This window comes from Chiloscyllium plagiosum, unplaced genomic scaffold (genome assembly GCF_037043375.1).
Source record: "Chiloscyllium plagiosum isolate Xiang-an unplaced genomic scaffold, Cpla_swu_hap1 HiC_scaffold_12, whole genome shotgun sequence".
Lineage (NCBI taxonomy): Eukaryota > Metazoa > Chordata > Chondrichthyes > Orectolobiformes > Hemiscylliidae > Chiloscyllium > Chiloscyllium plagiosum.
Genome location: NW_028270150.1, coordinates 54,427,280 through 54,570,833, shown reverse-complemented (window position 1 = coordinate 54,570,833; position 143,554 = coordinate 54,427,280). Strand labels below are relative to the sequence as shown.

The window sequence follows — 143,554 nt, the reverse complement described above, 5'->3', positions numbered from 1 at the left end:
CAGGATATCGTCTGACTTCTCTGCAGTATCCTTCATTACATTTGATTTTAGGTACTCGCGGCATTTCTAAAAAAGCCAGGAAAATGAAATACGAACTAAGTATTAAGAAAAAGAGTGCAGAGTAGCAATCCGTGATTGTAGACTGCAAAGATTTCAAAGTCAGTGAGACATACAATAATGGCCTAACTCTGTACCTTATGATTTCCTTGCCCATCTTCTTTATATAAAAAACGCCGAATTCCAACTTATTATCTCAGCTTTCCCACTGGGGACAACATAACCTTAAATCCGTGCTAGCACAAAACAAAAACCCAATCAGGAGGGCAGGAGAAGATTAAAACCTTATCCGCTGTTATTCATCCACAATTGCAGCGTCTTCATACCCGGGGGCTCCATGTTACAGGGAACAGGGCCCTCCATCGAAAATGCGTTTTAAACTGCCCACATATCCGGAAATGTGATAAAATACATTCTCAGCAGAAACACCGACATGATGCTGATTAACTCTAATGAACAAAATTAGCCGGATGGCCGTTTAAACAGGAGATTACAGACGGATTGTCACCATTCAACAGTCACCACCAGCTCCTTACCTTGAGCACTGTCCGCTCGAAAGGAAGTCACCCTCCACCGCGCGACTACTTCTTCCGGACCCGAGGACACCCACCCTTCAGTAACATTACATTTCTCCACAAATAATGCACCAAAAGTAAAACGCGATTCTTGTGAAGGCAAACCTATAACGATATTTGTCAAAATTAAAACTTTTAAAAATTAAACGGTCAATTGAGTGCGCGGCCCGATGTTGCATGATGGGTATTGTAGTTTATTTCCTCCAGTTCCCGGTGGCCCTGTGGCCTTCGGGCTGTCATTTAGCTTTTTGGTTTCCGAGAGTTCCCAGTTTATAGGTGGCCTACATTTACTGGTAAACAACCGCACCATCCAAAAAGAATCAACAGTTTCTTCCCAGAATCAAGGACAAGCACAATGAATATTTTATATTCAAAATTTGAAATTAAAGATTTTATTTTATATGAGTGCAGTTTGGATGTGTCAGCTTCATTTTGTAAAAGATATGTTTTATTCATAAATAATCTAAAAGTACATTACAAAGATTTTAAAGTAGACATTACGTGAAATGCAACCTTTCTTCATTGAATATGCTGCACCCTTGTTTGCCTCAATTCAATTACATTACCTGCGATATTTAATGCCTTATGTAACAAATCTAAATTAAAACGTTAAAAGTCACACAACACCGGGTTGTAGTCCAACAGGTTTAATTGAAGGCACTAGCTTTTGGAGCGCTGCTCCTTCATCAGGTGGTTGACACAACCTGTTGGACTATAACCTGATGTTGTGTGATTTTTAACTTTGTACACCCCAGTCCAAGAGTTGAAAAATGTGGTGCTGGTAAAACACAGCAGGCCAGGCAGCATCTGAGGAGCAGGAGAATCGACGTTTCGGGCGTAAGCCCTTCTTCAGGAAGAAGGGCTTACGAATGCTGCCTGGCCTGCTGTGTTTTTCCAGCACCACATTTTTCAACTGGTCTCCAGCATTTGCAGTCCTCATTTTCTCCACACCCCAGTCCAACACTGGCATCTCCAAATCATAAATTAAACCAGGACTCTAATCACTTTGTCATTAACACTGCCTTGAATTTACCCATTTAAGCTGTTGCAATTTTTGAGAAGTGTTTATTACATCAGCCCTTAAACATTTAATTCCATAGATAGAAATATTATAAAATTAAATTAATTTTCCTTCTTAAATGAATTTTTGCCTTCACAATACCCTTGATATAACTATGACGTTAGCAAAGTGTCTAGCCCTCAACTTTGGAGGACCTTTTCCATGTTTCCAAGGGATTCTACAGCCCCTTGGTACACCATAGGGGTTTTCCCCACTATGCCTTTGCGGTGGCTGCCTCAAGCTTTAGTGCATTCCTCAGTATATAGGCCTCCTGAACACTAGAATGTGCCAGTCCACAAAACTCAGTTGGGAACAATTCTTTGAACTAGATCACCAGCAAATTTTTGGGCAAACCAAAGCGCATCTTTTCTGAGCTGATGGTCCTCCAGGCATTGTTGATGTTTGTCTCAAAGTGCGTCACTAGGAACAGCCGATATAGTGCAGAGTGCTGTATCATGGAGCTGCTGGACTGAACCTTGACAAAAGTCACTGCATCTCTCTCCAGACCTTCTCTACAGAGGCATATTCCAAAAGGAGATGCACAGCAATCTCTTCACAAATGCACATTTCAAGGGCAGTCTGCAAAGACACAGAGAATCCAAATGTCCATCAGTGATCTGACAGGATGTACCCTGTTCATCATCAACAGCCAAGCTATGTGCTGGTAATTATTTGAAAGTTCTTGTGGTAATGCATTCTGCCAAATTATTTTGACAGTCTGCTCAGGGAACCATCTGATGGGATCAACTATCTCTTTTTCTTGCAAGAGCTCGAGGATGTTAGGTGCTGATCACTGCCTGATGAACTAGTCATCAAACATTCTGTCAAACATTTCCATGAGGGTCAGGAGATACAGTATGGTCCAACTATTTGGGTAGTGATCCTATGGAAGGATAGTGAATCTGTGTAATTCTCTGCCATATAAGACTGTGAAAGCCAAAGCACTGAATGTATTCAAGAAAGAGATAGATATATTCTTAGATTTTAAAGATATTGAGCGTATGGGGGAAAAGCAGAAATATGGCATTGAAATAGAACGTCAGTCCTGATAACCTTGAATGACAGAGTAGGCTTAAAGAACCGAATGCTCAATTCCTGCTCCTATCTTCTATATTTCAATGACTTGGAGTGGCTAAATTCATTTCTCTGCAACGTTAGAATCTTAACACATTATGACACATGGTATTTGGTTCAATGCACAGCTTAATGTTCCCACAAACAAAGGTAGCCATCAGAATGAGGGTAATTATAGAATCCTTACTGTGTGGAAAGAGATCATTTGACCCATCGAGTCCACACCGACTCTCCTAAGAGCATCATATTCAGCCCCAGCCCCACTCCCTATCCTTGTAACCTTCCATATTACCATGGCTAATCCAGGCCCTGGACATTATAGATAATTTAGCATAGCCAATCCATGTAATCTTCACACCTTTGCACTGTGGGAAGAAACCGGAGCACCTAGAGGAAACCCATGCAGACACAGGGAGAATGTGCAAACTCCACGCAGACCATCGCCTGACAGTGGAATCAAACCCAAGTCTCTGATGCAGTGAGGCAGCAGCACTTACAACTGAGGCAGCAGGCTGCCCAGTTGGATAATGTGGATATGTTTTCCCCCTTTTTTAAAGCTTTGAACAAGGTGATCCTGCGGACAGGTTTAGCTCAGCAGTATCTTCAAGAAAGATGTGATTCGTTCAAATCTCTCTGCAGAGGTTTCAGTCTGTGTATTAGCCAATGTCGGAAACATCACTAGGATTGGACAAAACGGGACAATAGCCATAGGTGCTTGAGAAGAATCGGAAGCCAGAATGGAGGTGACATTTAAATAGGTGAGAGTGGCACCATGTGACTTTTATAGTTTCTGGGAATGAAGGCTCTCACTCAGTGTGATTTGCCTGAGATCCCATACCCACTTAAGGGTGACTCTAGAGCACAGTTGACCACGGTACTAAGGGTGTGCCATTGTGTGAGGTGCTGTGTTTCAAATGCAAAATTAAGCCCAGGTTCCTGCCCTCTAGTGGCTGTAAAAGATTTGTCTGTCCTGTGCAAGTGTTTTCCAATTTGAAATCAGCTAGTATTGATTTTCTCTTTCTCTCTCTTCCTCTTTATCCTTGAGATGTTCTCTATATAACACATCTTACTCGATGGTTTCCTGTTAGGATATGTCCTGTCAAGTCTCTACTTTTCCTAGTTACAATCAGCAAATTTCTTTGTTCACTGGTCCTTTCTATTCTCCGTTAAACCACATTCCAAAGCTATTTAGCAAGTTAGACTCCACTTGTCTTAAGTTCAAAGTCTTGTGTCCATACAAAGCAACATGCCAAATCAAGTTCCTTGCAAGATATTTCCCAGTCGAAAAGTGTGGCACTGGAAAAGCACAGCAGGTCAGGTAGCATCCAAGGAACAGGAGAATCAATGTTTCAGACATAAGCCCTTCATCGGGAATGTTTCCTGATGTTTCCCAAGTTATTTATTCAGCCTATCAATTAGAAATTGTCTCTTCTGACAACCATTCCCATTGCTATGCTTGTTCTTGTTTCTTTGTTGCATTTTAGAACTGCAGATATTATGGCATATTATTTACTTGACAATTTATATCTGTTGTAACAAAGGCGCTTCATGGAGGACTTTTGTCGAAATTTTGGAAGTTTTGTGTGAATACCTAGATGCCTTCTTTACAATAGGTTGCTGAAAGGTCACTGTGGACATTGGAGAACTTTTTTTAACAATGATTTGGAGGTGCCTGTGGACAGGGGTGGACAAAGTTAAAAATCACAGAACACCAGGTTATAGTGCAACAGGTTTATTTGGCAGCACTAACTTTCAAGGTGCTGGGTCTTTTAGTCCTGTTCCACAATCACCTGATGAAGAGGCAGTGCCTCGAAAGCTAATGCTTCCAAATAATTCTGTTGGACTATAACCTGGTGTTGTGTGATTTTTGACTTTTTTTTAAACAAGGCTTTCTAGAAACCACATGACTGGTGATAACTGGTTGCTTTGCTGTAGACACCCACTAGAAGAGTTTGAACAGTGACTGAATAGAGAGTGCTTTGCAAAGACAAACTGCCCAGCTCATCTTTCCCATTTCTCCACACATCAGGCTTTGTTATCGCATAGTCTGCTAATATATACCACCTATTGTTAGCCACTAATACTCCCCATCGGCATCTATTCATTCTCCTAGGCTGACTATTATCCACTCCTTTGTCTGTCCAACTGTTCTCTCTCTCTCTCTTTGGGCTTTATCTCCAGCTATCGTTTACTGCTTACCCCTTTCCCTCACCCTACCTTCTGCATAAAAAAGCAACTTTTTCCTAGCTACCATCAGTTCTGAGGAATGGTCACTGGACCCAAACGGTTAAGCCTGATTTCTCTGCACAGATGCTGCCAGACATGTTGAGATTTTCCAACAATTTCTGATTTCGAGCATCCGTGGTTCTTTTTTTTATTCAGGGTAAAACCTCTTAATTCTTCTGAAAGAGTGATTGGGGGAACATGTCAAAAAGGGAAAAAGCCACAGATTTGAAATATTCTACACTTTGAACAATGGGTTATTCTTGAGGACAAAGGGATAAAGTTATTTTTCAGAGACTTAATTTCTGCAGAGAAATCTGTTTTTCCACAGTTTTTGTTTTTCTGAAGAGTATAAGCATGTTTTGGGATAATTTATAGTTTTATATTCCTAAATACACATTTTCATTCAATGAATTTTGTTTTGATAATAATCCAACACTTAGTGAGAAAATTGGTTGATTCTTTTTATTTAAAATCTGATGCATAGATAAGGTATTTAGTTGGCCATCTTGGTACCATGAAACACTAATTTTTAAAATTACGTTGTAACAGTTGTGTACTCCTCCAACCTTGGTCTTGTGAGGGTGTTGTCTGGATATTTAACTGGAAGTGATGTAATAATAATCGAAATAGGATGAAAACAATGTTAATAAGTTTCTTGAATAGTATTATATCAAAATGTCTTTGGCAGGTGCTGAGACTTTATTGAAATGGAAAATCTATTCCTAAATGATTCATAAAGAATAACCAAAATTAGGCTAACTAGATTGGAAGAAAATGAGGACTGCAGATGCTGGAGACTCAGAGTCAAAACGTGTGGTGCCAGAAAAGCACAGCAGGTCAGGCAGCAGTCAAGGAGCAGGACAGCTGATGTTTCGGGCAAAAGCCCTTCATCATATTCCTTATTCCCAAAACATCTACTCTCCTGCTGCTTGGTGCTGCCTGACCTGCTGTGTTTTTCCAGCACCACACTTTTCGACTCTAACTGAATTGGAAGCAGAGTTAAGAAGGCAGACATAATTCAAGTAATAGCACCAAGATTTGAAATTGGAAGAATGAAACTTAAAATAGATTGTGAGTTAACTGAATTAGCTAAAATTCAAGTGCAGATGAAAAGCTTGAAATTGAAAAGGAAATAGAAATTTAAAAAGATCTTGAACTCCAGAGAGCAGAGAAAGAAACATTACACAGAAAGGAAAATGAAAGAGAGAAAACATGTCAGAGAAGAGTAAAAGGGAAGAAAATGAAAGTCATCTTAAAAAGCTGAAACTGACAAAAAAGGTTTTTGGCTCCAGGAAACATTACAACAAAGAAGGATCTAAATCTAATGCAGGATCCAATTAAGACTTGTTGAAATTTGTACAAGCTCTCCCAAAAATTGATGAAAGTGACAATGAGGTATTTTCAGTTTCTTTGAAAAGATAGCTAGGCAGATGAGATGGCCAAAAGATACGAATATTCCAACGCAAAACACATTGGCAGAAGTGCTCATGAGGTTTATGCCTTGCTTTCTACGTCTGTGGTCGTAAAAAAGGCTATTTTTGGCATATGTGTGTTGTTCCCAGTCTTATAGGCAGAAATTTAGGAATATCTAGAAGCATCCTGAACAGACTTATACACTCAGTCCTTTTTATCTGTGATGGACAGGGGCACAAACTTCTGAGGCTTAACAAAAAACAGTTACCACTCCTATGTACCTCTTCTATATACTATAAAAGACTGTGATCGATCTACTGAGGCAATAAAAAATGGAACTTTGTGAATACACAGATCCATGGGTAGCTAATCAGTCGGTCATGAGGACTGAGTGAAGGGTTGAGGCAATATAGAGAAATTAGTCCTCACTGAAAATATATCAGACTGGAACTGTGATTCCAGTATAAACACTGCTGAGAGTGCAGGGAAAACTTGAAAGAAAAGAATTCTAAAGAACTCTGATCAAAGGAACATATCTCATTATTCCTCAAATGAAGCAAGTATAATCATAGTCTATAGTCACACATAGAGTTACAGGAGCCACTCAAATTCTTCTGGTGGGGAAAGGCATGACTTTTCTGCCACAGTGACATGAATGCTAAAACTTTAGTAAACAGCATTAATGAAGAATATATATACCTGAATGTTTGTATTGGGTGCATCTCAATTGTGACCTGCAAGGTACCTATTTATCCATAAGACCATAAGACATAGAAGTGGAAGCAAGGGCATTTGGTCCATTGAGTCCACTCCACCATTTAATCATGGCTGATGGTGTTTCAATTCCACTTACTCTCACTCTCCCCGTAACCCTTAATTCCTTGCGAGATTAAGAATTTATCAATCTCTGCCTTGAAGACACCCAATGTTCTGGCCTCCAATGTGTTCTGTGGCAATGAATTCCACAGGCGCACCACTCTCTGGCTGAAGAAATGTCTCCTCATTTCCGTTCTAAATTGATCCCCCACCCTCTAATTTTATGGCTTTGCCCACGTATCCTATTCTCCCCATGAATGGAAACAACTTCCCAGCGTCCACCCTTTCTAAGCCATGCACTATCTCCCCTCAACCTTCTAAACTCTAATGAATACAATCCCAAGATCCTCAGCCAATCATCATGTTAGTTTTCAATACATAAGATACAAATGAGAGGCAAAAGTAGAAATTGGGCCACTCCAAACTGATGCAGGAAGACTAATGCTGGGAGATAAGGAAATAGCTGAAAAACTTAATAAGTACTTTGTGTCAGTCTTCACAGTGGAAGACATTCCAGGGATCATCCGTGTGAATCTCTGCTGGACATGCTCCAGTGCCAGTGTGTCCTTCCTGAGGTGTGGGGCCCAAAACTGGACACAGTATTCTAAATGGGGCCTAACTAGAGCTTTATAAAGTCTCAGAAGCACATCGCTGCTTTTATATTCCAACCCTCTTGACATAAATGACAACATTACATTTGCTTTCTTAATCATGGACTCAACCTGCAAATCAACCTTTAGAGAATCCTGGATTAGCAATCCCAGATGCCTTTGTACTTTGGTTTTATGAATTTTCTCACCGTTTAGAAAATAGTTCATGCCTGTATTCTTTTCTCCAAAGTGCAGGACCTCGCACTTGCTCATGTTGAATTTCATCAGCCGTTTCCTGGACCACTCTCCTAAACTGTCTAAATCTTTCTGCAGCCTCCTCACCTCCTCAGTACTACCTGCATGTCTGCCTAACTTCATAGCATCGGCGAACCTTTCCAGAATGTCCCTGTCCCTTCATCCAGATCATTAATAATATAAAGTGAACAGCTATGGCCCCAACACTGAACCCTGCAGGACCCCACTTGTCACCAGCTGCCATTCCGAAAAAGAACATTTAATCCCAACTCTCTGCCTTCTGTCAGACAGCCAATCCCCAATCCATGCCAGTAGCTCACTTCGAATGCTATAGGCCCTTACCTTACTCAGCAGCCTCCCGTGAGGCACCTTATCAAAGGCCTTATGGAAGTCTAGATAGATGACATGCATTGAGTTTCCCTGGTCTAACCTACTTGTTACCTCTTCAAAGATTCTAATAGGTTTGTCAGGCATGACCTCCCCCAACTTAATCCATGTTGACTTGTTCTAATCTGACTCTGCACTTCTAAGAATTTAGAAACTTCATCCTTAACGATGGATTCTAGAATTTTACCTACAACCGAGGATAGGCTAATTGGCCTATAATTTTCCATCTTTTGTCTTGATCCTTTCTTGAAGAAGGGGGTTACAACAGCGATTTTCCAATCATCTGGGACTTTCCCTGACTCCAGTAATTTTTGCAAGATCACAATCAGCGCCTCTGCTATTTCCTCAGCTACCTCTCTCAGAACTCTAGGATGTAACCCATCGGGGCCAGGAGATTTATCAATTTTTAGACCTTTTTGCTTTTCTAGCACTTTCTCTTTTGTAATGGCTACCATATTCAATTCTGCCCCCTACTCTCCTTAATTGTTGGGATATTACTCATGTCTTCCACTGTGATGACTGACACAAAGTACTTATTAAGTTTTTCAGCTATGGCCTTCCTGCATCAATTTGGAGTGGCCCAATCTCTACTTTTGCCTCTCATTTGTATCTTATGTATTGAAAGAAACTTTTACTATCATTTCTAATATTACTGGCTATCCTACCTTCATATTTGATCCTCTCCTTCCTTATTTTTTTCTTTGTTATCTTCTGTTTGTTTTTGTAGTCTTCCCAATCTTCTGATTTCCCAGTGCTCTTGGCCACTTCATAGGCTCTCTCTTTTTCTTTGATACATTTCCTGGCTTTCTTTGGCTGTCTAACCCCTCCCCGGATAATCTTTCTTTTCTTTGGGATGAACCTCTGTACTGTGTCCTCAATTACACCCATAGTTTACTCATAGATGGAGTTGACTTACTCCTCGGCAACAAATTGGCAGCAGCAAAGGTTACAGCTTCTTCAGTAGTTGCAGACAAGCCTGAGTGAAGGCAAAGAAACAGAGCAGTTACAGGAAAAGTTCCAGGAAATTTTCCTTCAAGGGTGGTACCCTATGCAGTAGCTAAACTAAGTTGTTGGAGATAGAATTGGCACCAAAGTCAGACACTTATTCATCTGAAACTTTCTTTAGGATTTGAATAACCCAAATGAAGTGTTCAATCAATTTCACTGTTTTAGACTCCAAAACCAAACCAGAGTATAACAAGAGAGTCATAGAGTCATACAGCATGGAAACGGACCCTTCAGTATAACTAGTCCACACCAACTATGTTTCCAAACCAAACTAGTCCCAGCTGCCAAAAATAGAAATTGCTTGAAAAGCTCAGTAGGCTTGGCAGCATCTGTGGAGAGGAATCAGAATTAACATTTTGGGTCAAGTGACATTTCTGAATCATTAACTCTGATTTCTCTCCACAGATGGTGACACACCTGCTGAGCTTTTCCATCAATTTCTATTTTTATCTCTGATATACAGCATCCACAGTTCTTTTGGTTTTCATTTTTTCCCACCTGCCTGCGCTTGGTCCATAACCCTCCAGACCTTTCCTATTCATGATGGCATAGATTTAAGGTAACTGGCAAAAGAAACAAGGAAGACATGGGGATTTCTTTTCATACAGCATGTAGTTGAATCTGGAGTGCACTACTTGCAAATGTCGTGGAGATATGTTCAATTAAGACATTTGAGGGAATTAGATTATTATCTGAAAAAGAAAAATATGAAAGGATAATGGAAAAAGGCTGATGTGTGGCTCTAGGTAACTTGCTCTTTCAGGCAGGTAAAAACAATGACTGCAGATGCTGGAAACCAGAGTCTAGATTAGAGTGGTGCTGGAAAAGCACAGCAGCATCCGAGGAGCAGTAAAATTGACGTTTCGGGCAAAAACCCTTCATCAGGAATTGCTGGCATGACAAGACAAATAGCTGTTTGAATACTGTGAGTCTCTGAAATTTCTCCAATATCTTTTCTCTAAGATATTAATCACTTTTAAGTTCTTCATCCTTTTTGCCCCTTGATCACTTCTATTTCTGTTATATAAATTGTTGCTTCTGTTACAAAGCTGACACAAAATACTTGTTCAACATTTCTATCATTTTCTAATTCCCCAAAATAATTTCTCCCATCAGTACTTCTAAGGAAGCATAGCTTACTTTATCTACTCTCCTTTTTCTAAATGATAAATGCTAACACTCTCTGTTTAAATGTTTCTCATTGTTAGATGTTGGGATTTTGTCATCCAATATGGCCCAGTGGTTAGCACAGGTTCAATCCCAGCCGTGGGTGACTGTCTGTGTGGAGTTTGCACATTCTCCCCATGTCTGCAAGGATTTCCTCTGGGAGCTCCAGTTTCCTCCCACAACCCAAAGATGTATAGGCTAGCTGAATTAGCCATGCTAAATTACCCACAGTGTTAGGTGCATTAGTCAGAGGGAAATGGGTCCAGGTGGGTTACTCTTCGGAGGGTCGGTGTGAACTTGTTGGGCCGAAGGGCCTTTTTCCACACTGTAGGGAATCTAATTTAATCTAAAATAGCAGTACTGGACATCTCTGCACAAGTTCTTTAGGCTAGTGTCCAAGGCCCAAGCGTCTCCAGCTGCTTCTTCAAGTGGGGATATTGGAATAAAGAACAAAGAAAATTACAGCACAGAATCAGGCCCTTTGGCCCTTCAAACCTGCACACATCCAGATCCTCTATCCCTGCTCATTCATGTATCTGTCTAGGTACATTTCAAATGATGCTATCATGCCAGCCCCTATCACTTCTGCTGGCAACATGTTCCAAGCACCCATTACCCTCTGCATAAAGAATTTTACAAGCATATCTCCCTTAAACGTTTCCCTGCTCACTTTGAACTTGTAATTGAGTTCCCCACTCTGGGAAAAAGCTTCTTGCTATCCACCCTGTCTATACTATATCTCTCATGATTTTGTAGACCTCAATCAGGTTCCCCCCACACCCCCACCAAACTCCATCTTTCTAATAATCCTAATCTAGTCAAGCTCTCTTCATAGCCAGTGCCCTCCATACCAGGCAAAAGCATGGTGAACCTCCTCTGTACCCTCTCCAAAGTGTCCACATCCTTCTGATAATGCGGCGACCAGAACTGTATGCAGTATTCCAAAGGTAGCCAACTAAAGCCATGTACAACTGTAACATAACCTACCAACTCTTGAACTCAATACCCCGTCTGATAAAGGAAAGTATCCCATATGTCTTCTTGACCATTCTATCGATATGCGTGTTACCTTCAGGTACAATGGACCTAAACACCCAGATCCCTCTGTACATCAATTTTCCCCAGGGCTTTTCCATTTACCGTATAGTTCATTCTAGAATTGGATCTTCCAAAATGTATCATCTCGGAGAGATAGCAGATGGATTGAACTCCACCTGCTATCTCTCCGCCCAACTCTCCAATCTATCTATATTCTGTTGCATTTTCTGACAGTCCTCTTCACTACCTGCTACTTCACCATTTTAGTGTTATCTACAAACTTGTTAATCAGACCACCTGTACCTTCCTCCAGAGCATTTATGTATATCACAAACAACAGTAGTCCAGCAAGGATCCCTATGGAACACCCACTGGTCACAGTTCTCCATTTCGAGAAACTCCCTTCCACTACTACTCTCTGTTTCCTGTTGCCCAGCCAGTTTTCTATCCATCTGGACGCCATGCGACTTCACTTTCTCCATCAGCCTACCATGGGGAGCCTTAGCAAATGCCTTGCTGAAATTCATGTACATGACATCTACAGCCCTTCCCACAATCAACTTTGTCACTTCTTCAAAGAATTCTACTAAGTTGGTAAGACATGACCTTCCCTGTACAAAACGATGCTGCCTATCACTGATAAGCCCATTTTCTTCCAAATGTAAATAGATCCTATTCCTCAGTATCTTCTCCAGCTGCTTCTCTACCACTAACATCAGGCTCATTGATCTATAATTACCTGGATTATCCTTGCTACCCTTCTTAAACAAGTGAATATATTAGCAATTCTCCAGACCTCCAAGATCTCACCCGTGTTCAAGGATACTGCAAAGACACCTGTTAAGGTTCCAGCTATTTCCTCTCTAGCTTCCCTCAGTAACCTGCAATAGATCCCATCTGGACCTGGGGACTTTTCCACCTTAATGCCTTTTAATATACCCAAAACTTCCTCCCTCCTTATGCCAACTGACCTAGAGTAATCAATATCTATCCCTAACCTCAACATCCATCATGTCCCTCTCCTCAGTGAATACCAACGCAAAGTACTCATTAAGAATCTCACCCATTTTCTCTGACTCCAAGCATAAGTTTCCTCCTTTGTTCTTGAGTGGGCCAACTCTTTCTCTCGTTACCCTTTTGCTCCTTATGCATGAATAAAAGGTTTTGGGATTTCCATACCCCTGTTTACTAAAGATATTCATGACCCCTTTTAAGCCCTCTTAATTCCTCATTTCAGATTGGTCCTATTTCCTGACATTCTTTCAAAGCTTCATCTGTTTTCAGTTGCCGAGACCTCATGTATACTTTCTTCTTCCTCTTAGCTAGTCTCATAATTTCACCTGTCATCCATGGTTTCCTAATCTTGCCATTTCTATCCCTCATTTTCACAGGGACATGTCTGTCCTGCATTCTAATCAACCTCTCTTTAAAAGCCTCCCACATATCAAATGTGGATTTACCCTCAAACAGCTGCTCCCAATCCACATGCCCCAGCTCCTGCCAAATTTTGCTACAGTTGGCCTTCACCCAATTTAGCACTCTTCCTTTAGAACTTGCTGATGATTGCATAACATTCAGTCCATTCATGACTATTCAGATAAAAAGAAATAGTCCATGTCCGAATGCAACAGGATGTGGACAATATCTAGGTTTAGGCTGACAGGTGGTAAGTAACATTTGTGCAAGACAATGACCATATCCAGCAAGAGAATCTAAACATTACCTGTTGATATTCACAGGCATTACTAGCACTGAATCCCCACCAGCAACATCCTGAATTGTTACCATTGACCAAAAATTGAACTAGACTAGCCAAATAAATAGTGGCTACAAGAGCAAGTCAGAGATTAGGAATCTTGAATAACTCACCTCCTGACAAGACATGGATCAGGAGTGTGATGCAATATTTTTTATCGGTCTGGATGAATGCAGTTGCATGAATATTCAAGAAACTTGACACCATCCAGGGAAAAGCAGACCACTTGATTGATAGCACATCCATAAACATTCACGCCATCTTATGCCAACGCTAAGTAGCAGCAATGTTTACCATCTACAAGATGCACAACAGAAATTCACCAAGGCTCCCATACAGCATCTTCCAAGCCAATCACCACGACCATCTAGAAGGGCAAGGGCAGCAGATACATGGGAACACCACCTATTGCAAGTTCCTCTCCATGCCATTCACCATTCCAATTTTGGAAATATAATACAGTTCCTTCAATGTCCTTCAGAGTACCAAAATATTGGTATTCCCTCCATAACAGTGTTATGGGTCTACTTCAACCAAGTGTAATGCATTGTTCAAGAAGGCAGCTTATCATCATCTTCTCAAGGGCAACAACGGGTTGGGCAATAAATCCCAGCCAGTGACGCCCATACCTCATCTACAAATTTACAAAAAAGTGGACAATTTGTAAGGGATTCTCAGGTAGTTTAGATATGATATATTACTTAACAGACAAAGAGAAGTATACAACCATGATAATTCAGGATGGGTTGTTGATACCAGAAGACAAACAAGCAATTGGCACTGAGTATGTCAATCGCTACATAGCTGTAAAGGCAGCATTCTGCTCTCTAGTTAATAATACAGAACTCTACACTGAATGTTCTGCCTCCTCTCTGGTCCATATGGTGCCTGAGAAGACAGCTGACTGACAATATCTGCCACCTACAAGGCCCCACCTTATGAGGACTGCCCTAATGATCTCAACCGGATGAGGACTTCCCTCTGACCTTGAACATTTGTGAAGTAGGGTTGATTTCCAGCACATTCATCCTGTCAGAATTGTAATATTATGAATTTAAATTGAGATATAAGCATTGTACTAGAATGCTTACATCTGACACACTGAGCAGATTACCTAACCCACACAAAGGCCAAGATACTCCTCTTGATTGATACATCTATGTTATAGACTTTGAAGTTGAAGGCATTCTCCAGATTGATTTCTTACAATTTGGCAAGACCCAGTGTGAACAACTGCAATCAACAACTACCGAAGATGAGTAAGTAAAAGAGTTTCAAAGGATTATTACCCTCGGATGGTCTGACAGTATCAAGTAAGTATCTTAGCAGATTTGTTTATTTTGGCCATACAGAGAAGAATACAACAAGACCTAATATCTAAAGCATTACAAAATGTCTCTGTTACACTGGAGATACATGGGTACAGAACGTACAGATGGCCAGTATGTGAATCTGTGTACCAGGGATTAATCAGGATCTTCAATGACTCATGGGTCTATGTGAGTCAGGCCAAACATACCAACCCTAACAGCAGAGGGAGCCTCTACATGCAAACACTTTTCCATTCACTCGTTGCATGATGTAACAACTGACTTATCCACAGTGCATATTGAAGATTACATCCTTGTTACAGGTATTTCTCTAAATTTTCCAAGGTTCGATGACTTAACAACACAACAAGCATGACCACTGCTGACACTATGAGCACAATTTTCAGTATATTTAGTATTCTGAATCCAAAGGTGTCCGATAATGAGCCACAGAACACAGGCAAACTGTTTCAGGATGTGTACTCAGTGTGGAGCCTGAAGAAGGGCTCATGCCTGAAACGTCGATTCTCCTGCTCCTTGGATGCTGCCTGACCTGCTGCGCTTTTCCAGCAACACATTTTCAGCTCAGTGTGGAATAGCCCATATGATATTGTCGCTGCACTATCTATGCTCAAATGATCAGAATGAATGCTATATTATATCGAATCAATAATCAATAATGTCAAGTGACAGCAGGATTTTCAGATTGCATTGTTAATGTGCATTTTCATGCAACAGCATTGGAGAAGGGGTTACTATCTGCAGCATAACCTGTGCTTGGAATGCAAGTACAAACAACCTTGCCCAGCAACCAATTATTTCACCATTCTGAGGCATAGGATAACCAGAGAAGAATGAAAGAGATACGCACTGAGACAGTAGGTAGAGAACTACCAAAACTGTAGATTGGGCAGAGAGTGTGAGTTAGGAATCCATATACAAACAGCAAAGGTTTATAAATATGCAAACAATCCAGGTCATGCAAAGTAATTACTGAGGAAAATGCTACATTGTGAAGGAACAGAAGGCAGCTTTGACTAATGTGCAATCATGCACAAGAGATTGAGAAAGATCACACAATTGTGTAGTGTCATTGAGGGACAGCAACCAACAGTAAGACATCCATCAAACAAGCGCAATAAAGAACAACGCTTAACTCTTTACAAACATGTATGTAAAATTTGCTCACATTTGGTTTCCAAGTATACGATTACAGGCACCAGTTTAGAACAAGTTAGCAGTTCTCCAAAGTGTTACATTGAAATTTGAAGTATTAGTATTGTAAACTCTGTTTTACCAATTTTTGTAATTATTGAATCAACAATACAATGTACACTATGTACAACCATGTATATAGTTTGACATAATTTTTTATCGTTGGAAAAAGGGAAAGATTTTGTGTTTTGTTTCATGGGCAGTATGTCAGTAGAAATTGTGGTATTGAAGAATCCAACAGACATTTATTACATCTAGCTTTTATACATAAACATCCCATTTCTCAGACATTGAAGTGTCTTTGCAACACGAAACATCATTAAGTAATATGCTTCCAGTAGTGTGTCATGCTTGCGCGCAATTTTGGTCTCCTTCCTATTGAAAGGGTTCAGAAAAGATTTACAAGGATGTTGCTAGGGTTGGAGGATTTGAGCTACAGGGAGAGGCTGAATAGGCTGGGGCTGTTTTCCCTGGAGCACCAGAGGCTGAGGAGTTACCTTCCAGAGACTTATAAAATCATGAGGGGCATGGATAGGATAAATAGACAAGGTCTTTTCCCTTGGGTGGGGAGTCCAGAACTAGAGAGCATAGGTTTAGGGTGAGAGGGGAAAGATATAAAAGGCACCTAAGGGGCAACCTTTTCACACGGAGGGTGGTGCATATATGGAATGAGCTGCCAGAGGAAGTGGTGGAGGCATTTACAGCATTTAAAAGGCATCTGGATGGGTATGTGAATAGGACGAGTTTAGAGGGATATGAGCAAGTGTTGGCAATTGGGATATCTGGTCGGCATAGACAAGTTGGACTGAAAGGTCTGTTTCCATGCTGTACATCTCTATGACTCTATGATCTCAGGGTAAAATGGAATATGTGAACTTTATACACAAAGGACACCTTATGATTTGGTATTGATATCATTGCTATGTCTCTTAAATGTAGACTGCTATACTGATTGTGGAACATAACACAGCAGAAGAATTAATCAATAATCTCAATAATTACCACCCTTCCATTAAACTTAAAGCTATGATATACAAAGAAAGCATTAATTTCCTAGATTTCAGAGTATGCAATTTTAGGCATAAGTCAAAAACTTATTTTTCCTTTAATTCATTCTCGGGATGAGGGTATCACTGGCTAGGTCAGCATTTATTGCTGATTCCGAATTGCCCAGAGTTAAGAGTCACATTCCTATGACTCTGGAGTCACATGGAGGCCAGACCAAGTAAAAATGGCAGATTTCCTCCCTAAAGGACATTAGTGAACCAGATAGGTTTTTCACCAATCAATCACAGTCATCATTAGACATAATTCCAGATTTTTATTGAATTCAAATTCTACCATCTAGCCTGGCAGGATTCAAACCCAGGTCCCCAGAACATTACTTTTGGTCTCTGGACTAAAAGTCCAGCGATAATACCACTAGGCCATCACTCCACATAAATTTCTCTAGGTAACTGACACACACTTCAACACACAAGTCATCAACCTAAACACACTCTTTGTAGACTTGTGATGTTGCAGCTAATTAGTACATTTCTAACGCATAAGCACAGAACTGGAAGATTTTAACTATGAGATTTATACCCTTTTACGATATCTCAATGTCAGATTTAAACTTAATAATTAACACAGTTCATTATAATAGCTTCCATACATTTTCCCTATATAGTAGCGACTGAATATATGTAGTTAACCTCGATGTTCCATTATCTTATTGATTTCAAGTTTTCTAGCTCCTAGTTAGCTGAATGTTTATTTGACAGGTTTAAATCTGTCTGTCTCCTTTGCAGACTCCCTCATTCTTCTTTGCAGCATATCTTTCCCACCTCTCTTACAGCTGACTTTCCCCTACCACTTCATCCTGCAGCTGCCTTCTCCTGAATCCTTCCTTGGAACACCCTGCTTTCTCCACCTTCCCCTCTTATAGCTTCTTTCTCCCACTACAGCCATTTTACAATCTCATTCTCCCTTCCACCTCTCCTGTAGCTTCCTTCTATTCCCAATCCCAATGGAACCACTTGCTGCCTCCCCCATTTCAACTCGCCATCTCCCACTACATCTCTCCTTTACCCTTTTCTCCCACTCCTCTTGCAACTTCCGCCATCCCCCAATGCTTCTTGCAGCCTCCATCTACACCACACCCCCTTCCAGTAACCTCCTTCCCTCATACACTTGTGGCCTCTTATCCCTACAGTCCATTGCAACTTTCTTCTTCAAATCTCCAATCCCTTTCAGTATCCCTCTCTATTCACCCACTTATAGCTACATCTCCCCTATCCTATTACGGTCTTCTTCCCACTCACTCCACCCCATTTACAGCCTCCTTCTTCTCCCCTGTCCTCTTGCACCCTCATTTTCCATTCCCTTTGCAATCTCCTCCTCCCCAGCAACATACCTTGCACCATCCTCTGCCACATTCCTCCTCAAAATCTATCTCCAAGTCTCTTGTGCCTAAATTCTTTGCAACCTTTTCTGGCCTTCCACCTCCTTTGCAGTCTTCTTCTCCCAGCCAACCCCCCTTGCAGCCTCTTGTCCCCCAACCTCTGTTGCAGCTTCCTTCTCCACCCCTCCTGACTGGTGTCTTGTAGTTTGTGAGCAAATTTTGGGATTCAGCAGGTTCATCTCTTGTCAGAAAACATCTACTCTGCAACCAGCTCTTGCCACTGTATTTATATGGCTGGTCCAGTTAGCTTTTTGGTCAATCTTGATCTTCAGCATATTGATTCTGTGGTTCAGCAATGGTAGTACTATGGAGTGTCAAGAGAAGTTGGTTAGAGTCTCTCATGTTGGATTTGTGCATTGTCTGGTACTAGTATGTTGCAAATGTTACTTCCCACTCATCAGCCCAACTGAATGTTCTTCAGGCCTTGGTGCATGCAGGCACAGTCTACTTCAGTAACTGAGGAATTAAGAATTAAATTGAACACTGACATCATCAGCCAACAACCTCGCTCTGACCTTAGAATGGAGGGAATATCATTAATGAAGCAGCTGAGGATGTTTGAACCTCATGCTACCCTGAGTAAGTCCAGCAGCTATGTCATTGAGCTGAGATGATTGCCTTCCAACAAATAAAATCATCTTGCTCAGTATGACTTCAATCAATGGAAAATTCCCGCCATCACTGATTCCCATTGACTTCAGTTTAGATAGGACTCTTTAATTCCACATTCAATCAAATGCTGCCTTGATGTCAAGGGCAGTGAACTTCAACACAGCTCTAAAATTCAGCTTTTAGTTCCATTTGCATCAATACTGCATTCAGATCGGGAGCCTTGTGGCCATCACAGAACCAAGACTGAGCAGTGCTGAGTAATTATTGCTTGATAATACCGTCAATCATTTTAAAATTATTCTTTCATGGGATGTTAGTGAAACTGATTGAGCTTTACTATCCATTTCTAATTTTACTGGAACTGAGTGGCTTGCTGGGTCATTTCAGAGTGCAGTTACATTGCCTTGGGCCTGGAGTCACATGTTGGCCAGACCAGGTAAGGATGGCATACTTACTTCCCTAAAAGGCAGTAATGAACCAGATGGAGCTTTATGACAATTGACAATGGTTGCATAGTCATCATTAGACTAGCTTTTAATTCCAGATTTTATTAAATTCAAATTTCACCATCTGTCATGGTGGGATTCAAATCCATGTCCCCAGCACATTTGCCTGGGGTTCTGGTTACTAGTCCAATGTCATTACCAACACACCACCGCCAATGTACCATGCACAACGGTCAGAAGTCACTACTGTCCCCAGACCTCACAGTCCTGCACAACCAGAATGAAAATTAGAGTAATGCTGGCCACTATCTCTTATGGTCTCTTCAAATACAGTGCTTATGGTTGAGATTAAATTCATGAGGCAGTCAGGTTCGGTCTATCATGTTCTCAGGGAAAGAGTGTCATAGACTCCTGACACTCTCAGAGAAAAAAATTAAACTAACCTCTCTTTTAAATGGATGTCCTGACTTTTAAGCAGTGACCCCTCATTCTAGACTCCCCACAGGAGGAAACATCCTCTCAGCATCTATTCTGCCAAGACCCATCTGGATTTTCTCTGTTTAAATCAAGTCATCTCTGACTCTTTTAAACTCTAGTAAACAAAAATCTTGCCTGTCCAACTCTTTGTCACAAGAAGAACCATCCATTCCAGTTATTCGTTCATTATACCTTCCCTGGACTGCCTCCAATGCACTCACATTGGACACACAGAGGGATACACTGATTCCTCTGCATCTTAGGCCTCTGTAATCTCTCACCATTTAGATAATATGCTTTTTAAAATTCTTTCTGCAAAAATTTAACGTTTTCCCACTTTATACTCCATTTGCCACATTGATGCTCACTTACTTAACCTCCCATTATCTTTTTGGAACAGCCTAGTGTCCTCTTCGAAACTTCCTTTTATATTTATCTTTGTATCGTCATCAAATACCTTTCATCCATTCAAGTGTCATTTATATAAATTACAAACATTTGAGGCCCCAACAGTGATCCCTGTGGCAAACCACTCATTACATCTTGCCAACCTGAAAGGACTACATCTACTCTCTGCTTTCTCTTAGCCAAATAATCATCTAACCATACCAATATGTTACACCTACACCATGAGCTTTTATATTTTGCATTCCTTTGATGTGGAGCCTTATCAAGTACTTTCTGAAACTTGCAGTAAATTCACCAGTTCCCCCTTCTTCACAACATGTTACAATGAACAAAACAGCACAGGCCCACCAAGTCTGTGCCAACACATTATGCCTTTATAAACTAAAAACCTGTTGCTTCTACGTGGTCTCTATTCCTCTTTTTCCTGCCTATTCATGTACCTGTCATTTTTCCTCTTAAGCTGCGCTATGGGCAGCATGGTGGCTCAGTGGTTAGCACTGCTGCCTCACAGCACCTAGCACCTGGGTTTGATTCCACCCTTTAGTGACTGTGTAGGTTTCCTCCCACAGTCCAAAGATATGCAGGTTAGATGGATTGGCCATGCTAAATTGCCTATAGTGTCCAGGGATGTGCAAGCTAGGTGGATTAGCCATGGGAAATGCAGAGTTACAGGGAGAAGTATGGGGTTGGGTCTGGGTGGGGCTGATCTCCGGAGAGGGTAATGTGGACTCAATGGGTTGAAGGGCTTACTTCCACATTGTAGGGATTTTATGACATGCACTGAAGCTCCATCACTTGCTGCTTATGCTGCTTGGCATACCAGTAACCTTGCTTTGGGGTTTCACCAGTTTGCCACCTCATTTTTAGATATGGCTGTTGCTGCCCCTGGCATGCCCTCCTGCACACTTCATTAAACCAGGTTAATCATCATGCTTGCATAATTGCAGTGTGGGGGAATATGCCAGACCTTGAGGTTGCTGGTTGTGAAGTACAATTCTGCTGCTGCTGATGGCCCACAGGAGGACATGGACACAAAGTCTTGAGTTGTTAGAACTGTTCAAAGTCTGTCCCATTTAGCACAGAGATAGTGCCACACACGTGATCTAAGGTATGATAAATCTGAAGGCAGGATATCATCTCCGCAAGCACTATGCAGTGGTTACGCTTACTGATACTGTAACAGGTAGATGCATCTGCAGTTGGTACATTGTTGAAGATGAAGTGAAGTATGTTTTTCCCTCTTGTTGGTTTTCTCACCATCTGCTATAGAACCAGTCAAGCAGCAATGTATTTTAGGTCCCAACCAGCCTGATCAGTAGTGCTGTTGTTGAGCCACTCTTGATGGAGGACATTGAAATCCCCCACTCAGATTACATTCTTGCCACCCTCAATGATTTCTCTTCGTGTTGTTCAACATGGAGAGACACAGGTCATCATCAGTCGAGGGACGAGATACTTAATAGACCTTAACTGGAATATTGGAACATTATAGAAAAGACGTGAATTCGTTAAAGGCAGTGCAGAAGTGATTTAAAAGAATGATTCCAGGAATGAAAAGCTTCAATTATAAGAATAGTTTGGAGAAGTTGGGACTGTTCTCCTTGGAGCGATGTTGCCTAAGAGGAAATTTGATTTGATAGAGGTTTTCAAAATTGTGAGTGGGCTGAATAGAATGGATATGGAAAGGCTGTTTCCAGTCATAAAATAAAACAGACGAGAGGGCATAGATCTAAAATTGTGTATATGAAGCAAGGATGATTCACAGGGCAAGCAGTTAGGGTTTAGAATGCTGTGCCTGAAATGTGGTGGAGAAAGGTACAATTAAGGCATTCAAGAGGGCATTGGATAATCATTTGGATAGAAATGGTGTGCAAGGATATGGGGGAAATGATAGGAGATTGGAACTAGGTAATAAAATTATATAGACAGGATAGACAAAATGGTCTCTTGTGTTGTAACAATTGTGCCTCTGTAATTGTAGGCCAAGAAAATTTGCAGAGTTTAAGAAAATAGCAAAGGACGAGGAAACAAATAATCGTAAGAAGCTGGAGTTTGAAAGAAAGCAATCAAGAAATATAAAATCAGATTGTAGAAGCGTCTCCAGATATATGAAAAGGAATTACTAGCTAAAATGAGCATTTATAACCTTTGATGAAACTAGGAAACTAATAGAAAGCAGGAAACAAAAGAGGCTTTAAACAAGTAATTCAATCCATCTTCATAGGAGACACAAAGAGCGTCAATGGTTACAGGAAAGTGAAGTTAAGACATCAATCAGACTGCGACCTTATTGAAAGGTAGATCAAGCTCAGTGGGCTGATTGAACTATTTGTTGTGTTCCTGCCACAAGGCTTCACATCTTGTATTTGGTAAGGTTGTGTTTGGCAGCAAAGCATGTGATCCATCCAGTTATGGCTTATCACTATAGTGGCACATTATTGAGTTAGTCTCATTGTAATCCCAGTCTCGCTAATTATGTAAATTATAAATACCTTTATGATGAAATATGAACATTTTCAACCATTGATGATTTTGATTGAAGAAACAATGTAATACATTGTTTAAACAATCAAATTAGGGAAAGATTATTTAGCATCCAAAAGTAGTCAGACAATTCACTCGCTTCAACACTTCACACGATGGCGACACAGAAGCGAAATGCTGCTGACATCTTAAAGTAAGGAATTTTGATTTTCTCTCCTGAGATGTATCTGGATCTCAGTATTGGCAGCATTCTGGTGTTTATGTAACACACATTTTTCGGAAGAAGGGAGGAGTAAACAAAATACTATTTCTACTGAGGAGTATGGGGCCTTCGAAAGCTCAGGAATGAGCGATTGAAAAGTTCGCTACCGGACACAAGTGGTCGCAAGGCCGAGGGAACGCGGTGCAAACCTCGCGATATTGGGAAGGGAAAGTTTATGGGGTGCGGGGGCAGGGAGAGAGCTGGCTCTCGCGATACTGGCAGCGTCCTTTAACCAGGTCTCGAGCGCGCTGGTGGGGCCGGTTCTGCTGGTTGGTTGGGAGCTGTGTCACGTGGCCGGTCTGGGTTCCCGGCGGCCTCAGCGCGAATTGATGATAACGAGAGACGAAGGAGAGAGTGCGACAGCGAACGGAGGATCGGCAAGAAGCGGCACCGGTACCGAGTGCTCGGTTGGCTGGTTTTACGTACCTGGGTCTCCTACAGTTTGCTTCTCTCATAAGTGGCTAAACAAATCGGAAGACGATAAGAAAGATTTCCCACCGGGGATAGTTCCCAGTCCTCCTTTTATTCCCCCCCCTTTCAAGAGAGAGAACTTTTTCTTTTCGTTTTTTTTCCCTCAGTCGGAAATTTTGTACTCATTTTTTAGTTATGAGTCATGTGGCCATCGGAAATGTACTGGATCTAGATCAGCAGGTGAGTGGATCTCCACTCCACTGACTTGTTTAATTGTGATTTTTCTCTCTCTCTCATCGTAATGGATGTGTGTGTTGGGGAGGGGGTGGGGGGGGAGATGTCGCTGCGCTTTCTTTAACCCCCTCCTTCCTTCTCTTTACACCCCCCCCCCCCCTCCGGGGGAACTCGTCCACAATGGCGGCTTTTGTCTCCCTCTTAAGTCGCCGGGTATGCAGCTGGTGGGGAGGAGTCTGGGGTTTTTTTTAAAGTTTTTTTTTGTCTGAGTTTTTTTTGTAGTGGGGGAAAGGTGGAGGGTGATCCTGACTATAGGATCCCTTTCCTTTCTCTCTTCCCCCCCACTCCATTTCGATGTCTCTGGTTCCTGTGGACGGTGGTGGTCCCAATGTGGCTGAAAATAACTGGCTCCACGTTCTTTGTCTACCTTCACCGCGGCGGGAACACAGGGGAGGGGGTTATTTCTTCCTGCGCTTTTTTTGTTTCGATGAACGTTTTTTTCTTGGCTTTATCCCGGTGGAGAGTTTGTGGTTGGGGGTGTTTTTTTTGTTTTAAATGTGCGCAGGGAAATCTAGCGAAATGTGTAATGGCGGCCTTAGTAGTAAAGTGATTAAAAATCTCCTGCCTGCTCTCTTAACAACGGCGTTTACCCCTCTTCAAGTCCCATCGGTTGTCATTTAAAGCCTCTATCATGGCGTGATTTGCTCTCAACTTCGTCTCTACTTTTAACAAGCTCGAGTGTTGGTATTTTGAGCATGGAGTGGGGGCGGGGGAGGTGAAGCGTTGGCCTATTTGTATCATATATTCACTTCGACTTTAATCGATTCAGAAAGTGTCTTTGATGTTTCGGCATTAGGCATCGAGAATTTCAAATTGACGCCGTCATCGTTTTAATGGCACGTCGTTTGCATCTACAAATGTAGATGGTTGTATCCTCCTTTTTTGAGATAGTGATTAAACTTCTGATCCGAACCGTAGTCCCGGTGTTGGCTTTCAATGCCTGACTACTTGGTCCAGCTCCTGTCCCGTCTCGACAAGTTTTCAAATCCGAAAATTTGGGCTTCCCTAACTCCTGAACTAGTTCATGTACACACTTTGGGGAATTTTTTTTGTTGTTGAATACGACCGGAAGAGACTCGTACAGCCGTATGAAATGTTTTACTTGCTTGGAGGACAGGTTACAGATGGAGAGTAGGCTGCTGGCCTCCCTTGTTTACTCGGCTTCTGTGCGCTAGGAAACTGCGCCATCATTGTGACTGGCGCAGCAGCTTTTAAGCTGAAGGAGGCTTCAGATTATGAACCGTTTCGGAACGGTCTTTCACCTTTTGTTTTGAAGGTAACGGTGCTCAGTCCAGGCCATTGCAGAAGTCTTGAGTCCCGGGCGGACATCAAGGGGGGTGTTAAATATTAAAATCCCGGTGATTAATTTCTCTGACGAAGACGGGCGTGTTGAAGTCTGACGGGGGTGACTGGAAAGGGTGGAGAAGGCTCGTCACAAAGGTTTTAAGTTTCCTGTAAGCGTAACGAACGTGCGGTGCCATTTTCTACTGCCGTGTTGTGCGGTAATTTTTCTTCCCCAAAAAATAAAATTGGCACCAAGCTGTGAAAAGTGCTTGCTCAGCAACGTGCGACCGCTTTACTAAACGAGATCGCTTCCCATCGAGGAATTTGGTGCAATCGTACGCTAGTGTCACGATTTAAAAGAAAATGGACGATCTTATACCGAACAGCTTCGGCACTTCGCAGTCATCATTATTATTTACGGCCTTGGGCATGGCATTAGAAAAGGGAGGTCCGGGTGGGTGCAGCGCTGCGCGATTGCAAAATAACGAGTGTCTCTAGATTAAACCTTCCGTTTCGCAGTTAAATCAATGACAAATACTTTGGGGGCGGAGATATTCAACGTAAAATTGTGCAATGAGTACTTGATGCTCGAGTATAAGGGGGGCCCATGTTCCATGCACTTGAATGTTAAGGTAGCTGTCGGTCATTAGATTATTTTAATGGGTAATGTTTATTTGCCAAACACCTTTTTTGTCATGGACTTTTGCATTGCAAGTTCCCTTCGCCAAAACATCAAACGAGCACTGCCCTCTACAGGGCATCTGGGTTTATGGACAAGCCGGACAACTGCCTAATACAGGTACAGGGTACTGTTAATGAGCAAGTCTGAATCAGGAGATCGGTTTCGAAAACTCCTTGTGGGTTTCATGTTCATTTAGGCAATAATTGAATTATTGAAGAATTGGATTGGTGTTTTAAGTCTTCAATAAATGAATGCATGAGGGCCTCTGCATTTGACCGTTGCTAGTTACAGTAACACCATGAAATAATACCAAATGGACATTCCAGCTTTTCCTAAAGAACTTAGTGTATATATTGGTAAACCAAGATGGTCTTGTTGAATAGGTCCTATAGGGACAGGATATCCTGATCACCTTTTATGATCTTAATGTAATTGCTATTCATGTAGCAATTCATCATTGACTTGATCTGAGGCAACTCAATGTACTTGATTTTCTTTTTTTAAAAAAAAGACTGCAGGAAAACTGAAAGCAACATTCCTCCTCGAAGGAAATTATTCCTCTGAATTTGTGTAATGGCTTTTTCTTGGCACTGAATTTTTTTTAAAAAGTACACTTTCCTTCTATGTAAAATTGCCTTGTAGGCAATGTAATGGCAAATTGCTTAAGGGTGGTCTGAGCAGATGATGCCTCAGAGCTGAAAATGTGTTGCTGGAAAAGCGCAGCAGGTCAGGCAGCATTCAGGGAACAGGAGAATCGATGTTTCGGGCATAAGCCCTTCTTCAGGACTCATCAGAGGACTCGTGCAGTGAGGCAATATTAAAAATAATTCAGCAACAGGAATGGTGAAATTGAGGGTATACTACAGGCCTCCCAACAGCCAGCAGGGGATGGAGAATATGTAAACCGATTTTAGCAAGATGTAAAAACAGAAGGGTTGTTTTGCAGAGTGATTTTAACTTCCCCCTATGTTGACTGGGCCTCACTTCATGCTAGTGGCTTGGATGGGGCAAAATGTGTAAGGACCATTTCAGGAGGGTTTGTTTACACAGTACAAAAGCAATCCAACCAGGAATTGGGTTACACTGGACCTGGTTGTGGGAAATGAGCCCAGCCAGATGAGTGAAGTTTCAATGGGGAATTTCGGGAGTAGTGGCCATAATACTGGGAGTTTTAAGATACTCGTGGGTAGAGTTAACAGGTGAACTACAAGAATATTGGGCAGGAACTGGAGAATATTGATTAGAGGCAGTTGTTTGAGGCAGAAATCCTTATCAGACATGTGGTAATATTTCAAGTGGCAGTTAAGAGTTCAATGAATGGCATGTTCCAGTGAGAATGAAGGATAGGTGTGGCAAGTTAGGTGATCAGAGATGGTATGACCTTCGTCAAAAAAAGGAAGCAGACATAAGATCTAGGAGGATGGGAGCTGAGGAACCCCTTTAAGTATATAAGGAGAGAACATAAACAAGAATTAGGCACATGAAAAGTCATTGGCAAACATAATTAAGAATCCCAAGGCTTTTGATACATAAGGAAAAGGTTGGCCTACTCTAGGACAAAGGAGGGAATTTGTAGAGCCAGAAGAGGTAAGTGAAGTCCTAAACAGACACCTTCTCAGTATTTACAAAAGAGAAGGAATTGGTGGAGGATGCCCTAAGGGAAGGGAGTGTTGTATTTCCAAGCCAAGTTGCTATTATAAATGAAGAGGTGCTGAGTGCCTTAAAGTATTAAGGTAGATAAGTCCTCAGGTCCTGATGGGGTCTATCCCAGAATACTGAAGGAGCCAAAGAGCAAATGTCTGGAGTGTTGACAGACGTCTTTGTATCTCTTTAGCTACATATGAGGTCCCAGAGTACTGGAGAACAGCCAATGTAGTACCATTGTTTAAGAAGGGTAGTGGGGTAATCTAGAAATGCCAGGCCAGTGTCAGTGCTGGAATAGCACAGCAGGTCAGGTGGCATCTGAGGAGCAGGAGAATCTGTATTTTGGGTATATGTCCTGATGCCTGAAATGTAGATTCTCCTGCTCCTCTGATGCTGCTTGACGTGTTTTTCTAGTGCCAGCATCTGCAGTCCTCTCTTTCTACTAGCCTTATGTCAGTGTAAGGGAAATTATTGGAAAGAGTCTCCAAGATCTATATGAAGTTTTAGAAGCAAATGGACTAATTAGTAGGAGACAACATGGTTTTGTGCAGGGGTAGTTGTCTCACTAACTTGATCCTTTTTTTAGGTGACTTCTAAGCTCTGCAGTCCTGCTACACCATTGTAAATGATACTGGAATGTTGGGTAGCTCATTGGAGGAGTGTCGTGAAAATATCCTCCTCCTCCTTGAAAAGCCTAGCATGTAGTCAGATGTCTTCCACTGTTTCGTCACTTGATGCTCCTTTGATACTGAACGTGTCTGTTGTCCTGCCCTTCTGCTTGGACTGATGTAACTCTGATTTATCTCCAAAAGAATGCGATGTTCTATGACATTTATCATTGAATCCCCCACTACCGATCTCCAAGGTTTCACCACTTACAATTGAATTGGACCAGCCATATAAATACAGTAGTTACAAGAACAGGTTGACTCCTCAAAGCCTGTCTACCACCTATGGCACAGGTCAGGTGTGATGTAAACCCTTGGCTTCTACAACCTACATAGACACAGTAGAAACATTGGAGCACTGTCACATGCATGTTTCTGTACAGGACACATGCTGTTCTGACTTGCAACTGTTATTGCAGGATCCAAATCCTGGGAATCCCTCCCTTACCATACTAAATGTAACGACAGTATATGTACTGTAGTGTTTTAAGGCTAGTCTATGCCCACATGATTGGAAAACAAATCAGCTAATTTTGCAGATTGAATGATGTGGCTGGCTCTGAATCTTGCAGTGCATTCTTGGCTGAAATCATTTACTGAAAATCTGACTGTACAGTTAATCCTTTCAACTTGTTTATTTTGAATTTTTCAGCTTGCTGGCCTAGACTTGACATCGTCAGCAGGTGATGCTCAGAGTGCTGGTGGGGCAGGCAGTAAGTACCATTTTTTGCACATTTGTATTGAATACAGTTATTTGTTACTAAACATTAATCTGGCAGAATGATGTATCCATCATGCGAACAGGCTCAAACCTAGGGCATTGTGTCTGCCTTTTGTACTGAATTAGACTATTATGTTTTCAATTTCATGAATTACTCAAACGTTGAACCTGACTGAAGCTCATCAGTTGAGGCGTTTGCTACAAAGCAAAACTATTTTGTTCCCTTAACTTTTACCTTACTAGTTGTAGACCAAAGGACAAAAAGGAATATGAAATAAACGAAAGAAATTTGGATATTGATTTCGCATGCTTTAAATTGAAAATGTAAATAAGCTGATGAGATTAAATGTTTCTATTTTTAGACTGTGGTACAAGGCAACCTAAAACAAAGTGAAAGAAAATTCTCGGAGTTGTAGATCTTTTAAAACCAAGAATGTGGGACCTGAAGCAGCTGCATCTGTGTTTAGACACTTGCAACCAATATCTGAACTTAAGAAATGGCATTTTTGAATTAGAAAAGTTATGTTGACCCCTTAAAACTGTGGGGGAGAAAACAAGCCTGTAGGCCTGTCAGTTTGTGATGTGGGAAGTTTGAGTCTAATTGTGGTGAATGTCTCTGACTGCTGTTTGTTTCAGACCCTAAAGTGATAGAATGGTAAGTTAGGATATGTGCAGATAAAATAAACATTGATTTTAGCTCGCTGAGGCGAGTGATCCTTGAATTTGTTCTTCCTGCAAGCAGAATAGAATTGCATAAAGCTTGCATCTTTATAGATGTTGGAATATGCCTCAGTGTTTGTCTTTCAATTTGCCTGATGTGGGGAAGTCTTGTACATTCTGAAATCTGATTCATTTTGGATCATAGGACCACTGGAGCTGTGAAGGAGCTTGTTACCCTAATGCTAATTTTTTCCACCTATGGCATCATCTATACCAATTTTTGAACGAATGTATAACAACAAAAACATGAAAGGAATATCCGTTTCTAGGAAATTGGGAATGGCGAAAGCTGTTTTCAGCTTCAGAACCCTGTTTGAACCCCATCTTGAGTCTATAGGAATGTAAAACTTGGGAGCATAAGTTTTCCAGTTGGCCCTTCTAGATTGTTTAATATCGAATAAAATCATGGCTGATCTGATTGCAGTATTTATGTCAGTTTCCCATCTAACCCCAGACTGCATTCAGTTTAGATTCTCTTGCGAAGAGATCTCTGCCATCAGACATTAAATATTAGCAGCAAGGAAACGAGCCTTTTGAGTAAATGTGTATAAATTGAAGTCTGTCTTTCTTAAACACTATACCCTGTTAATTTGTACCTGTTACATGCCATTTCACCCAGTTTGAATGAGATCCACAATTGTAATATGGGCAAATGCATTGTTCTGCAACAAGCCTCCTTCCATGTTTATAAAATTGAGGGCTGTTGTCATAACAGTATACTGGTATCAGAGTCTGTCAAGTTAAAAATATCATGTCGCAACACAAAATTATAGTTCAACAGGTTTATTTTGGGGACACTAGTTTTTGAAGTGCTGCTGCTTCATGAAGTGGTTGTGACTTTTTTTTTAAACTGTCCACTCCAATCCTTTTTTAAATTAGTTAAGTTAGTTATGAATCGCCTTCAGTGAAATATCTTACACTTTCTTCAAACCTTGAATGTCCACCTAATTTCACTTGTATTGTTTGAGTGACAATTATTCAAACGATCAAATATGATACTTCTAGCTTTCTCTTTTTGGATGACATACTGATGTGGAAGGTGTGCGCATGCTATGCAAATTTGACTTTAGCTAATGTTTTTTTTAAAAATTGATATTGTTTACTCCCATTGCTGTTGCTAACTTGGGATATATTTAATTACATTAATAATTTTAAAAATCCAGGTTTCCCCATCTTTTAATGTCCACTGGAATTTTTATCCTCGCCAGCTGATGGAATAGGAAAAATTGGCTAGAAAGTAAGCCTTTAGGTGTGATGCTTATGATTTCTAGAGGGCCAACTGCTTTTAAATGGGTGTGTGACATTAAAATTTAAGATTTGTTAAATGGTTTAAATTTGTAAGTGGCCATTTTTTTTAACTTGGAGAAGTAGACTTAACAGTTCTACTTTCTTTGTAGAAGGACGTTATATTCCTCCTCACCTAAGAAATAAAGAGGCATCCAAGAATGGTAAGTCAATATAACAAGTACCTCCTTTTTAAATGTGATGGTTGAATTGTATTGAGTTTGCATTCTATGTCCTAATGGAAATTTGATTCCAGTAAGTGGGAAGGCTGCAATTGGAAATTGTATGCATGTGTTTGGGAGTATGGATTACAAAATCTGTATCCTTGGTCTAAATGCTCAATTTTGCCTTTGACTGCATGGTACTTCCTATATTACTAATGCTTTTCTTTGATTCCCTCACTCTTTTTCACTGCTGTAAGAAAAGTTAATAAAGTGAAGTTGCCAGTTTTTTTTTTACATAATCTGAGCTAATCTAACATTTTTTAGAATGAACATTTGTGTACTCATCTGCATGCTATGTCAGTACTAAAATTAACTTTTTTCAACTGTGGTGGTTGTTTTCTATCATGGCATCTTTTCAAAGCTTGTCTCAGATTCTAGCTGATAGATGAAATTGACCAGAAATAGGGCTGATTGTGGATTAGGTCTGGAGGATTCCTTCCCTAAATGAGAATTAATAATCTGGTATGATCATGACCTTTTCAGGTTAAACTGTACTGAATCTTCTACAAATTGGAATAGAATTGGGGCGACTCAGTGGTTAGCACTGCCGCCTCAACGCCAGGGTCCCAGGTTTTATTCCAGCCTCATGTGACTGTGTGGAGCTTGCACATACTCCCTGTGCCTGCGTGGGATTCCTCTGGGTGCTCCGATTTCCTTCCACAGATGTGCAGGTCAGGTGAATTGGCCATGCTAAATTGGCCATAGTATTGGGTACATCATTCAGAGGGAAATGGGTCTGGGCGAGAGGCTCTTTGGAAGGTCTGTGTGGGCTTGTTGGGCTGAAGGGCCTGTTTCCACTCTGTAGGGAATCTAATCTAATCAGAATTTTGAACTGACAAATAAGCACATCCATGCTTGACTGCAGGATCTTGTGATTATTACTAGGTGTCAACAATCTCCTCTATCATCGATACAATCGTCTTAAGTTTGCTTCTACTGTTTAGGCTCCAGAAAAGACATTGTAGTATGTCAACTTAAGTTCTTTCATCAGCTGAGAAGCTTCATTTAAAATGAAACCTATCAATGCAGTTGAGAGCATTGTTTTATTGCTGTTTGTCCAATGATTTGGCAGAAGAGCATGTTTTGTGAATGTTAAGTTGCTGCAGGTGTCTCATTTCAGCTAGTTGCTTTCAACAGGCCTTGGTTACTGTTGGCTGCTTTTGCCATGTTGCACAAGGGTATACATTGTAATTTGTTTATGCAAAGTTCAGATGGAGTGTTCTCAGCTGTTTAGCTGCTGCAAGCCAAAAAGGAGAGACTACAAGTCTTGAGGTTGATCGCCATTGCTTTATTAATGTGCATAGTAAAAATGTCTTGAAACTATTTTCTCCTCTGTCTGAAGTCTGCAAGTAAAGCAATTTTAGAACTTGTTATTACAATCTCACCTCGGCGTGGAATTTCCTGCAAATGTCTAGCAGCTCTCCATAATCTTCAAAGTGTCAAAGTTCATTGCTGCTTAAGTTTAAGAACTGCTCCATCACAGAATTAAAACTTGTATCAGGTGTTCTTATTGTCATTGTTAAACTGGCTGAGGTAATTACAAGTTAACATTTGCAGCAATGTTAAAAACCTGCTGTGCTTTGGAATATGAATGTCCAAGGCTGAGTGTTAGACTTTTGTAGTTTTTTTCTCTCTGTTTCCCTTTGGGAAACATTGTTTGAATTCCATTTTTAATCTGTAAGGTGGGGGTGGGTGAAGTTTGAATCAGCAGCTGAAGTACATTTGCACAGAAATGGTGTTGAATAGTATCTTTTTTTTGTCAAATTACTTGCTCCTACCAAATTGTACAAGGCAAATGTATTTACTTTTCAGTAGGAATATCATGGAACTATGTTCATACTGCACTAAAATATACTGGAGCTATATACAGCACTATACTGTTAATTGCAGTTTGAAGTTCTTTGTCTGCACAAGGTGGCACTGGTGCCACATGTAAATGGTACTGATTTTCAGTTCAGTATTTGGGTAAGTATCAAGAAGTGATTTATTTCAAATACTATAATCACATGTTAACTGTAGTTGGCTTCTCTTTTAAAGAAAAGACAGCAACTTGCAAAGAAAACCTAATGAAGTAAATCACATTTAAATGCTGTAGATCTTGTAAAGTTGGTCTTGGGTATATCCAAGAGTCTTAATCAATATACTGTTCAAGTCTGAACTTGAATGAGTCAATGTGAGTGTAATGGATATCGTAAACTGTAATCCATGGACTTTAAGCAATATTGTTACACTGGTGTTTTAGAGCTGAAGGGATAACTAATTATTGATTCTCCACCCCAAGCTCTGAACAAAGTTAGCAGCTAAAGATGGGAAAATGTGACCTTTTAAAGGGCAGAAAATTTGTTTAATATGTACTAGTTCTTTAATGGCAAGTTTGATAACTAATTTATGGTATAGAAGCTTTGTTTAATTGAACAGCATGATCTAATAGTTAATGTAATCTTGATTTGGTATTAAGACTGCAAACAGGAGCAAGGCAGATGTATCTAATCTTAATTTGTGGCTTTCTATTTGGTAGTTAAATGTGTAGAAACAGTCTAGTGTCACCTGTTAATGATGACTGGAAGATCTATGATAGTCATAGAGATGTACAGCATGGAAACAGACCCTTCGGTCCAACCTGTCCACGCTGACCAGATATCCCAACCCAATCTAGTCCCACCTGCCAGCACCTGGCCCATATTCCTCAGACCCTTCCTATTCATATACCCATCCAAATGTTGCAATTGTACCAGCCTCCACCACATCCTCTGGCAGCTCATTCCATATACGTACCACCCTCTGTGAAAATGTTGCCCCTTGGGTTTTTTATATCTTTCCCCTCTCACCCTAAACCTATGCCCTCTAGTTCTGGACTCTGATCCCAGGGAAAAGACTTTGTTTATCCTATCCATGCCCCTCCATTTTGTAAACCTCTATATGGTCACCCCTCAGCCTCTGACACTCCAGGGAAAACAGCCCCAGCCTGTTCAACTTCAAATCCTCCAACCCTGGTAACATCCTTAAGTCTTTCCTGAACCCTTTTCAAGTTTCACAACTCCTTTTTGATAAGGAGAGAGGATTGCACGCAATATTCCAATAGTGGCCTAACCAATGTCATGTACAGATGCAACATGACCTCCCAACTCCTGTACTCAATACTCTGACCAATAAAGGAAAGCCATACCAAACGTCGCCTTCACTATCCTATCTACCTGCGACTTCACTTTCAAAGAGCTATGAACCTGCACTCCAAGGTCTTTGTTCAGCAACACTCCCTAGGACCTTACCATTAAGTGTATAAGTCCTGCTAAGATTTGCTTTCCCAAAATGCAGCACCTCTCATTTATCTGAATTAAACTCCATCTGCTGCTACTCAGCCCATTGGCCCATCTGGTCCGGATACTGTTGTAATCTGAGGTTACCCTCTTCGCTGTCCACTACACCTCCAATTTTGGTGTCATATGCAAACTTACTAACTGTACCTCTTATGCTTGCATCCAAATCATTTATGTAAATGACAAAGTAGTGGACCTAGCACTGATCCTTGTGGCACTCCACTGGTCTCAGTCCTCCAGTCTGAAAAACAACCCTCCACCACCACCCTCTGTCTTCTACCTTTGAGCCAGTTCTGTATCCAAATGGCTAGTTCTCCCTGTATTCCATGAGATCTAACCTTGCTAATCAGTCTCCCATGGGGAACCTTGTCGAACGCCTTACTGAAGTCCATGTAGATCACATCTACTGCTCTGCCCTCATCAATCTTCTTTGTTACTACTTCAAAAATCTCAATCAAGTTTGTGAGACATGATTTCCCACACACACACAGCCATGTTGACTATCCCTAATCAGTCCTTGCCTTTCCAAATAAATGGGAATCCTGAGGGATAGGATATACTCCAACAACTTGCCCACCACTGAGGTCAGGCTCACCGGTCGATAGTTCCCTGGCTTGTCTTTACTGCCCTCCTTAAACAGTGGCACCACGTTTGCCAACCTCCAGTCTTCTGGCACCTCACCTGTGACTATCGATGATACAAATATCGCAGCAAGAGGCCCAGCAATCACTTCTCTAGCTTCCCATAGAGTTCTTGGGTATACCTGATTAGGTCTGGGGGATTTATCCACTTTTCAAGACTTCTAGCACTTCCTCCCCTGTAATCTGGGCGTTTTGCAAGATGTCGCCATCTATTTCCCTACAGTATATATTTTCCATATCCTTCTCCACAGTAAATACTGGTGCAAAATATTCATTTAGTATCTCCCCCATTTTCTGCAGCTCCACACAAAGGCCGCCCTGCTGATCTTTGAGGGGCCCTATTCTCTCCCTAGTTACCCTTTTGAATTTAATGTATTTGTAAAAACTCTTTGGATTCTCCTTAATTCTATTTGCCGCTGCTATCTGATGTCCCCTTTTTGCCCTCCTGATTTCCCTCTTAAGTATACTCGTACTTCCTTTATACTCTTCTAAGGATTCACTCGATCTATCCTGTCTATACCTGACGTATGCTTCCTTCTTTTTCTCAACCAAACCCTCAATTTCTTTAGTCATCCAGCATTCCCTATACCTGCCTGTCTTTCCTTTCACCCTGACAGGAATATACTTTCTCCGGATTCTCGTTATCTAATTTCTGAAGGCTTCCCATTTTCCAGCCGTCCCTTTACCTGCGAACATCTGCCCCTGATTGGCTTTTGAAATACTGTCTAATACTGTCAAAATTGGCTGCTCTCGAATTTAGAACTTGAACTTTTAGATCTGGTCTATCCTTTTCCATCCCTATTTTGAATCTAATAGAATTATGGTAGCTGGCCCCAAAGTCGTCCCCCACTGTGCCCTGCCTTATTTCCCAAGAGTAGGTCAAGCTTTGCACCTTCTCTAGTCGATACATCCACATACTTAATCAGAAAATTATCTTGTACGCACTTAACAATTCCCTCTCCATCTAAACCTCTAACACTATGGCAGTCTTATGTAGAGGAATAAGATGGTGTTATTTTCTGGGTCTGTAGATTATGAAAGAGCCAAAATCACTGCAAAGGCCATATGTACTAGTCAGATTTGGGAGTTTATAGAGTTTAATGGTTACTGCGGATAATATCTGCCACAAATGCTGTTGGATGCAGATCTTATCAGATTGAGTGGATCAGTTGGAGAGACAGAAGCGATGGGGAGTTTGCAACAGTATGTGATGGGTGGCAGTTATAGGAAGGGGGGAAAGTCTCCAATATGGTCACACAGATGGGTTAACTCCAGGAAGGTTAAGAGAGGTCAGCACCTAGGGTAGGAGATCACTGCTTTTTTTTCCCCTGCCGTTCAACTAATTCACCTGTGAACCAAAATTTTAACATGCTAGCAGTTAAGGTAAATTCCAGTTTTGGGTGCTGCAATTCAGTTAGGATGAGGTACCTGGGCACTAGACGTTTGGAGAGGTATTGAGAAGAGCGAGCAGACAGTCATACCTGTACTCCAGTCTGGGACTAGAGGGTGTGACTTGCAGACCCAAGTATTGGTAATAGAAAAAAGTTAGCAGTGGAGTAGCCTCCTGATGCTTATCTAACCTGTTCAAAGTTCTTGCAGGTTGAATGGATTAATGGGAGCTGCAGGAAGGATGAACAAACTGATCATATTAAGCAGGCAACCATTTGGAGTGAAAGAATGTAGGTGAAGCAGGGACAGTGATCGAGTAGATGTCCTCTGAGAAGGATACAGCCATTATGGTCCAAGTACTTAACTAAAACTTTTGCTGAGCAAATCTAAGCAGTCAGGAACTAAATTTTTAAAGTCCCACAGACCACCTGATCTTAATTAACATTGGGGAATTGAATCAGCATTGAGTTTGGGGTGAGTGAAACCTTAGCACAGGCATCAAATTTAATGTACTGTCAGTTAGCCTTGACCCATATTCTCTGGAACCAGTATGCTGAAGAAATGTATCTAAATGGGGTTCATGGGAAAATTGGAAAGTCAGAAGGACAAGGTGATAGTGTGGAGAGGAATTATAATCCCAAAAAGGATTGAGTATACTAAGTAATAGTTGGATAATGGCAACTTGAGAGGAGATATTGGCAAAATGGTGTTTTTACTGAACTAGCATGGGTTCAAACGCCACTATAGCAGATAGTGAATTCAGATTTCACTAAAATCTGAACTGGAGAGCTGGCCAAATGACTAATCTGCAGCTATCATAACACTTTTTACTAATGTCCTCGAGGGAAGAATATATACCAAGCTTTCTTGGTCTCTCCTCTCCAGAAAGCAGTATTTGCGTAACTGTACTGTGGGCCTTTACGGATGTGAGATTAAATGCTGGCCTGCACAATGCTGACATCCCATGGCCAAACAAAAATGATAAATCTTTAAAATTTAAGTTAGATAAGCAGGCAATTCATAACAAAATAAGAATGCTGGGGCAACGTAGCTAGTCTGGCAGATCTGTTAATGTCTGGAATGGCTTTTCATCTGAGCAAAGTCATAATGGGCTCAAAACATTAGTTCTATCTCGACTTGCTGAGTTTATTCAACACTGTTTTCCAGCATCTAGTGTTTTGGTTTTGTAATTGGGAGAAGTGTTTGATAAGCTGGGATTTGAAAATTAGGATATTTGACCTTTTTTTGGAAGGTTGAAGAGTTGGCACAGCTGTTTAAAGAATGAGGTTGTCTGAGATTCTTCCATTCAGCTATTACACAAGGTAAATCTTGATTTGGAGTGAAGAAATAGCAAAAGAAAGAGGTCATGGAGTGATTTTATAGCCCCTTCAATAGAAGCTTCACTAAATATCATACGTGAAGTAAATGGTCTATTTGAAAATACTTGAATCCTTTTAAGGTGGTACAATCAAGCAGTGATGCTTTTGTGTGAAATTGGTGGTTGATGAATTTTCGTTGGGTTTGTTGAGCATGCAGTGGATAGGTTGGCATCATGTTCAGGTGCAATACCAGTCACTGCACAAGCTAAGAGTCCCAGTGTTTGGGGAGAGATAAGAGATGAGCATTCCTAAATTTTAAGATTGAGGGCTGTTGTAGTGCAGTGCTGTGCCCAGAGGGCTGGTTATAAGTCCATCTTCAATTGTCATGACATCTGAGCAAGTTGACTTAAGAACACCCTACCAAGAAGGGGGTAAATTATTAAATTGAAGTAAATAATACACTAGGACTGGAAAGGCACAGTAGATTAGGTAGCATCAGAGGAGCAGAAGGCTTGCTGTTTTGGGCATAAGCCTCCTCTGCTGTCTGATCTGCACTTTTCCAATGCCATACTTTTCAACTCTGACCGTCAAGCATCTGCAGTCCTCACTGTCAAAAATACTGTCCACTTTAACTGAAAGAAATGGAGGCAAATACTGGATTTGGGTGTCCTTGGAATTTAATCCGCCATCCTATGGCATAAAAGTTGATCGGTTTTCTGCAATTGTAAAGGACATGAGATCACACCAGGAGTCTTGCATATAGTTTTGGTCTCTTGGTTAAGGAAGGATATGTCTTCATGAAAGCATTCTAAAAGTTCAACAGGTATTTGAAGATAGAATAATCTTGAGGTCGATAAGTATTTATTTTAAACCTTTATCCTGATTATTCCATATTTATTTATGTATTGCAATGTTGACAATAGCTTCAGCTTTGACTTTGAGAAAGGAAATTCAGTAAGCTCACTTTTGTGCTTATGGTGCTACCAGGAATGGAATTAGTGTATGGATCGAGCTAAATGGTTTGAAAAATCTGGTGTAGATTGAAGTTGAGATCTTGTCCCATATGAGACTCTATTGGTCTATATACAACTTGTTCAGTACTGTCAAGGAAAATATTTAAACACTGAAGACCTTCCCAGAAACATTGGCTTTTGTCACACAGGGTAAACAGTTTCTTCTTTATTTTAAACCAGACACACACACACCCGCCTCTTGCCATAATCTTAAATTGAGTGGCAAAAAACTATCCCATTTGGGAAAAAAATTAAAAACATTTTTTATTTTTAAGTCCAAAAGAAAACAGATTTAAAAGTCCTTTCTCAAATCTATTTTTATTCCTCACTCTACAATACTGATCTAATAAAATCTCTTATGGCAAATCAATTTTCAAAACTAGTTGCCCTCTTTGGATGTCAAACTTCCTTTTGTAGATTCATCTCGATCCTCTTCGGTCTTCTGCTGCACTACTTTCTTGAGGTACATTTCAGAGCAATTCTGTTGGTGCTTGGCTGCTCTTTGCTGTTCCCCCAACTGTTCAAAATATATAGTCAGAGATGTACAGCATGGAAACAGACCCTTCAGTCCATGCCGACCAGATATCCCAACCCAATCTAGTCCAACCTGCCAGCTCTCGGCCCATATCCCTCTGAACCCTTCCTATTCATATACCCATCGAAATGCCTCTTAAATGTTGCAATTGTACTAGCTGCCTCAACTTCCTCTGGCAGCTCATTCTATACACCCTCTGCGTGGAAGATGTTGCCCCATGTGTCTTTTATATCTTCCCCACCCAGCCTAAACCTATTCTCTGTAGTTCTGGACCCCCCCCCCCCCAAAAAAGGAAAATAGACTCCTTCATCTGTCTATCCTATCCATGCCCCCTCATAATTTTGTAAACCTCTAAGGTCACCCCTCACCCTCCAATGCTCTAGGGAAAACAGCCCAACCTGTTCAGCCTCTTCCTACAGCTCAAATCCTCCAACCCTGGCAACATCCTTGTAAATCTTTTCTGAACCCTTTCAAGTTTCACAACATCTTTCCGATAGGAAGGAGACCAGAATTGCACGCAATATTCCAACAGTGGCCTAACTAATGTCCTGCACAGCTGCAACATGACCTCTCCACTCCTGTACTCAATACTCTGACCAATAAAGGAAAGCATACCAAATGCAGTCTTCACTATCCTAGCTCCTTGAATGTAGAGTCGCAGGTAGCTATGAACCTGCACTCCAATCCAAAAATGTGAATCCTTCTCCTGTAAGTCAGCTCCTCAGCCATGCATTAATCTGCTCTATCCTCTTAATCCTGCCCTCACTAGCTCCAGATATTGCTACTCCTTGAGGACCTCCTTTTTAAATTACTGACTAACTCTGTAATCTCCCTTCAGAATCTCCTCTTTTTCCCTTCCTATGTTGTTGGTTCCAATGACCTCCTGCGAGGCCCCTCTCCCCTTTGAGAACATTCTGTACCCTCTGAGACATCCTTGATCCTGGCACCAGGGAAGTGATGCACCATTCTGATTTTTCACTGGCCACAGAAATGTCTGTCTGTACCTCTGACTAGAGAGTCCCTTAACACAATTGATCTCTTGGAACCTGGCAGTGCCCTTCATTTCATTACAGCCAGTCTCAATACCAGAAACATGGTTGTTCGTGCTACGTTCCCCTGTGAATCAATCACCCACTACATTTTCCAAAGCAGCATACATGTTTGAAATGGGGATAGCCACAGATGACTCTTGCACTAACTGCCTACTTCTCTTACCTTTCCTTGAGTTAGCCCATCTGTGACTTTTCTCCTTATAACTGCCATTCATCACATACTGTTGCTGTTGCAAATTTCTCATTGCCTCTAACTGATCCATTCAATCTGATTAGGATTCGTAACCAACAGCATTTATTGCAGATATAATCCACAGTAACCTATAAACTCTCTCTCTTTCCCCCCCCCCCCCACACTGACCTCACCATGTGCTTCCTTTGTCTATGCCTCCTTTTTTAAACCTGTTGTTTTGACTTTTTTTTTCCTCAATGTAACTTTGCATTCTTATGTCCTGCAGTATAACTTTTAACCTTGCAGGAGAGAAAATAACTTATGTGCATGTTATTTGAGCTATTCCTACCAGTTGGAATTACTGTACTTCAATGTTCTGGGGCTGGCTGCTTGCACAATATTTTAAAAATTGGTGTGCTGATTCCTGAGTGATATATATTGCTCTTAATTTAGTTTCTGATTTGATACTAGTAAATTTAGTCTTTTATGAAGACTGTGTGGCTGAAATATAAGTCGAGGCTGAAATATTTCAATTGCTATCCTGAACACAGCATGTGGTGTGCAAAGATGCAGGAGGAGAAACTGCAACCTTCATTTTAGAGAAGGGAACTTGAATGTCTTTATTGCATAAATTTCCAGTGTAATGGTGATTGGAATGTTTTATCTCTTTTTTGTTTGGAGAGGTTTGTGAAGAAGCATTTGAAACATTTGTGGTACTAACAGTAAAAATCCTCAATTACAGTTTCAATAAATTGAATATCAAACCTCCAGCGCTTACTCTAGCTGAATTTTCTGTTCCTGTTTTAGGAACATCCTATTTGTAAAAAAAGAACTCTTACTGTCATAGTTGATCCAGTGGGCAGGCATCTTACCTTAAATTTTTTTTATTCAAATAGTTTGGTCCCCCACCCCTCCCTGTGTGCATATCTTGATTCCCTCCCCATGTTGCAAAACATTCCTGGTGTTTTCAACTATGTCTAAAAGGAAAGCATGTGACCCTTGCACTGTACTGCATTAGTACAGACTTTGATCCATGGCACTCTATTTTCCACACAATTATAAATGACTAGTGCTGACTTGTATCCAGAGTTGGCACCATGGCAAGAAGGGAAGGTTGTTAATTGGTTTCCAGCAGTGCTATATGAATGCACCTTGGTTGAAACGTTTAAAACTTCATTGCATCCACTTCCTGAAGCTGGTAAGTTTTCTTTTCCAGATTGTGTTCATATAATCAAGGAATTGGGGAGGAATGCTGGCTGGGACACTGATCGTTACTACTTTGAGTAATACTATGGAATGTCTATGGTCAGTTAAGACTGATAAGGTTTTGATTTGGTTTCTGTTAATAGAGCACTTCAAGATTTGCTCTGTGTAATCTAATATACTTAAGCCAAAGATTTGCTATTGCTTTCCTTTTAGAAGGTGTATCTGCCAAGTGTGAATGTTAAATGTGGTCAGTTTTTTTTTGTGAAGGATGAATCTGTCAGGAAACTGATAATATCCTAGATCTCTAAAGTAAAGAGCACTTGGACAAGTTCTTACACATGGGATTTATTGAAATAGGCAAAATATGAGGAGAAACAGTTGAAGAAATCTCTTGGTATGAAGCGCAAGTTAAGTTTCTTGTCATTGATTCTTCGAGCTGTTCTTGGGAACCAGGATGTTAAATCATTCTCTGATCAAACTTGATACTGTTGTATAAAGGTTTTTAACTTAGTTGTGGGATGAGGAATACCTGGCTAGATAAGCATCTAATACCCATCCCTAATTGCCCAGCAGGTCATTGAGTCAACCACATAATGGGTCTAGAGTCACATGTAGATCACCCCCAGGTAAGGAGAGTAGTTTCCTTCCCTAAAGGACATTAGTGAACCAATAGGTTTTTCTGATAGTGGTCTCATAGTCATCAGTAGACTCTTAATTCCAGATTTTTATTGAGTTCACAATCCAGCATCTGATATGACAGGATTTGATCATACATCCCTAGAATGATATCGGTGAAAACACCACTAACCTGTTGCCTCCTTAAAATGTTTTCTTGACAGATTAATTTCATTTTTTTAAAAATATCCTGTTGAGCTTGCTGATGCTATGGGATGGTACCCCACACTTAGTTGTAATGGTTGACCGTGGTGGAAAGCTTGCATATACAGTCTGCAAGCACACCAACATTCTGCTTGCAGTATGGAATTCTGCCCATTGTAGGGGATGGTGGAAAAGACTGGCTTCAGTGCTGAACCTTGTTGAATTCATTGCAGATGGTTTGAAGTTCTTGATCTGTTTCTGTACTAGTTTTGAAAGTTCAGTTCCCAAATCCCAACAGTTAAGTTAGCACCAAATTGCAAGCAATTAAATGCTTGCAGTTGACTCGGATGTAATTGTTTTTCACCATTGGGTGAATTGACAGCTCCCATTTCTTTTTCAGCTTATAATCCATTTGGAACAAATCGTCCCATTAATTATCCAATGTTGAGAATTTGTAAGTCTGCACTTTTTTGCACTTAAAATAGTGTGTGAAAAAGCATGAGGTTTGGCTTTGAATTAAGATTTTTCACATGCAGATCTGGTGTCTCATTGTAAGTAACTACCACCGATTTTGAACCTACACTTAATGGACCCAAGTTAGCATTGTGACAATTGTTAAATTTTGTTTAATATTACATGATCTGAAAGATAGTACTTGGGTTAAGGTTGGTCTGAGTAGAATCTTAGCACTTCATCTTTGTCAAAACAAAATGTAACTCCAATAACCACCTTGTATTGGACATAGCAATTTAGCATCCGTTTTTAATACATTGGTTTGTTTAAACCATACTAAGTTCTTGCAAATTGCAGAAACATTTTCTTTCTATTGTGGAAGAAAGAGCTGGCTAGAAGTGCTGTAAAACAGGTAATAAAGTATCCCCTCCTAGCTTTTGCAATAAATCCCTTCTGAAAACTGGCTTGTTACTGTTACCTCAGCTTTCCCAAGAGGTCCCTGGCAAGAGGTGGACATGCATCAGAGCTGCAGTCAAATCTGGCTGGACCAAAGTGGTATGACATGGTGGTGCATGATTTTCAAGAAAAAAATCTAACATTGCATGTGCCACTAAATTCTGCAGGTTCAGTAGATGCCCAATTTAATCTGAAGTAACTGCACACTTGCACTACGCAAGTTCATTCTGTACAAATAAATCCATGGTCTGTATTTGGGGGGGGCGGGGGGAAGAAGGGGACCAAGGATAATACAGTAACTTAAGACAATAGAGACTGTTCAGTGTGTGCTATCTTTTGAGCAGTTACCGGTTTTTGGCCATGTATTAGCCTTTGGCTAAAAGCTAACGCAATTTTCAGTTGCTCGACTTAATTGCTAACTTCCACAATCTGGTTGGAAATTGGTTTAATTTGGCATGATAAAGCTTGTTTTTCTGCATGTTAGGAATTAATATTGTAAGATCTTCATTCCACATTTTATACTAGCAGCACTGCAACTGGAAGCCTTTCAATGTTAACCTTTTTATGCTTGTACAGGATTTTTGTCACTTTTTGTATTCTAGGAATCTGTTAATGTGAACACTTGAAATGAAAGTCTATATTTCATGAACTTGTTACGATATTTGCAGTGATTGGTTTTTATCAACTTGCAGGTACCTAGGTGTCTCAGACTATACCCCTCTTAGAGCTGTTAATTGTGTGCTGTACTCTGTTGAAATGTTGTCTCCAGTACCTGATATCTAGTTAGATTCAGTATCTCTTTTTTTAAGCTTTTTTCATATGAAATCTTCCTGGATGTCTTGACGTTTTCTACTATTTGAAACAAGGTGCACTGAACTTTCAGTGACCATTTTAGCTGGCCTACTGTAGCTTGTTTGCAGTTCATTTCGTCCAGCAAAATTTCTTCTAGATTTCCGTGATCATTTTTGCACTTCTATTTGACGTTTGTGTCTCCCTAAATTCTCAATGTTCTGCGACCTATATCCCCTGCTCCCTTGAAAGAGAAGTGACCCAGACTGTTCACAAGATCTCAATGTTGCATTCCTGATCCTTAGTGCCTGTATAGTGTGCTGTCCATGTCATTAAGGTTTATTTCTAAGATTCTTAATGCATATGTAATACCTGGGAAATTACTTGTTCTTGTACACCTAAACCTTCAGTTGCTCTGTTTTACAGGGCAACGGTAAGGACTAATTTGAGTTGCTTTCTTAGCCAACATGAACTATTATTTAAATGTTCATCGCCTGTTATAATTCTAGTCAGAAGTTGTCAGTTCTCATCTGTCAGTGCTTTGTACAGCCTTAGCATCATAAGCACATCTTGGGGGTTTATGGGTAAATAGCCTAGGCATAAAATACCATGATTGGTATCCAGATGGTGTCATGTCAGGGACCCTGAGATTATTGTAGTTGACCGGCCACTGAGAGAAGATCTAACCTGAAGAGAAGTGCAAATGATTGTGTTCCAAAGCCAGCTGTAGCTTCCTTCTGAAATTCAATCTGACTGTTTAGAAAAGCTGGTATTATCATTGTTTTAATTATTTACTCCATGCTTTGGTTAGCAGTCTGTTGGTTATGGAGGGTAATTGGCTCAATGCGCTGCATTGCTCAGGCTTTTGTGTAATGCAGGTTTGCTAGATGTAGCTTACTAGTGACTGTTGAACTTGTAATTTTGCATAAGACTCATGCTATAGAAATACTACTTCATCTAGATGAAATCCATCTTGCATACTGTTCTTGGGGTAACCTGGTTACATAAAGTGGGTAGTGTAATGGTATGAGATATAAAATGGACTTGTATAAGACATAGGAGCGGAAGTAAGGCCATTCGGCCCATCGAGTCCACTCCGCCATTCAATCATGGCTGGGCATTTTAACTCTACTTACCCACGTTCTCCCCGTAGTCCTTAATTCCTTGTGACATCAAGAATTTATCAATCTCTGCCTTGAAGACATTTAGCGTCCCAGCCTCCACTGCACTCTGTGGCAATGAATTCCACAGACCCACCACTCTCAGGCTAAAGAAATATCTCCGCATTTCTGTTCTGAATTTACCCCCTCGAATGCTAAGGCTGTGTCCACCGGGTCCTAGTCTCCCCGCCTAACGGAAACAATTTCCTAGCGTCCACTCTATCCAAGCCATGTATTATCTTGTAAGTTTCTATTAGATCTCCCCTTAATCTTCTAAACTCCAATGAATACAATCCCAGGATCCTCAGCCGTTCCTCTGTGAAAGTCCAAATTAGGAAACTTAGTTGTAACCAGATTATATTTTAATTAAATGCTTTTTTTTTGGTAAGTACTGACTTTACTGAAATCAACTGGTATTTCCAACGAAAGGGATTGATTATAAAAATGCTGCCTGCTTAGTGGTGAAACGGTTTGCTTTTGCTATGACTTCTATTCCCTCTATCGGATGCAGAGGTTGTGTAACCCTTCCCATCAAATACTAAACCTCACAACAAGTGGAACCAAAATTGGCATCTTTGTTAACTGATATGTTGGTATGCCCTCGAGCATACAAGAATGATCGTGCAGGTAAGGTGCAGACTACTGTTGGTATTGCTGAAAGCTAACACACTTTCCTCATGTAAACTAAGATTCAAGCTGGGATTCTGGAAATCGAGGAAGTAGTTCAATTAATGGTTGCCATGATGGAAGAGAAAGTTGCATAAATGGTTATGACCGTGATCGTTTTGAGCTGAACAGTAGAGGATGTACTCGAAATGACACAAGTGGCCATGGAGGCTATCGGAATCGAGCATTCAATCCTGGTGCCCAGCAAACTGCTGGATCAGGTGTGCAAAACTAATCTCAACGATCTTATGCCAGTGTTCAATCACTGCTTGTGTGGAGTTGATTGAGAAATTTGTTTTCCAAACTGAGCATGCTAATTAGTTGCAATACAATCAATTTGAAGATATTTCCTAATCAATTTGGTCAGAAATATGGCCCACCTCTGCAGCAGATGGGATTTGAATCCAGACCTCTAGGCTCAGATGAGTGTTATTGTTGCACCACAACTACCAACTGTGACTGAACTGATCTAAATCTTTTTTTTAAAGATAATCTCCAGATATTTCACAGCTGAAGATCTGCATAAAGATTTGTGGCTCAGGTGCTAGTTGCCATAGTTGTGGATATGTTTAGAGCTGGAAAGTTGATTTGCAGATGCTGCTTAGCATGTCTGTGTGACGTTTTCAGTGCTTTGGAGCCTTCTCTGAAGCACTGCTGTGTTGTCTCCTCCGGAATTTGTTTAGTTCCTTTTCTGCTGCTTCTGGTTGGCAGTTCATATTTTGTTGTAGTGGCCTGTATGTTGAGTCTAGGTCTGTGTGTTTGATGGAGTCTGTGGATGAGTGCTATGCTTCTAGAAGTTTTGTCCTTTATCTAGGTTATCCTACAATTGTGTTGTCCTGATGGAATTTGTCACCATGACCAGCTGTCCCTAGCAGCCATATGTGGATTTTAAAAAAACACATTTGATTGGGGCAATATGACAAACATAGGACAAGCTAGATAGAACTTGGAGAAGCATGGCACTTAATCATGGACTCCATCACACACAGACCAAGACCTAATATACCGACCACTACAATGAACAACTGGAAGCACAGGAATGGAACTAAATTACAGAAGAAACAGTACAGCAGCACTTCATAGGAGGCTCCAAAGCACTGATTTCACCTAGACAGGATGAAACCTCAGCAAATCAACTTGGGTATGTTCACTACAACTATGGCATATTTCACAGCATTAAATGTTGGCACCAGTATGCAAGATTAGGACAGTGACTGAAGTTTGGAGGAGGATTCTAGACATTAAGTGTACATCCAATTTTCTTTAGCTGAGTAACAATATGTAGAAAATAGGAAGATGAGGGGAGAACAAAAGTGAGGAAATGTAGAAATTTGAGACCGTGCCAAATTGGAAGCTAATGTCCACAGGAAAACACTAGGGTTAGCAGGGCTTGATACAATATTTCAAGTGTCTTTTCATGGACACCTCCAGATTGGGACTAGTTGCAGAATTTGAAGAATGCAAGTAGAAACAAGTATGCATGTGAAGGTTGGTGTGAGAATTGCTTATTTTAATCCTTGACTAATTGTTTACCTTGCAATTTAAAGTAACACACCTTCAGTTTAGTGCCTTATTGTAAAGGCCACCATTTCATCCAACACCTTTTGCATGTGCTCGTAGGCTGTGATCTAACCTTGTATTTTGCTCTGCATTAAATATGGTTACCATTTGTTAATGGTGCTATTATTCAAATTGCTTGTAGGCTGGGGTGCCAGTTCATGAGTAGGCCATTCAGCCTGTTTAACCAGCTCTGCTATTCAATACCTGATCAGATACTCCTATGCCTTTATTCTCTTTATCCTTTTAACCCATTTTGTAAATTTTCTATCAGACTGTACCCCAAGAGAATTTCAAAGATTCACCACCTGAGTCTAAATTCTCCTTGGCTCAGTCCTAAATATAATATATATCCTTAGTTTTAAATGTCCTCCGATTCTAGACTCTGTCAAAGGGAATGTCTTAAATGCATCATTTCTACTTTGAAATTCACAAAATGCTGAAATCAATGAAATCTCAATTCTTTCCAATCTTTAGATTATAGGCCCAGGTTGGCAATTTCTACATGGAGCAGGAACCAATCCAGTGAGCTTTTTTGTTATACTTCCTCTTGCATGAGTCAGGAATATTCCGACCAATTTTTTTTAGAACCCCATGAGGTTTTATCACAGATCTCCAGTGTGGGGCTTAACCTGGGATTTATGATTTAGGAATAGTGGCACAACATGAGGAGTTCCTACCAAGCTCTTACAAATTTATTTAACCAGTTTTCCAATCAGCCTGATCAGATGTCACTACACATCCTGGAGCAGATGGATTTGAATCTGGGTCTCTTGGTCTAGGCATGGCAGCAGTGGTACTGTCCTTAAGAATTCCCACCAAGCTCCTATACAATTGAAGCAAGAACTCTGTACTTTGTCTCACCTGTCTTACTAATACTTGTTACACCTACATTCTGACCTTAATTGTCTTAGTGCTAAGGGCCTCCAAGCCCCATTCAACATCTTGGGCATTTGTCTTAAATTCGTAGGAGGATGAGGGGAACTGCATATTTTAAAGTTTGAAGGAAAAAAATAATCTTAAATCTATTTCTCATTTTCTCATGGGCTGTGGGCATTACTTAAATGGAGGCTAATGTTACCACATGGCTGTAGCACAGAAGTTATGTTGGCCACACTATGCAAAGGCGGTAGATATTGTCTGAAAGGCTTACTGAATCAGATAGTTTGCCACTACTGAGGCCTTGCTATTTCACACTTGCTAATTGAATTTAAGTGCCCCAAAGCAGCCATGGTGCTCTTTCTAATGCTGTACCCAGAGCACTAATCTGCACCTCTGGGATACTTTACTGCTGTGTAACTGTTACTTGGGTCATTATCTCTTTTAGTTCTGGTAAACTGCCATCTGATTTTAAGTTCTAGGATTTTTGATCAAAATCCCACTTTTCTAAATATTATATATATCTAAATTAGCATTTAAAGTTGGCAGCAGTTGACACTAGTTGTGAATGCTGAGCATTTATCTAGACCTTGTTATCAACCAGCTCAAATCCCACAAAACATTGACAGCCTAGACCCAAATTAACTTTCAAAGTAAGTGTTAAGACATTTTTTCCAGATGCAATTCAGTTGATCAAACCATTTGACTTTAAGCAAGATGCACTTTTTAAATCCTAGTATGAAAAGGAAAAATACAATGATTGGCTTAACTATAACTATTGAACTATTTACTAGTCAGAACATCCCCATAACACTTGGCAAAGGCAAATTCTGTCGAATAGTGTCCCCTGCAATTCTAGCAGCAGGAAGAGAACCCATTTTTAGCTGTAACAGAGCTGCCATGTTCAGCTTCAAGACCCCACCACTGCAGGCAGCTAAAAGTAAAACTCCTGGTTCTGTAGGAACTTCACTCCTTCAGGCTGCTTTTGTTGTTTCAACTTTTTAAAGGTTTCTCAAGCTGTTCACTTGAGTCTGTTTTCAGCAGACTTCTTGGCTTGGCTTCTGTCTCAAACTCCCTTAAAAGGACAATATACACTTAAAGCTGTGTATTGTCACAACCTTTTACTGACTGGGATAATTGCTGTGCCAAGTTTATTTATTCTAACTAAAATTCTTTACTGAAATGACCCATCACAACGGAGTAGTTTGAGAATAGAGACAAGAACCTCTACAAAACTTGTCACAAACAAATGGTTGGTATTTCCAACCGAATCATAAATAGACACTATTTGGAGGTGCCAGTGTTGGATTGGGGTGTACAAGTTTTAAAAATAACACTGTCTGATAGTTAAAAGTCACTACACCAGGTTGTAGTCCAACAGGCTTATTTGGAGGCACTGGTGTTTGGAGTATCCTAACCACATGATCAAGGAGCAATGCTGCAAAAGCTAGTGGTTCAAAATAAACCTGTTGGACTACAACCTGGTGTTGTGACTTTTAACTATAAACAGACAGACCTGTAAAAAGAGCTAGGTGATAAAAACTGTTTTTTCTTACCTACAAGGTAATTTTTAGACCAGTGTTTATGGCCTGAAACAAGTGAACACGCTGCTGGAGAAATTCAGTACTTCGGATAGCATTTGTGGAGAGGAAATGGTTAGCATTCCGTTCTGAAGGGCCACTGGAAGCAAAACATTAACTCTGCTTTTCCCCCACAGCTGCTGTCAGACCTGGATTTCATCAATTTATTTTCACTTTGAATTCTTTATTTGCTGAGCTGTTTTATTTCAGTTTGACATGTTCATTTTAGAAATATACTGACTTTCTGCCGTATTATTCGAAAGACAGCCAAAACATTTAAGCTCTATGTACTCGATGGTGTATCTTTGACATTGGGCTTGTATATAAACGTAAGAGCAAAGTCCACTACCAAAGTATGTGGTATAATGTAAATCCACATTAAGTTGTGAAATTAACTCTTTTTTTTTTGCTGACCACTTCTTCTGCAATCTGTATGATAGATACAAATGAGCTTTCACGTACTTCAGAGAATTTCACCATTTGTCACTTAATGTGGAATTACACGACACTGCTTTCAGCGCATGTACTGTGTGAATCTTACTTGGCTTATGATCAACTGATTATCAGATAATGGGTTTTGCTTCTAACTTTTTTGTTTAATGTCTCAACTATTGAAGTTGCTGATGTGACATTACTCAGCAGAATAAAAATCGCCTAAGTTTAGTCAGTGATATTTACCTTTTTTGTTTAACCGTGAGTACAGTTGCCATCTGATGTTGTACACCATGTTACCAGACAAATTAAAGTTAATAAATATTAATCAATCACTGCCTGCTTTCACCCTGATGTCCTGTGATATCTAATGTCACTGTTTTGTTAGCTAAAGTAGAAATACCAGGGTGTTTAAAGTAGCACTGGGAAGTCTTTGTGCACTCTTGTGGTCTAAGATGAAAGATCTGCAAACTAACACTTACATAATATTTTTAAGTGTTTTTTATGCTGAGGTCATGATTAATGGTCACTACTCTAGAGTCCTGTGGTCTGGGCTATAATCCAAAAATGAGATCTCCTTTCCTTTTGAAAGGAACAGGGTGGTTGCTTTCCTTGGGAAGCTGCAAGGAAGTGTCATGGTAGCAAAAGCATGCATGCATCAACCCACTCAGTCCTCTGCACCTTCATAACTATGCTGAAATCAGTAAAATAGTCTGGGGCAAGAACTATGTCACTGGTGATGCTGAATGAGCAGAATTTTACCAAAAACACGAACTGGCTTTGTTTCAAATAGTGTACAAACTCCTGCAGACTTTGCTCATGTATTCAAGATTTAGCAGTAGTGAAAAGCCTGCTTTCTGATTTTTTTGTTTTCCATTCTGGATTTCATCCATGACTGAAATCTAATTCTAAACTGACTACTCGTTGCTGGTAGTCCAGCTACTTATTGCTTAGGGTATTGTGCAAATTCTACACTTTGTCAATTCACACCTAGATTAGGAACTTAGCCTGCTTGAGCACCCTTTTTCAGTAAGTGCATTTTAGCATGTATTCGATCTTTGCATGGATTATATGTATTCTTAGAAATGTTAGATTTCAAATATTTGCACTTGTTTATCTACAGTTGTGCAGAACAAAGCGCTATGATATCTGGCTCTAAACGAACAGTTTTTCATTATATACAATGCTTAAACACTCTTTAAAATCTTGCTCCTGCACATCACTGGCTTCAGCTAACAATCGTTACCTATCCCTTGTTGTCCTTGGTGGTGAATTCAAATAGAATGTTGTACTTGAGTAATTGCTAGTCACTTGGACTACTATAGTTCTGGTCATAAAAATTGTACCTGGCTCAAACGTTGTCAAATTACTGAGTTGATATGAAAAAAGGATGTTTTGTTCTGTAAAGAGACTTTAAGTCCAGAACTGTGTTGTACAAATTGGTATCATTTGTGTGCAGCAGAAAAGCTGGCACCAGAAACTGAACTCTTGAAAGATGAAAAACCTTTAGGCAGCTTGTGTTTTAGAGGTCTTGGATCTAATTTCAATTATTGCTTTTGAGCATCTGAGATAGCATAACCCACCTGCAGATTTGATTGGCCATGTCTATTTTGGGGCTCCATATGCCTGTAATAGGCTTATGTTCTCTCTCACTCAGTGGGAGCTTTCTGCTTCAAAATATTGACACTTTTTTGAAACGCAGCTCAGTAGCATTGATGTCTCTTATTTAAATGACAGGCTTTGGTTATGAGCGAGATGGAGGATGGAGTAACAAGGAAGTTAGAGATCCATACAGCAGTTTTGGATCACGAGCTGATCGGGGTAAATCGAGTTTCTTCAACGATCGTGGAAGGGGAAGGTAGGATGATTCTGATTTGAGATAACCATGTTTTTTTTTGCTAATTTTGAAACTTTTTTTATTTTAGTTATACTCTGAACTCCCTTTTTCCCTCCCACTTGAATATTCTAACTGAAGTGCATAAATCTACTTATAATGCTTCCTGAATTGTGCCAGGTGTCTATATGCCCCTGGGATCAGTGACTTATCTTCTGCTGGACTGTTATTGCTCACATCAGATATGACGATCGTGGCAGAGGAAATGCTAGTGACAGTGCTTATGATCACTTTGGGAGCCGCACTGACCGTGGAGGATTTGGCAGAATGGATCGTGGAGGATTTGGATCTCGTGAAGGTGGAAATAGTCGTTGGGTGGAAGACAAACGGGATGATGATGATTGGTCAAAACAGCTGCCACCAAATGAACGCATGGAGCAGTAAGTTTTGAATTCTTACCCACTCAAAGCAAGTCTTTGAATGTAGATACAATGACCTGAATTTTTTTAGAAATTGGAGGTGCTGTGCTGCAGCAGAATTTGGTGCAGTTACATGATTGGGTGTGCAATCTGGGAAGGGTGAAGCAGTGGGAGCTAATGAATTGTAAACTGGAGACATTTGACCTGCATGAATTGTAAACTAATCTGGTGGTGATAGGTGGTAGGCATTTGAGAGTAGGATAGAGGCTACAGTTTGTTCGGTTGGAGGTGGGGGTTTGAACTTAACACATTCAATTTTTCCAGTTTTGACTTGAAGGAAATTGTGGACCATTAGGACTGGATGTCTGGCTGGCACTTAAATGGCACAGAGGTAGCAGATGAGTCTAAAGTTAGTACTATATTTGTATACATAGAAGCTAATCCAGTCTTTTGGGTGATGTCTGGCCATAGTATGATGGCAAACCAGTTTAAATCTTGGGAAGCTAGAGGTGCAAAGTTTAGAAACCTAACACAGCATCTCCAATTTATCATTAGCTAAGTGTTGAACACATTGAGCAGTGGACAGAAGAATGTGCATGTTTGTGTGTGATTTGGAAGCCTGTAAAGTCTGCAGACCGGGAAGATTGATCTGTTTTTTACATATGACCATGTGAGCATCCTTCAAATATCAACTGGAAACACATTTTTTTCCTGCTTTTGGTACTTGGTGGATTTCAGTCTCATTGCTCTTACCTGACATTTTACGTATTGGTTATACAGAGGAACCTCTATCTGAACAAGACAGGAGGGCACTATTTCGTTCGGATAATTGATTATTCGGTTAATTGATTCAATGCATCTCCTTTTGGGGCTCAGTTTTCTGAAGTTTCCTCTTTCTTCACTCTGCCTGCCTTGCTCCTTCTGTCTCAGGCTTGTTTCTGAGCAGACACCTGTGTAAGGAACCTGCAGCATTGCTGAGGGCCCTACCTCGGGCAGCTGGACTGGAAAGCAACAGTGAGACTGCTGCTGACTTTTGGGGGTGACTCAAAATAGCTCGCACAACTTTTTACTACAAGATTTTTGACAAGTTCTACCTTTGCCCTGTACTGAACAATGAGAGAGATTCACAGGGCAAGTGGGGGCAGGGTTTAGGGTGCACTCTTGTGTCGAACTCCCAGGAAAAGTGAGAGGGGGTGGGGGGGAGAGGGGATGGGTGGCCAGTCATTTGGAGATAGCTGGGCACCTATCGATGTCCAGGACTGTTCTCTGCAGCATTTCATTAAGCAGAGTTCATTTTTAATCATTGTAAACAAAAGGCGCGATCAGTGTTGGAAACATCTTTGAAACGTTTCTATTGGGACCTTGATCTTCGGATAATCTGAAATTCTGATAGAGGTTCCTCTGTACGTTAAACTTAAATTCAGTTATAATGTGAAGTGCTGCAGCAGATATTATTGGTGCAGTTGCGTGTTAACTTTTTATTTTGTTGAGATAAACTTGAAGTATATGTTCAAGTTCTCAGGAAGGCAATTTTCTTGTTTAGGGAGTTGTTTTCTGCAAGTAATACAGGAATCAACTTTGAGAAATATGATGACATTCCTGTTGAAGCAACTGGTGCCAACTCTCCTCCTCACATTGAAACTGTAAGTAGACCAGTCCTCTGCACTTTTTTGCTTCTAAAAAACCAAAAATGAAAGCATCAATTGACGCTAAATTTGACCTAAATGTGTATGTGATGCAATAGTAGCACTTAAGGAAAACCAGCTTAAATGCAGAGGGCAACATTTAATGGCTGGACCAAGTAGTTTTCAACTTGAATTATGCATTTTAGTTCCAGGACGTAAACATGGGAGAAATAATAATGGGCAACATTGAGCTGAGTCGCTATGATCGTCCAACCCCTGTGCAGAAACATGCAATCCCCATCATTATATCGAAGAGGGATTTGATGGCATGTGCTCAAACAGGCAAGTATATGTTTGAAAGTTTAGCACAAGTGGTATTTGTAGCCTGAGCTCCTCCCCCAGTGCTAATTTGGCACATTCTTTGTTCTTATCTACTTTTTTGAATGCTTATGTACTGTCACTTAGGCTTTATGGTCATACTTTTGTGAATATGTAAACTAATTCTTGTGCTGTTTTAAAATTGAATACTCTTCGACAATTGGTTAGAGCCTTTGACTAAATTTTCAAATCTTCTATCTGAGGAAGAGTATGAGACGCTTCCTGAAAACTAGTTGCAATCCCACAAGCTGCCATTGAGTTTAAATTGGATTAATAACTCTGAAATTGTAAGCTAGTCTTGGTGACTTTTGACACCACTTTGTCAACCAGATGGGTTTTTACAAATCTCCCTTTTTAGGATGTGGTTGGGGGAGTATGAAGAGGGGAAATTTTGACTTTACATAGTCACACCTATGTGAAACCAGACCCACCATAATCTTTTGTACATCTATTATCCATTATCAAACTTGTATAGTTGGTTGATACTGAAGTTAAGTTTTGAACAGTTTTTTTGGAGTTTTTTTGTCTGTCATCAGGGCAACTTGCAAGAAAAATCAATTACAGAAAGTAAAACCTAGTGAGGAGGTTGGTGGTTTGTTGGTAGAAATGTTGTCTTGGTGAATACACTAATTCTTGACAGTTAACTGCCAGACTTAGTTTTAAACTAGGCAGTTTGACTTTTCTCCATCTTCCCAAAAGATGCAGTGCATGTACTTGTTAATGTGTTACAACACGGAGTTTGAATCACTGTTAATTAAAACCAAACACCCATAAAAGCTTGCCTGTCCTTCTAACCTCTGAAGTTAGTGAAAGAGAACTCCTAGTTTCCACTATTTAAAGAAAAGTAATTTTTTTTCCTAATTCTAATTGTGAACACTAAACAATCTGAACACTTTTTTTTTCTTTACTACCTCAACTCTATAAAAACGCTGCTCCCGTAACAATTAAACATTACATTAACTTAATCTCAAGTCCGCACTGTTGGTCTTCTCCACTGCCTTAGGTTTTCCATCTGCTGGTCTCCCTGGGTCGTCATTTGTCTTTTTACTGTTTTTTTTTAAACTGGGAAATGTCTCTATTGATAGTGCCGCCTTATTTCTTCGAGAGCAAAATGTTAGATGGACAGTTAGCCCTCAGGCTCCATGGCAGTTGCGCGCTCAATTCTCAAAATGCCCAGATTTTATACCCCTTAATGTCATACCCTGTAATTGGTCTGATGTTGTCAATATAATAAATTCATGGGTTTTAGTATCCTGGGTGTTGTTTAAATTATTTGGTTAAATTTGAATTGTCAAAACAGCAACCAAAGCTCCGTATTCATTTAACAGTCACTTGTTATGTGTATGTCTTTTGGAACATCCAGTCTTAGTTCTGTTTAGCTGCTGTGGCTGAACTTCAAAATTCAGTAAACGCTTTCTATCATAAGGTGAGCATTCGTTCATTTAACTTAACATGAGTCTGCGAAGTACACTGGCTCCTGTTCTTTTTTGGAGCTTCCAAAATGCACATCTCATTGCAAGCTTTGACGTTCCTAAATTGGTGAGCTATGTAATTTTTCTCTCCGGATTCTTCAGCAAATGTCCAGTTGTGAATCTGAGCTAAGCTGAATTTTGCAAGCGCAGGATATTGGATACAGTCAGTGTCTTTATTGTAAGCAGCTGAAGAGATCTGTTTATTGTGATCACCAGTCTTTGGGATATACAGTCTGTAAACCTGGCATCTCACTGGCCTTGATATCTCCTTACTCATTTGTCAAGATAGCCAGAATGTTTTTGTTTTTTTTTTTGGCTTGATGGTGGCGCTCTGTTGGTATCAAACACATCTATATCACAAGTTTTACTTTTACTGTCACTCAAACATTGGAGATGCCTTGCCTTGTCTTTCCTGGATTGAGTGGTTATTCTTAGCTTCCAGCTTTAGGTCTTCTGAATTTTTACAATATGCATCAGAAATGATCTAACTGAGGTATGTGGGCCAAAAGGGGCAGCGTGGTCGCTCACTGGTTAGCGCCGCTACATCACAGCGCCAGGGATCCGGGTTTGATTCTGTCTCTGTTTTGGTGTTTGTACACTCTCCCTGTGTCTGCATGGATTTCCTCTGGGTGCTCTGGTTTCCTCTCACCATTCCAAAAGATGTACAGGTCATCTGAATTGGCCATGCTAAATTGTCCAGTGCTCGGTGTATTAGTCAGGGTAAATGTAGAGAAATGAGTTTGGGTTGCTCTTCAGCGGGTCAGTGTGGACTTGTTGGGCCAAAGGGCCTGTTTCCACATTGTGTGCATCAGTCTTGGATTAAATTCCCTACAATCAATGAGTGTATCCTTGTTTGCAGCAGGAAAATACTGTACGCAACCAGCCTGTGCTTGGAAAATCTGCAACAGTGACACTGCAGTTAGACAATGTTTGTTTGAGGATGTTCCATTTAAAATTACTGACAACTGATTCTAGGATTGTCATTCATGCTGTTATGTTACATCTTGAAGCAAGAATCACTAATCCACAGATCTGTTTGCTGATGAACACATCTGTTTAAACTTCCCAAACTAAAGCTGTTCACTGGTTTGGCATTGCCTTGAGAAAAAGTTCACTGCTTGATTTTAAGGTTTAAATGCTGCTTTCCGAACTGTCAATTGATGCATTCTCTACCAGTCAGTTTGGATGAAAAATGTATCTTGAATTACACTTTTTGACTAAAGTCCTCTTGTAATTTACTGTTCTCTTATTTAGCTTATTGTTGACAAATTTGGATACACTGCTGATTCCTTAACTTTTCACTATTTCAGTTTAGACATCAGCACAGCTCCATTTGTTGCAACTTGTGAATTAGTGCATCCCCATTTGTTACTTCTGACTCCTGTTGGTCACGGAGAGGAAATTGGTTATTCAGCTTTAATGTGGGCATTTCTGTCCAGGTTTATTTGCAGAATGACAGATCAGTGTAGGTAGGGGGGTATAAGATTAGTATCATTTTTCTGCATACAAAATAATTAGACTTGTTAATTACTTGTTATCCCTTTAGGCTCTGGAAAAACTGCAGCATTTTTGCTTCCTATTCTTAGCCAAATCTATGCAGAAGGTCCTGGTGAAGCTTTAAAGAATGCAAAAGCTCAAGTAAGGACGCTTAATTTTTCTTGCAAATTCAGCCATTCTTCCTTTTCAACACTGAAATGGTCTAATGTTGAATTTTGATTATTCCACAGGATTCCTCTAAATATGGTCGCCGTAAGCAATATCCAATTGCTTTGGTTCTAGCTCCTACCAGAGAACTTGCAGTACAGATCTATGATGAATCCAGAAAGGTAAGGTTTGAAAAATAACTGGTGTTTTAATATTTAATGAAAAATGGTTTTACATGTTAAACTTTATTTGCAGTTTGCATATCGTTCTAAAGTTCGACCATCTGTAGTTTATGGAGGAGCTGACATTGGACAACAGATCAGAGACTTGGAGCGTGGATGTCACCTGCTTGTTGCCACTCCTGGCCGTTTAGTTGATATGATCGAGAGAGGAAAGGTTGGATTAGACTATTGCAAGTATGTTAAGTCTTCTATCTAATGGCATGTGCTTCTAGTCTAATTTGAATGAATTTAATACTGATTTGGACTTGATTTCAAGAAGTGATTTATACAAGTAGTTCTTCTGTAATGCAATGGTTGCATTCTTGTGCAACCCTGCATTGTAGAAAATTGAAGTGTTAGAAACAGCACCCCCAATTGTTAGTGAATTTGTGTTAACAAAACACATTATAGCTGAACAAGCTGTATTCCTTTATTCCCTACAGTGTCATTAAAAAGTTGAGTACCTACTAGACACTTTTTTATGTTGACTTGTTATTGTATGCTGATCATGTTCTGCTCAGTGCTTTTTTTTAAATCAAAACAGTCAAGCCTTCAATTCTGACTGCCAGTTCTCTCACTAGCAGTGCACAGGCTGTCTAATTTTAAGTCCGTTTTTGTTTTTATGGTTTCAGTGGTGTAGTGGTGTGATGTAAACATTGCATAATCTATAGCCTGATAGCTTAATTGCAACCTGTTTTTTCCACTGACTGTCCCCTATGTTGGAAAATGTGTACAAACTACTTAAGGCCACCAGTTTTTAGTTGATTTTTCATAGCTACTTTATCTTCTGGCACTCTTATCCTTCCCTTGCTGTTGAAGGAGGCAACTTAATGTGATAGCACCTAGTTTTGCACCTATTCTCCGGCTCCAGAAACATCATGAACTTTGCAAACAAAACATTCTTCCCTTTTTTGTCACAGTTTCAATCTGTCTAGCAGCTAAAATCCCTCCTAACACTTGAGGTCCTTTGACTAGCTCCTACTTGTTTTTAACGTGCCATCCTTGTACATGACCCTACCATGTCAGTACAGTTGAACAGGGCCTGTATTTCACACTGACTTGTCTTGACCCAAAATACTTGTTCATGTTTCCTGAACATCCCCTGTGCTGATACCATTGTTACATCACCCCTCCTAGCATCCTGTCCTTTAAATTATGTACCTTTCGTTATTCAGATTGTAATCTCTCATTCTGCATCCTGAGGCTATCAGTGTAAATATAAATTTTAATCTGTTTCATCTGTATTATTTCAAAGTCTATGTATCATTTCTCATGTCTATCTTTTTTGTCTTTATCTTTTTTAACCATTTCCCAACTTGATTCCAGGCCCCAACTATTTATTTTAAAACTACTTCCCAAGTATGAGGTTTTGAAGTTGCTAGAGCACTGGCCCCAGTACTGTTCAGGTGGAGATTGTCCCACTGGCAAGACCCCTGCTTTTCCCAGTAAAGTGATGATGTCCCACAAACTGGAATTCATGTTCTAACACTGTCTTAGAGCCACACACTTGTTTCTCTAATCTTTTGCCCTGTACCAGTCCATGCATGGTTTCTGGTATTCGTTTGACTTTTTAAATTCAGTGCCTGCTCCTCACTACTACAGAAGTGTAGTCCTGTATTGCTTGCCTTGCCGTTGTCATCAGTATATACTTTGCAATAACTGAATTCCACCTGCACTCCTGTCTTCTCTTTCCTCCCTCTCCCACCCAAGTATTTACAATCAACACTCCACTCCCATCCTGAGGCTTGACCACCAGCTGGTACAAGATGTGAGTAAGCTTGTCCCATCCTGATGTTGACATCTGCAGTTCAGGCTCTAGCTTGACTGAATTGAAGTACCTTGAATTGCATTAATTTGCAGACATGCTTGACTTGTATCACACTTATGCTGGAAATCCCACATGCTGTACATGTCATTTGAAATCTTCCCTGCTGTACTTCAATATTTGTTTAATTACTTGTGGTTTTTTTCTGTATTTTGTTAACATTAAGTGTCTGTACTAATTAAAACCAGTTCAGTAGAATTGAGCAAAACACCTGTATAGATTAATGATCAGCAACCTTCCCCTGTAGAAAATTAAACCAATTCAAAGATTGGTTCCAACCTGTGGAAGGTGGTTTTGAAGCTGGATCTTGTAGTCCAGAGGAAGGGGTCCTCACTGCACTGAGCCCTTGAATACCTCTAAATGCTAAATTAATTTAGTCCCACATCCAGAAAAGAATCCAGCTAATCTGTATACTTTGTAACTAATTTTGGCTGATCTGAGAGCTTGTGTGTATGTATGATTTTAATCCTGGATAAGAGCTTAAACCATAAGCTACCATCTTATAAAAGAATGAGTAGGTTTCCCTTTCCCAACTCTATATTCTTTGTAGTATATGGAAACTGCTAACCAACTGAGTTTGCAAGTGAAGAATTAACAATGTTAATTAGCTAGTTCCTGGATGCTATTCAGATGCCTGCCTCAAATGTATGTATTTTAGTATTCCCTTTCTTGAAAGAGTTTGTAACCAGGTCAGACTAGCTTTTTTGATCAAGTCACTTGTCGGATCAGTTTGTGAAGGGAGCACATGGAGTGTTATACAGCATAGCTTTCTGGATTTGAACTTCTGTTGTTTTCAGTATTTGCTTCATTCTTCAACTGAATATTTGTCTGATAGGTATTTAGTATTGGATGAGGCTGACAGGATGCTTGACATGGGATTTGAACCACAGATTCGCCGTATTGTTGAGCAGGATGCAATGCCACCAAAAGACGTGAGGCAGACTCTGATGTTCAGTGCAACGTTTCCAAAAGAGATACAGGTTAGTGATTGGTGGTCTCAGCAATACAGTTGCTCAGTTTGGAGTGAGCACAAATGTCTGCATTTCATTTTTCCAAAGCAGGACTGGGATGTTGGGCTGACAGTTGCTGTGACCTTAAGGCCCCTCCTTGAATTGTCGTCTTCAGGACAGCAAGAGACTTCTATCATTCTGACTAAAATCACTAAAACGTTTTTACCAAATTACTTCTCACTTCAAGGGTCAGCTGAAATTTCTTTAAAAAGATAGCTAGGAAATACCTGTACAGTACTACACCAGACATATATGAATTTAAGACCTAAGTTCAGTTTCCATCTTTCTCCAACATGTAAATCTCATTGTGGCTTAATTTTGCAAGGCAGGCCAAAGAAAGATGTCATATCCCTAAATAAGATATGTAGAGCCTGTGAACTTCTACTGTGAAAGATCACCTGATTGCACTGTTCCAATGCCTTTCCCAAACTTTTAAGCTTCCTACCTATGTTCAATTTTCTGTGGAAGTTGACCGTTTTCATTGCTGCTTTTCAGTGTTCAAGTCTCGCCCTTTGTAGTTAATTGTGGGATGTTGTGCATTATGCAGTCAGTACAATAATTTGCTTACTGCTCAAAAATGAATTGTTTACATTGTGCTTGAAATGGCAATTGTTAATGACTTGATGCACTTAAATTTTAGGCAACAATTTGGACAGACTTTTGGACTTAAATTTTTTTTGCAATATTTGTGGAGAAATGTCAAGACTTGTCATTTTCATTTTTTATTATAATTGCCCAGTGTTTGACTACATTTTTCTCATGAAAATTTATCTGTAGATACTTGCTCGTGACTTTCTTGATGAATATATATTCTTGGCAGTTGGTCGTGTGGGTTCCACCTCTGAAAACATAACTCAGAAAGTGGTATGGGTGGAGGAACAGGACAAGCGATCATTCCTTTTGGACCTCTTGAATGCCACAGGTAAAAGTAATTTAACAGGCTTTTATTTTAAGTCAAATATATTTTAAGTGGATCCCTGCATGATTTTATTTCCCTCCATGCTGAGTTGCATATGGCTAAGGTTAAGCCTTAAAAGAATGTTTCCCTACGCTTCAGCTAATTTTCTGAATACTGTCTTATATTGAGGATATGAAACTTCTGAGCAACATCTGTTCATACTGTTTTAGATGGACAGTAATTTAAAAATAGTTCCATGGCCATTGTTATCCAAAAGGGAAATTGAATAACTGTTTTACTGTCAGCACTTCAGGATGTTCAAGAGTGGTTTCTGTTCTAAATAGCTGCATATTGAAATTTTGCAAAAATGAGAGACAATTGGTGCAGCAGCTTGCAGTCAAATTAGACATTGTGTTTCTGCTTTGGATGCAACTGATTTCCTATCTCTGGCACAAGCAGGCACAATTTGTTTTCAAACAAGGAATGCTTTCCTCTTTCTTTATATCCAACTAATTAGTTTTTGCTTTCCTTATTTTTTTTTAAGGCAAAGATTCCCTTACACTGGTCTTTGTGGAGACTAAGAAAGGTGCTGATTCATTGGAGGATTTTCTTTATCGTGAGGGTTATGCTTGTACAAGTATCCATGGTGACCGTTCTCAGAGAGATAGAGAAGAGGCTCTGCATCAGTTTCGCTCTGGAAGATGCCCCATCCTGGTTGCCACTGCGGTACTTTCCAAAATTAATTTTTGAGCAATATTGAACAAGTATAGCCTGGGTATAAACAAGCAATTGTGCATGTTTTTGAGATTTTTAAATTCCTATTTAAAGACTTTCCAGTTTATACTCTAACCAGCTGTATGTTTGTTTCATTCAGACAAACTAAATTGTCAGTGTAAATTACTGTTTTTTTATTAGTTAAAATGTGACTTCTAATCCACAGGTTGCAGCCCGTGGGCTTGACATTTCTAATGTCAAACATGTTATCAATTTTGATCTACCAAGTGATATCGAGGAGTATGTGCATCGCATTGGACGAACTGGTAGAGTTGGCAACCTTGGTATGTTTCATCAGCTGAAGTAGTTACCACACCTTTTTTTGTATAAAAGAGATTATACAGCAGACTTTGTCTTAACAAGCACCCTTATGAAATGGCACTCCAAACTGGCAGCAACTATATATCTAAAATGCCAAGTTTACTGTGATGTCAAAGTAGTCAGTTGAGGATAAGTGAGAAGTCTCACTGCTACTAAGTTTAGAAAAAGTTGCATTATTATTAAGTGACTCATGCTGGAAAATAGAAAGTGTATACCTTCTGCGTTACATTTCTATTGCTTCTACATATGAGGATCTCTTAGCTGGAATATTTGATCAGCTGGCACACTACTTTTTGTAAATGCCAGATAATTTTACTGTACTTGTTTTTGTTTAAACATAGTGGGTATGCCAGTAATGCTCCAGTAGCCTTAATGAAATGCAGTGTTTGTTTGGGTGATTATAGTTTGGTTGCTTTTGTCCTTTTTAGGTCTTGCCACCTCGTTCTTTAATGAGAAGAACAGCAATATTACTAAAGATCTTCTGGATCTGCTTGTGGAAGCTAAGCAAGAAGTACCATCCTGGCTAGAAAACCTGGCATATGAGCAACAGCATAGAAGCTCTGGTCGTGGACGATCAAAGAGGTAAATATGCAGATAAACCCTGAGTATGCATGCCCTCACTCCCGCTCTCGCACCCCCCCCCCCCCCCCCCCCCCCATATGCTTTGAAATAACAAATTATTTTATGCCTGATGAGATCAAGATTAGGCATTCATTAACATACAGTAGTAGCTTTTATGAATCCAGTAAAGATTTTTGGAGCAACTCCTTCCTAATAGGGTTGAGAAATCTCTACCTGGAGGGATGCAATCAGAGCTTTGACTGTAACAATGCATAGAACTAGACTGTGAAATGGCTTTTTTAAACTATATTTGAGATTTTCATTTTACTATATGTTCTGTAATTCTAACCTTATGTTGACTGCTACTGTGCTGCTCTTATTTTGGTTTTGTGGGTATTCAATATCTTGGTAATTTCCAAGAGTTTGTGATGCAAATGCATTAGTCTGCAGTGTTTGAAAATGTAAACAAAGGACAAACTTAGAAATATTTGGGTTCTAAATGAGTGTTACAAGTAGTTGTAGTAACCACCACAAGTGTATTTTTCCTTAAAGGTATGCAAACTTTTAATGAGAAAGGAATAGAAAATATGACTTTGGATAAAGTAGGGTCCGAGTAAGTTTGTGTGGACTCTAAGTAAAGAAATTGAGCAGTATCTTTTGTGCTGTAAAATTCTGCAACTGATTTTTTTTCATCTGAAACGGCTCTCTTCTTGCTGAAACTTTACCGCAAACAATGGAAGCTAGTTTGTCTTTCGACCATGGCTATATGTGCTTTCTAAATTTGCTGCATAATATTTTAACAAGAATCATTGTAATTTAATGTCCTGTTTTCTTTAATCCACTTTAGAGAAGCATAATTTTAAGTCTATTTAATTTATTTGCTGACTTGAGTACAGCGGGATCTTGATTGGCTGAGGGTTGGCAGATGGACTTTAATTTAGGTAAATGAGATGCTGCATTTTGCAAAGGCAAATTAGAACAGGGCTTATACACTTAATGGGGAGGTCCTATGGCGTATTGCTGAACAGACCTTGAAATGCAGATTCATTATTCCTTAAGTGGAGTCACAGGTAATAGGATAGTGATGAAAGTGTTTGGTATGCTTGCCTTTATTGGCCAGTGAATGTGTAGGAGCTAGGACATATTGAGGCTGTACAGGTCATTGGTTAGGCCACTTTGGAATACTATGAGCAGTTCTGGTCATTGAAAGGGCTCAGAAGATTTTACAAGACTGTTGTCAAGGTTGGCGGGTTTGAGCTACAAGGAAAGGCCAGATAGGCTGGGGCTATCCTCCCTGGAGTGTGTGAGGCTGTAGGGTGAGATTTGTAAAATCATGGGCATGAATAGGGTAAATAGACAAGTCTTTGCCCTGTGGTGGGGGAGTCTGAAACTGGAGGGCATAGGTTTTAGGGTGGGGGGAGGTTAAAAGGGACTTAAAGGGCAATTTTTTTCATGCAAGGTGGTGTGTATGGAATGAGCTGTCTGAGGAAGATAAAGGAATCTGCTACAATTACAACATTTTACTAAGCATCTGGATGGGTATATGGATAGGAAGGATCTACAGGGACATGGGACTAGATTAAATAAAGATATTTGGTCAGCATTCACAAGTTGGACTGAAGGGGTTGTGCTGTGACTGACTTAAAATAACTAACCACCTTAGAGGAACATTTGGAGATCTGATTTGGAAAGTTACACTATCTTAATTGGCAGTATTTTGCAACTTAACCAAGAGACAAAGTGGTGAACAAGTTCTAGCTAAGTTCACTTCAAAACATTGCTAATTCGCTGCAGTACTGCACATTTAAAACAATTTAAATAGAGCATATAGAATGATTAGATTTGTGGTTGCATTTGCATTCTTAATATTGGTGACTTCAATAAATGGGGATTATTTGTGATGCAGGTTCCTTTTAATGTAGTAATTTGATTTCTAAACATTTAAATGTTCATTCTCTAAAGAATGAACATTTAACAGTTGTGAAATTTCTGGTCAGTTACTTAGTTGATATAGAATTGCTTATTTTGGCCTTTGCTATAATTATGCAGCATGTAATTATTTGGGTGAATGGTCCAAGTTCTTTTGATAGCTAGATAGCAATTTTATGCTAGAATTCATTAATTCATGTTCTAATGACTTCAGTACTGACACTGGCATTCTCTCTCATTTGAAGACTAGCTAAATTCTGGAGGTCAGAATGGCTGTCACTAAACACTCAGAAGCAGTTGCCCCTTCCAGATGGCCTACTTCATTGCTCACTTATTTGCAGCTTGTTAATTTTTCTGCTTCTGGTCCCATATCTTAGTTGTGTACTTGTATTTGTACATTCAAGTTGAGGTAGTGGATTTGGGATGCTAGAGCTGCATGCAGCAAGTTCACAATTTCTAGTTCAAAGTATTATGAATTTTGCATTTCAGTCGGTTTGGAGCAGGATTTGGAGCCCGAGATTACAGGCAGACCAGCAGCAGCAGCTTCAATACTCGTGGGAACCGCAGCACTGGCCACAGTGGACCTAGAGGGTATGGAGGAGGTAAGATGTTAACCTGCTGAGTACTTGAGATTTCTTGGGTAAATTTTTACTTTTTGTCTGAAGTTAAAATGCTTCACATGGAGGAAAAAATGCACAGCCTATTTTCCAAGTAGCTAGTAATGCATCATTTTCCAATTCATAGGAGAATTTAATTAGCAGAATCTAATATCCAGTTGAGTTGCTGTCCAGAATTTCTTTTCATGCCACAGACTGTTGCAAATTGAACTTTTAGATTCTTGAATGTGGGTGTCCCTGGCTGGCCAGGATTTGTCAGATTCTAGTTGCCCTTGAAGGTGGTGGTGAGCAAATTTAAATTGAATTTGTCATTTGAAGCTTCTAATAAAGTGCATTTGTTTTCCAGGTGGTTATGGAAGTTATTACAATGCTGATGGATATGGTGGAGCTTACAACTCCCAGGTGGATTGGTGGGGAAACTGAAGAATATATTGCAGTGGATGCCACCTTGCCAAACAAGCTAAATGGAAACCACATGTAACTGAGCCAGACTATACCTTGTGTAGCTTCAAGAACTCACAGTACATTACCAGCTGTGATTCTCTGGATTTTTAAAGGGAGCTCAAATGCAAAGAGAAAGCAGTAGCAGAGGAACACAAACCCTAGACCATGAAGAAAATGTGGCCATAAACAGCACTAGAATATTGGCTATAGATGTTTAAACTGTGTGCTGTATTTAAGTTGATTTCTCTGTAACTGAGGATCATTTGTATGTTAATGTACTGTGCCTTTATAGAGGAACTTTTATTTTTGATGTCCTACTGGTTCATTGGGCCTGAGTTCTCACAATCATTCTCTAGCACAATCTGAGAGAGACTTGGGCAAAACAAACCTTGGCAGAAGCAGGGTGAAATGGCTTTATCAGGAGTCATTTACCCAGTTGCACTTAACAATGTTACAAGGCTGAAAATAAACAGCAACCTCCATTACGGCCTTGACATGCGTGACCTGTAAAGACAACTTGGGGCATTTGCAGCATTCTGATCCCTACTGTGGGAAACCGATGTTGCTCACTCTATCCTGGATAGATATCTGTTGGGGACATGGTAGTTTTACAAGCCATTCCAACAATGTGTACAGTGTCAAGTTCTAATACACTGCTGTTTCAGATTACTACACCTAAGCAAATGCAAAAGTTGAGAGAACTTGACATCTACTAACTTGACAACATTAAAGGCAGCTAGTTAACTAATTCAGGCTTGCCTGGAGTGGGCAGAAAGTAGCTAGGAATGTATTTTTTTAGGGGAGTTTGAAAACTTGAAACTTTTTAGGTGTGGATGAAAATCCCATCCATTAGAAATCTAAATGCCTGCCGTATCTAAAAGGAAATTGAAATTTCAGAATGGCTAAATGGACCACTGCACCGAGCGACTGTACAGACGGACTCGGCTGATTTTTGGTCTGATACGCATGCTAGTGTTGTTTTTTGGTCAAGGGGAACGAACAGAAAGATCTCTGCAGCAGGCTTCTTTACTGAAAAAAATTACATTTGTGTATATTCAAGCTGCGTTACAAAGTTCAGAAAAGCCGCATTTAACTGTTTACTGTAGATTCTGTAAAGTTGCTCCACTAGGGTCTGAAGTTTTGATGCTTGGAGATCACAGAGAATGGAAATGTACACATTACTGCACAAGGTGCCAACGCTGGTAATCGATTGCATATCCACTACGTAATAGTAGTTTGGGTTTCCTTTTGCACTGTCCATTATGTGGACAAATTGTCAGTTTATTCCGCTAAATCTGGCCAAAGAAGTTTCCCACCTCTTTTAAATGTAGGGCTGTATAATGCTGCAGTCAGGTGAGTTGACCTCAAACTGCCAAGATAGGGTAGGTTTTTCCTTGGCTTAAATGGCCAGACTGCCAGTATAAAAACTACTGGAAATCTTAGTCGGCGGAGAACGAACTGAAAAGTAGCAAAAGAACTTATCACGTGCAATACATCTGAAGTGTGTTGTGCCTTCTTGTACTGAAATTCTCATCAATGGAAAGTAGATGCACTGACAGTATTGAGCTAATCTCTTGTGATGAATGGTGCTATACAGGTAGGTTTAGGCCCTTATACATTGTGCCCATCAGGTTTTATATAAGAGATCTAAATACCTTTAACAAATTTATTTTAATGCACATTCAGAAAGAATATTTTATATACAGATGTCTTGTCTTGCATGCATTTTCTTGAACCTCCAAGTCTTTTTTTTGCAGTGATTGTCAAACGCAGCTTAGTTAGAAGGGGAGGGGGTGGGAAAGTGGCTAGATACCAAACCAGGACTATTTTGGGACCATGGGGGTCTAACAGTTGGGAATTAACTATTTGCACACAACAAATCTAGGTATTTTTGCTGCTAGTTTTGTGTAATATTTATTCATTTGACAAATATTTAATTTTTGTGTTTTTGTTTTGTAAGCCTAAAGTGATTCTTTGAAAGTTCATAGAAAACCCGAAAAAGTAACTTGACCAAAAGACAGTCCAAAAACACTGGCACTTGAATGTTGAATGTCAACGTATGCGTGAATATATATACATATATTTCGGGGTAGCGTGAGCTCTTATTGTTAAGGTCATATTGGACCCAGAGTCAGAAACTGAACCACAACCCACCGTCGGCCTTGATTGCCGCTAATTCCCATTGTCCTATCAAATTCATTCATGTGGGTAATTTGATCAAAACTGAAATAAAATATGCCAAGGTTTGGACAGAGTTTCTTAAAATTCTAGAGGAAAATGTTTAGAAAATGGCAAAATGTTGAGGTACTCCAATTTGTTTTTTTATGTTTAGTGAATGTCTGGCAAAGAGCAAATTTAATACATGTGGTTATCAATTTATTGTTGCATTTAGTTGCATTTGTGTATTAAGTGACTTGGGTATTCAACTTGACACTTCTAAGCAAGTGGTAGTTTTTAGACCTAACATTCTCAAATTATAGAAATGCTCTTCATGCTGTAACTTCCAACAAAACTATTGCAGTGCATGAATGTCCAGTCCTTGCTCAGTGCATTGAATACCTTTTAGTCACTGTAGATCTAGAATTTGCTTTCTATAATAGTTTAGATGCTATGCTCTACATTGCACGAGAAGACTCCGCTGTGCATTACTTGTATGATTTTATCAATAAAAGGTTTGAGCTGCATCAACTAATGGTTTCTTTTGTTGACTTGTGAAAATGGAGAAAATTCAAGTCCCAACCTTTCTTTTAAACATGAGCCTAAAAAATCAAGCAATGTTGCAAGTCCATTAAGATTTGAAATGTCATCTAGTCTTTAGATCATCCACTAATTTTGCAATTGTCACTTTGCACTGGAAGCTCTCTCACTTAATGCCACATGACCAGTACAGTGCGTGACTTTTTGACAGATTAACCTCCAAAGGAGCAGCATTTTTTCAAATGTGTCCAAGCTTGCCCCTCTTGTTTCAGTTTCCATGGCACTAAGCACTGAACTACTTTTTGGCCAATGCTTTTCCTTTTAACCGCTATAACTGTTTGCTGTTGGGACATTGTAGCCAATTGCTGGCTGTGAATAGATCTCAAAATTGAAATTGGAAATAACCTGTTTACTGTGCTCTGCACAAATCTGTATATGGATAATTTTAAGTTTTGTTTAAACCTGTATACACTATTGGTCTTCTGCCTTAAATCCAACATGTTCAAGGCCTTATGATCCGGTGTGAAGTTTAGTTACAGTTGGGTAAGCATGGTTTTTCATCTAAACCAATAACAATGTGGTGGCAGGAGTGCATTGAGATTCTGCATTTTTAAGCCTTAATATACCTGCTGTTGGCCCATATCCCTTAATACCTTTGCTTAACATTTGTTTCTCAGCCTTTTAAAGGCTCTAATTCTTTCGGATTGGAGGATTTGACTTGTAGGGAGAGGCTGTGAATAGGCTGGGCATTTTTACCCTGGAGTGTTGGAGGCTGAGGGGTAACTTGATATTAAAACTGCTGGGGGTGTGGACATGGTGAATAGCCAAGTTTTCTTTCCTGGGGTGGGAGTAAAAGTAGAGGGGATAGGTTTAAGGTGAGGAGGGAAAGATTTAAAAGGGGCCAGAGGCAATTTTTCACACCGTGTGCAATGAACTGTCTTGAGGTGGAGGAATCTGGCACAATGTTGGCAAATGAGCCTAGGTCAGATCTGGGATGTCTGGCCAGCATGTTCAAGTTGGACAGAAGGGTTTGTTTCTGTGCTCTGTGACTAGAAGCTTTAACACTAGAAGATTTCCTTGCTCACATGACTAGCAATGGCCAGAACATAGCAAGGTCATATAGTCTGCAGTGATAAATCTTCAAGTCAATTGCCTCCTCCTCTCTTCTTCCCCCCCCCCCCCCCCCCCCATATGCACGTGCGCACACAAAATATGGATGTTTTTGAAGTTCCTGCAGAGCAGAGTTTGTTTGGTCCAGTTAACTCCTAGTACTTTTGTTTCTTCATGGAATGTGGATGTTGCTGATTTTACATCAACACTTCTTTTTTTTTTGCCCATTCCACCACCTGGTGGTAAGCTGCCATCTTGATCCACGAGCCTTTATGATTCAGGTGCACCCAAAATGCTGTCATGAAGGTAGTTCCAGGATTTTTGATCTTGTGATAAATGTCTAGATTGATGCCACATGATTCATCTGGTTTCCTTCCTTTGTGACTTTACTGTAGCAATTTTATACAACTGAATGAATGTTTTATTGGACTATATGGCAATTGAGCTGAAAGTGTTACTGGAAAAGCGCAGGTCAGGCAGCATCCAAGGAACAGGAGGCTTAAGCCCTTCAGGAATGAGGAAAGTGTGCCCAGCAGGCTAAGATAAAAGGTAGGGAGAAGGGACTTGGGGGGGGGGGGGGGGGGGTGTTGGAAATGCGATAGGTGGAAGGAGGTCAAGGTGAGGGTGATAAGTGGAGTGAGGTGGGGGCGGAGAGGTCAGGAAGAAGATTGCAGGTTAGGAAGGCGGTGCTGAGTTCGAGGGATTTGACTGATACTGGGGGGGGGGGTGTTGGAAATGCGATAGGTGGAAGGAGGTCAAGGTGAGGGTGATAGGTGGAGTGAGGTGGGGGCGGAGAGGTCAGGAAGAAGATTGCAGGTTAGGAAGGCGGTGCTGAGTTCGAGGGATTTGACTGATACTGGGGGGGGGGGGGGGGGGGGAGAAATGAGGAAACTGGAGAAATCTGAGTTCATCCCTTGTGGTTGGAGGGTTCCTAGGCAGAAGATAAGGAGCACGAGGCAGCACCGATACAGTCGTCGATGTAGCGGAGGTAAAGGTGGGGGGTGGTGCCAGTGTAGCTGCGGAAGATGGACTGTTCCATATATCCTACGAAGAGGCAGGCATAGCTGGGGCCCATGCGGGTGTCTATGATACCCTCCTCCATCTCTTCCACTTCCCGCTCCTCTGCCATTGAGCCCTGCCCCTCCAACCGCCACCAGGACAGAACCCCACTGGTCCTCACCTACCACCCCACCAACCTCCATGTACAGTGGATCATCTGCCATCATTTCAGCCACCTCCAAATGGACCCCACCACCAAGGATATATTTCCCTCCCCTCCCCTCCCCTATCAGCATTCCAAAAAGACCACTCCCTCCGTGACTCCCTCGTCAGGTCCACACCCCCCACCAACCCAACCTCCACTCCCGGCACCTTCCCCTGCAACCGCAAGAAATGCAAAACTTGCGCCCACAACCCCCCCCCCCCCGCCCCCCCAACTTCCCTCCAAGGCCCCGAGGGATGCTTCCATATCCGCCACAAATTCACCTGCACCTCCACACCATCTATTGCAGCCGCTGCACCCGATGTGGCATCCTCTATATTGGGGAGACAGGCCGCCTACTTGCGGAACGGTTCAGAGAACACCTGGGACACCCGGACCAACCAACTCAACCACCCTGTGGCTCAACACTTCAACTCCCCCTCCCACTCCACCAAAGACATGCAGGTCCTTGGACTCCTCCATCACCAGACCATGGCAACACGACGGTTGGAGGAAGAGCGCCTCATCTTCCGCCTAGGAACTCTCCAACCACAAGGGATGAACTCAGATTTCTCCAGTTTCCTCATTTCTTGCCCCCCCCCCCCCCCCCAGTCTGTCAAATCCCTCGAACTCAGCACCGCCTTCCTAACCTGCAATCTTCTTCCTGACCTCTCCGCCCCCACCTCACTCCGGCCTATCACCCTCACCTTGACCTCCTTCCACCTATCGCATTTCCAACGCCCCACCCAAGTCCCTCCTCCCTACCTTAGCCTGCTGGGCACACTTTTCTCCTGTTCCTTGGATGCTGCCTGACCGCTTTTCCAGCAACACATTTTCAGCTCTGATCTCCAGCATCTGCAGTCCTCACTTTCTCCTCCTATATGGTAACTGAGTCAACTATAGTCATAGATGTACAGCATAGAAACAGACCTTTTGGTCTAGCTCGTCCATGCTGACCAGATATCATTTGCCAGCACCTGGCCCATATATCCCCCCCCTCAACCCTTCCTATTCATATATCCATCCAGATGCCTTTTAAATGTTGCAATTGTACTAGTCTCTACCACTTTCTCTGGCAGCTCATTCCATGCACACAACACCCGTGTGGAAAAAGTTCCCCTTAGGTCCCTCCTATATCTCCCCCCCCCCCCCCCCCACTCACCTTAGACCTATGTCCTCTAGTTCTGGACTCTCCCACCCCAGGGAAAATACATTGTCTATTTATCCTAAGCATGCCCCTCATGGTTTTATAAACCTGAGGTCACCCCTCAGCATCTGATGCTCCAGGGAAAACAGTCCCAGCTTATTCAGCCCCTCCTATAGCTTCAAATTGCTATGGGACTCTAAGCTAGGTGACAGCAACAGATTTCCTTCCCAAAAGACAAACCTACTTGGTTGACTATATTAAAATTACTTCATGAGCTTTTTAATTCTAATTCCACTGCACCACTTTTTCTTCCTATTGATCATACATTGTTGAAGTATTCTGTGGTGGTATTTTGAATGTCCAAGGAGAATTTAATTGTCCAACTGTCTGGTATAGATGTTTCCTGAATTAACTGATCATATTACATTTTCAAATTTAGTCAGCAGATGAGGTTTTCATCAAGTGGGTGGTTTTGACTGTAATGAAGTCTGATACCATGATCCTGTTGAAAGCCAAATTGAATAGAGATGAGCAAGCGCCATCTAAATGATTGGTCAATTTCATGAATAGATTCTGTAGTTGGTGAAATGAGTTTTTTTTTGTGGGCCCCTTACCTGACCATTGTTTGCACAGATTCTGGTGTTGTGTAGTTGTACTGGAACATCTTGATTAAAAAAGCATCCAGTGCTGGAAAGTAAGTCTTTGCTACAGCCAGGATGTTGTCTGAGACCTTTACCAATCACTGAGTAAATTAAATTTTCTAAAAAGTAGTCATAATTCTACAAGACCACAGGCTGCTCTTGTGAGAGACAACTGGTGGCAGTTAAACCTGTGTCATTACAGCAGTCTTTCATGGTAACCTTAGCTGGTGTGGAAATCTGGTGGTGGATATCTTTTGATTCATCTCTGCTACTTTGCAACATTTTTCAACTAGAATTGAAAACTCTGGCTGTCATTTGCATCCAAGCTGGGCTCTGCCTTCTTTTGAAGTTATGAATGATTTGTGCATTATTTAGAGTTGGTTACTTTCATGTAGAGAACTAGATGCTATTAAGTATACTTTTATAATTACTGAGTGGCAACCTGCAGTTTTTAAATTGCACTAACTTTAAACTTGGCAATTTATGAGCCAAATCTATTGTTTGTAAACTTTGATTATGCAAGAGGCTACAGAACTGCAAGGGGGGAAAAGTACAAAATGGTGCAATTTGTCTGGGTGCAAATGGCAAACCAACATGAAAATTGCGATGCCGCAGCTTGCATTGATACTAAGAATCAAAGGTGTTGTAGCTGCAGTTTAACTTTCAGGGAGAAAGTTCACAGGCTCGTAACTAGACTAGTAAATGTTTGGGAAAGGAAAGCTTTGCAGAAAGGAACTAAGCTGAACTGATTCTAATTCCAAGATTGTATCCTTGGAAAGCCATGGTGGCAACGAATGAGCAAGAGGCCCTTATCCTTCTCGTCGGCTATGTTGTTCACCTGGATCATTTGATGTATGCCCCAACTTCATATTTTTTTAAATACTGCTCAGATAACCTTTTTATTACTGGAAATTTTGTATTTGTATTCTTTGCAGCTTGAATGAATATTGCAGGTTAGAAAGCTGACTGAAAGTGTGTGAACTTTTGTGCTACAAATTCAAGCTGCTGCTTTTTGGCAACTGACTGAGAACATTACCTCTCTGTCACCAGGTCCTATAATTAATGTATATGCATGTTAGGTTGGTTCGGGTATCTTAAGATATTTCACGGTATGGACTAAAACTATGGTTCATTTGTTTGAGGATCGGATATTCCAGCATGACCTTAAGTTTTGATTTGCCCTAATTGCTTTTCAAATGTTGTTGGACTCTGTTTGAGCTGTTGCTGTCCACATGGTAAACTTCTACAATATGCTTAGTCTGTTGGTTAGTTTTTCAACAAAACTATAGAGAAATCCAGATTAATGTGCTTAAAACAGCATTGCAAAGTGCATCTTATCACACCTTTTTTCTCTCTATATTTAATGCCCCCATTATAAATGCTAGAAAGAGGATCAGAAATTTTCCATCAAGGTGGTAACTATTAGACTAGTAATGAGGTGTCACCTTGAAATTAGGATCCCTCATGTTAGGAGTGTCACTGCTGCTTTTTGATGGAAACACTTCCACCAAGTGGACCATAGTAACTAGCTGAGGCAAACAATTTGAAACTAGTCAAAAAAAAATGCATTCCATTGACTTTGGGAAAATTCTCAAATGTAAAAAAAAAACTTCAAATAGACTTGTCGTTTTTACACTGATGTTTTTTGCAAATAGGACCTAAGGAGTGAGGAATTGCCAGAGACTTGTTGGCCCTTTGAACATGCATCACCAATCAATAAGGTCATGGTCTGATTTTTGGCCTTAATCTGCATTCCTGCATATCCTGGATAATCTTTCATCCCTTTAGTAATCAAGAACCTATCTGTCTTAAATACTTAAAGACTGCATTCACTGCTCATCTCTCTCAGGTGAGCAATCCCATAGTTTAAAACCATGACCCTTAGGTCTACATCCTTCCACATTCACCTAGTCATGTCCCCTTAGGATCTTGTATTTTAATTGTCATCTCTGACTCCTCCAAACTCCAGAAAATAAGAGCCTAGTCTGTTTAGCTTTCATAAGGCAATCTGCACATTCCAGGTTTGGTCCTGTAAATCTTCTCTAATCTGCTTCCAATGGATTAATGTCCTTCGTGGGTATGGTGATCAATGTATGTACTGTAGATGCAATCTCACCAATGTTCTGTATAACTGAAGCATAACCTTCTCTTACTTTCAATTCCCCCGCCTCCCAATAAACCATATCATTCCATTTACTGATTACTTACAGTACCTGCACTAACCTGTGAGTCGCACAATGAGACAGCCAGATCACACTGCATCTCACAGCACTGCAATTATCACCATTTAGTTACCTTTTATTTGTTCTTCCAAAACTGACAATTTAACATTTTCCCATATACTGTACACTATTTTCCAGATCTTTGCTTACTCACTTAAGCTAACGTCCTCTTTATAACTGACTTTCCTAACTATCTTTTGTCATTAAAATTCATAAATGATTTGGGTGAATGGACTAAACAGTTGAGGCCCTGGCACTGATCTCCTGCCAGCTTGAAAAAGGCCCATTTATTCCTTTTCTCAATTTCCTGATAGCTATTCTTCTATTCATGCCAGTACATTATCCAAACACCATTGTGTAAATATGCTGAATTGTCTGTTCACATAACATGTTGTCATTGCCCATTTTGGGTGAGTAAATAACTGTCATAATTTTGTTACTTCTTTAAAGCTCCTGCTGTTCAATGCTATGGCCTCCTGTACGTTGAGTAGAAGCCAAGATGAAAAACAAATTGCCCTCACTGCAAATAGCAGAGGTGCTTTGATGAAAAGAAATCAAAAGATGCCATTGCTGCACTGAAGCAGGTACAGTCAGCAGAACAAATTCACCCTCGGTAAGGAGAAGTTTGCCCTGTTCTCCAGCCTAAATGAACATAATGAGTGCCTTAGATGGAAAGAAATGTCTTGAGCTCGGAATATAGACTCCAGAAGAAACGAGCAGTCTCAGGAATACTTTGCTACCTTGTTTCTTCCCTTTCAAAGCATTACAATCTGTGGTGCATTGTGTTATGCAGCTTTTACCATTTTTAAAATATGAAATGGTGGGAAATATTGGTGCTCGCAAACCATCAGACAAAAAAGAAAGCTGGAAGCTCTACACATGTTGTTCAAGTTAACAAAATTGAAGCAGATGTACTCATTCCCCGCATTCCTGAATATTATGGGGTGGGGGAGAGAATTACTTCTACATCCTATAGAGCCTTGTATAGCCAGAGAAGCTGGGTTCCAAACTTAAGAAATAGTAGGAATCCTATGGAACTATTTTTCACCAAACCATTGGTAATTACTGAAAGGTTTAGATTCCACAAACATAAATTCACTATCATGCTGGTTATCTCCCAGTTTCTATCAATTTTAAAGAAAATAGCAGCATTCCATGAATTTAGAGACAACTTAAATGATGCTATCAGAGACAGACTGCAGTGTGGTTTAAGATGTGAAGCAATCCACAAAAGATTACGGATAGCAAGGAATCTGCAATTAAGGAAAGCACTGGACATAGCAGTCTTGGTGAAGCTAGTAGCCAAGGAAGGTCAACAGCAAAATTCAAGCATGAAGTTCACAAAATGACAGAGAGACAAGCACCAATACAAACTCCAAACTGCCAACCTAGTAGCAAATTGTTGGTATGCAGAAGCTGCAGCAGGAAAAGGGCATATTGAAAGGGTGTGTTTGAGAAGGAATCATGAACAGCATAAGAGTGAGAAAACAGAAAGAGTAGGTAGAAAATCTACATGATACAAAAAGGGCATAAGAATAGACCAGACACTCAGTCCAAAGAGGAGTAGTTATTAAACATAATGGCTATTCCTGGTAGCACCAACCAATACTGGGATTCTCCCCCTGACTGAATAGCAAACTGGTAAGAATGGAGGTGGATATCGGAATGGCAGTTTCATTGATACTTCAATGTGTATATCAGAAGCAGGTGAGTTGCGTTACACTGCATCTCTCAGCAAAAGTGGTGTCTTTAAAGGGTAATATCATTGTAAGTATTCAGTTATATGGCCAGTCTGAAGATTTTGCTTTATACATTGTCAAAGGAAATGTTCTTGCTATGAGTTTGGAGCAAATTAAACTGCATTGGGCCAAAGTAAATTGCATGTCAGATTCTGAGAGTGATCTATCATAAATTCTAAAGGACCATGCCATTATTTTCAACGGGAAAGATCTATCAAGTTGAAAATCCAGAATGAGAATCATGTGAAATGTTGAAAAGTCAGATCAGTGCCTTATGCAATTTGACCAAAGATTGATGCAGAATTAGAGAGGCTTATCAAGGCAGGAGTCTTTGAGTCTGCAAATGAATGATTCAATCGCATGTAACATAGCGGTAATGAAGAAAGTCGAACGGTGTGCATCCACAGTGATTTCTAAGCCACTATTCATCTGGAATGGTGTACTGAATGGTATCCTTTAACTTTAATCAATGACCTATTTGTTAGACTAGCTAGAGATCAGTAATTTGACCTTAGTCAAGCTAATCTTCAGATGAAAGTAGATCCTGTGTCACACAAATACTTGAATGTAACACAAAACAAAACAACTGTTCAAATATAAGAGACTTCCATTTGAAATCATATCTGTACCTGCATTATTCCATGGATGAGTTTTAAGTGAAGTGGAAGGAATCCAGTGTTACTTTAGTCTCTGGGAGAAATAAAAAAGAGCATCTCCACAATTTAGGTGTTACTCTGCAAAAACTTGAAGATTATGGCTGAAGAGTGAAGAAAGACAAATGTGAATTTTTAAAACTATTCCATTGAATATTTAGGCTATGTCATTGATGCTAAGGGATTACACAAATAAAAATAAAAGCCATAACTGCCACCTCAAAATGTCAACCAGCTATGATAATGTTTGCATTTGTTACAATGGCAGGTTTGTCCCAAATCTTGCAGCCATTTTCAAGCCATTCCACAATTTATTGTACCAAAGCAAGAATTGGAAATGGGAAAATCAATGTAAGAGAGACCTTACATTGGCAACAAGGCTTTAATTCAGAAGTTCTCTGACTTTTTTTGACAGAAAGCTACTGTTACAACCAGTACGTGGTGCATCATTGGAGTGAGAGAAGTCGTTTCTCACATATTACCAAATGGTGAAGAGTAGCCAATAGTTTTTACATTCTGCTGTGTTTAACTATCTTAAATCATTCTAGAATCATATTTGACATTAGTTGGCTCCACCAGTACCAATGGCTGGGAGTATACCTTATTTACAGACCATAGGCCAAAATACTTGGACCTCATACGGGATACCTTCTCTCGCACTGAGCTGCAGCAGAGATGGGCATTGTTGCTATCAGTTCACATTTATACAATTAAGCATTGGCAATCCAACTTCCATGGGATAATTATTCATAGTTTATATCACAATTGTTTACAAACTCCTTAAAGCAGTGCAGAATTCACCAGATCTGATCAGCTTCGCATCAGCCATTGACAAATGGTTTGACAGAAAGATTTGTCTAATCCTTAAGAGTAGCTATAATCATTCGCCATATAGTTAAAACCCTATTCAGAGCACAGTGGGAAAAATGGTCAAGCTGTTTTACTACCTTCAAGACTTGGCTGGACATGCCTCACAAGAGTACAGAAGTAAGAAGCTGTGATGACAGAATTGTAAAATCTGGCTGATAATAGAATAATCAACTAACAAAAGAGATAATCACAAGACAATGTCTTAGCAAAAGTTGAATGGTGATTGCCACACCTGTAACCAATAGTCAGCAGCTTGCAGCTGACCTGTGCCAATTTCAAACCTAAGAAAAAGGGTATAAAAGACTGGTGCATCAACAGATTATCAGCAATAACTGCAGACAAACCTTTGTGAAGAAGACCCCAAACAACAACAAAAGAGCAACCCTTACAGCAACATGGCCTGAGCAGCTACCTCATTATGGATAATACCAATTTTTCTATTTAGTTATATATTAGTGTGAGCATATAGATCTATAAATCTAACTTGAATACTGCAATTCTACATTCCATCATTTTGTCAGTTGTCCATGTTTTTGAGATTCTACTTAGACTGTATTCACAAATCTAATAATGTAGTTGAATTTATGACAGAATTTCACATGTATTTCTGGCTCTTTGTCCTGCTGCATTTATTAGCCATGGAGCAGATTTTTGAAGTCAAGAGAACTTGGGAAGAAAAGTCACTGTCCGAAAGACTGAACCAATTTTTATTAACTTACCAGAACACAACCTACTTGATGACTCAGAGTTCTCTGGTCTTGCTAAATTGTAAAGCGTTAATTGCGTTTTGCATTTGATTTGCTGCAATCACACACAACAAGTGACAATGTTGACAAGTAAAGAGGTGTTGGCAATGAATCAAGGAATCGCACCACTGGCGCGAAGTGGGTACAAGCCATTCTTGTAGCACAGACTGGACTGATCTCCTACACTGTAGGTGCAGAGCAACTCTTTGCAATCAGATCAAATGTGCCAGAGATTGATTGAAGATCAATCAATCTGTCTCTATTTAACTGTGTTAAATAGAGACCTGATTACACCTGAGGACAGAACAGTAACTGGAGCATTTGAATGAGACAATACACTAGAATACTTAAAAGAAGTGGTCCTAGAAATTGTGAATGCACTAGATGTCAGTTTTCAAGATTCTATAGATTCTGAAAGAGTCCCTATGGCTGAAGGGTTACTAATATCACCCTGATATTTAAAAAATGAGGTAGAGAATTATGAAGAGAATTGTAGAGGTTGGAGAGAATTATAGACTGATTAGCCTGACTTCAGTAATGGTGAAAATGCTAGAGACCATTATAAAAGATTTAACAGCAGAGCACAGTGACACAATTGGACAGAGTCAGTATGGATTTTTAAAAGGGAAATCTACTGGAATTTTTTGAAGGTGTAACTTAGTGTTGATAAGTGAGATGTGATTTACCTCCACTTTCAGAAGGTTTTCAGTAGGGTCCCACAGAAGAGACTAGAATGTAGAATTAAACTGCATGTGATTGGGGCAGTAATATACTGACCTGGATAGAGAATAAAGAGTTGAAATAATTGTGTTTTTTTCTCAAGTGGCAGGAAGTGACAAGTGGAACAGCACAGAGATTAGTGCTTGGGATTGCAGTATTTGCAATATATATTAATGATTTAAATTTATCTTTAAGTTTATAGACAACACAAAACTAAATGGGAGAGTGACCAGTGAGGAGGATGCAGAGATGCCTCAGTTTGTTTTGGACAAGTTGATTGAATGCGCAAATGCATGGCAGATGAAATATAATTACAGATATATGTAATGTTTTCTACTGTGTCAGCAACAACAGGAAGGCAGTTATTATCTGAATGGTTAAAGACTGGGAAAAGAGAAGGTGCGACCATGCAGGGGCAGCAGGCAGTAAAGAAAACAAATAATACACTGGCCTTCATATTGAAAAGATTTGAGTACTGGTGCAACAAAGTCTTGTTGCAATTCTAAACATGAATTCTAAACACCTGGCGTGTTGTGTGCAGTTTTGGTCTCCTTGTCTGAGGAAGGATATTCTGGCTATGAAGAGAATATATCAAAGGTTGCCAGACTGATTCCTGACAGACTGATGTATGAAGAATGACAGGATCAGTTAGGACCATTTTCACTGGCATTTAGAAGAATAAAGGTTTCTATGAAAGCCCCCCCTTAAAGTTCTAACAAAATTAGACAGGGTAAATGCATGAAGAATATTCCATGGAGTCCCCAGAACCAAGATAACATTTCAAAGACATGGGATAGACTATTTAGGTCAGATTAGGAGAAACTTCTTCACCCAGAGAGTGATGAACCTGAGGAATTCTCTTACACAGAGTGAGGTTAAGACATAAATATTGAATGTTTTCAAGGAAGAGTTACATATAGGCTAAAAGGATCATAAAATATGGGGAGAAAGTGGGAATAGAGTACTCGTTGAGTATCAGCCATGATTAAGTTAAAAGCTGGAGCTGGTTTGAAAGGTTGAATTGGCCTGCTCCTATTTTCTATGTTTCCATGTTTGTTTAATTGTAGTCAGTTGTGGAATACTTTCTGTAAGAAGAAAAGTCATTTAGCCCATGTCAAAAGTAAGGTTGTTGGTTTAAGCTTTTATTGCTGTTTGTGGCTTATTAATGTAAATTTATGTTAACACATGCAAATGCATTAAAAAAAGTCAAAGGCACAGTTATATATCAAAATGATTCCGGTTTGTAATTTAAAAGTATGTAACAGGCCTATGGGTATATACATTTGTATGTGTGTGTATACATATAGTATAGATTATATATGTAAAACTTTGCAATTAATTCTGTAATGAGTTGGTAAACTAAGAGGACCAAACTGATACAAGATGTATGATCTCACAAAGTGATTGGCATTTCAAAGGATAAAGCAAGAGACAGTGAGAAGTGATGTCATGATAATCATCATTACTTTTAAAGAAACTGATCAGGGATTGGTCACAGTTTGGTCAGTTGACCAAAGACTGGAATCTGGTGAGCAGCAACGTCTCCTCGAAACATGGTTGAAGGCAGCCGAGAAGGCTTACTCTGACAGGCCCTCGTTGGTCAAGCTACAGAGGATTACGGTGCTGCGGTCTGCATTAAATTCCGTGCTCAGGCAGACGGCAAAGAAGGAGTTTGCTTTTGCAAAACAAAGGCTATATGAGCATGGTGACAGGCCAGGCAAATACTTAGCATATCTCGCCAGGAAAAGGAGTACCCCACAAGCCATTATGGTCATTAGGGAAGGGTCTTGGAAACTTAACATGTGACTCCAAAAAGATTAATGTGGTATTCCAGAGATCTTGCTCTAAGTTATGTCGATCTGAGGGTTGTGAGGAGGGGCGGGCCAAAATGGAGTCTTTTTTAAGGATCTGGAACTCTCAGGTGTGACTCCCGAACAAGAGACATAGAACATTACAGTGCAGGCCCTCGATGTTGCGCGACCTGTCATACCAATCTGAAGCCCATCTAACCTACACTATTCCATGTAGGTCCATATGCTTGTCCAATGATGACTTAAATGTACTTAAAGTTGGCGAATATACTACCGTTGCAGGCAAAGCATTCCATACCCTTACTACTCTCCGAGTAAAGAAACTACCTCTGACGTCTGTTCTATATCTATCACCCAATTTAAAGCTATGCCCCCTCGTGCTCGCCGTCACCATTCTTGGAAAAAGGCTCTCACTGTCCACCCTATCTAGCCCTCTGATTATCTTATATGTCTCTATTAAGTCATCTCTCAACCTTCTTCTCTCTAACGAAAACAGCCTCAAGTCCCTCAGCTTTTCCTCATAAGACCTTCCTTCCATACCAGGGAACATACTAGTAAACTCCTCTGCATCCTTTCCAAAGCTTCCACATCCTTCTTATAATGCAGTGACCAGAACTGTACACAATACTCCAGGTGCGGCCACACTAGAGTTTTGTACAGCTGTAGCATAACCTCATGGTTCTGGAACTCGATCCCTCTATTAATAAAAGCTAAAACACTATATGCCTTCTTAACAACCTTTCTCACTGCCCCCTTATCAGAGCAAGAGATACAGGAGACTGTTAAGCAGCTTCAGAATGGAAAGGTGCCTGGTCCTGATGGACTTCCCAGCAAATTCTTTTAGGAAATTATCAACATATTGTCAGGACCGATGCTCAACATGTTCAATGACTCATACAGCCATGACTGTCTCCTGCCATCTTTGAGAGAGACTAATATTTCACTTATTCTCAAAAAAAGGGAAGGTCCCAGAAGACTGTGCTTTGTACAGGCCCATTTCACTCTTAAATGTGGACTTTAAAATCCTCTCTAAGACTCTTGTGTTAAGGCTGGAGACTGTGTTACCTTCTATTGATAAAGAGGACCAGATGGGCTTCATATAAAGGGCTGCAGATCCTCCAATAATGTTAGGAGGCTGCTTAATGTAATTCAAGTGTGTCAACAGCAATTAATACAGGGATGGGTGATTTCTGTAGGTGCAAAGAAGGCATTTGACCAAGGTGAGTGGCCGTAATTTTTCTATATCTGGAGTGGTTTGGCTTGGGTGAAGTCTTTATAAGATGGGTGAAGGTTCTGTACAGTGACCCTCTCGCTGCGGTCATCACCAACGGGGTGCGATCAAGCAATTTTAACATTTTAGGGGTAGCCGGCAGGGCTGTCCCCTCTCCCCACTGCTTTTTACTTTGGTGATTGAACCATTGGTGGAGGCCATTCGTGGGGATCCTAATATATCAGCTCCAAAAGTGGGGTCAAAATTACATAAGATTTTGTTGTACACAGACAATGTCCTCATTTTTTTTGTCAAATCCAGCAGTTTCGGTGCCTCACCTGATACAATGCATCAGCTCATTTGGCGCCTTTTCCGGGTACAAGATTAATCTTGCAAAATCAGAGGCTATATGTCTATGGGTGGTCTTATGAAGGTGCTAGGTCTTTTGAGGGCAAATATTGATTCCCATTGAGATGGTCATGGGGGTTTGTGTGTATTTGGGCATATTCATTACTCCAGTTCTTGATCAGTTGTTTAAAGCTAATGTTGTTCAATTATTTGACAAAATCAAGCAAGACCTTCAAAGATGGGAGGCGGTTCCGGTATTGTGGTTGGGTCGATAACAATAATTAAGATGAATATTCTCCCGCATTTGTTATACCCTATACGGATGCTCCCTCTGATTTTCAATAAACAAACATTCAGGAGACTGAACGGCTGGTTCAGCTCCTTTATTTGGCATCGTAAGCAGCTCCTCATTAAATTAGCTAAACTGCAATTACCTCACAGATGGGGGAGTGGATCTCCCGGACATTAAAAGCTACCAACTAAGCTCGCTTTTATCTTACGTGAGTGATTGGGCCTGTGGGGACTCTCTTTGAATATGGTTAGATATCAAAACCTCTCAGGCAAAGTGCCCCCTTACTAGCTTGCTGTTTTTGGACAAAATGAGGACAGTTATGGAATATTGCCATAACCCAATAGTTATCAATACTATTAAAGTATGGAGGGCAATTCGGTAGAGGGAAGGTAATATTGGCAAAACATCTTCTTTTACACCTAGAGTGGGTATGCTGGGTTTTCAATGGGGGATGATAGATTCAGGATTCAAGCGTTGGGCAGCTCGGGGTGTATCTTGCATGGACGATTTATTTGAGGGAGACACAATGATGTCCTTTGATCAGCTAGCACAGAAATACGAGCTATCTAACAGGGACCTCTTTCATTTTTTTCAAGTTAGGAATTATATTCAAAAAAAGATTACACTTTTGACTGATCCCTACAAATCTGACATAGAGAGGAGGGTGCTCAGTGCTGAGTACGCTTTCTGTCAGCACTTTATATCATCACTTGGGGGGGGGGGCGGTGGGAATGAGTTTGATCGACTCTGCAGGGTATGGGAGAGAGAGCTAATTGTTGAAGTCTCCTCAGAGGCATAGCAAGATATTTGGAAAAACACAAGAAAAATATCAATTTGCAATAGGATCTATGCTTTACAGTTGATGATTCTCCACAGGGATGGAAATGTGTTGCTGGAAAAGCGCAGCAGGTCAGGCAGCATCTAGGGAACAGGAGAATCGACGTTTCGGGCATTAGCCCTTCTTCAGGATTCTCCACAGGGTCCATTTGGCTCCGGACCTTTTGTCAAAATTTAAACCAGGGATATCTTCAACATGTCCCAAGTGCAAGGTTGGTACGGGCACTATTACCCATTGTCTCTGGTCCTGTGGTAGGCTTTAAACATACTGGAGCACTGTGGTGGGTGCAATGGAGGGGATTTTGGGTGTAAAATCTCCAGCAAAGACACAAATAGGATAGTGCATATGGAAAGGGTTAGCAATCAAATTACAAGGACACTGGACAAACAAATGACAATGAGAAGAACATGGTAAATACAGGACTGAAGGTGTTATATCTGAATGCATCTGAAAGGGAATAAGGTAAATGAGCTTGTAGCGCAGATTGAAATTGGCAGGCATGATGTGGTCAGCGTCATGGAGACATGGCTGTAAGGGGATCAGGATTGGAAATTGAATATTCAAGGATACACATCTTATCAAAAAGACAGGCAAGTGAGCAGAGGGGTTGCCTTATTAGTAAGAAATGAAACTAAATCAATAGAAAAAAATGAAATAGGGTCAGATGGTGTAGAGCCTGTGTGTGTATCAAGGAAGAACCACAAAGGTTAAAAAAAAGTCGGAGTTATAAACAGGCCTACAAAGAGTAGTCAGGTGTTGGGGCACATGATACACCAGGAGATAGAAAAGATGTGTAGGAAAGGCAAAGTTACAGTGATCATAGGGGATTTCGATATACAGATGGCCTGGGAAAATCAGGTACTGAATTACAGGAAAAGGAATTTGTGGAATGTCTACAAGATGGCCTTTTGGAGCAGCTTTTGATGGAGCCCACGAGGGAACAGACAATACAGGATTTCGTCGAAAAGTGTGACACTGCAAAAGGTCAGGCAGTATCTAAGGAACAGGAGAGTCGACATACTGGGCATAAACCATTCACTGGATTTAGTGTTGTGCAATGAGGCAGACTTGGTAAGGGAGTTTAAGGTAAAGGAGGCAGTGATCATAATATGGTTGAATATACTCTGCAGTTTGAGAGGGCGAAGATAGAATCAGAGGTAACTATATTACAGCTGAATAAAGGCAACAATAGAAGTATGAGGGAGGAGCTGGGTAGAATAGACTGGGAGAGGAGCCTAGCAGGGAAGACAATGGAACAGTAAGGGCAGGAGTTTCTGGGAGTAATTCAGGAGACACGCAGAGATTCATCCCGAGGAAAAAGAAGCAGGATACAGGGAGGATAAAGCAACCCTGGCTGACTAGGGAAGTCAGGGATAGCAAAAAAGCAAGTGAGAAAGCATATAATGTGGTGAAGGGCAGTGAGAAACCAATGGATTGGGAAGCTTATAAAGACCAACATAGGGAAACAAAAAAAAAAAGAAATGGGGAGGGAGAAGATCAAAAATGAGGGTAAGCTCGCCAGTAACATAAAGGAAGACTGTAAGAGTTTCTTTAGGTATAGAAAAGGCAAAAGAGAGACAAAAGTGGACATTGGGCCGCTGGAAAATGATGTTAGAGAAATAGTAGTGGGGAACAAGAAAATGGCTGAGGAATTAATAATTGTTTGGAGTCAGTCTTCTCGCTGGAAGACATGATTAATACCCCAAAAATTCAAGAGAGGGAGGAGGCAGAGCTGAGTATGGTGGCCATCACCAAGGAGAAGGTGCTAGAAAAACTGAATGGCCTGAAGGTGGATAAATCACCTGGGACCAGATGAACTACACCCCAGAGTCCTAAGGGAGGTAGCTGAAGAGATAGTTGGGGTTTGTGGTAAACTTTCAGAATCACTAGAATCATGAAATGACATTCCTGTTTAAAAAGGGACTAAGGCAAAGACAGAAAATTACAGACCAATTAGTCTAACCTCAGTCGTCAATAAGATCCTAGAATCCATTGTGAAGGATGAGATTTCTGTATACTTGGAAATATATGGTAAAATAAGGCAAAGTCAGCATGTTTACATCAAGAGAAGGTCATGTCTGACAAATCTGCAAGTAATGAGCATGTTAGAACAAGCAGAACCAATAGATGTTAGCTACCTGGACTTCAAAAAATGTTGTGGTCCCAAGGAGCCACACAGGAGGCTACTGAGCAAGATAAGGGTCCATGGTGTCAGAGGCAAGGTGCTAACATGGATAAAAGCTTGGCTATCTGGCAGAAAGCAGAGAGTGGGGATAAAAGGGTCCTTCTCAGGATGGTAGGCACTGACAAGTGAAGTTCCACAAAGCTTGATGTTGGGACCACAACTTTTCACTTTATACATTAATGATTTAGATGAAGGAACTGAGGGCATTCTGGCTAAGTTTGCACATGATACAAAGATAGGTAGAGGGAAAGGTATCATTGATTTTGCAGGGAGGCCGCAGAAAGATTTGGACAGGTTAGGAAAGTGGGCAAAGAAGTGGCAGATGGAGTACAACATGGCAAAGTGTGAGGTCATGGTAGGAAGAATAGAGACATGGACTATTTTCTAAATGGGGAGAAAATTCAGAAGCACAAAGAGTTCTAGTCTAGGATTCTCTCAAGGTAAAATTACAGTTTGAGTCAGTAGTTAGGAAGGCAAATGCAATGATGGCATTTGTTTTGAGAGGACTTTAATATAAAAGCTGGGATGTACTTCTGAGGCTCTATAAAGCTCTGGTCAGACCATATTTGGAGTACTGTGCACAGTTTTGGGCCCCATATCTCAAGAAGGATGTATTGGTCCTGGATAGTGTTCAGAGGAAGTTCACAAAAATGGTCCCAGGAATGAAAAGCTTAACATATGAGGAACGATTGAGGACTCCGAGTCTACAGTCGATGGAGTTTAAAAGGATGAGAGGGGATCTAATTGAAACATACAGTATACTGAGTGGCCTGGACAGAACACATGTTGGGAAGATGTTTCCACTGGTAAAAGAGACTAGGACCTGAGGGTGAAGCAAAGACCTTTTAGAATGGTGTTAAGGAGAAACCTCTTCAGCCAAAGAGTGGTGAATCAATGGAATTCCTTGCCACAGAAGGCTGTGGAGGCCAGGTCATTGAGTATATTTAAGACTGAAATAGATAGATTCTTGAGTATCAAGGGGATTCAAGGGTTATGGAGAGAAAGTGGGAGAATGGGGTTGCGAAACTTATCAACCATGATTGAATAGTGGAGCAGGGTTGAATGGCCTAATTTCTGCTCCTATGTCTTATGGTTTTACGGTCTTGACATCAAGGCTGCATTCGACCAAGTGTGGCGTCAAAGAGCCCTAACAAAACAATGGTTATCAGGGGGCAAACTCTCTGGTGGTTTCAGTCATACCTGACACATAGGAAGGTGGTGGTGGTCGTTTGAGGTCAGTCATCTCAGCTCCAAGACATCTATGCAGGAGTTTCTCAGGGTAGTGTCCTTGGCCCAACCATCTTCAGCAGCTACATCAATGACCTTGCCTCCATCATAAGGTCAGAAGTGGGGATGTTCGCCGATGATTGCACAATGTTCAGCACCATTTGCGACTGCTCAGACATGGAAGCAGCCTGTGTCCAAATGCAACAAGAACTGGACAATAACCAGGATTGGGCTGACAAGGAGTAAGAAACATTCATGACACACAAATGCCAGGCTATAACCATCACCAATAAGGGACAATCTAACCACCACTCCTTGGCATTCAATGGTGTTATCATCACTGAGTTCCCCACCATCAACATCCTGAGAGTTGTCATTGATCAGAAACTCAAAATGACTCACCACATAAATGCAGTGGTTACAGGAGCAGATCAAATGCTAGGAATACTCTGGTGAGTAACACCCCTTTCTGACTCCCCAAAGTCTGTCTACCATCTACAAGGCAAAGGTCAGGATCAATGAAACCCCAACAACAGTCAAGAAGCATGACTCCATCCAAGACAAGGCAGCCGCTTGATTGGCACTACATCCAAAAGCATCCACTCCCTCCACTACCCAATGCCCAGTAGCAGCAGTGTGTACTACCTTAAAGCTGCACTGCAGAAATTCACCAAAGATCCTCTGACAGCACCTTCCAACCCCACAACCACTTCTGTCCAAAAGGACAAGTGCAACAGATATATGGGAATACCACCACCTTCAAGTTCCCCTCCAAACCACTCACCATCCTGTTTGAAAATATATTGGCATTCCTTGACTGTCGCTGGGTCAACTCCTGGAATTCCCTCCCTCATGGCATTGTGGATCAACCACAGCTGGTGGACTGCAGTGGTTCAAGAATATGGGAACACCACCACCTTCTCAAGGGCAGCTAGGGACGCACAATAAATGCTGGCTAGACTGTGATGCCACAATCCACAAAAACTGTTGATGGATTGCTGATGTATATAAAAAATAAAAATTGAATAAATAAAAAGACTATTGATGGATTGCTCATGCAATTACCAATTAGAGCTTAGAGGATTGTGATCACACACAGGGGCTAATGACTAGTAAGGGTTAAAAAGGCCTTGTTTTTAGTGTTTGATGTCCAAGGAAGGAGGACTTATGATAGCAGGGAACAAGAAATCTGTATCCAGTCCATCAGTTCTTTGAATTGGCATCTGCTGATTTATTAAGGATTATTTTAAAGCTTGGCTATAAACTGTCAATCTGCATTTAAATGTTGCAGTCTCCATGGCAATGCTGTACCATGCAGAGGCCATTTGCCAATCAACAGCACTATCCTCTCATGCAATTAAAAAAATCATAGTATGTACCCAGCAGCCAATTAAGAGTAAATCACATTGCTGTGGATCAGGAGCTACATGTAGACCAACAAGGTAAGGACAGCAGTTACCTTCCCTAAAGGATATTAGTGGACCAACTGGATTTTTCCTGTCAATGGCTTCTGTTAGACTCTTACCCAGATTATTCATGAATTGCAATTACACCATCTGCTATGGTAGGATTTGAACTGTGGTCCCCAGACCATTACCTGGGTCTCTGGTTTAATAGCCTCGGGATAATATCACCAAGCCATTGTCTCCCCAATGAATGTTGATTCTCCACCTGAATTTGTATTCTTGTGAAATTTCCTGATACACACAAGACAAAGGGCTTTAGCAAAATGTGTCTTTTTTCAGTAATACTGAAGCTCTGTAAATGAGATTGAGTATTTGTAATGACTTTCCCAGAATATTTTACTGCCATGCCTTTCTTTTGGACTCCAGAATAATCCCTCCTCAATGCTCCAATGACTATTTGTAATGGTAGACTCTAGCATTTCTACACTGCTACAGTGTTCCAGGGAGAAAGGCTAGAAAGGTCTAAAAGTTCATCAGCTTTTTACTTAAACTGCTTCCCACCACCTCTCCATCATAGAATCACTGAATCATTAAAGCATAGAAGGAGGGCAGTTTGTCTCCACTGGCTCTCTGAGCATTTTACTCACATGCTAGTCTCTTGTCTTTTTACTGAAACCATGCACATTATTTAAATAGAAACAATCATCAAACGCTCCCTTGAATGCCTCAATTGAACCCGACTCCACCACATTTGCCAGCAGTGCATACCAAAGCTGGGATACTCACTGTGTGAAGAAGTTTTTCTCTCACCTTGCTCATGCTTCTTTTGCAAAACATCATAAAACTGTGCCCCTTGGTTCTTGATGCATTTTTGCATAGGAATAGTTTCTCCTTATTCCTCTGTCAAAACCGTTCATGAATTTGAAAACTTCTATCAAATCTCCTCTTCGCCTTTTTTCTCCAAGGAAAAAAATTCAGCTTCTTCAATCCTTCCTATTAATGGTGACACAGTGGTTAGTACAGCTACCTCACAGCACCAGGGACCCGGGTTTAAATCTTTCATTTTGCTTTTATGGCTAGATCTTTCCAAATTGTCTTGTATAGCTTTGTATTTATTTTAAATGTGCAGTAAGGTTTGTTCTTTTGTTGAAATATACCCTCAGCCTTGTGTGCATATGTTGAGTGACAGGTCATCATGTTAGCTCAATAGCATAGCTAAAACTCATGGTCTATCAAGCCAAATTTCACACCATGCTGTTTTGTCTATTATTCTTATCAGCTAGGATAACAACAATGGGGGTCTCAATTTAATCAGTGTTCCCTGGTAACAGCTCATATATGCAACATTTCGTCAGTGCCATGGATCTAAATTACGTGCTCCAATGCTGCAAACTTTAGTACTCAGATGCCTCGGGACTCTTACTGAAGCCAGACTGACCATTACAGCTAGACATTGCACAAATAGTACAGAGGGGGAAGACCATTCAGTCTGTGAAGCTCTTGGGAAATCGCTTGCTTCCAATAACTGCTGCATTAACCGACGTAACAACACCACTACTGAGCCGTCAAACAATTCCTCGCACTTGGAGCATTGAGAAGGAATTATTCTGGAGTCCAAAAGAAAGGCATGGCTGTAAAATATTCTGGGAAAGTTAAACAAAGACATTATTTTGTCCAAAAACTTAGTAATAGGTAGTTTGGTCATCCTTCGACCCGAAATGGAACGAGTATAAAATTGCATTAATTTCCCTCTTTGCTCACCATGAAGTATTCGCAATTGAACGACATGGAGCACTTCCAGAGTTTTTTTTAGAAAAGGTAAAATGCATTTATCAGTGTGATTCGCAGGAGATGTTTCAGCTGGATTGTGACTAATCCCTTTTCACACTGCAGATTTGTCGATGCATTAAGTGATGGATTTTGGAAAAATTGCCGGAAGCCTTTTTTTTTAAAGACTGTGAATTCAACCGAGACAGAAGTCACTGCTATGGACTTGAAAAGCGAAGAACAACAGGCTTTGTATAAGGTAGGTGCTGTGTATAGTAATTGACTTTGATCAATCCGTCACAAATGTTTGTTCAGGTTCTCATTGTTGATATTTCAAATGCCTGCGTTATATGCTGGAAATACGGACAAAGCGGACATTGCTGAAACGGTTGACCTTCCCCATATTTTATTTTCTTTGTATTTTTTAGACAATGTTCAGCAAGAGGAACCGCGGTGTATCTCTATTCTGAGATGCTACAGATGAAAAAACACTGAGATGCATCTGATCGTTTTAAACGGTATTTAATGTTACTATCCAATCTGGTTAACGGGCGATTAAAATCTAATTTATGTGCAGCCGTCTGAAAAATCTCTGACAAATAAGAGTTGGAAGATTTGGATTGTTATCACTTGTCCCTCACTCTATTCATTTATTTAATTAACCTTGCAGGCTGTACATATTCTGATCATTCTCGCATGACCTTTGCTCCGCCTGTTCCCACCTGACCCGCTAGTCCTTTTATTTTCGCTGTAACTTTCTTCCGAAAATCTTTCATCCTGATCATTTCTTTTTGATTCATATCATTCCCCTTCTAATTCACGGGGTTGTTACTCTCGATAGCGCTATCTGCTAGTTTTATTTTTACAAAAGGCCATTTGCACCTGGTTTTGGGATTGAAATCTTTTCCCTCTCGTTCCTTGGGCCCCTCAGTCCTCATGATTGAAATAGCCACTGCCCTTTGCAGTCCCCAGGCTTCCTGGAAACCACTTCGAACCGGGAGTAGTAGGCCTCAAATCTCAGAGACAAACAGTAAAACATCCAATCCAATTTCTTCCCCGATCTTCTGCAGACCCCTACGGTAAATACAGAGCATTGTAGAGTCAGGACACCACAGCTGATCAGTTTGTTGACCTTGTAGTTTCAGGTTTTGAGAAGCCTGAGAGGACATGTGTAGTTCACTTCCTATATGGACCACCAGCTCAGGGCAGGAGGTGGCGATGAAAGCAATTTGCCCCAAAATGAATGGTATTGAGTTTACAATTACTGTAAATAGCAAGACTCGCTAACGAGGTTGGGTCAAAGGGTGTGGGAGGAAGGGGGCAGAGGGTTCTCTGAGTGAGATATCCGCCTGTCAAGGGAAGGCTTTGGCAAGTGTGACTTTCCAAAGTTCAAACATACTTAACCTATTTCATGACCTTTGTCCACACATCCCTGTTACTTCTTTAAAGCATTCTCTTGTGGCGAACTGGTATTGCCCCAGCCTCTGAGCCAGGTTTCACCTGCTCCAGAAATATTATCTCGGAACAAATTGATTAGAAAATACTGACGAAGTATCACTGTCAGTCCTGAAATACAAACGGGCTTTTCTTTGTACTTTCAGGTTCTAAACGTTCTGCTTTTAAAAAAGAAATGTGTGCCATCGTCTGTTTCCTCTGTCGATTTATTTTTCAGTGGTTTTGTTCGTGACTCTGCGTGCCTCTGCTCCCTGGGCCTGCTCTCGCCTCTGTCCTACAGTGTGCACTTGTTCTGCTGAGAGAAACTGTGTCGTTCTCTGTGACCGAGCCGGATTGCAGCAAGTCCTCAGCGAGTTCCCATGTGAGGCCTCCCTTATCAGTTTGGAGAAAAATAACATCAAATTTTTGTCAGAGAAGGCCTTCGGTACTCTTCCCGCCCTCCGCTCTTTATCCTTAAACCACAACAATATCTCTTTCATTACCCCAGGCGCATTTAAAGGGCTGCCCCATCTCAGCGAACTCCAACTCGCCCACAACGAGTTTATTAAGTATCTGCACACTAGAACGTTCACTAATCTCAAACGACTTAAGAAGCTCGATTTGTCTAATTGCAATCTATTTAATATCCCAGACCGGATCTTTGTAGCAGTTCCCTCTCTGCAAGAGTTAGCTATGTGGCAGAATAACTTCAGGAGAATCCCTGCAGCAGTGAGGGCCACAGAGACTCTCAGGCTGTTGTATCTGGAGCGGAACAGAATTGAAGCAGTGGCTTATAACTCTCTCCAAGGATTACGCCGTTTGAAATATTTAAATTTACAAAACAACAAAATTGCGGTAATCCACGAGAAAGGATTTAAAGACTGCGTGGAATTGGAATATCTCTATCTTAATGATAACCTCCTGAGGAACCTTCCCGAGTTTGCTTTTCAAGAACTCAGGCTCCTGAAGATGTTAAACCTGGGAGGTAATGCTTTGGTGAACGTCTCCAGTACTTGGTTCAGTCAGCTAGTTGAGCTAGAGGTTCTCTATCTCGACAGAAACGCCATCAGTTACATCGAGGAAGGGACTTTTGAAAACCTGACCAGTTTGATCTCCTTACATCTGAATAGCAATAACCTGACCTCACTGCCGTTTTCCGTTTTTCAACCTGTATATTTCCTCGGCAGGCTCTATGTCTTCAGGAACCCATGGGGGTGTGATTGCAAGATGGAATGGTTGAAAGAGTGGATGGAAAACTACAAACTTGTCCGGGACATCCCGTGTGCCTCTCCACCGTCAGTAGCGGGTATGGATCTGAGTCAAGTACTCTTCCCCAAATCTTCAGAAGGGACTTGTGTCGATCCAGTGCAACAGAATGAGACAGTTTACACTCCAATTCCGACACAGCGTGCCCGGTCCACCGCTGACAATAGATTCAGTAACCTTATCTCGAAATTACTTTTCCCCAAAATGTACGAGGATGCGGAGAACACCACCGAAATCTTCAGGAATGTGTCAGTCCCGGGCGGAGTTAACCGGGAAACGTCTACAGCAGTTACTATCAACAGTAATCTGGATCCACACATCCAGGTTGTGTTCATACCCATTATAATGTTATGCTACAATATCTGAGACAGCGTTCAGCTGCTGCAGCATTTGCCGTGTATTAATACAGCTGCAGGACGCAGGAAATCTCTTCGAATGCAATCTTTATCATTTCAAACAAAAAGACACGAATTGCGAAAGTTGAATTTGAGTTTGGCTCCCCTCAGTTTGGAACCATAACAGAGAGAACTGATCTTGTGTTTGAACCGCTGGATCCGTTCTCTGCCGACTTAAGTTTTAAATCATCGTGTGCCATCTGTCACCTTCTGGGACTGAGCCCAACAATAAACCGCCTCGATCGCTCTGAAGCTCGAGTAGAGGTTGGTTAAGTTTTGTACAGGATGAAGAGTCTTTAGCTCACATGCTGTATTTGGCAATTTCACAGCACCCACATTTTTTTAAACGAGAATACTTTAGTAAAAAGAAGACGGAATCCCGTATGTTGCAGACAGCGATTCCCGAATTTGACGACTTTGGTTAGACAAATATTAATAACTTTTACCGTTAGCATCTTCAATTAATGAATAATGGGCATATTGTACCTGACCATCGTGTGTTTTTGTAATATGTACATTATAAATATCATTTACATGAATGTATTACATAAGCACATTCCTCTGTACAAAAAAAAACTGATCTAGACAGAATGTTGGCCACAATAACCCTTTTATCTTTGATGCCGGGATTTATGTTTTGATCTATTAGAAATGGTAATCTGGGAGGATTGTGGCAATCGTGCACAGAGTTAGAGACTGTTTGACTATCCACAAGCAACAAATGAAAGGTATAATCGGTAATGTTTAGACTGAAGTAATGAGAAGCATTGGCGTCATTTAACTAAGTAAAAATGACAGAAATTGCAATGAAAATGTTGAGATTAGCCTTGTCTTGAGATTTTTTAAAATCAAAAGTGCTATCACACCTTGATAAAATATGCTTAAAAGTTGATAAAAGAAACCAAGTTATTTGAGGACAGAAGATTTCATGGACCATAGATTTGACTTTTCATAGTAAAACTTATTTTGTGTTACAAACGTTCTTTATCAACCTATTTAGATGGATTGTGCACTTCTCTGGAATAAGTAGGACTTGAAACAGTGACCAGGTAAAAATAATGACTGCAGATGCTGGAAACCAGATTCAAGATTAGAGTGGTGCTGGAAAAGCACAGCAGTTCAGGCAGCATCCAAGGAGCAGAAAAATCGACGCTTCGGGCAAAAGCCCTTCATCAGGAATACAGGCAGAGAGACTGAAGGGTGGAGAGACCCTTCAGGCTCTCTGCCTGTATTCCTGATGAAGGGCTTTTGCCCGAAGTGTCGATTTTCCTGCTCCTCGAATGCTGCCTGAACTGCTGTGCTTTTCCAGCACCACTCTAATCTTGAAACAGTGACCTACTGGCTCAGAGTTATTGACACTACCACTGCCAGAAGAGTCCTCAAAAGTTGAACATGGTTAGGTCCAGTGACAATACCACCACTTCCCTTGTGTTGTGTGCTGAGTATATATCATCTGGGTTATTAGAATATTAAAGGTAGCTAGCACAGCACAAATTCCATCTAATGAATTGATCCTTTTACAGCTGTAGAAAACTGAGCTGAGGAGAGGGACATGAATGCTGACATTAGAGATAGAAGTTTGTTTACTCTGGATCACATTGACATAAGGAGGGAAGATGTGTTGGGTAGGCTAAAGGATATTAAGGTGGACAAATCCCCAGGACCGGATGGGATCTATGCCAGGTTGCTGAGGGAGGTGAGAGAGGCAACAGTTGGGGCCCTGACAGATATCTTTGTAGCATCCTTAAATACAGGTGAGGTGTCGGAGGACTGGAGGGTTGCTCATGTTGTCCCCCTGTACAAGAAGGGTAGTAGGGATATTCCAGGTAACTACAGACCAGTGAGCCTGACGTCAGTGGTGGGAAAGTTGCTGGAGAAGGTACTGAGGAATAAAATCTATCTATATTTGGAAAAGAGTGGCCTTATCAGTGATAGGCAACATGGTTTTGTGCAGGGGAGATCGTGCCTTACCAACTTAATAGAGTTCTTTGATAGATGAAGGAAGGGCTGTAGATGTCATATACATGGACTTTAGTAAGGCATTTGATAAGGTTCCCCATGGTAAACTAATGGAGAAAGTGAAGTCACATGGTGTACAGGGTGTTCGAGCAAGGTGGATAAAGAATTTGTTGAGCAACAGGACACAGAGTAGTAGTTGAAGGGAATTTCTTGAAATGGAGAAAGGTGATCCAGTGGTGTTCCACAAAGGTCAGTGTTGGGGCCACTGTTTGTTTGTGATATACATAAATGATCTGGAAGAGGGCACTGTTGGTCTGATCAGTAAATTTGCAGATGACATGAAGATTGGTGGAGTAGCAGAAAGCATAAGGGACTATCAAAGAATACAGGAGAATATAGATAGACTGGAGAGTTGAGTGGAGAAGTGGCTGATGGTGTTCAATCCAGGCAAATGTGAGATGATGCATTTTGGGAAGTCTAATTCTAGAGCAAACTATACTGTAAATGGAAGAGCCTTGGGAAAAGTTGATGAGCAGAGAGATCTGAGAGTTTAGGTCCATTGTACCCTGAAGGTTGCTGCACAGGTGGATAGAGTGGTCAAGAAGGCATATGGTGTGCTTGCCTTCATTGGACGGGATATTGAGTATAAGAGCTGGAAGGTCATGTTAAAATTGTACAAGACTTTGGTTCGGCCGCATTTAGAATACTGTGTACAGTTCTGGTCATCACATTACCAAAAGGATGTGGACACTTTGGAGAGGGTGCAGAGAAGGTTTACGAGGATGTTGCCTGGTATGGAAGGTGCTAGCTGTGAAGAGAAGTTGAGTAGGTTAAGATTGTTTTCATTAAAAAAAGATTGAGGGAGGGATCTGATTGAGGTCTACAAAATCATGAAGGGTATAGAGAGGGTGGATAGAAATAAGCTGTTTCCCAGGGTGAGGGATTGACTGAGGTCACACATTCAAGGTGAGAGGTGAAAAGTTTAAGGGGATATACGTGGAAAGTACTTTACACAGAGGGTGGTAAGTGCCTGGAATATGTTACCAACAGAGGTAGAGGCAGGCACGGTAGATTCATTTAGGGTGCATCTCGACAGATGCATGAGTAGGTGGGGAGCAGAGGGATACAGATGCTTTGGAATTGGACGATAGGCTTAGACAGTGGATTTGGATTGGCTCAGGCTTGGAGGGCCAAAGGGCCTATCCCTGGGCTGTAGAGTTTCTTTGTTCTTTGTTCTAAAACGTGGATAAATAACTAAACTGAATGATACTTTGAGGCAAAGTTTGAGAGCAATTGTTCACATACTGGAAGTTTAGTGTTTATCACAACAATATTTCAGACAACAAGCAGATGCTCCTAGATGGAGAAGCAATGGCAGTATATGATACTTTTTAATGGTATGTTGCTTGGTATTAGCTAGTTCAGGTCCACTTGAATCTCTAATCCTTTATCCAATCAACTTGTCTCATATGAACTTTCTGAAGATGAAAACATGGACTTTAACCTCCAGTGAAACCACAAACTGGTTCTGGTCCCTGCCTAACTGCTTATTGAGGTTTTATTAGGCAATACTGGACTTTGATCTCCTGTTTCATAAAAACATAGTCTGAACTTTCCGTCAACAGAGCTAATTTCCACCTTCACATGGTTGTTCACTTGTATCCCAAATGCTCCCAGCCTGCTGCAAACCATATACAAGCTTCCTTCATCCCTGCTTTCAATTTCTCCAATATCCTTCTTGCCAGTCTTTTAACATCCACTCTAGGAACAAAATCTGAAACTCTGCTGCTTGCATCCTGTTCCATATTAAGTCTTAGTCATTTTGGGTGCTGATGAATGAGTACCAAAATCAACAATGTTTTGTCCCCTAATATATGATTGGAGCTGGAATTTTGCAGCTGCTGGCAGCAGACTCATCTGTGAATGCTCTCATGTTAAAGTGTTTATTTGTAATTTCTAATTCTCTAAATCAGGCCTTCTGTGCATTTTCCTCTTCACTCACTAACCTCTCCACCCCCATTACCATGCCTCAGGCAATCAACCATCCTCCTAAGCAGCCAACTCCTCTTAAAGGGTTAAAAAAGTGGCCGTTAATAGACAGGTATGTGCATCCATTACCATTCACAGATGTAGTTCAATCATGCTAGGGTTACTTCATGACATCGTACATATAATACAATTTTAATCCCTTAAGACCAACAAAGTACACTGTCAAACTTATTGTGCCATTCAGCAGACACTAGAAGTGGTAGAAAAGTGCAGAAGTTGGAAATGAAAACACTTTGTTATATATGGAATAAATTTGGGTACTTTGTGCTTTTTGACATTGGGATGAACTATATTAAAATGTCTAATAACTTGTAAGATGGTATTTTAGTTTAGTGAAAGGAAATCTAAGAGCTGTGCAAAATGATTGATTTGTCCACAGATGCCAATGACAGTCTGATACACTAAACTTTTGGCCTGCACATATTTCTTTCAATTTCAAAAGTGCTTTTGCTCCTATTATACAATGGATTTCTACTATTGTTCACTGCATCTTTATGTTGAAAGTAAGCACATTGTGATTACTTTGGCATAGCTGTATTCTACTGTCTGACTACAATCATTGCCTCATCATACAAATGTCATATTCTACTGTAATACTAAGACAGTTCTTATCCTGTACCTTCATTCTGCTTTTGCTCATTCATTTCCCAGTAACCATCCATTTAAACTATGAGAGCCTTCAAATAACATAGGTATTGTGGACTACTAAACACATAATAGTTGTTTTCTTGATGGGAGGATTCTGGGTAATCCAAGATGGAGGATGGGAAAAATTTCTGGCTGTAAGAGCTGCTCCTTTTTTTGAGGTATTTTAGGTGTTGGAGGTGATTTCCTCGAATTCCAGGAGCAGCAATTACTATTTATTATGCTGTTGCATTGTTTTGGAACTTTGGTAAAAAAAGTCAAAACAACAGCAGATTAAAAGGGAGAAGAGCAGACAAAGGAAGCACATGGTGAGGACAGTGCAGGGGAGAGAGAGAGAGAGAAAGAAAGAAAGAAAGAACAAACGAACGAACGAACGAAAGAAAGAATCTACACAGTTATCACCTTTGAGGTTTGAATTAGTGTATCGCTGGACATCGGAGTGCATCTGGGAAAATTGACAAACAGTGAAATTCACAACTAATCTTGGAGGAACTGTTGGGCGAAGTTCACAGCACAGAATCAGATAAGTTAATTGTTGTTTTAAGTCTGTCCAAGAGAAAGGCTGCAGTAGTGAGTATAGTGGATTCTTTCTTGATTATATGTTTTTGGAAATAAGTCTCTTGATTAAACTTAAAATATAAGCCATAGCTATTAATTTAACCTGAGGCAGTGTTTGTAGAGGAATAAGAAGGTGTTGTTTTCTGGGTCTGTAGATTGTGAAGGAGCAAAAATTGGCCTTTGCAGTGATATGTACTTCTTGTCAGATGTGGGAGTTTAAAGAGAGTTTAAGGGTTACTGCAGATTATATCTGCCATAAATGCTTTTGCATGCGAATCTTATAAGATCGAGCGGATCGGTTGGAGAGATAGATAGAAGCGATGAGGAATTTGCAACAGCAGCAGTATGTGATGGATGGCAGTTATAGGAAGGGGGGAAAGTCTCAGATACAGTCACATAGATGGGTTAATTCCAGAAAGGGTAAGGGAGGTCGGCACCTAGGGCAGGAGTCTTTTGTTGATATACCCATTTCAAACAGGTAAGCTGTTTTGGAAAATGTAGGGGGTGATGGCTGTTCGTGCTATGTTCCCTTGAGAATCCAAGTTTCTGGTATTGAGACTGGCTCTAATGCAACGGGGGGTACATCGGCTAGCAAGAGATCAATTGTGTTAGGGGATTCTGTAGTCAGAGGTATAGACAGACGTTTCTATGACCAGCAGAGAAAAAGAATGTTTCCCTGGTGCCAGGATCAAGGATGTCTCAGAGAGGGTGCAGAATGTTCTCATGGGGGAGAGGGGCCAGCAGGAGGTCATTGTCCACATTGTAATCTCCCTTCAGAGTCTCAACCTTTTCCCTTCCAGAGAGTTAGGCAAAAATTTAAAAAGGTCCTCAAGAGTAGTAATATCTGGATTACTCCCAGTGCTACGAGCTAGTGAGAGCAAGAATAAGAGGATAGAGCAGATGAATGCATGGCTGAGGAGCTAGTATATGGGAGAAGGATTCACATTTTTGGATCATTGCAATCTCTTTTGGAGTAGAAGTGACCTGTACAAGAAGGACGGATTGCACCGAAATTGGAAGGGGACTAATATACTGGCAGGGAAATTTGCTAGAAATGTTTGGGAGGATTTAAACCAGTAAGGGAGGGGGGGGGGTGAGACCCAGGGAGATAGTGAGGAAAGAGATCGATCTGAGACGGGTACAGCTGAGAACAGAAGTGAGTCAAGCAGTCAGGGCAGGCAGGGACAAGGTAGGACTAATAAATTAAGCTGCATTTATTTCAATGCAAGGGGCCTAACAGGGAAGGCAGATGAACTCAGGGCATGGTTAGGAACGTGGGACTGGGATATCATAGCAATTACGGAAACATGGCTCAGAGATGGGCAGGACTAGCAGCTTAATGTTCCAGGATACAAATGCTACAGGAAGGCTAGAAAGGGAGGCAAGAGAAGAGGGGGAGTGGCATTTTTGATAAGGGATAGCATTGCAGCTGTGCTGAGGGAGGATATTCCTGGAAATACATCCAGGCAAGTTATTTGGGTGGAACTGAGAAATAAGAAAGGGATGATCACCTTATTGGGATTGTATTATAGACGCCCCCAATAGTCAGAGGGAAATTGAGAAACAAACTTGTAAGGAGATCTCAGCTATCTGTAAGAATAATAGGGTAGTTATGGTAGGGGATTTTAACTTTCCAAACATCGACTGGGACTGCCATAGTGTTAAAGGTTTTGATGGAGAGAAATTTCTTAAGTGTGTACAAGTATGATTCAGTATGTGGATGTACGTACTAGAGAAGGTGCGAAACTTGACCTACTTTTGGGAAATAAGGCAGGGCAGGTGACTGAGGTGTCAGTGGGGGAGCACTTTGGGGCCAGCGACCATAATTCTATTCGTTTTAAAATAGTGATGGAAAAGGATAGACCAGATCTAAAAGGTGAAGTCCTAAATTGGAGAAAGGCCAATTTTGACGGTATTAGGCAAGAACTTTTGAAAGCTGATTGGAGACAGATGTTCGCAGGTAAAGGGACGTCTGGAAAATGGGAAGCCTTCAGAAATGAGATAACAAGAATCCAGAGAAAGTATATTCCTGTCAGGGTGAAAGGGAAGGCTGGTAGGTATAGGGAATGCTGGATGACTAAAGAAATTGAGGGTTTGGTTAAGAAAAAGGAAGCATATGTCAGGTATAGACAGGATAGATTGAGTGAATCCTTAGAAGAGTATAAAGAAAGTAGGAGTATACTTAAGAGGGAAATCAGGAGGGCAAAATGGGGACATGAGATAGCTTTGGCAAATAGAATTAAGGAGAATCCAAAGGGTTTTTACAAATACATTAAATTCAAAAGGGTAACTGGGGAGAGAATAGGGCCCCTCAAAGATCAGCAAGGCGGCCTTTGTATGGAGCCACAGAAAATGGGGGAGATACTAAATGAATATTTTACATCAATATTTACTGTGGAAAAGGATATGGAAGATATAGACTGTAGGGAAATGCAAAATGTCCAGATTACAGAGGAGGAAGTGCTGGATGTCTTGAAACAGTTAAAGGTGGATAAATCCCCAGGGCCTGATCAGGTGTACCCGAGAACTCTGTGAGAAGCTAGAGAAGTGATTGCTGGGCCTCTTGCTGAGATATTTGTATCATCGATAGTCACAGGTGAGGTGCCGGAAGACTGGAGGTTGGCAAACGTGGTGTCACTGTTTAAGAAGGCCGGTAAAGACAAGCCAGGGAACTATAGACCGGTGAGCCTGACCTCGGTGGTGGGCAAGTTGTTGGAGGGAATCTTGAGGGACAGGATGTACATGTATTTGGAAAGGCAAGGACTGATTCGGGATAGTCAACATGGCTTTGTGCGTGGGAAATCATGTCTGTCAAGATTGAGTTTTTTGAAGAAGTAACAAAGAAGATTGATGAGGGCAGAGCAGTAGATGTGATCTATATGGACTTCAATAAAGCATTCAACAAGGTTCCCAATGGGAGACTAATTGATTAGCAAGGTTAGATCTTATGGAATACAGGGAGAACCAGCCATTTGGATACAGAACTGGCTCAAAGGTAGAAGACAGAGGGTGGTGGTGGAGGGTTGTTTTTCAGACTGGAGGCCTGTGACCAGTAGAGTGCCACAAGGATCGGTACTGGGCCCTCTACGTTTTGTCATTTACATAAATGATTTGGATGCGAGCATGAGAGGTAGAGTTAGTAAGTTTGCAGATGACACCAAAATTGGAGGTTTAGTGGACAACGAAGAGGGTAACCTCAGATTACAACAGGATCTGGACCAGATGGGCCAATGGCTGAGAAGTGGCAGATGGAGTTTAATTCAGATAAATGCGAGGTGTTGCATTTTGGGAAAGCAAATCTTAGCAGGACTTATATACTTAATGGTAAGATCCTAGGGAGTCTTGCTGAACAAAGAGACCTTGGAGTGCAGGTTCATAGCTCCTTGAAAGTGGAATCACAGGTAGATAGGATAGTGAAGGCGGCGTTTGGTATGCTTTTCTTTATTGGTTAGAGTATTGAGTACAGGAGTTGGGAGGTCATGTTGCGGCTGTACAAGATGTTGGTTAGGCCACTGTTGGAATATTGCATGCAATTCTGGTCTCCTTCCTATCGGAAAGATGTTGTGAAACTTCAAAGGGTTCAGAAAAGATTTACAAGGATGTTGCCAGGATTGGAGGATCTGAGCTACAGGGAGAGGCTGATCAGGGTGGAGCTGTTTTCCCTGGAGCGTCAGAGGCTGAGGGGTGACCTTAGAGGTTTACAAAATTATGAGGGGCATTGATAGGATAAATAGGCAAAGTCTTTTCCCTGGGATGGGGGAGTCCAGAACTAGAGGGCATAGGTTTAGGGCGAGAGGGGAAAGAAACTTAAGGGGCAACCTTTTCACGCAGAGGGTGATACGTGTATGGAATGAGCTGCCAGATGATGTGGTGGAGGCTGGTACAATTGCAACATTTAAGAGGCATTTGGATCGGTATATGAATAGGAAGGGTTTGGAGAGAAATGGGCCGGGTGCTGGCAGGTGGGACTAGATTGGGTTGGGATGTCTGGTCGACATGGACGGGTTGGACTGAAGGGTTTGTTTCCATGCTGTACATCTCTATGACTGCGATTGAGTAGAATTATAATATGCATATCTAAATATTAATTGAATGTAAGCTTCTTCTATTTGTCTCAACATGATTAATGAGAGGAGCCCTAAGGTTTACATGGGTACCATTATACTTAGCCTGGGATGCTCATCAACCCTTGTCTGGTTGGTTCCTTTATCTACCTGGAAAATGCTGCAGGTTGCCCTGTGCTTGATGCATCACTTGCCTGATGCATGTGTGTATTTTAGACCGAATGGTCTGAAGGTATCTATGGAATTAGGAAATTAATCATCATAAAAGTTTATGGAGCAAGCTTTACAATTATATCACTGGACAGTGATTTTATAGGGCACCTGCTGCATAATAAGACATCTCAACTTACTTCACAGAAGGCAAACCACATTGCAAATAGTAAGATGTACGAAAAAGAATTCGGTAAAGCAGCCAATAACCTGGTAAGAAGTGTGTTAAATGAGAAGAGGTAGAGAAGCATTCAATGGGAATTGTTCAAAGCGGTGTATATAAATCACAGGTGTACAAGAAATCAAAATTGATGAAATGAAAAGTTTTTGGAGGATTATAGGATTGTTAGAGGTTATAAAGATGGCGAGGCCCAAGAATGTGAGAAGATTTAAACACAGGATGGGAATTTTACATTGAGGTGCTATTGGGTCAGGAGTCTGTAAGATAAACATGCACAGAGATGACAAGTAAACAGAACTTGGTGCAAATTAGGCTATGGGCAGCAGTGTTCCAGGTGAATGGAAGTTTATGGAGGTATGGAATATGGGAAGTCAGGGATACTGGAAACAGAATGAGGACTTCAGCTGCAAAAGGACAGTGGCAGAGTTATTATAAATAGGCAAAATTACACTGAGCTGAAGGTTGGGTCAAGGTGGCCTGAGACAAGTAGGTGGTCTTGGTGATTGAGAGAATTTGGAGCCAGAAGTATAGCTGAATGTCAAATTAGGACACTACATTCATAATCAGACTAATTCAGCTTCAGACAGTAGCCAGTGGGAGGACAGAGGCAGGAAATGGATGTTCACAATGTTTAATACAAAAATATTTCTGCTTATCCTGTTGCTGGACATCAGATAAACTGGCAATTGAGAAAAAATGGAGGAGTTGAGAGAGGGAGACCTGGTGATTTAGAGCTGAGTGTCAGCTGCATACAATCTGTCATTGTGCTTCAGATGATGTTGCTCAGCTGAGCACATATATGAGAAACTGAGTGGACCAATTCAGTAATCCATTGGGGATCAAAAAATTACAGTAAAGAACTGGGAAATCACAGTAGAAAGTAGAATTAAACTTAAGAAATAATAAAATCAGATGAATGGAATCTGACTCAGATGCACAATACAGAAAAATATTGTCAAAAGTCACACAATACCGGGGGGTTATAGTCCAACAGGTTTATTTGAAATCACAAGCTTTTGGAGTGCTGCTGCTTCATCTGCTCACCTGATGAAACAGCAGCACTCCAAAAGCTTGTGATTTCAAGTAAATCTGTTGAACTATAACCTGGTGTCGTGCTACTTCTGAATTGTCCACCCCAGTCCAACACCAGCACCTCCACACCAGAAAAATATTGGAGGGTGGTGTGATCAACTGTGTTCAAGACTACAGATTGATGAAGACAGAGGACTGTGTACCATGTTCAGTTACACAGTTCATTATTTATGAGTTTGTTAAGGGTCTGTTCAAGGTTATGGTAGAAATATAAATTGTGTGGATATTTGCAAGAATAGATGGATCCAGGGCAGGTTCTTTTGAGAGGAATGACAATGGCTTATTTCAAAAGGAAGTGAACACTACTACAGAACAGGGAACTATTATTAATCTGCAATGTTTGCTGGATTAAGCAGGGATAGAGTATAACATTACAAAATTCATGGATGATAATAAAATAGGTGCGAAAACAGGCAGTAATGAAGAGTTTACAGATGGATATTGATAGGCTAGGAGAATGGGTCAGAATCTGGCAGATGCAGTTTAATGTGGAGAAATGCTGGGTTGTCCATTTTGGCCAGAAAAATATAAGGGCATTTTATGATTCAAATGGGAAACAGATTTAAAGTACATCAGTGCAGAAGGATTTGGGCATGAATTCGCAGAAAATGGGTATAGGTGCAGAATATATAAAGAATGGAAAATGGAATCCTGCCTTTTGTTGCCAATGGTTTGGATTTTAAAGAAGTGTTGGTACAATTACATAAGGCATTGGTGAGACCACACCTGGAATAATGTGTCCAATTTTGGCTTCCTTACTTGAGGAAGAATGTGGTGGCACTGGAGACAGCTCAGAGGAGTTTTCACCGGGTTCATTCCAGGGATGAAAGGGCTGCACACAAGAATTGGTTGAATGGCTTGGATTTGTACTCACTGGAGTTCAGAAGAATGGGGGAGGGATCTGATTGAGATATATATTCTTACAAGGATTGATAATGTTCTCCCTTGTGGGACAGTCTCAAACAAGAGGTTATAGTGAGAAGAGGTAAGTTCAAAACTGAGATGAGGGGAAACTACTTCTCTCAGAGGATTGTGAATCTGTGGAACCCACTGTCCCCCAGAGTACAGGAGGCAGAATCAATCAAGTTTCAAGAAATAAATAGATAAGTTTCTGATGAAAAACAGGATAAAGGGCTATGGGGAGCAGATACGCAAATACAGCTGAGACCAGGATAAGATCAGCCATGATCATGTTAAATAGCAGAGTGGGCTCAAAGGGCTCAGTTGCCTACTTCCACTCCGAATTCCTATGGTGACCAGGAAGGGTACTTAGTCGGGAATTAGTTTAGTGAGAAAGCACATGAGCAAGTAGACGGTGGCTGAGACACAAAATGAGCTGAGCAACAATTAATGGTCGAAGACGGAATAGAACAATAATACTTTGATTATCGTAGTTAGTGTTTTGGTGTCATTTTATCTTGTTTACTATTATACCTTAATCAAACATCTCTCTCTGTAGAGAAAACTGATACATCTTGCATACCAAGTCTATTTCATCAAGTTTAGTGGATGCACTCATCCATCCATGAGTTTACGTAAGGTCAGTAAAAACAAAAGAACAGAAGTGAGGCATTCAGTCCATTGAGCCTATCCTGGCACTCAGGGGTCTTCAATGCTACATTCCCACACTGTCTCCATATTCCTCAAAGTCATTTAGTCTTGAGAAACGTATAAGATTTCCTTGGAGAATACAGGCCTAGATTCCTTAATCTCTCATCATAAAACAATCCTGCCATCCCAGGATTTAATGTATTAAACCTCCTTTGTATGTTCCCTAAGGCAAGTATATCCTTCCTTCGATATGGAGACCAAAATTGCACACAATACTGAAGGTGAGGTCACACCAAGGCTTTATACAACTGCAGCAAGACATCTTTACATCTGTACTGGAATCCTCTTGAAATGAATGCCAATATACCATGTATTTTTAATTGCTTTGTGCATCTGTATGCTAGCCTTGTGACTCATGTATGTGGACACCATTGCACTTTGAACATTCATACGTCATAACCTCTCACCATTTAAGAAATATTCTTTTTGTTTCTTACCAAGGTGAATATCTTCACACTTGTATTCCATCTGCCATGCTCTAGTCCATTCACTTAGCTTGTACAAATCCTCTTGAAGACTCCTTGCATCTCCTCACAACTTTGGGTCCCACCCAGTTTATCATGAGCACCTTTGGAAATGTTACAATTGGTCCCCATAAATAAATGATATATATATTGATTGTGACCAGTTATGGACCCAGCATGTATTCTTGCAGCCTTCCGTCCTAAGGATGATCTATTTATTTATACTTTCTGCCTTCTGTCAATTACCTACTTCACAATTCATATCAGTATTGTTCTTCCCACCTCAATCTCATTGACTCTAATTTTGTGTGGGACCTTATTAAAAATACCTGAAAATCCAAATATGCCAGCTCCACAGGTTCTCTTTTGTTAATGCTGAAAGTAACATCCTCAAAAATCTGCAACAAGTTTGTCAAACATGATTTCACTTTCACAAATCCATGCTAACTCTACCCAATTTTGCCATTATTTTCTGAATATTTAGATATCCCATGCTTTATCTCCACTATGGATATGAAGCTAACTGAAATGTGGATCACACTTGCCTCCTTGTGAAAATCGTGGGGATAAGGACCCTTTCAGAATCTATACAGTTATCAAAGATAACCATTATTTTTCAACAATCTGTTTTGCTACTTACTTCAATGTTTTGGGATGAAGCTAACTGGGTCCAAATTTATCAACCCTCAATCTGATTAATTTTTCAAGTACTACTTCTTTACTAATTTCTGTTAGCTTTTCATTTACACAACTCCCTTGTATTTCTGGAAGATTTTCTGCATCTTCTCCTGTGAAGATAAATACCAATAACTGTTTGGTTTCTCCACCATATATTATTTCCTATCACCACTTATAATGGGCCCACATTGATCTTTGTTAATGTTTTCTCTTTCACTTGTCAATAGAAGCTTTTACAACATCTTTATGCTGTCTGCTAGTTTACATTAATCATTTTTCCTTTTCAGTTTCTTTGTCTTCCTGTGCTAGGTCTTAAATTGCTCCCAATCAAGATAACAAGCCACCTACTTTTGATCTAATCCCTGACATCTTTCATTAAACATGGCTAATCCACATTTTCCTTTGGATATCTGTGCCCTATGCATTCCTCAGCCTACTGTGGACCCTGTAGTATTTCTTTAAATACTAGCTCTTGTCTACCATCAAATTTTTGTGTATTTTCCCAATTCACGAGTTAACTTGCCTCTGTTTCCTTGGTAGATTTAAGATCTTAATTTCAGAATGGACTACACTGTATCCAAACAGTGTAAATTCTAATATATTACAGTTTCTATTTCTTAAAGTCTCACCATGTTTATTATTTAGCCCTTTCTCATTTCACATCAAATCCAAAATAGTCCAATCTTTCATTGGCTCCTCAACACCGTTTCAAACCACACACTGAATTCATCCTCCACATTACTGCTGAATTGTTTAACCTCTTCTGTGCAAATGTTACTGTATTATCTATGTTACATGTATCTTTAAGTTCTTGACTTATGATTTGCCTAACTTTAGTATTCACCACTCTGCAGCCATGTCTCGGATATCGCAATTAAATCAGATTCTAATTCGCAATTTGTGAATTTTCTATCACTCCAGAAGGGGTGCCTTGAATTCAGCCTTTTGATAATATTAATTTCCATTTTGATCATATTTGATGTTTGCCGTTGCTTCAGTAGCCTTGTTTTGCTTACTAGTTCACTTCCTTTTTCTAGTTTTGCTTTTCTTGAATCTGAACTCCATCTTAGGTTCCTATTACACAGACAAGTTAATTTAATCTAACAGCACTAGCAAATGTCGTGAGGATGTTATTCTCAGTCCTGCTATTGTGAGACTTATTCTATGCTATTTGTAATCACCTAAAGCAAGTAATAAGGATCCTCATTATTTAAATAATTACAGCAGTCCCAACACACTTTTTTTCTGTATTTTGTTTGAGATGTACTCCAAGATGATGGCTCAGTCAAGGGGTCAGGAATTAAGGGACATGAGAATTTTCTGATTGTTTGTCTATTAATGCATCAGTTTCCAAATTGGTGTAATTTGAAATATCTCCATTGACAAACTACTGTTCTGACTGAAAATCAAACTTTCAAAACTGACAACAGTGGACATAATAAAATGAACTCAAATGTGTATTGTGCATATAATAGTTCTTAAGTAAAATCAATTAAGACTTGAAAAGAAAACTCGCAACAGTTGAAATTTGGAATTTAAAACTGAAAATGTTAGAAATGCACAAGTTCATTAGCACATGAAAGGGGAAAATAAGGGTTAATATTTTGGGGTTAGACCTTTCATTAGATTCCTGATAAAAATGATATTAGGGTGCAAGTTGCACGTATTGTAAATCAATAAGGCAAATTGTTTGCTATTGCCAGAGGTTAAATTCCAGAAACTTAAAGGGAAAAACTGAACCTTTGCAATATATCTGATGATAGACTGAGATGGTGAAAAAGTGTGATGCCCTATTGATATTTTGTATAGCAGAATGGCACTATTTATTATATAGAATATTCTGATTGTGGAGTTTCAATCAGGCTTAGCTCAGGCTGTACTAGGTAGTTCATTCTGACCCAGATACAGATGCCAGCATTTCTGAAAGAATAAAATGTTATGTCTGAAGTGAGACACACGCTGGGTCATGGACTGAGCAGTCTAGTTCTGTTCTGAATTTGTATGTTCATATATTCATTACTTTATGTCATTCATGGTGTATGTATTCACCATTTACGTTTTGCTAGTTTCTCACTGGTAGAAATGTTTTTGCTACCATACACGCACAATTTTCTTTTTCTGGCTTCACTAATGGCTGTCTCATTGTGTATGTTCTATGTTTTCTGGATCAAAGTGCATCTTCCATTCCTCAACATTATAGCTCCAACAACAACCTAAATTTATAAAGTACTTTTAACATGGAAAACAAATACGTGATTAAAAAAAAGACGTTAAGCCAAAACTGACATAATCAAAAATTTGGTTACAGTTCCAGATCACAGTATCTCCTGCTACTGATGGTAGAACTACAGGAGGTTCATAGAGACAGGAAAGCTAATTTAAATACTTGTATACTGCTTATTTTCCTGATCTCTGTCATCTTATCATACTAGCACAGAAAGTCAAAATCTACTATAAACGTTTAGGTCACTTTTGTTCAAAGCAAGCAGTGACTTTCACTAGGTCAGACCTCTATCCAAAACCATGTGACAATAAACTATATCAAAAATAAGTAAAAATACAACAGCTTGCACTCTTATCATGTCATGACAATGGGTTTGAACTTCAAAGTACTATTTTAAATTTGTAATCCCACATTTCTTTTTAAAAGACTGATACAGCCAAAGATAGTTGTGGATTTAAATTAAGTGTCTTTCTGTAGAGACAGACACCCACGAAAAGCCACAACTACAGCTGCAATGGAAACTTCAACAACACTTCAAAGAGTGGCCGCAGGGGGGGTTGCAAAAGCTAAATCAAAACACACTGGACAGTGATCTTGTGGCTACAAAGTTTACATGGAGTTGACAATCTCTTGCTCAAAAGTAATCAACCTTCTGTGGATTATGTCATAAATTGCAGATACATTGTGATTTTCCTTTGAAGGAGGAGGAGTACATACAGGTTTCAACTTGACTGAGTGTTACAGTGGAACTGAGCATTCTCATTTGAACCAGCCTTGGTCCAAGTTTTGTAAAGGGTCACAGTTGAAAGAATATCCTCTAGACACTGTTTTCACTTTGTGTGCTAGAAGTCAACTTGCTAGCAGCCAGGTAACAGGTAACAAGGGAATCAGGAAAACAAAAGGACTCTTACTTACCCTGAATGTTGGAATTCCATCATGGTTGAAAGAATTCAGAACTACAGAAGCTCAACCATTTTGCAAAACTAAGGATTATGGAACCCACAATTCACCTATCAAAGACAGGTATTGGTAATCCAACAGCTGCAACATTCAATGATCAACACTTCACAAACAATTCAGACTGAACCATATATTTGTTTTTCTTTTATCCTTTTGGACTTGCTTACTTTTAATGTAAGAGAAAATGAGGTCTGCAGATGCTGGAGATCAGAGATGGAAATGTGTTGCTGGAGAAGCGCAGCAGGTCAGGCAGCATCTAGGGAACAGGAGAATCGACGTTTCGGGCATTAGCCCTTCTTCAGGAAGAAGGGCTAATGCCCGAAACGTCGATTCTCCTGTTCCCTAGATGCTGCCTGACCTGCTGCGCTTCTCCAGCAACACATTTCCATCTCTACTTTTAATGTAAGCATGTCATATTAAAACACATGAAAAACATGCGTAATCAAACTCACTTTTTGTTAACTCAAGAAAGTCTAGCTAAATTAGTTTCTTTAAAAAAAATGTCAATTTGGTTTGGAAGAAAGGTCTGAGACAAGGGAGGGGATCAATCTTAAAATACCCTTAATATGTCAAATCAAGGGGATGGGTGAATGAAGACAGGGAGTCAGTTCATCTCTCCTCATGTAGAACCGTAACCATTTGTGGACTTCCATCTTGGACTATAACAAATCTGGGCATAATCTGCCTTTCATATTATCAGGAAATCATAAGAAAGGACTATATTGCATCGGTAGTCATTGTAATGCAGGGAAATAGGGCAGGCAATTTGTGAACAACAATATTTAAAAATGATAAATAACTACGCAATTGTTTTTTCATGTTACTTTGAGTGATAAAGTTTGTCTGGAATATCAAGGGGATTCCTTTGATCTTTAAATGACACCATGGTATGTTTAATGCCCAACTGTAAGGGTAGACAGGTTTAATGATTCATTTGAAAAATGACACCTCATCCACTGCAGCACTATCCCAGTGTTTGAGCTTCAATGTGGATTATTTTGTCTCTAGAGTGCAGCCTCAGAACAATCTTTTGACTCAGAGAAGTGGTGTACTACTGAATCAAGCTACACTAAGTATAAATGTTTTCATATATAAAAGAATTCTTCCAAAATAATTTTCAAATTGAGTGAATAGCAGAGAACTTGGGAACATTCTTTCTGTCAATTATCAACAGACAGAATATTTTAATATTGCCTGTTTCAGAGTGTTAAGCAACTTTGAAGTGATTCAAATACTACTAAAAGAAGCAATTTGACTTGGCCTTCATACAGTTTGCTTTTTCACTCATGTGGTGGTAGTAATGTGTTCTGTTTACTTTCAGAGAGACTGATGTGTGAAATTAAGGCGTCATATCTTGGGGAAGAAAATAGATTTAGCTTTCAGCCAGTTGTGTCACATGAAACATGTTTCTTGTAGCCTAAACAGAAACATGGCAATATTGAGAAGTTAAGACTACAGACTTTCCTCTTACTTGCAGACGAGAGAAGAGAATACGTCAAAGCAATGTGAAAATTACACTATTTGGTAATTAGCATACAAATTATCAATGCCCTATGATCAACTTCACATGCTTATGCACAAATACATTTTAAATTGTGTACGCTTTTGTTGTAAAATACAAAGGGTGCACCTGATATGACCTGAAACTTTGTACTTTGTACATTTGGTCATGATGAATTTCTAAGAGATTCGCATATTTTGTCTTCCATAATATGAAAATTAATGACTTCATGTGCGCTGAACGCTTAACTATTGACATACAAATGCAGAAAAAAACAGGGGACTGAATCAACAGCATCTGGTTAATTAATATAGTAAAACTGAACTGTTTCAGTTGGTGTTTATAGCTGACACATTAAATACCAAATTATAAAATATTCAGAAAAAGACAATTAAAGTATTCACGATTTAAATAGCTCCCATTATAATTGATTTATATTTTCAATTACTCACGGATTTCAGCTGTATCACTTGTCCTTTAATACAGATTTCCATGGCCAATTGTGTTTCATCAAAGCATTCACGGCATTTATGCAATATTAAACAATAAGCAATTTTTGAAATGTATAACATATCTAAATATCCTTTCAATACTGTTAGGAATGGTATTACATCAAAGAAAGCAGGAATTAAGTTACAAAATGTCTTAAGGCAAACAATTCATTCCTCTGTGCTCTAAAATCCTGGTGGGAACAGGTCTATAAAATACCATTTCTCTCTATCTGAATGGACTTGCCAGAAAATATGAAAATGTTCAATAAATTCCAGTTGTGAAGTTGTGCTTCATTTCTGTTTACATTTTTCCACAGTATTTTCATTTTTATATTACATGTTCAGAGGTACTATTCAGTTTCCAACAGCCAGCACCATACTGGTCTTACCATGGACCAGTTACAAAAGTATAGAACTTACAGTCCTGTAACTGAAACACAATATTGTCTTAGGCAGCTGTGTTGAAAGTCAATATTTGCAGCTATTCAATTTTACATGACTGGGTTTGGATGTGTTCAATATAAGCTTGTAGAAAGACATTTAGGGTATAATATAAAAATGATAAAAAAACCACATAAAAGGAAGTATATTTTAAAAAAATGCCCAATTGCAGTTGCTGTGTTTGTTGCTATCTTCAGAAGCACTGAAGCCAGTTTGAATGAAGTTGTGATGTGACCTAAACTGTTTATATCTGACCACAAACTATTTCTCTTTTGCACACTATTTTAGTAAAATTTGTGCATTTTTAATACATATACTTCAATGATAAAAATTAAACGATTTTTTCCAGACGGAACGTAATTAAAATATTTATATTCAAAGACAACACACATTTGAAATGGCAAAACTCTTAATTCTTCCCCTTAGAACAAATTAAATTGCAACAAAGTACAAACACATTTCACTACATGATTAAAAATCAGTCATTTATAAACTTGCCCACAATGCAAGAGATGTGCATAGGTTTACAGTTTTTTGAACAATAATTCCCTTGGGTAATTTTCCAACAAATGGAATGTACGTTGCTGTAGAATACAGTTTCCAACACAGATACACCAACAGCATGAATGCTTGTAACTGTCCACATGCAGTAAATCCTGATTCAAATCCTAAAATGTTTGTACATCTTTAAATTGCAAATGACGGTATCCCTTTAATAGCCCTGATTGGTTTATTTATGAAAAAATTCAAATCTAAATTTACTTCACGCTCTGACTACTGTAACTTTGCAGACTCAAAAACTTCAATTAATGCTTGTGCTCATATTTTTTGATCTTCATTTGGCGACTAAACCAGAAGATTTTATTCTGCACGTGCAATGTTTTATCACCATAATGAAATTAAATTTCAACTAGCCAGCAAGGTTGTTGGACTCCATTAATGATAAATTAAATATATTTATATTATTTTAAAAATATTTTCCAAATAAATCTGGATAGGTTGGTGGCATTTAAAATTTACTTGAAAAACTTGGAGGTAACAAGAGTTTGCATAAGTTTTGAGGACCATGTGGAATTATTGGATCCATACAGATCAGAAAGCATATGTAGATCTGAATTTTTAATAACAATTGCAAGCCTCACACAGCTTTAAAAAGGGACACTGTCACTGTAAGAGTTTGGTAATGTTTATCTCTCCATCCATCTAGTAGGACATGACAATAGTCAAAAAAAAATTAGGGCACACTAATCCTAGACTGTCTATAAGGGGTAAGACTTGATGCGAGGTCATTTACAAAGTCAAATGTCAGGATGGTGCTAGGGAATGATAAAGTTCATGATTTTTCTGTCTGGTCCTTAATATACCCAGGATACAGGGACCCACTGTGGTGTGGTACACACAAGTTCAATGGCTTCTTCCAGATGCCTGATGGTCTCATCTATTTCATTGTTGATTATGGTTAGATCGAAGTAGTGTGCATATGTTTTCTGTAAAATTTCTGATTCCTTCTGCAAACGCTGGAGAGATTCATCCTGAGGAACAGAAAGATATTAAATGATAATTAATGTCTAAGAGAAGACCATTTACCTTGCTGTCAAGTGGAATCTTCCTACACATGGTGATGCATCAAACAGATTTGCATATGGTAAGTAATGCTGAACCAGTACAATCTGAGTCAAGGATAAATAGACATTTGCTTTCTTAAAACAACAGTGTTTCTTTGTCAGCGCAATGTATCAGAGTTTTACTGTAGTTTTATGTAGTTGCTCAAGATTGGTCTTTTGCACCATTTTTGGTTGGATGTAAATTAATTGGTAAACTGAAGGAATATAATTTTGATTACATGCTTGTTATTCACAGAATTGTACATCAGGGCTCTTGTAGAATAGTGGTAATGCCCCATCATTTAGGTCAGAAAGTCAGAGTTCAAGTCTCACCTGCCCAGACGTGTGCCATAACATATCTGAACGGGTTGATTAAAAATATCTAGAATCATACATTCTCCATAATGTACTGAACAGACAAAGCATTTCAGTCTAAAAAGAAAATCAGAATATCTTGTTTCCTACAGTTTTAACCAACATACATACCCTGACTGAACCAAAACTACTTGTGTATTGTCATCTGCTTTTTCAGCTTTTCCCTCAATGTTCCAGGGAATTACTATGATGCTGACTTACCACCCTTCATATCCACTGTATTTGGTGGATTTGATGGGTGCTTTTACAAACAGATCCCTTACCCTTCCTATTGCTAACCTACCCCAGTTAACAAGGTTGAAGACTGGCACCAATATGCACTGAATTGCCTGTACCAGTGGCTGGGTTCTCCCAGAGCTAAGCTCTGAAGTGGGACTTAAACCCAGAGCAGTCTGGTTAACACTGGTGCTCTGCAATATTTGTTTTAGGCATTTTTCATCAAGCTTTTCAGACATGTTAGATGGGACTTGAACCCAGGCTGGTTCAGAGGTAGGGACACTACCTCTGCCAATGTGCCTCATCAGCGACAGCTTATTGCAAATCAGTGCTTACCAAGCTTGTGATTTTGAGAAATTTTCTTGAGACTGACTACGCAGGACCAATTTGGCTAACAGATGATAAGTCAAATGCAATGTACTCAAGAAGGCAGAACATGTGTGTATTATTGCACACACATAATAAATATGAAAAGGCAATAAAATCCTGCCTGGTCCAGATAAAGTATGTGGCTTAGAATAATATTTACTGCCTAAATTCAGAAGTCTGGATCTAATTTCTGAGGGAAGGAGCTTGCCAGAGCAACATAGGAATCAAAACATATAGGCTGCTACATCCACAGAATCATAGAAAGATATAGCATGGAAACAGACCCTTCAGTCCAACTCATCCATGCCGACCAGATATTCCAAATTAATCTTGTCCCATTTGCCAGCATTTAGCCCATATCCCTCTAAACCCTTCCTATTCATATACCCATGTCTTTTAAATGTTGTAATTGTACCAGCCTCCATCACTTCCTCTGGCAGCTCATTCCATACATGCAACACCCTGTGTGAAAATATTGCCCCTTAGATCCCTTTTAAGTTTTTCCCCTTGCACTTAAACCTATGCCCTCTAGTTTTAGACTCCCCCACTCCCCACACAGATACCCTATATCTATGCCCCTCATGATTATATAAACCTCTATAAGGCCACCCCTCAGCCTCCGATGCTCCAGGGTAAATAGCGCCAGTCTATTCAGCCTCTCTCTACAGCTCAAACCCTCCAATCCTAGCAACATCTTTGTAAATCTTTTCTGAACCCTTTCAAGTTTCACAATATCCTTCCTATAGCACAGAGACCAGAATTGCATACAGTATTCCGATAGTGACCTAACCAATGTCCTTTATTTCTGTATTTATTCTAATATTTAAGAATAAACCAAACTATACAATGTTTCTATGATTTTTTTAAAAAAGTAGTCCATTCAGCCCTTTGCATCTGTGCTAGCTTTCAGCATCAGCACAAGTTCCTGTTGTCAAGATGGTGGTGGAGTAACAGCACAGTATACAGGCTTCTGCCTGGAGCTCATCTACTGCGTCCACTTTTACTTTTTTTTTACCCCTTTCACAGCTTCTTTTTCCTTATTTTAATCTAGTTAACTTCTGTGGAGAGATCAGTGGCTTCAAGGTGTCCAGGCTGAGGCAAGGTTTCTTCCCAGTGGCGGCAGCACAGGGAGTCAACTTTGGTGCAGAGCAGGGGAAAGTAAGAGATCGAGCCCAACACGAAGGAAATCGAGCCAGCATGGGAGGCAGGGAGCGCATGTGGGGGAACTTGAGAGAGTGAGCCCAATGTGGAAGAGATTGAATCCTTGTGGAGAGTGCAAGCCGAGCATAGCTAAACACTTAAGACGGAATGGCTATGCTGAACTTTTAACTTTATTACTTTGTCTAATTCATACCAAGAAGGAATTTAATGTTGAATTTTTAACTTCCATTTCAATGTCCCCCCTTCTCTATTATTCAACAGTTTTTAAAAATTTTTCAGATAATTCCCTTTAGAAATCCATGATTGGATCTCCCTCTATGACACCAAGGACCAAATCTTATCACAAATCAGCTAAGGGTCAATTTTTGCAAGATCCATGGAGAGTTTCTCTCTGTAAGGCCTAGTGTGCTTTCTTACGATACCTCCCCAAACGTTCTTCCTTGTCTATGCACCAGAACTCTATGGCACCAATAGATCGTACTTTAAAACTTGTTAAAGGCATAAATACTTGCCGCTGCTGGCAATCCACTGTGCACATAGTGGCAGTGCAACTATAAACGATGATTCTCAGGCCACATAGGTGTCATATCTGATATTTCAATGTGCATATAAATGCATATTCTTTATCTGTTGCTACTTAAGAACCAACCACACAGCTTACCCATCCTTAGCCTAATCTCAATAATATACTGTCTCAGTTAGTGCTATTTTTTCCCCCATGCCAAGTGTAGCTCAGCACCTTCTCATTGCTCCAAGTTGGACCATTAAATATTGGAAAGCCTTTAAACAGTTCAAAACATTCACTTTTATTCAGCAATGTTAAGTGAAGAAGAAAAAAAAAAGACAAAGCTTCATGGAACAGAAACGAACTGCTTGCCTTCTGAGTATCAATGAATTTACAGTCAATGAATGATCACTGCATCCAGTTCATTCTATTGAACATCATTTTCAGCAGGCCCAGTGTCTGGTCCATCATTCTCCTTGTTGAAGAATGAGCTGCACTGCAAATACATTCTGCCTCAGTCAGGAGGTTGTATAACAGAATTTTCAGCCATGGTCACAGAGAGCAGACCTTGTCTACCAGTAACTATCCTTGTAAAGCATCCAACCCTTGAAATTACGCAAGGAAATGAGAGTTCTTAAGGGTATAGGCATCATGGTGGCTTCCATGGCACTTGGCAGAGGGCTCTAAGATGTGGTATAGAGGATCACAGATTACTTGGACATTGATAGAATGGAATCTCTTTCAATTGAAGAAGTCAACTATGTTATGACATAGCCCTATCATGTAATATGTCTACATTTATGTTGCCCTGCACCTGGAGGGAGCCATAGACTACTGCCCAGGCTGCAGCACTGAATACAACACTGGAAAATGACATGAAATAGTGTGATCTGGCCAAAACTGCATTAATGATCTTAATTTGTTTGTGGGTTGAGGATCGAGAGATCCCCAATGGACTTTTGGAAACAGCCAGCTGCATAAAAAATTAGTGCAGATGTGACAGGATGGCCACCAACTCTTCCAAGTCACTGGCCCCACTCCAGTAGTAGACAGAGCTCTATGAGTAGTCTAGGACATCCACAGCCTGCAACAACCATGCACCTTGCTCATCTGGAGGAAATAGTATTGATAGATCTGGTACTGCTACACTACCTGAGGGGATCTTCAGTGGCAGCTTCTTCATATGGAAAATGTTAGCATCTGCTGGATGTTGCTCCTGGCCCTGGACTTGCAGGCGGATCTGTTCTGTCTCCATTTCTCTACACGTTGCTACATTACAGCAACAAATGATGAAAACTTCTTACTGTGACTGGTTCCATCAGTCACGCTTGCAATGAACCCGCGTGGGGAACATAAATAAACAAAATAGATCCTTCGTAATGTGAACAGTCAGCATTCACATCACTCACAGTGATGGTTTAGCGAACTCCAGCATACAGAGGGAAATGGAGGAATCTAACGACAAGGGCCATGGAATGCTTCTACTTGCAAATTTCAAATGGGGGAAAAAATTGAAATTATTGGAAAAGCTCAGCAGATCTGGCAGCATCTGTGGAGAGAAGTCAGAGTTAACTTTTCAGGGCCAAATGATCCTTTGTCTCAGCAAACCTGAGACAGAGATGCTGGGCAATGCTTTCTTACCTACCATCAGTTCTGAGGTAGCATCACTCAACCTGAAACTTTAACTCTCCACAGATGCTGCCAGACCTGCTATTCCTATTTTTATCTGTCTCAGGCTTTTTGCAGTGCTCCATCGAAGGTCAGCACGAGCTGGAAGAACAGAACCTCATCGTCCCCTTGGGACCCTGCACCCTGCCGGACTCAATATTGAGTTCAATAATTTTAGGGCTTGAGCTCTCCCATGTTCTTATTCCAACCCATGTTCTTATTCCAAGCTGGCCTTGTTATCACTTACTCTGCTATTACACACAGGGCAGAGGTGGGTACTGCTGATGCTGGAGATTAGAGTCAAGGTTAGAGTCGTGCTGGAAAAGCACAGCAGGATAGGCAACATCCCAGGAGCAGGAAAATTGACTTCCTGATGAAGGGCTTTTGTCTGAAATGTCAATTTTTCTGCTCCTCCGATGCTGCCTGACCTAGTGTGCTTTTCCAGCACCACTCTAATCTTGACTGCTATTACACACAACCCATTGAGAGCCACTAATAGTCCCCATTAACAGCTATTTGCTCTCTCAGCCAAATACTTATCCTCACCTTTGTCTGTCTAACTAGTCTTCTCTCTCTTTGAGCTCTATCCCCAACTATTGTTTACCCCTTACTCTCCCCCCTCACCCTATCTTCTACATATAAACTGACATTTTCCTTGCTACCATCAGTTGTGAGGTAGGGTCACTCGACCCCAAAACGTTAACTCTGATTTGTCTCCACACATGCTGCTGAGCTTTCCCAGCAATTTGTATTTGTTTTCCTGACTTACAGCATCCGCAGTTCTTTAGGTTTTTATTTCGAATGGGGACCTTAGGCTGAGGATTGCAGCGCGAGTCATACTGCAATGAGACAGGTACAGATTGTTAGTGCTGTATGAGTACTGTGACTCTGTTCTTCCAACCAAAAAAGGCGTTTGCACTATAAAGTTATAGTGGTGAATACTAACAGTTCAATAATGACAGAGAATCAGACCTGTGCCCTTGCTCCCTTGAGACTTTGCTGTATCTTTGTGCTTTGTGGTCCTCAGGTGCCCTTTCTAAGGTTTGCTATGATTTGCTTCTCTTTCATAAAGATTACTATCTTCAATGTGCAATGAATGACCAAGAAAACTTGTGACCAACATCTGTACCTGACATAGTTTAATTATGCATGCATGATGTTACAATTATAAATAACTTTAACATGTATATGTAATAGCCCTTTGAAATACTTCATTTTTTTAATAGAATCCCTACAATATAGAATTGGGCCATTCAGCCCGTCAAGCCCATTAATCTCCAAACAGCATCCCACCCAGATCCATCCCCATCTCCCAACCCGAGCACCGGGACCCTGCATTTCCCATAGCTAAACCACCTAACCTGCACATCTTTGGACTATGGGAGGAAACCTTAGCACCCGGAGGAATCCCATGCACACACGGGAGAATGTGCAAACTCCACATTAACAATCACCCGAGCCTGGAATCAAATTGGGCTCCTGGTGCTTCAAAGCAGCAGTGCTAACCACTGAGCCACAGTGCCAGATTGCTCACAAGTAATGTCCATGTGCTCAGAAAGAAAAAAAAACACTAACTCTGTTCACTCCAGGTGTGGTCAAAGCCGTTTTCCTTTTGCAGTATGCATTTATGAGTCACACGAGTACGGAAGGAATGCAGGTCGCATTTAGCACGGTCTCAGACACAGCCTGGTAATCAAAGGCACCCCCCACAAAACTCCATGTTGCTTTGTTGCTGGGACTCACTGGCCAGCCCATCAATTAAGCCTCCACAGGTTCCCACACACCGTGTGGTCTTGTGCCTTCAGCACTCAGTAAAACCCTAAGCCTACAGTTTAGTAATTCCCCACTATAGTGTTCCACTTTCTTCCTCCTGTGCACCCATTGAGGCTAGACTGGTGGTGACCAGTGATAACCTGCATCCCCCCAACTGTGGCAGCATCCCACATTCTCTTGTTTCTTTCCATCTCAATTATTGTCCTCTCTGCATCCCTGGATGCTCCCACCAATTCAGAGAACTGATTTCCCCAACTTACCTATCACAGTAGTGGCTCCTGTTCAACATCCTTTGACATTTATGGAGTTGACCCCCAGAATGACCATTGCCTAGCTTCTGACCAATTTCAACATACAGCCCTGACTAATGAACGATCAGACTACTGACTGATCTGTGTGCAATGCTCTGACAGACTTACTGTGAATTCCAACTGCATGCACTGGACCTGCAGGACTGCCTGTAACCTGCTCTCCGGACTGTGGTAATGTGCAGGCTAAATGTGTTCAACCCTCTGGACTTTGATCAGACAATACCCTTGAGTTCTCGTATTGGGAACACTTGATTTCAAATGTCCCTCCTTAATATTACTGAGGATTACACCTCTTATACTTTAAGACACAGCCACTTAGTTGATGCACATGGCAATATATTTGCTGCATATATCTGTAACATGTGCTACCAATGTAAGACTGAATTAGCATGATGCCATAGAGGAACATCTCCCCTTTGTCGGATGACTGCTGACAACCATGACAAGTTACCTAGTTTTGCATCTGCACTAAACAGCAAGGCAATACAGAAGTACTATGAGCATTTATAAGCTGAGGAGGCAAATCAAGGCAGAGGTTCTATGAGCATCAAAGCAAGCCTGAAGTGACTGAGCGCTAAGAAAGCAAACGAAGAGCCTCTAGTTGCATCCTAATCAAATCCATGAGATGATTGTCCATTCCTATGTTAAATTGTCCTGGAGGCAGCAAGAAAGGCAGTGTTTGCTGACACCCATAATTGTAGGCAGCTATACATGTACGCTAATCCGCAAATATGCATGAACACAATTCCAGACACTATATCATCATGTAGAATGTATGTGTGGTTTCATATGTAAGTACCACACTGTGCATGCACATTGAAACACACGTTCTATTGAAATAGGATTCTGTGTCAGAGATTTAGGATGCTGGTGGTTTGGGTGGGGGGCAGTTGCGTTTGGGTGGGGTTAGGGATGGGTTGGGAGAAAAGAGAGACAGACAGACAGACAAAGTGAGAGAGAACAGTCAGAGGTGGATCCCTATTTCCATTCAACAACCAGTACTAGTTTTCAGCTGCCTAGGCTCCAAGTATTAGAAATTTCACTACCCTTTTCTTAGTGAAAACTATAGCATTATTCATTGCTACAGCTAAGCCACCAGTTTCATAAGACAACCTTGGCAAATGCAAATACTTACAGGTAGCTTTTTGCACCACCTTGGGAGCTATGTTAAAATCAGAAAGGTTGCAAGAAAATTAACATAAAATGCGAGTTTAAATAAAAACAATTACAACAGACAAACAAAAGAAAGAGAAATTGAAACAGAATCTACATATAGAAAAAGCAACTTGGAAAAATTAAGTTTACCACTTACAAATCATCTAGTTTGTGAAGCATCTTTGCTGCAAATTCTTTTGTCAAGGATTTCATTTTCATAACCCATCAGCACAGATTCTCATTGCTTCATTGTTGCTTCCTGCAATCATGCTTCTTTATTCTTTCAAATTGACAGGTCTACAACCACATTAATGCTGCTCCACATTTGGCTATTGAATCAGTGCTTCTTTTAGGGGACTGGACAGCATACTAGATTGGGGATCTTGTCCATCCAGCTGTCGGATCTATGATCCAATCAAATGTGAGAAGTATTTCGAATGTTGTTATCTTACAATAAATGGGTAAATGGGTTTTGGACAGTCTGAACTTGATTTTTGGTGGGCATGGATTTACATCACAACACTGACCAGAATGTAGAAATAGTTCAACAATCTTATTGAGACAGAGAGCAGAAGGCTGGCTGGAGTCGGAATTACAAACATTAGATAATCTTCTGAAATTAGAGGGAGGGCTTATGCCTGAAACGTTGATTCTCCTGTTCCTTGGATGCTGCCTGACCTGCTGTGCTTTTCCAGCACCACATTCTCGACTTCTGAATTTAGAGCCAAGGTGAAGGTATTGAGAAAAGTAGTGATTTTTATTTATTCTTTTTTGGAATGCAGGTTTTGCTGACAAGGTCAGCATTTATTGTCCATCCCTAATCCCTTGAACTCTGCAGGTTGTTAAGCTATTTGAGGGCCAGAAACTGGAATCTCATATGAGCCAGGCTGGGTAAGAATGACAGATTTCTCTTTCGGAAGGACGTTCATGAACCAGATGGCTTTAAAATGAAAATTGTTAATAATTTCACGGTCATAATTAGACTAGCTTTTAATTATCATTTATTCATTGGCATGGAATTTTACCAAGGCTGTGGTGGAATGTGAACCTGTATTCCTAAAGCAATAGCTTGGGCCTCTGGATTACGATTCCAGTGACATCACAACTATGCCACAATCTCCCCTTAAATTTGGTCTTGTACATGGACTGTTACCTCACCCGTAGCTCCTCCTTTTAATGTCCTCTCTTCCTGCATTTCATCATTACATTTGAACTATCCCAAAGGTCTATACAGAGTTCCTCTCATGTCTGATTTATGCAGAGCTCCTCCCATGTCTGATTTCAACAAAATTGTCTGAAAACACAATGTCAGTTTTCACACAGTGGCGTCCAACTATACTAAACGCTACTCCTCATTACACTGTAAAAATGCTCTTCCCCAGTTATGCATTCCATTCCCTGCCATGTCACAATCTCAGGTTGAACTTGATTGTTTTCAACATTGGCATCCTTTCTGGCTCTGACCTGAGCCTTCGGTTACATGCCCTCTTTCTCCAAAACAAGTTCATTCACCTTTGCAATAATGCCCATCCACACCACATCTCAGCTTTCACCTTTGCTTTTGTTTCTGGACACATAATAATTCAATGCTCTCCAGACCATGTTTCTATCTCACACTCACCATAATTGTGAACTCATCCAAACTTCACAATATCTTAATTTGCAGTATTCATCTATAACTGGCGGCACGGTGGCACAGTGGTTAGCACTGCTGCCTCACAGCGCCAGAGACCCGGGTTCAATTCCCGCTTCGGGTGACTCTCTGTGTGGAGTTTGCATGTTCTCCCCGTGTCTGCATGGGTTTCCTCCGGGTGCTCCGGTTTCCTCCCACAATCCAAAGATGTGCAGGTAAGGTGAATTGGCCATGCTAAATTGCCCGTAGTGTTCGGTAAGGGGTAAATGTAGGGGTATGGGTGGGTTGCGCTTTGGCGGGTCGGTGTGGACTTGTTGGGCCGAAGGGCCTGTTTCCACACTGTAATGTAATCTAATCTAAACTCTTGCACTTGTGGACCTACACTGGTTCCTGGTGCAACAATGTTTCAAATTCAAGATTCTACTTTAATATTCAAATTCCCTCATGGCCTCACTAAGCCATATATTGTCTATTTTAGCAGGAAGAATAAAACAGAAGCTTAACATACCTAAATGGTAAGAGACTGTGACTCAGAGTGATCTGGATGTCCTTGTGCGTGAATCACAAAAGGACAGCATGCAGATACAGCAAGTAGTTAGGAAAGGTCATAGAATACTATCACTTATTTTGAATGTTATCACAAAAGGATAGCATGCAGATACAGCAAGTAGTTAGGAAAGCTCAGAGAATGTTATCACTTATTTCGAGGGGGAATTGAATACAAATGTTGGGAGGTCATTCTTCAACTATACAGAGCACTGGTGAGCCCACATCCAGAGAACTGCTCAAAGTATTGGTTACTTTATTTAAGAAAGGATGCAAATGTGAAGATTAAAAGACGTTTTATTTGGTTGTAGCGGTGGCTCCAAATCAAAGCAAAAAGTTCAACAGGAACAGGTTTTTAAGAAGCACAGTAAAGATTTACTATAATATTAAACTGATAATCAGATATTCAGTTAAGCGTTTAACTCAGGCAATTTCAGTGCAGTAAGAGATTAAATTGTAAGGCAGTACATATAAAATCTGTAATGTAAACAAAGATAAAGCTTCAGAATTGTTGTCTTACCTCAGTCATGCCTGGAGTAATGGTTGGTGCAGCAATGAAAACGACAAATGGGGCAAACTCAGCAGTTCGCAAAACCTTTAGAGCCTGTGTCAGATCAAGAGTTAAGAGGATTAGTTAAAAACTGGAGTTGAACATCTAAACCAGTGATGTGGATAAATCATATCTCATATGTTTCATTTACATAATGTCAGAGACTGGAAACCTTCAGCTCTACCAAAAGTACAAAGTGAATCCTTTATCAAATGTAGAACACTATTTACATGAAGGGGATAATCTTGTCACTCACTTACTTGGTCTCTTGTATGCTGGTTTGAGATTTAAGGAAAATAAAAAAAATACAGTAATATGATAATATTTAAGATGAACATCATTATAGAGAACAGGGAATCTCAAATAATTAATTTATAAGTTGTATCAAATATGATAGCGATGACAGAACATGTGGAAACTGTTGGACACCAATGTGATCAAGAGTGAACACACCTATATGAAGTGGATGCAGCTCGAGGAACTTTGGATCCAAGTTGAAGAGCTGCAGACACAATGCCACATCAGGGAAGGGGAAAGTTACCTGGACAGTTTGCATGAGATAGCAGTCACATCCCTCAAACTATGCCTGTGACTAGAGACAGAAGGGTGTGACTGGATGTAAGGCAGATATGAGGGTTAAAACTGAGCCCCTTCAATTGTCCAAGAGCTATGAGGTTCTTGTAAGCTGTGCAAACAAGATTGGGGACTGTAGGTAGGATGAGCAAAATGACCACAGAAACTTGACACAGGGAGCCAGTTAAGTGGGGGAGAAAATAGGAATGTAGTTGTGTAGTTGGAGGAGAATTTGAGATGGAGAGGGCAGACTCAGTAGTATTCATCCATGTTGGGTCCACTGACATTGATAGGACTAGGAAGGAGGTTTTGCTGAAAGATTTTGAACAGTTAAAAGCTAATTTAAAAAGCAGAACCTCCCAGGTAATAACCTCTGGATTATTACCTGTGCTGCAGGAAACTGATATTGAGAAAATAAAGTCAAGCAGTTAAATGCTTGGTTCGAAGTTTAGCATGGGAAGAATGTCTTTCAGTGTGTAGGGCAGTAGCACCATAATAGGGGGAGAACGGAGCTGTGCAGGTGGGATGAGCTTCACTTGTACCGTGATCGGATTAGTTTTTGGTGAATCAAATGACTAGGGCTGTATAGGGAGCTTTAAATTAATTCATGGATAGGGGGAGGTTTGGAATGGGGGAAATGGAAGCTCATGAAGACAAAGGATTACAGAGCACCTATTTGGAAAACAACACCCAAATTAGTTTGTTAGCTTAACATCTGTTATTGGGAAACATTAGAGTCTATAATAAAGGATGTAATAGCAAAGTATTTAGAAATACATAATATGATCAAGCTGAGTCAGACTGAAAAGGAAATCATGTCTGACTACATTTACCAGAATTCTCAGAAGGTACTGAATAAGATATTGTATCTTAGCTAACTTATAGAGGACAGATATGTTTGGAGGGGGGAGGTTGTAGAGTTGATTTTCAGGATAGCAACCTGCAATTACTTGTGCACCACAAGGATCTGTGCTGGGAACACAATTATTTACAATATACATTAACAACTCAGATGAAGAAAGTGAATGTACTATTACTAAGTTTGCAGATTACATAAAAAATGGGTGGAAAAGCAAGTGGTGAAGATGATGCAAAGAGTCGGCAGAGGAATTTAGAGAGGTTAACCAACTGGGCATAAAACTTGAAACATAATGTGGGAAGTTGTGAGATTATGCATCTTGACAGGAAGAATACAGTGCTAAATATTATTTACAAAAGGAGAAAAAAACCTGCAGAAAACTATATATCAGAAGGATTTGGGAGTCTTTGTCCCTGAATCACAAAGATAGCATCCAAGTTCAGTGAGTAAAAGGGAAGATAAATGGAATGTTGAATTTTGTTTCCAAGGGAATGGAGTATTCAGTAGGGAGGTTTGCAAAAAACTGTATAAGGCACTATTCAGACTACAGTTGGAGTACTGCAAACAGTTTTAAGACAATAAGACATAGGAGCAGAAATTAGGCCATTCAGCCCATCAATCATGGCTGATAAGTTTCTCAACCCCATTCTTCTGCTTTCCCCCTGTAATCCTTGATCCCCATGACAATCAAGAACCTATTTATTTCTGTCTTAAATATATTCAATAACCTGGCCTCCATAGCCTTCTATGGCAGGAAATTCCATAGTTTCAGTGCTCTCTGGCTGAAGAGGTTTCTCCTTATCTCTGTCCTAAAAGGTCTTCCATTTACTCTAAGGCTGTGCCCTCAGGTCCTAGTCTCTCTTACCTCTTCCCAATGTCCACTCTGTCCAGGCCATTCGGTATCTGTAAGTTTCAATTAGATCCCCCCACATTCTTTTAAATTCCATTGAGTATAGACCCAAAATCCTCAAACGTTCCTCACATGTTAAGCTTCTCATGGACTTTCTCTAAGCATGCTCCAGGGCCAGTACATCCTTCCTGAGATATAGGGCCCAAAACTGTGACAATGCTCTTAATGTGGTCTGACCAGAGCCTTATAATGGCTCAGAAGTACTACCCTGCTTTTATATTGAAGTCCTTCCAAAATAAATGCCAACGTTGCATTGGCCTTCCTAATTAATGAATCAATCTGCAAGTTTACCTTGAGAGAACCCTGGACTAGAATTCCCAAGTCACTTTGCACTTCAGACTTCTGAATTTTCTCCACATTTAGAAAATAGCACATGCCTCTACACTTCTTACCAAAGTGTATGACTTCACACTTTCCCACGTTGTATGCCATCTGTTACTTCTTCACCCATTCTCCTAACCTGTCCAAATCCTTCTGTGGCCTTCCCAATATTACCTGTCCCTCTACCTATCTTTGTGTCATTGCAAACTTAGCCAGAATGCCCTCAGAGAGCAGTTGAACATGTGGCTACAGGAATGGTGCAGGAGGGAGGGATTCAGATACCTGGATATTTGGGGCAAAATCTCGGGTACAGGGGACCTCTGCAAACAGGATGGTCTATACCTGAACCAGAGGGGTACCAATATCCTCGAGGGGGAAATTTGCTAATGCTCTTTGGGAGGGTTTAAACAAATTCAGCAGGGGGATAGAATCTGAATTGTAGCTCCAGTGTACAGCAAGTTGAGAATACTGAGGTCATGAATAAGGTTTCAAGGTTGCAGGAGTGTACCAGCAGGCAGGAAGGTGGTTTGAAGTGAGTCTACTTCAACACCAGGAGCATCCAGAATAACATGGGTGAACTTGCAGTCTGGGTTGGTACCTGGGACTTTGATGTTGTGGCCATTTCGGAAACATGGGTAGAGAAGGGACAGGAATGGTTGTTGCAGCTTCCAGGGTTCAGATGTTTCAGTAAGATTAGGGAAGGTGGTAAAAGAGGGAGAGGTGTGGCATTGTTAGTCAAAGACAGTATTACAGTGGCAGAAAGGACATGTGAGGACTTGTCTACTGAGGTAGTATGGGCTAAGGTTAGAAACAGGAAAGGAGAGGTCACTCTGTTGGGAGTTTTCTATAGACCTCCGAATAGTTCCAGAGATGTAGTGGAAAGGATTACAAAGATGATTCTGGATAAGAGCGAAAGTAACAGGGTAGTTGTTATGGGAGACTTTAACTTTCCAAATATTGACTGGAAAGTTCGAGTACTTTAGATGGGTCAGTTTTTGTCCAATGTGTGCAGGAGCATTTCCTGACACAGGATGTAAATTGGCCAACAAGAGGTGAGGCCACATTGGATTTGGTACTGGGTAATGAACCAGGCCAGGTGTAAGATTTGGAGGTAGGTGAGCACTTTGGTGATAGTGACCAAAATTTGGTTATGTTTACTTTAGCGATTATAGCTGGGGGAAAGGCAATTATAATGCGATTAGGCAAGATTTAGGATCCATAGGATGGGGAAGGAAACTGTAGGGGATGGGCACAATTGAAATGTGGAGCTTGTTCAAGGAACAGCTACTGCGGGCCCTTGACAAGCATGTACCTGTCAGGCAGGGAGGAAGTGGTCGAGCGAGGGAACAGTTGTTTACTAAAGAAGTTGAATCTCTTGTCAAAAGGAAAAAGGAGGCTTATGTAAAAATGAGACATGAAGGGTCAAGGCTCAGTTAGGGCACTTAAGAGTTACAAGTTAGCCAGGAAGGACCTAAAGAGAGAGCTAAGAAGAACCAAGAGGGGACATGAGAAGTCTTTGGCAGGTAGGATCAAGGAAAATGCTAAAGCTTTTTATAGGTATGTCAGGAATAAAAGAATGATTAGGGTAATATTAGGGCCAGTCAAGGACAGTAACAGGAAGTTGTGCGTGGAGTCCGATGAGATAGGAGAGGTGCTAAACGAATATTTTTTGTTAATATTCACACAGGAAAAAGACAATGTTGTTGAGGAGAATATGGAGACACAGGCTATTAGACTAGACGGGATTGAGGTTCATAAGGAGGTGGTGATAGCAATTCTGGAAAGTGTGAAAATAGATAAGTCCCCTGGGCCAGATGGGATTTATCCTAGGATTCTCTGGGAAGCTAGGGAGGAGATTGCAGAATCTTTGGCTTTGATCTTTATGTCGTCATTGTCTACATGAATAGTGCCAGAAGACTGGAAGATAGCAAATGTTGAGACACAGATAAGCTGTAGAGCCTTGCTGAGAGATGGTAAATGGAGTTTAATGTGGAAAAGTGTGAGGTGATTCACTTTGGAAGGAGTAACAGGAATGCAGAGTACTGGGCTAATGGTAAGATTCTTGGTAGTGTGGATGAGCAGAGAGATCTTGGTGTCCATGTGCATAGATCCCTGAAAGTTGCCATCCAGGTTGATAGGGTTGTTAGGAAGGCATATGGCGTGTTAGCTTTTACTGATAGAGGGACTGAGTTTCGGAGCCATGAGGTCACATTGTAGCTGTACAAAACTTTGGTGTGGCCGCACTTGGGAGTATTGTGTACAGTCTGGTCGCCACATTATAGGAAGGATATGGAAGCATTGAAAAGGGTGCAGAGTAGGATGTCGTCTGTTATGGAGGGAAGGTCTTATGAGGTTTGGCTGAGGCACTTGAGGTTGTTTTCATTAGAGAGAAGAAGGTTAAGTAGTTACTTAATTGAGGCATACAAAATGATCTGAGGATTTGATGGGGTGGACAGTGAGAGCCTTTTTCCTCAGCTGGAGCATGAGGGGACATCGCTTTAAATTGAGAGGTGATGGATATAGGACAGATGTCAGAGGTAGGTTCTTTGCTCAGAGAATAGTAAGAGCGTGGAATGTCCTGCCTGCAATAGTAGTGGCCTCGCCAACATTAAGAGCATTTAAATGGTCATTGGATAAACATATGGATGATGATGGAATACTGTAGTTTAGATCAGTTTCAGATCGGTCTCACAGGTCAGCATAACATTGAGGCCTGAAAGGCCTGTACTGCACTTAATGTTCAGTGTTCCTTCATCTAGATCATTAATGTATAAAGTGAAAAGGTGTGTTCCCTACACTGATCCTTTTGGTCCTCTCATCTAAAGGAAGATATATCACCACTAGAGAGATCCAGACAAGATGCACTATGAAGACACCAGCTATGCCAGGACTATCTTATGAGGAGAGGTTGAGCCTATACTCACTGGAGTTTAGAATAATGAGAGGCAACCTTATTGAAACATACAATATTCTTAAAGCATTTTATAGGGTAGATGTGGAAAGGTTGTTTCCCCTTGTGGGAGAGTAGAGGATGAGTGGGCATAATCTCAGAGAAGTAATTGCACATTTATAACTGAGATAAGGAGGAATTTCTTCTTTCAGAGGGTAGTGAATCTGTGGAACTCTATTGCAGATGGCTGCGAAGGCTGGGTCATTAAGTATGTACAAGGCTGAAGAAGATATTTTTAATTATAAAGGAAATCAAGGGTTACAGGGAAAAGGCAGGAAGGCGGGCTTGAGAATTATTGGATAAGCCATGATCTCATTGAATGGCAGAGCACAGTTAATGGGGCAAATAGCTGACTTCTGCTCTTCCATCTTATGGAAAGAATAAATCTGCCATTTTTACAGACATAGAAAAACAACTTTATTTTTGTTTAGAACACAAGTTATTGCTTTGTCATTTTCTAGTCGATACTCCAGGAAGCTGGTCACTGTACAGCTCAGTGTTATTCTCTGAAACAGATTAAACTGCTGACATGTAAACTAGGATAAAACAGAATGGAATGACTAGGTAGCAGGAATTATACACATGCTCATTCTGAATTGGTTTGCAGTCTTTTCATAGCAAAAATGGAAATCCAGTGGATAAAAATGGAAATCACAATTCACTTCTCATTTATTTTGTATTAATTTAATTCTTAATCTTTCTAGGAGAGAATCTCATCCTCATTGGATTTAAAAAATAAACAAAACCTATCAACTTTTCGTATGTTTTGTTTAAAATGTGGAAAGCAAATATTCTTACTAAGAATGGGTGAAGATAAATTTTAATCATTTCATGGGAATGCTCATTGCTAATTTCCACTTACTCAAAAGTGATTTGATTTTGTTAAAACAATAAATTTCATCAATGCTCAATAGCTCCTAGGATCCAGTGTAGTCACTGAATAAGACAGATTTGACACAAATTTAGTTAAAGTAAAAGGATCTTAATCTAGTTTACAAAAGTGCCATTTGAAATTACAAAATTGAAGGATATTTGGTTGTATGGATGAGTGGATCAAAGGGTCTGTTTCCGTGCTGTACAGCTCTATGACTCTATAATTGACCCGATCTCTTATTTTAAATGCCAGAAAACATAAAATTTCTGCAAAGACTGCATGATTAGCAAAATGTCACCTCTGCTTTATCTTAGTATCTCAAAACCGTACATTATTTTTCTCCCCTCCTCTCTTGAAAACAGTTTGACAACTACTAGATTGCCATTTTAATGATGCATAATACTTTCCAGTATCTCACCAAGTTAGAAACTGAAAGTCTCACAGGCGGATTATTTGACTATAAAGAACGTGGTCAGCCTGTTTCTTTCCTCATAATTTACAGTCATGTACTTCCACCAGAGGTCACTGTATAGTGATCAGGAGAGCCTTTCCTCCATAACTCCTGAGATTCAGCCCACTTACAGGATCCGTACTGCACCAAATAAAATCAATTAAGTCCGCGCTAACTGGGCCCATGGTTTGTGCAGTTTGACCAGCAGTAGTTACATTAATTCTGTCAATGACGAGCCTGTACTGTCCCAGACATTTGGTCAAATTACATTTATGTGCTTTTTCCCAGTCTTAGGCAATTACTACTAAATAATGTAGTAGTATTTACTGGTAACATTTCCACACTGTCTTTCTTCTTTCATCCATCCAAAAGAAACAGTTGATGATAAAAACGCAAAAGGGTATATAAATGCAGATTATGGCTCTTACAAATTTGTGAATATTTGCATTGCAGCACTGCGTAACATACCAAAAAAAGTCAATGTTGGCATCATCTAATATCGATCCATTAATAACATCAAATCCCTTCACCCAGACTGCATTTAAAATCAAGGCCTTTAAAGGGAGTCTTCAACTTCAAATGCTTTGCTTCTATCCATTGTTTGACCATCAACTATTTATCATTACCTGGGGTTCAACATCAAGTATTGCAATCAGTCCTTGTTCATGGATTTTGCGTATCGTTTCCAACTTTGTTCCATACATTGCATCCTCATGACTGCCATACTCCAGATATTCATTATTGGAAATATCTTGCATCATTTGATCATGTGAAACAAAATGGTAATTTTTACCATTTTCTTCATCTTTTCTGGCAGGTCGGGTAGTATCTACGAAGACAAGGAATCTCCTATTATTGAGAGAAACTGCTTGTACAATTTAAGGCTGCAACTCATTACTTTCTCCTCAATCTATGTTTCTTCACAGGAAGCAGGGTAGTTTAAACCAGAAACTATATTAGGCCTTACTTTAGACACTTGAAGTTGTTCATTTAAACTTAAAGAATATGTGACCATAGTTAACAACTTTCATTTCATTAATTGAATAGTGTGAATTGATTAGCCATAACATAGGTAATAATTAAATATATTATATTCTTCTCTTCTGATGGCACTGGCATACTGAAACATGAGGCTGGGTGTCATCATGGTAATAACGAGTTTTATGTAAATAATGCCATCAACATAGAATGAGCAGAGAGTGTTCAGCAGGAGAAGATAAAAGGTAGGGAGGAGGGACTTGGAGGAGGGGCGTTGGAAATGTGATAGGTGGAAAGAGGTCAAGGTGAGGGTGATAGGTCGGAGTAGGATGGAGGCGGAGAGGTCAAGAAGAAGACTGCAGGTCAGGAAGGCGGTGCCGGGCTGGAGGGATTCGGCTGAGACACGGTGGGGGGAGGGGGGATGAAGAAACTGGTGAAGTCCAAGTTCATCCCCTGTGGTTGGAGGGTTCCCAGTCGGAAGATAAGACGCTCCTCCTCCGACCGTCGCGTTGTTGTGGTTTGGTGGTGGATGAGTCCAATGACCTGCATATCCTCGGTGGAGTGGGAGGGGGAGTTGAAATGCTGTGCTACAGGGTGGTTGGGTTGGTTCGTCCGGGTGGCCCAGAGGTGCTCTCTGAATCGCTCCGCAAGTAGGCGGCCTGTCTCCCCAATATAGAGGAGGCCACACCGGCTGCAGTAGATGATGTGGGTGGAGGTGCAGGTGAATCTGTGGCGGATATGGAAGTTTCCTTTGGGGCCTTGGAGAGAAGTGAGGGGGGAGGTGTGGGCGCAAGTGTTGCACCTCCTGCGGTTGCAAGGGAAGGTGCCGGGAGTGGAGGTTGGGTCGGTGGGGGGTGTGGATCTGACAAGGGAGTCGCGGAGGGAGTGGTCTCTACGGAAAGCTGATAGGGGAGGGGAGGGAAATATATCCTTGGTGCTGGGGTCTGTTTGGAGGTGGCGGAAGTGACGGCGGATGATGCGCTGTACATTGAGATTGGTGGGGTGGTAGGTGAGGACCAGTGGGGTTCTGTCCTGGTGGCGGTTGGAGGGGCGGGGCTCAAGGGCGGAGGAGCGGGAAGTGGAGGAGATGCGGTGGAGGGCACCGTCGACCACGTCAGGGGGGAAATTGCGGTCCTTGAAGAAGGAGGCCATCTGTGTTGTACGTATTTTGAACTGGTCCTCCTGGGAGCAGATGCGGCGGAGACGAAGGAATTGGGAGAATGGGATGGCGTTTTTACAGGGGGCAGGATGGGAGGAGGTGTAGTCCAGGTAGCTGTGGGAGTCGGTTGGTTTGTAGTAGATGTCCGTGTTGATTCGGTCACCTGAGATAGAAACAGAAAGGTCTAGGAAGGGGAGGGAGGAGTCCGAGACTGTCCAGGTGAATTTGAGGTCGGGGTGGAAGGTGTTAGTGTAGTGGATGAACTGTTCAACCTCCTCGTGGGAGCACGAGGTAGCGCCGATACAGTCATCTATGTAGCGAAGGAAAAGATGGGGGGTGGGGCCAGTGTAGTTGCGGAAGATGGATTGTTCCACATACCCTACGAAGAGGCAGGCATAGCTGGGGCCCATGCGGGTGCCCATGGCTACTCCGTTTGTTTGGAGAAAGTGGGAGGATTGGAAAAAAAAGTTGTTCAGGGTGAGGACCAGTTCGGTCAGTCGAAGGAAGGTGTCGGTGGAAGGGTACTGGGTGGTACGGCGGGAAAGGAAGAAGCGGAGTGCTTTGAGTCCTTCGTGATGGGGGATGGAGGTGCGCCCACACCTCCCCCCTCACTTCTCTCCAAGGCCCCAAAGGAAACTTCCATATCCGCCACAGATTCACCTGCACCTCCACCCACATCATCTACTGCATCCGCTGCAGCCGGTGTGGCCTCCTCTATATTGGGGAGACAGGCCGCCTACTTGCGGAGCGATTCAGAGAGCACCTCTGGGCCACCCGGACGAACCAACCCAACCAACCTGTAGCACAGCATTTCAACTCCCCCTCCCACTCCACCGAGGATATGCAGGTCATTGGACTCATCCACCACCAAACCACAACAACGCGACGGTCGGAGGAGGAGCGTCTTATCTTCCGACTGGGAACCCTCCAACCGCAGGGGATGAACTTGGACTTCACCAGTTTCTTCATCCCCCCTCCCCCCACCTTGTCTCAGCTGAATCTCTCCAGCCCGGCACCGCCTTCCTGACCTGCAGTCTTCTTCTTGACCTCTCCGCCTCCATCCTACTCCGACCTATCACCCTCACCTTGACCTCTTTCCACCTATCACATTTCCAACGCCCCTCCTCCAAGTCCCTCCTCCCTACCTTTTATCTTCTCCTGCTGAATACTCTCTGCTCATTCCTGAAGAAGGGCCTGTGCCCGAAACGTCGAATCTCCTGTTCCCTGGATGCTGCCTGACCTGCTGTGCTGTTCCAGCAATAAAGTTTCAACTTTATCTCCAGCATCTGCAGACCTCACTTTCTCCATCAACATAGAAAACCATCCAAAGGTGTTTCACATGAGTGTAACCAGATAAACAAAAACTGACACAGGTGTCAAAGGAACAGACAATAAGAGGGGTGACCAAACGTCTGGTATGTGGGTAAACTTTCAGAGGAACCTCAATGCAGATTTTAATATGAAAAGGTTGAGAGAAAAAAGTGCAGCATTTGGAACCTATGTAGCTGAAAGCGTGGTCCCCAATGGTGGCTGAAGGTAGCAGGAGCTGTACAAAAACAAAACTGGAGTTGGAAAAGCACAAAGACGTCAATGGATTCTTGAGTTCAAAGGTGTCAGAGTCAGAGGGATAGGTAGTGGTAAGGTTTCAAAGTCAGTACAAAATTTTAAGTTGGAGATGCTGATGGGGGTTGGAAGTAAATATCAGTTAGCAAACACAAAAACAATCAGTGGGTGAGACATGGGCAGATGTTTCCTTGAAAGCTTCAGGAAATCAACTGAAGTGGGTGTCAAAAGCTTTCGTTGTGGGAAAGACACATCCGTGATTTTACTAAATTCGCAAATCAGTGGCGAGAAGGTGTGTTTGCCATCAAATTAGGAGTGGTAGAGGACTCTCAAAGCTGGAGAACCAATACGAAGTCCTTTAGCTTGAAAATAGCAATAGGATGTTCTTTTAGGTTGCCAAACTTTTCGAATCCTATTATTTAAAAGAAAATGCAGCAGCTAGGTTACTACTGTGGGCCATGGCAACAGACAGCTCCTTGACTAGCAGATTGCAGCTATTGTTGATGCTATGGAGGCAGGGAATGGCTGAGACCATTTGGACTTTTAAGCCAGTGTTTATTGCTGTCAACAAGATAGTGGTGATGGACGCCTCCACCTGCTTCGAGAAGGTCACCACCATTCTGATGCCAAAGAAAAATCATGCAGTGTGCTTCAATGACTACCACCTCCATAATTATCAAGTGCTTTGAGAGGTTAGCCATGGCACACATCAATTCCAGCCCACCAAATTGTCTTGATCCTTTGCAATTCACCTATCAGTGCAACAGACACATTGCAGATGCCTTCGCCCTGGCCCTACACTCATTATTGGAACATCTGGATACCGACATTAGGCTCCTACCTATTGGCTACAGCTCAGTCTTTAACACCATATTTCAAACAATCAGGTCTCAGCTCCCTCACTGTAACTGGATCCTTGACTGCAATCAGTAAGAACAGGCGACAACACATCCCCCACCATCATCCTCCATGCCAGTGCCCCGCAAAGCTGCATACTCAGCCCCCTACTATATTTCTTATACATTCATGACTGTGGGGCCAAATTCCACCCCAAATCCATTTACAAGTCTGCTGAAGACATCACTACTGCAGGGTGGATTTGAAACAATGATAAGGCAGAATACAGGAAAGAGAGTGAATGCCTAACAGCATGGTGTCCAGAGAACAATCCCATCATCAATGTCAGCAAAATGAAGCAGCTAGTCATTGACTTCAGGAAGCAGAGTGGAGGGCTTGCCCCATCTGCGTCAATGGTGCAGAGGTGGAGATAGTTGAGTGTGTCAAGTTCTTCGGAGTGATGAACACCAACAATCTGCCCTGGTTTACCCATGTTGACGCGACAGTCAAGAAAGCACAAAAATCTCTCTACTTCCTCATGAGGCTAAGCAAATTTGGCATGTCCACAAGAACTCTAATAAATTTTTAATAGATGCATCATTGAAAGCATTCTTTCTGGATGCATCAAAACGTCGTATGGAGACTGCTCTTTCGAAGACTGCAAGAAACTACAGAGAGTTGTGAACACAGCCCAGTCTATCAAGTATACCAGCCTTCCATCCATTGACTCCATCAATACTTCCTGCTGCATCAGGAAAACAATCAACATAATCAAAGACCCCTCCCACTCCGGTTATACTGTTCCACTCTCTTGCGTTGGGCAAGTTTGAATTTACGTACAAGTGGATTCAAGAACAACTTTTTCCCTGTTGTCAGGCTTTTGAATGGCCCTCTCAAACATTAATTCTAATCTCTCTCTCTCTACACCTTCTGTGCAGCTGTAACACTTTATACTGCAATCTGTTCTGCTACCTTAATGCACTTTGTGTGGTATGATCTGCTTGTATAGCATGCAAAGCACTTTTCACTTCATCTCATGAGACAATGTGACAACAATAAATCAATCATTTTTTGACTCTCATTCTGAAGACAATTGACATTGATTGTGAGAGTTCCATGGGTCAGACCATCCTTCAGTTTGGAGAAAAACGCATGCCAATGTGTTGCTTTTGTAGCGTGGTACTGATTTTACTCTTTCATGAGAAAAATCATACACGATCATGGCACTCCAACAAACCATAGCATTGATTTAATAATTTAATTACTAATTACATTCAAAAAGCACAATATTTAAAATACTATCACTTACGTGGAATAGGGTATGCAAATCTGTCCGGATGCTTTGTGATCAGAGTATTTTTTATGTGTCTTCGCCCCACTCCATGGGCCCCTTTCCCAGAAACAAAAAAGGCAAAATTGGAAAAGTCTTAATTCATTTCTAAAATATAATTTTGGTGGTGCTGTTTTCTAATTGCCATTCCAGAATGTTATTTTACTAATTTTTTTTACCTAGTAACACTAGCGTCTTCCTTCTGAAGGCTGGCAGTTTTACTACCTCTTCATATGTAACAAGGTCTAGTTGGTCAAAGACTGAAAAGGAAACCCACTGAGAGAATGAGTTGCATATTATGAGCATTACAAATGTTTTACAAAGCAGCTAAAATACAAGGGAAAAAATTCAGCATTTCTGAAAATAACCACTGACGGTTGTAAACTCTTTTAGGATCTAATGCACCAAATTGAAAATAAATATTGCTTTTTCTAAAGTGACTGATGTATAATAACAAGTTATTCTGTGATTGAATACTTGTATTAAAATGAGACGTAATGAAATGCATTTAGTATTACAATTGAATAATGGGCAATTTTAAAATATGAATGTGATTGTACAAGTTATTGATAAAAACAGAAGGGCTGGTTGTAAGATTTGGCACATACACATTTTGGTTATCCATTAAATTGTTTTTCATGCCATAAACCTGCATCTCTCGATAATCTATATTACTGAAAACAAAAAAATTAAATGAAACAGCATAATAGAACATTGAGTCTTTTATGAGCAAACTTCTAAACATGGGAAAACACATCCTGAATGACCTACTGTTTTGCTGAACACCTTAACCAGTTACAGCAATGAAATGCAGATTTTTTTTTTCTATGTGTACTTTTATTGGGTTTTCTTAGTGCAATGGAATTTTTTGCCCTCTATGCAGTGAGCTTTTCATGTGGTCTTGGGAAATATTACTAGTTTGATGCTCTATCTTGACAGTTTAATGTTTATTTACTTTTGAAGAACCTTATGTATTACTTGCTCCAGGTTGCTCTCTTACATTAATTAATCAATTAATCTTTAAGATTCTGAAGAGAATTAAAGTTTTAATAAAGCAATTACTCCCAGAGGTAACGAAGAGACATAGAGAGAAAGGAAAAGTGGTACTTTTCATACATTTATATGTAAAAATGTAAAATTCAGCAGAACTTTTAAAATGCTTTTTCCTACTTTGAAATATATACTTTAGGACAATTCTGAATCAGGGCTTGCAGAAGAATTTGTACAATCTGTGGCCACTTAGCTGATATCAGTAGGAGGCCAGACAGTATTTAATGCACTAATACAAAGGGTGTCCACCAGTTCCATAGCATTCACTCACATTCATCCCTTGTACTAATTAATCTGGAAGACTTTCCTAGCTGCAAAGCTTACATTTAAAGACTACTGATCTTGCTAAAAGCAGGGAAGCATTGCAGTTAAGGCAACTTGTTCAGACAAATGAACATCAGGCAGATAAGGCATGAAGTGGGGTATAAGCTCCTCAAATATATCAAATTATAAACAAATAATTTAAATTCTAAATGGAAAAAAAGGATCCTTCAATTGGAGCCTTCACCACCTGCAATAATAACTTTGCCAATTTCTAAAGTCAACGGTAATAACACCATAGACTTTGTCTTCAGCCACAATATTAAAGGAAATGTCATCAGAGTCATTAATGACAGAAAGTTGCATTCATTATTGCTGTTGCAAATTAGATGAAACATTAATTAATTTCTGACGCGTTTACAGGGGATTATGAGTCTTACATAGCAATTTCATCACTCAGTTAAAGCTGCATTATAGTTTCATAATGTCTCTTTACACATTGACAAGCATTTAGCCTCACACATCCAAAATTAGTGTAACTAATTAAGATTATAAATATTCACTTAATGATACTTCCCTTTACAATTATCACATTAATAACTGATTACAGTGTAATGTTGTCACAGGAGTCATTGTGGTAGATTGCTTTTCTCTGCTGGAACCTTCATTAACGTAGTGGCTCTCAAACTAGGGTCTAAAAATCTAGCTTTGGTCTGTAGGAGTTTTTCAGGGGGCTTGAGGACTAATATGACGGTGGCATGGGGGAATAGCAAGAATGACTGACAGGTGAGGACTGCTTTAATCTCTCTACGTTCTTGCACTTTCCATGTTTTTGCTATACCTGTGCTCCTTCTAATCTCATGTTCTCGGTCTCTACTGCTTTATTGGAGCGTTCTGTGTACTTGCTTTCTTTGTTTTTTGCCAAGAATAGAAAGATTCTACAGTGAGAAGCAAGCACATCCCATCGTACTGATATTTGCAAGTAAGGAACTTATTTTTTAAAAAAGGATTATTAAAACACTCTTCAAATGCAGGGCTCTTACATTGTAGATATAACATAATTTAGAGGGAATGTCTGAGAACTACTGAATTACAGAAGTATGTCTCTTTTACAATGGAAAATATCCAAGCAACAGTGTTTTAACTACAATCTGAATATAGAATTTCATTACTATGCTCAATCAACATCTATTCTTACTCTATCATGAATTACTGCTGGCAACACCATGTCTTTCTTAGCTGACTGACCCAAAGCCAATATGAAATAAATGGGAGAGAAACGTGAAGAATAAGCTGCTGAGTTGCTGGGCCCGCACTTCATGCCACAGACTGAACAGATGACAGGAGAAAATACATTAGGTGAATGGGGTGTCAGACGTTTAGGGCTCTTTCACAAAGTACTTACGGCTCACCACAGAAAAGATATTATTAAATTGGAGAGGATTCAGTAAAGATTTACCAGGCTGTTTCCAGAACTTGAGGCTTTGGGTTATGAGGACAGGCTGGAACCTTTTCATTGGAATGTCGGAAGTTGAGAGGTGACATTATAGAAGTTTATAAAATCATGAGGAGAACAGATGAGGTGAATAGCAAAGGTCTTTTTCCTAGATTGCGTGAGTTCAAAACTTGGGGCACATTTTTAAGGTGAGAGGAGAAGGATTTAAAAAGGATCTGAGGGGCAACTTTTTCACATAGAGGGTGGTTCACAGATACAATGAACTGCCAGAAGCACTGGTAAATGCAGGAACATTTATAACATTTAAAACATTAATAGGAAAGGTTTAGAGGGGCATGGGCCAAATGCAGGCAAGTGGGACTAGTTCAGTTTGGGAAACTTGGTCAGCATAGACGAGTTGGACCAAAAGATCTGTTTCTATGCTATATGACTCTATGACTAAATGGCTCTGTTGAGTTCTGATCAAGATTGATAGGTTGGCAAACCTGCTGCTGTATACCACACCTGAAACAAATTTAAGTGTAATTAAATAAGATATGTAATTGCTGTAGTCCCGGGTCATTCACATCAATTTGCTTTTCAGAAGTTTAATCTTTATTGATCAAATATAGAAACTGATTTTCCAACAAAATATAATGCAGTTTTAACTTCTGTAATGTTGATGAGACAAACAAAAATAAAAAGATGGAATTAGGGAGAAAAGTTCATGTCACTCAATCACAGTTACTTACATGCATAGAGGCCATTGGGTGGAAGACAGCATGAAAAATGTATAAGCATCATTGTGTAAGCAATGTTGCATTGTACTGTTAAATTACAACCAAAATATATAAAATACACAAAAACCCATACTAAAGCAAATTAAATGTTACATTACAAATAAAATGCAACATATGGAAGATATATCTTATCCGCAAAAATGCAATAAGCACATTACATTGCAAAAGGGCTAAAGTAATTCTATGTAGATCAAATAACATTCAGCCAGGTTGAGTGACAGATGTATGCAGTGCTTACTTGGTTTGGAACTAGCATGTACATTATTCCATTTTTACAAATATACACAAACCCAAGGCCAATTCGAATCTATTATGTTTGCAATACATTCAAAACTAGTTCTACATAATTGCAAGTTTCAGTTTGGTCCCCATTTTCTCAGCTTCTCATAACTGTGTCATGGGCTGCGATTCCACTTTTTAGCAATCCCTTTGCAATGATCTGTGGTTGTGTCCTGTCAAAGGTGTATCAATACAGCACAGGTTAAGCATATAAGCAAATTTAAGTGTACAACATTGGTTTATCGTTCAAAGCAGAATCTGAATCTTAGTTCTGATGCACAATTATACCTGGGTACCTACCGCGGATAATTTTTCTTAATTTTATGTCTAGATTAATGAATGAAACGTGCTGGAGCGAGGAAAACGACTATACTGTTTCCTTGAAAGATCACCTGCCACTCACTTAGGTGAAGCATTTAGCAGTTAAAATAAAGCATTTGCTTGCCAATGATTGATTTGTCTTTAGCTCAGGCTTTTGTGAAATTTCTTGGGTGGTCAGTCATATTTCCTTGCATATTGAGATGAATATATAATTTACAAAGATATCATTTTCAGCAAAAAAAACACCCTTATTACTGACTGACAATGGGATGTGCTGTTGCTTTTCAAAATCCCAACAAGTGGCAAAGAAAAATGAGAAAACACTGGCAATTTAACTAAAATGTAATAAATCCAAATGTCTTCAATAGACATAAATAGTAAAAAAAAAAGCAAAAGGAGCTTTTTAGCTCCAGATTAGGGACCAAAAGATCTACACTTGGAGGTAGAAGGCATGGCTAAAAGATAAAGCCAAGGAAACTAAAGGAAGTGAAAATGCAAATTGCAGAGGCACTGGCAGTAAGTTTTCAGTAATATACAAGTGACATCCCAGAAGCAGCTGCAAATAAGATATGGAAGGAAGGAAGAATCAGAAAAATTACAATCACCAGAGAAGTGGTACTGAATAAATTGTAAATGGATGGATTTGTGGGCTGATAATTGCCTAGGTGCTTGTATCTAGGGTTTTCAAAGAGGTGGGAAGTGAGATGCTGATTTTGATTTTCCAAAACTCCCGAAATTAGGGGAAGGTCCCATTAGATTGGAAAATAGCAAAATGGAGCTCCTTCTTTCAAAAAGGAATGGAAACATTAATCAGGAATAAAAGTCTGTTAGCTAAACATCTGACAGAGGGGAAAATGTTAGTAGGTGTTATTAAAGAAATTATAACAGAGTGGAGTCATGGTTTGTGAAAGAGAGTTGGAAGCAGTTCATAGAGGGTTTACCACACTAATATCTGGAATGGGCAGGTTGTCAGGAAAGGCAGATAGGCTCGGCTTATGTGCGCTAAAATTTAAAAGAGTAAGAGGTGCCTTGATTGAAACATGTAAGATCCTGTGGGGTCTTGACAGGGTATTTGTGGAGCTAGTTCCCCTTGTGGGAGGACATAGTACCAGCCATCACTATTTAAAAATAAGGAATCACCCATTTAAAATGAGGTAAGGCATTTTATTTTCTCTAATAGAGTGTCAAGAGCCATGTTCCCTTTAAGCTGTACGTATTCTGAGGGCCTGTGCACAGCACTTGTACGCTGATGAGATTTGCTGC

The 143,554-nt window shown here is 40.5% G+C and overlaps 3 protein-coding genes across 17 annotated transcripts in view; 2 read left to right on the top strand and 1 right to left on the bottom strand.

The window, feature by feature from the left end:
- Positions 1-23,420: 23,420 nt before the first annotated feature.
- ddx3xa (DEAD-box helicase 3 X-linked a) lies at positions 23,421-69,109 on the top strand. Of its 5 annotated transcripts, XM_087992831.1 has the most exons (20): positions 23,421-23,733; positions 28,718-28,778; positions 30,904-30,954; positions 42,878-42,931; positions 43,414-43,485; positions 46,025-46,222; positions 52,187-52,307; positions 52,526-52,723; positions 54,246-54,345; positions 54,534-54,669; positions 57,724-57,815; positions 57,905-58,003; positions 58,077-58,237; positions 60,703-60,847; positions 61,655-61,799; positions 62,320-62,501; positions 62,716-62,833; positions 63,299-63,452; positions 65,850-65,962; positions 66,324-69,109. In XM_087992831.1, the coding sequence occupies exons 1-20, from the start codon at positions 23,689-23,691 to the stop codon at positions 66,398-66,400; spliced, it is 2,322 nt and encodes a 773-aa protein (XP_087848957.1). In that variant the 5' UTR covers positions 23,421-23,688; the 3' UTR covers positions 66,401-69,109. The 5 variants fall into 5 exon arrangements, with proteins under 5 accessions (XP_087848957.1, XP_087848954.1, XP_087848953.1 ...); XM_087992828.1 differs by lacking the exon at positions 43,414-43,485 and having other exon boundaries at positions 23,422-23,733; XM_087992827.1 differs by lacking the exon at positions 42,878-42,931 and having other exon boundaries at positions 23,423-23,733.
- A 9,648-nt stretch (positions 69,110-78,757) lies between these two features.
- Positions 78,758-95,023, top strand: nyx (nyctalopin). Its single transcript, XM_087992309.1, has 2 exons — positions 78,758-78,818; positions 92,924-95,023. The coding sequence occupies exons 1-2, from the start codon at positions 78,758-78,760 to the stop codon at positions 94,315-94,317; spliced, it is 1,455 nt and encodes a 484-aa protein (XP_087848435.1). The 3' UTR covers positions 94,318-95,023.
- A 17,935-nt stretch (positions 95,024-112,958) lies between these two features.
- The window catches only part of caska (calcium/calmodulin-dependent serine protein kinase a), a 609,390-nt gene continuing 578,794 nt past the window's right edge, over positions 112,959-143,554 (bottom strand). For 7 of the 11 annotated variants that reach the window (XM_087992822.1, XM_087992816.1, XM_087992819.1 and 4 more), the window contains 5 exons: positions 138,325-138,405; positions 138,125-138,205; positions 132,905-133,107; positions 125,311-125,394; positions 112,959-115,006 (listed from right to left, as the gene is read on the bottom strand). In XM_087992822.1, coding sequence (XP_087848948.1) covers positions 114,830-115,006; positions 125,311-125,394; positions 132,905-133,107; positions 138,125-138,205; positions 138,325-138,405 — 626 coding nt within the window. In that variant the 3' untranslated portion in view covers positions 112,959-114,829. The remainder of the gene's footprint in view (positions 115,007-125,310; positions 125,395-132,904; positions 133,108-138,124; positions 138,206-138,324; positions 138,406-143,554) is intronic. The other 4 variants (XM_087992817.1, XM_087992820.1, XM_087992823.1 and 1 more) reach the window with 1 other exon arrangement.

Bases quoted from the DNA above. Each gene is read 5' to 3' on its own strand.
- nyx (XM_087992309.1), top strand. From the start codon at position 78,758: ATGGTCAAGCTGTTTTACTACCTTCAAGACTTGGCTGGACATGCCTCA. The intron at 78,819-92,923 runs GTAAGAAGCTGT...TTTATTTTTCAG, and splicing joins TGCCTCACAAGAGTACAGAA to TGGTTTTGTTCGTGACTCTG.
- ddx3xa (XM_087992831.1), top strand. From the start codon at position 23,689: ATGAGTCATGTGGCCATCGGAAATGTACTGGATCTAGATCAGCAG. The intron at 52,724-54,245 runs GTAAGTTTTGAA...TTTCTTGTTTAG, and splicing joins CCAAATGAACGCATGGAGCA to GGAGTTGTTTTCTGCAAGTA. The intron at 62,502-62,715 runs GTACTTTCCAAA...TCTAATCCACAG, and splicing joins CCATCCTGGTTGCCACTGCG to GTTGCAGCCCGTGGGCTTGA.